At 38.9% G+C, this 144,179-nt stretch overlaps 4 protein-coding genes across 9 annotated transcripts; 2 read left to right on the top strand and 2 right to left on the bottom strand.

Moving 5' to 3' along the window:
• Positions 1-2,556: 2,556 nt before the first annotated feature.
• LOC131241341 (putative E3 ubiquitin-protein ligase RING1a) lies at positions 2,557-33,010 on the bottom strand. 5 transcript variants are annotated; one of them, XM_058240169.1, is made up of 10 exons: positions 32,680-33,007; positions 32,553-32,595; positions 6,996-7,054; positions 5,842-5,923; positions 5,318-5,438; positions 5,178-5,219; positions 4,262-4,801; positions 4,076-4,180; positions 3,349-3,585; positions 2,557-2,926 (listed from the first exon to the last, which is right to left on the bottom strand). In XM_058240169.1, exons 1-10 carry the CDS (start codon positions 32,807-32,809, stop codon positions 2,885-2,887), a joined length of 1,401 nt encoding a protein of 466 aa, XP_058096152.1. In that variant the 5' UTR covers positions 32,810-33,007; the 3' UTR covers positions 2,557-2,884. The 5 variants fall into 5 exon arrangements, with proteins under 5 accessions (XP_058096152.1, XP_058096136.1, XP_058096158.1 ...); XM_058240153.1 differs by having other exon boundaries at positions 32,553-33,007; XM_058240175.1 differs by lacking the exon at positions 6,996-7,054.
• A 29,177-nt stretch (positions 33,011-62,187) lies between these two features.
• On the top strand, positions 62,188-103,084 carry LOC131241310 (switch 2). Of its 2 annotated transcripts, XM_058240105.1 has the most exons (8): positions 62,188-62,624; positions 82,518-82,624; positions 83,674-84,601; positions 84,955-85,202; positions 89,680-89,806; positions 89,879-90,154; positions 90,260-90,575; positions 102,263-103,084. In XM_058240105.1, exons 1-8 carry the CDS (start codon positions 62,256-62,258, stop codon positions 102,727-102,729), a joined length of 2,838 nt encoding a protein of 945 aa, XP_058096088.1. In that variant the 5' UTR covers positions 62,188-62,255; the 3' UTR covers positions 102,730-103,084. The 2 variants fall into 2 exon arrangements, with proteins under 2 accessions (XP_058096088.1, XP_058096097.1); XM_058240114.1 differs by lacking the exon at positions 62,188-62,624 and having other exon boundaries at positions 83,724-84,601.
• Positions 103,085-110,435: 7,351 nt separating this feature from the next.
• LOC131244372 (uncharacterized) lies at positions 110,436-110,963 on the top strand. Its single transcript, XM_058243995.1, has one exon. The coding sequence runs from the start codon at positions 110,436-110,438 to the stop codon at positions 110,961-110,963; it is 528 nt and encodes a 175-aa protein (XP_058099978.1).
• A 3,019-nt stretch (positions 110,964-113,982) lies between these two features.
• On the bottom strand, positions 113,983-115,033 carry LOC131235371 (uncharacterized). The gene is made up of 2 exons (XM_058232880.1): positions 114,914-115,033; positions 113,983-114,506 (listed from the first exon to the last, which is right to left on the bottom strand). Exons 1-2 carry the CDS (start codon positions 115,019-115,021, stop codon positions 114,099-114,101), a joined length of 516 nt encoding a protein of 171 aa, XP_058088863.1. The 5' UTR covers positions 115,022-115,033; the 3' UTR covers positions 113,983-114,098.
• Between the last annotated feature and the right edge of the window lie 29,146 nt (positions 115,034-144,179).

Below are 144,179 nucleotides of genomic sequence, written 5' to 3'. Positions count from 1 at the left end.
AGATGCCGAAAAGTAAAAAAGCAATGATGAATGATGAGATGGACTCCTTATACAAGAACAAGACATGGGAACTGGTGGAGCTTCTTGTCGGCAGATAAGCAATCAGGTGTAAGTAGATCTTCTAGAAGAAATAGGATAGATATAAGGCAAGGTTAGTAGTGAAGAGATATGCTCAGAGAGAAGGTTTAGACTTCACTGAGATATTTGTATCGGTGGTGAAGCAAGTATCTATCATATTCATATTGGCGCAGGTTGCCCAATATAATCTTGAGCTGGAACAGATGGATGTGAAGATTGCTTTCATACATTGGGAATTAGAAGAGCAAAATTACATGAAACAACTAGAATGTTTCGAAATACAATGGGTAAAGAATAAGGTTTGCAAGTTAAAGAAGTCGTTGTACGACTAGAAACAGTCACCTAGGCAATAATACAACAAATTTGATTCTTTTATGGTGAGTCAGAAGTTTGCCAGTAGTGAGAGTATAATCAATGTGTTTATTACAAGACACTGAGTGATGAGAAGTTCATTATCATGGTATTGTATGTTGATGACATGCTTATCACTGGTCATAGCATATCTGAGATCGACATACTGAAGACTCAATTATTAAGGACATTCAAGATAAAAAATTTGAGGGCTACAAAAAGAGTTATCGGCATTGACATATACAAAGACAAGCAGAGGAGCATGTTATGGTTATCTCAGGCGGAATACCTTGAGAAGGTATTGAAGAAGTATGGTATCAACAAGGCAAAGCCAGTCAGCGTTCCCTACGCGGTTCATTTTAAGCCATCTTCTGAACAATGTCCTAAAAAAGATGAAGAAAAGCATGTTATGTCCCACGTGCCTTATTCGAATGCAGTTGACAGCTTGATGTATGTCATGCTCTGTATAATACCAGATATTTCATATGCAGTGGGTGTTATTAGCAAATACATGTCTAATCCTGGCAAGGAACATTGGGAGGAAGTGAAATGGCTACTTTGATACATTCGAGGTACGCAAGACTATATCTTATCATTTAAAAAATTAAGGGATAAGTTAGTAGGTTGTGTGGATTCAAATTACGCAAGCAGTATAGATAATAGAAGGTTGACTTCAGGTTACTTGTTTGTGTTAGCAGGTGGAACGATCGGTTGGATGTCAAAGCTTCAGTCTATGGTGGCTCTTTCCACAGCCGAAGCTGATTATATGGCGGTGATAGAAGCATTTAAGGAATGTGTCTAGTTGAGGGGATGATAAATCAATTGGGGCTTCGGTAGGAGGTCGTGTCAATCAACTGTGACAACGAAAGAGTGATCAATTTGTCTAAAAATTTTGTTTATCACTCATATACTAAACATATTGATGTCCGTCATCATTTTATCTGACATGTGCTTAAAAAATGATAAATTACTCTAGATAAGATTTACACAAGTGTGAATCTTGCTGACATGCTTACAAATATGGTTCCCACAAAGAAGTTCAAGTTCTGTGCAACTTCTCTGTGCTTAGCAAAGATGTAAATGGAAGACGGATTGTGCATGAGAAGCGATGATGGAGCTATGATGTAAGGCAAAATTAGAGATGGTGATTGATAAGAAGCTATAAAGAATAAAAATTGAAAACATGGTGGAAATTGTTGTTGATGTCTTAAATCTGTCAATAATGGAGTCTGTCGATGCCATCAACAGGCCATGTCTTAAATCTGTCAATAACGGAGTCTGTCGATGCCATCAACAGGCCACTCGATTCCATCAACAAGTGCTCGATGCCATCGAAAAAATTTAAAAAATCCATGTTGGTTGCTGGAACGTTTTAGTGTAGCTACTCAATGTTGTTGAAATAAGTTCGATGCGTCTACATATTCTCGATGGGTTGTCGATGCCATCGAAGGACCCGTTAAAGATGTGCATAGAATTGCATAAGTACAAAATTTGTTTCCTATTCCGGTTGTGATAATATATATATTAAGTTTAATTAGAATTAAGTTACAAAGGAGGTGTTCTAGGGCTTTCTAATTCGTTCCTAAGGGTTCAAGGGCATAGATAAGGCTTGTTAAATATATTCAAGGCTTATTCGAATTGGTAATACTCAATCTATTATAATTTATGCTTTCACAGTGCATTACTCATCGCTTTATGTCGTGATTTTTTTCCCGTAAGGGTTTTTCCACGCAAAATTTGGATTGTTCTTGTTTGGACTTGCTTGTGCGATTGCGACTACTTTGCTAGATTCTTCTGTGTGCTTCCGTGGTCGGGGCCCAACACAATATATCACACAAACCTGATGATCCTAACATAACTGAATTTGCCAATCGAACTTGTGGATTGGTCCCTTTGGTCCCTACTCGTTTCAACCATCAGTTTTAAGGCTATGATGAAATTATTAAAACCAACCCACCTCACACAATTCTTGGGTTGGGCCATGCATACTCAGATCAACGGCTCAAGACCCCGTAAGTCACTTGTTCGGTGAATACATGCAGCATTTCGGACATTGCAGCACGGAGACCCCGGTTTCAATATCATTTTTCAGTGCTCTGGTGAAGTCTCACATGCATGGAACATCGATTGTCCAAGGGATGTACTGCCATAGCTCTTCAAGAGAAATACAAATATTCGACAAGGAAAATGAAATTTTCAGTGGTATTGTCTGGTAGAACATCCCCTAAGAACTATGAATCACTGTCTTGAGGTAATTCTTCCCCTCTTGATTGAGGAACGACATTACAAAACTTCTAGAGGGGAGGTTCGGAATATAGCTACATCAGTTGTATGGGCTCAGCAACATCTGCATATATATCGACACACATGCAATGTGTGTGTATATCTTTTGTAAACCAGCAAAAGTGACGAGCAGTACATCATGGGACAGCCAACTAAGTCCCCACACAACCTCTTAAGTTTGCTGCGATTTTGTCCGACTTCGATACACCAAAACCTGTAAAACAGAGCATGTAATAACAATTCAACAACTGTACTCAAATCTTCAGTTTAGGGGAGAGATTTGCTAGCCCCACGTCCACCCGCTCAGCGACACACCTTTAAACAAAGAAACGTGCTAACCTAACCTACATGGGACATCTGAGCCATGCATATAGCGGACCCCACTGGATCTAGCGCAATAGTCAGGGCAGTCCACTCATCAATTCAGACACCCCTTTACAAGTTTAGGAAAACTTGTCAAGTATCCACCTTCAATGTACACAAGCAGACTGGTCTGATTGTTGAAACAGGTCATTGTCAAGGTGGGGCCGACATTATGCATGGCTCAGATGTCCCACGCAAGTGTCAGGTTAGCACCAGTGCAGCATAGAGAGTGGTGCCATCGGCCTAGTGGACTTCTCAGAGATTGGACCTCACCAGATTGCCACGAGTGGTAGTGCAACTCGCATGCAGCCCTGCAAGCGTTTCTTGTGCATCCAATATTTGCAGCTCCTTGTCTTCTTTGCAAGGATCAAACTGTGCCTTTAGAATTGGATTTTCTGTAGAGGATGAAGGGTCGACTGCGGATCCACAGTGCATTGAAGCTGTAGACAAGCACTCTTTCACTAATATTTCAAGTTCTTCCGCTTGCACGGCAAGTTGGAGAGCGATGAACTGTATCCATGTAATACCGACATCGACCTTGAGTAAAACAGCCTAAAGTCACAAGGCTTGGGACTAAAGTATGGTGATAGTTCACCATTTTAAAATTGTGGAGACTCATCCACCATACACATGGCATACATCTACATCAATCCAAACTGTCCAAATGGTAGTGCCTGTAGTCGGTGACAGAGCATAACACAAAAATCAGACTTGATCAGATGGTCCTAACTGTGTTGAAAATAAAACCATCAGCAGTCTACACATGTTAAATCAAGAGGTTAAGATGTCCGATCAGTGTGATTTTTCACGCTATGCTCCATCTAAAATGAGGCCCAATTTGGATGGTCAATACTGCTGTACATATATGACACATCTGCAGTGGATGAGACCCCGCCATTTTTAGAATGGTGGTGAGCAATCACAGTAGTCCAGCCCCAAGATCTTAACATACAGACGTAGCACTAAAATCAAAAGAGTAAGGGTGAAGGAGGAATTGCACTTGGCGCAGATGTCTAACGGACACGGTGGGCCGGCAGCAAAGGTACGGCCGCTCCAAACTCGGTAGTTTTTCATCCCAAGGAAGAAGAGTGAGATGTACATCGAACTGAATAGATCATGAAAAGTCATTACATTGTGATGGCGTAAGTTCAAGAAGCGAATGGGACACTGGCTCTTTGGTACCTACCTCATCATCATTATCCTCTAAGCTTCGGAGGTAATCTACCAACTTTGACAATCGGCTGCTCCGTGCATTTTTACCATTCAAGCCACTTACGCTCCCATGTCGGGTATGGCTCCGTGTGCCACCCTTTCCCCAAACAAGCACTTCCGGTGTTCCAGCTCGTGCAGGAGAAGCACCTCTGCTGTCCCTGCCAGCTTCTATATCGTCATTTTCATCGCACCCTCCATCTAAGTTGCTGCCAGCAGCCCGCTGTCTCTTGCACCTCTTTGGTCTGACTTCTGTACAGGGTTCATCAGCAGAAAAAGAATCTTTCCCTCCCTCATTGCCATTTACATCCTCATCCTCGTCTTCAGATCCTGCTAGCCCAGTGTCACGACCATGTCTACTTCTTGCTCTCAAATGGGCGTTTCTATGCGACCTCCTCATAAAAGCTGCTGGTGTCGGTTTAGGCACTGAACGTCGCCTACCAAGTGCTTCTGATTGTCGTCGGAGAGTCTGAGCTATAGATGCTTGAATCTGTCCAATGGAGCCTACAATAAGAGACTTTGGGAGGAAACGAGTTTCAACAGCATGGGCAGTAGGAAGATCTGTAAAAAGGACGTGCTATATAGACACCTCAATCCAAACAGTCCAAACCCAACGTCTGATTGGTGGATATCTGAATTCGAATTTATACCATTAATATCTTTCATTTAAACTCCCATTGATGCCCAACAATCTAACAGTTAGAATCATCCTTTTAATGTAATTCTGGATTATGACCCATCCAAAATGATGGGGCCCATGATCTGAACGGCTTCGATTAAGGTACATTATCTCACATGTAAAGTGGTGGTGTGCAATCATGCACACGTAAAGATGATCGTACTCTGGCAGAATATCAAATTACTCTATTTGATATACCAGCAACTACCCGTACCTGTTTATTGCGAGTTTTTTCCTCTTCATGAAAAGCCAATTCCTGCCACCAGAAATACAGGAAGAAAGAATGCAATTACGTCAAATCCAAATAATGAAGGAACCTACACAACATGGAAGAAATTCCATTGACTTCATTACCTCCTCCTCATACTTATCAATATCTGGATACAAAGCTGCAATTAGGGAGTCGTAGTTTGGATCATCTCTCAAAGAACGACGACTTGCACAATGTGTGCGGCATGCAGGACACTCATTGTTCCTGCAACATTTCGCATGTCTATTACATAAGAAGCCTATGTGACTGTCTATTACATAAGATGCCTGATCATGGCTCCCAAATCATCATGTGAATTGCCAAGCATTTGTAAACAGAATCTGTGTCTAGACAAAGGAGTTCGAGCCTGGTCTTGATGTTACATGATATATTGTCCATTTAACGTTGTAATAGTAGTTTGGTCATTCTCTGATAAAGATACACACAGGTTTTGCTAGGGATAGCATACTGATTTTTTTATTTTTTTTAAAAAAATTGTATAAAAGCATTAGTGCTCACATCAGTATAAACTGTATTCATTCCAACTATTAATGACAAGGAAACACCCCTAATGCCCTGAACAACCTATTGTGGAATGGATGAATCATAAGAATAAGAGTACACATACCCAAGTCGCATTGATTTGTCAATGCATTCCCTGCAAAAGCGATGCAGGCACTCCATGACAGTCCTCGTCTTCCGGATGATCCCTGGCACACAAGAATAACAAAATGATGATGGAACTTTATCCAGAAAAGTTTTTCATTCTTTTTCTATTTTTCTTTTTTCTTGGCACTACCCTCTGTCAAAATTAGCAGCTGCACATGGGTGCCTTAGGAAGAAAAGCTGTTTAGGAAAATCAACGGCAAATGTCATACGCCTTGCTTTGCCAGCATGTAAACCATCACATATGTAAGAGGTAGTTCAGCAAAAAAGGTGAAAATTGAAAAGAAAAATAAGTGTGGTTGTCTATAAACTTTTATGCCAGTGAATTAGAGATCCTATATATAAAAAATTAAACTGGAATTAGATAAACCACACTCAACTTTATGTATCTTGTCTTGCCAATCATGATTGCTTGGCAAAATTTGTACAGTGGACTGCCCACCTAATATCCACCCATCTTCTTTAGAGGGATTGGGACAGAGTTCCCAATTATGTCAAAAAACTAAAAAAAAAAAAATAAATAAAAATCAAAAAACAAGTATTTTCAAAATACATCAAAACATATTAAGAGTAAAATATAACAAAAACAAAACTTGAGAAATCCAATGTGGTAAAAATCTCATTGGTAAAGGATGCGCTTAGAAACTATTATTTTCTTTGAACAAAATGGCCATTTGGAGCTTGCTTGCCATTTGGAACCAGTTTGAGGGACTTTCCCCATTCCACTGAATGTGTAATGGGTTTGGTCTGGAGTGGGCCGGTCGGGCTTGTGCAATGATAAGATTCAGGAAGGATTTTGTATTTGGAGAAAAGAAATAGTATTCTGAAAGAAGCATAATGAACGAGAATAACCTTGATGCATGCACGCCCATCTCATAATGAGCTTTAAGAAAAGTTTTTTTTTCTTTCCCACATTACATATTATTTGCCTGGCCCATAAGAATACTCTTTTCAACAATGTTCTATTCTTAGGGATACTCACCCTGGCTATTGTACAAATCACATAAGATGAAAAGGATTACTAGTCTACTCTATAAATTTTATAAAGCAATGAATAGAAACAATAGCATGCGTTCATTTCTAAATTGCAACAAGAAAAAATGTCTAAGTATCTACCTAGGCATATGGGGCATTGTACTTCTTTGCGTATGTCTGACAATTTTACTAGGATAAATCTGCAACCAAAGACCAAAGAACCAATAATATTGGTACTAGAGAATAATTGATTTAACAACACCAGTAGAAGAGGTATTGAGAAACAATTACGCTAATACCTTTGACTTAAAATAACAAAAGAATAATGAATATGGCAGTATATCCATATGGTCAACAGATATGATATCACTAAATTTGCTACAACATTTTCGCTGAAATTACATACACACTGGGCATAAGTGCTGCATACGACTGCATGAATGTGTGCATGTGTGAAGAGCCTCATATCAATCAACATGCAGATTTATATAATTTGATATTTTTGGCCATACATGTTGACCAAATTGATCGCCGATGGAGTATGGCCCACCTGGGATTCATATTATGTGCCACAGGCACACCACATACAGTGCAGGTCATATGTTCCATACTAAGTACATTACGGCTTTCTTATGATGTAAGCCCCAAAAGAGCCATTTAGTAATATTCGATTTGTACTCAACATTTAAACAAAAAAATTAAAGAAAGGGAGAGGGGGTGTGAGGTACACCCCACATGTTTCTTCTCCCCTCTCTTCTTCTTCTAACTTATATCTTTTCTCCTCCTCTCACATATTTGATCACTGGAGATTACTAGGTATCAGAGCATATCCGGTCAGGGATTGTCTCTGTTTCTCACTCTTTTCTCATCTCCTTATGTTGTTCATTGTTGAAACCGTAGATCTGCCCAGTACTGGTTTCCATGTTAAGAAATTAGGGTTTTCCTTTCCTTGGGTGTGCAGAAACAATGTTTGTTGTTGTGTTGGATGCATTACTGTGGTAGTGATGCTTTCATCTTTTCAACATCAGACATAAAGAAGGGGTCAAAGTATTTTCAGGGTGATGTGGAATGTTCTACGCTGGATGTATTATTGGTGTGGGTGCAGAGTGAATCATAGAGCAATAGTGTGAAAGAGAAGTGATCGTAGGCAGGTTTAGATAGCCCAGTTTTTATTCGAGGTGCTTCTAGAACGTTGATAGTTCAATTTCCGTTGGAGGTATTTATGGCAGCCCATCAACAGCCTATTTTCAGTTGGGGGTGTTGTTGAAGTGATAAAGTCCCTTGATATACATTGATACACCACACTCTGACAGCTTAAGCTTTTGGAGTAAATGGTTGTTTGACATGGTATTAGAGAGGAAGGTCCTATGTTCGAATCTCGAGAACAGCAAATATGCCTCGCTAATATATTATTCTCCCACGGGGGGTCAGGAAAATTAGGTCCCGCCCAGGGACCGGGAAATTAAACCCGGCCTATTTATGGTGTGAGTGTCCCTCCACCTTCGTCAATATGTTCCTGTGCGGAGTTCCCACCTCGCACGTGCGGGGGGGTGTTGAAGTGATAAAGTCCCTTGATATACATTGATACACCACACTCTGACAACTTAAGCTTTTGGAGTAAATGGTTGTTTGACAGGTGTTTCCAACAGCCCACTTTTGAATGGAGGTGCTTATTGCAGCCCATTGGCAGCCTGTTTTCAACAAAAGTTGTTTGTCTTCCATATCAGATCGATTGATCTTTATTGTTATGGAGGGAAAAGTTAATAGTAAATGTATGGCGTTCAATCCTTCAGATTTTCTTGGGGTCCAGAGAACTTCGATCAAATTAAATGGATCCAACTAACTTTAATGGTTTAAATCTGTGCGAACTTTCCTAACTGTGAAAGAGAATCTAAAGTATTTAACTGCAATGTACCTGAGGAATCAGTGATTATGATGAATGGATTCAGGAGAATGCACAAATTATGATCTGGTTGTGGAATAGTAACCCTCAAATTAGTTTTAATGTGACGTTTTCAGAAACCCCTAAAGAGATTAAAGATTCTGCAGGAGATGTATTCTTCAAATAAGAATATCTCACATAGTTCCTAGTTGTTCCAGGAGATCTTTGCATTACAGCAAGGTGATGAGAGTCTTGAAGAATATTCTCGAAAAGAAAAAGAAGAAAGAATTCAAGAATATTCTCAGAAAGAAAAAGAAAAAAAAAGACTTGAAGAATATTGCTAACTTGAGAGGTATATCAGGAGTTAAATGTGTATCAACTACCGAATTCAAGAATATTCTCAGAAAGAAAAAGAAAGAAAAAAAAGACTTGAAGAATATTGCTAACTTGAGAGGTATATCAGGAGTTAAATGTGTATCAACTACCGATTACTGATTTAGGGAGATAAAGGCAGCAAGTTGAAGAGTTTCTTGTTGCTAATTCTTTATCCGGCTTTAAAATCAAGTATGAAATGGTCAGAGCTCAGATTACAGGGTCATCTTGGAATGAAGTGTACTCCTGACTTCAAAGGGTCTCTTGGGGTTGTTTCTACTAGTGGTGGGGGAGACAAGTCACTGAAATTCTCCTTGTTACCTCCATCAGAAGAGGTGATAACTGATAAGTGGCCATCGTAGTTGTGGTAGTGGCCACGAGTCTGGGGTAGATCATAGTGGTTGTGCTAGTGGTCCTGAGTCAAGGGGAGGTGGTGCTAGAAGTCGTGGTCCCAAAAGTGTTCATATTGTGGTCCCATTTATTGTATTGTCGAGACTTGTTGGGATAAACGTGGTAAATCTGTGTGAGCCAACCAGACATACTCCTCCAAAGATGGCAATGATGTTCAATATGTAGGGGGTATCCCTTCTCAACAACAACAAAGTACTTATAGTGACTTTACTCTCATTCATGATGAATACTCTCAAGTTATCGAAGAGCCAGCAGACTTCCAACAATGCTCCTTCCTCCTCTCACATTGCCATGTTTGTGAATACAGTACAGTTTCTCTCCTTTCTTAATAATCTGCTCCTTGGGTCATTGATGTAGGAGCATCTGATCATATGAGTGGAGAGTCTTGTGTTTTTTGTACTTAACAAACCAATTTCTAATACTTCTTTTACCTAGCTGATGGTACCACATCTAAAATGCATGGACTGGGTATGACTCAACCTAGTTCCTCGTCTCATTGCCATCAATTTTGTATGTTCCCCAATTTCCATTTACTCATATGTTCATCAGCAATCTTACAAAATTACTTGATTTCTCTATAATGTTTTATCCCTCCTGTTTTCATTATTTAGATGCCCGAAGTTGGTGTTAGTAAGGTTGGAGCATCTTAGGCGTGACTTCGTGGGGATCATAAGATAAGAAGAAGTTCCATTTGATGGGGTGGGATGAGGTTAGTAAGACCTATGAAGAGAAAGGGGCAGGTATAAGGGACTTGAAGTCTATGGACCTTGCTCTTTTAGGGAAGTGGCTATGGAGATTTGAATTGGAGGGGGCATTATGGAAAAAAGTCAGAGCTAACAAATACATGGGTGCCAAAATGGGGCTGATGGACTAGGGACTCAACTTCTTATAGAGCTTCTGCAATTTGAAAAGGGATAATTGCCAAGAAGTCAAGATTTATGGAGGGCATCGGGTTTCATTGGGAAACGGGGAGAAGATCCTCTTTTGGGAAGATGTGGGCTAGAGAATCCCCTTTTCGCAATCACAAGAATCAGTCCCAAGATCGTCATATTTTGATAGCTAGATGCGTCTCTCTTAGCGATGAAGTAGTTGTTTGACCGCTCTGGTGCAGGAGGCACCTTTTTTTTTTTTTTTTTTTTTTACACACATCACATGGGCACTCCAGCCATGACCTCAGTGTTGAAATGCACATTGCTACCATTGAGCCATGAGTAGGGATCCAATGTGCAAGAGGCACCCGCTTGATGATGAACTGGATGAGTTCGTATCTTTGCTGGATCAACTTCAGTCATATTGTCCGATGAGCGCGCATCCAAATAGAATGGTTTGGCGAATTGAAAAGTCTGGGCAGTTCTCGATTCGTTCATTCTACCATCTCATCAATGGATCAAGAAGGGTTGATGGAGAGGGTCAGACTAGACACGTGTGGCATTATGGAGACCCCCCGAAGGTCACGACCAAGTTATTCTGTAATGGTAATGGTGGCCATAACAGCCACCACCGTTACCTTTACGATACAGGTCGTAACGGCTGTTATGACCCCCATAGTGGCCGTTATGGTCTATTTTTCATTGGAAAAAAAACTCAAAAAACATGTATTTGCCAGTAATGTTGAAAAAAAAAACTGTAAAACTCGCATCTGCTCCGTAATAGACCATTATGGGGCTGTTACGACCTTTCAAAGGGCATAAGGGGCTGTTAATGGCGGTTACAAGTCTTTTTTTCCATAACGGTTCTTACGGCCGTTACGACCCTGTAACGTGTACCAATTGCCACTGTTACCTTTATGGCCCCGTAATGGCCCTTACGACACGTCATGGTCACGGCCTTTGGGTGGTTAGTAGGCCGGGAGAAAGTCATGACGGTTGATAACCTTCAGAAGTGATCAATGATAATTCCTAATGTTTGTCTCATGTGCATGAAGAGCACTAAGACCGTTGATCATCTTTTCATGCATTGTTCCTTTGCTTGGCTGATGTGGGATGATATACTGAAAATCTTCAAAATGTTGTGGGATTCGTTGGAATCAATTGGGGGTCTCTTAATGGCCTGGCATGAAATGGGTTTGAGTAAGCAAAAGCAAATGGTTTAGAGGTTGTTTTTGTTGGCAATTATGTGGCCAATTTGGGAAGAGAGGAACATGAGGTGCTTTAGAAATAAGAGCAAAGTGGTGGAGGTGGTGTCTAAGAGTGTGAAGTTATTTGTAATCGATTGGGCTTCCTGTCTAGATCAGCTAAAGGGTTGTAATCTTTCTTTTCTTAGGTTGTAATCCATTTTTAGGGTGTTGTCAGTGCACCATCTCGGCACCTAATTCTTTAATAAATTTGTAGTTATCTCTCCAAAATTAAGAGGAAAAAAAAAAAAAAGATGATTGGTGGAGAACATGAAGCTAGTGGGCTTTATTAACTGGGTCAAGGAATAATTGGAATTTCATTGCATACAAGTACATTTCCTCTTTAGTGGCATTGTCGGTTATGCCATATGTTGTTGAATTATTTGAGGTCCCACCATTGTCCCCTATATCTGTGCTAGAATGCGAAATGTGTGAGTTAGGCAAACATCATAGAGTTCAATTTTCACTACATGTGGACGAATGTAGTTCAGTTACGTTTCGTCAGTCCATTTTGATATATGGATTTTGTCCAAGTACTTAGTTTGCCATTTTTTTATGGCCAGGTTTTAAGTTCTTTTTTTCTTTTTTACTGCTAGGTTTTTAAGTATTTCATTAAATTTGTATGTGAGTTTCAAGAATGGCAAGGCTTTATTTAATGAAAGATGGATCATATATTTTTCAGTTATTTCATATGAAAATTACAAATCAGTTTAGTTTGAAGATGTGTTCGACATTCTAATAACGCAAAGGAATATCTATCTCATGATTCACATGGAATTTTACATCGAACTTCGCGTGCTTATTACACTTAACAAAACCTAGTTGCGGTGAGGAAAACTCTATATTTATCTGAAGTTGAATGTGTTTTATTGATAAAAATGTGTTCCGGAGTATTATTAGAGTGAGGCAACCTTAACTAAATGTTATTTAATAAAAAAATGCCATAACAACTATTTTGAATGGTCATTCCCCTCATTAAATCTTATTTCCTGATGCTGGATTGTTTTCTTTGCCATCTAAAGTATTTCAAGGAAGTGATTTTGATCCTCTTGCCAATAAGTGTAATTTTTAAAGGTATTCTCAAACTCGGAGAGCAATCAATATTATGATTCAAGTTTGCATATACATTTAGTTATGCAAATGTCACTTTCTTTGAGCCTACTCCTTTTTAGCACGGGGTCAGCACCTGTGGTACAAATTTTTTGTACCCTAAAATCGAGGTAGCATGTCTAGTGGACAAGGGCGATGAACAAATTGCACTCGATGTCCCTTCATGAATAAGCTCGCGAAGGCATTTCTACTGACCTAACTCAATGGATAAATTCCTTCCAGTAGGACAATAATGCCTCCTCTTGTGCCAACAAAATCTGATGATGCTCAGAGTACCCGGAATCCCAACTTCGAGCACATGTCAGGCAAAAAGAAGAACAATCAAGTACACCTCCCACATGTTGCCGCTCAATCTCCTTCAGCATCTACAGATCCATAGCCAATTATGACTCTTCACAAGTCTCCAATGATCCAAATCTTCAAAGTTCTCTTCTACTTGCGTTGAGCATCCAATTTCTCAACTTGTTTCTTTTCAGTGTTTACCCCCCTCTCAATAAACTTGATCTCTTTCTTCTCCTTCCATTCCTAAGATTTATCTTGAAGCCCCAAATTATTCTAGGTGGAAAGAGCCATGGTAGGAGGAAATAGCTGCTCTTCATGCAAATGACACTATCGAGTTAATTTGCCAGATGGAACGCATACCATGGGTTGTAGATGGTTCAATACTGTCAGGTACCAACCATGGCAGAAAGCCAGGTTGGTTGCAAAAGGGTATATTGAGACTCTTTTTTTGGTTACTCTGAGATCTTTTCTCCTATTGCTAAGCCCAATTATGTCCAGGTTATTATTGCTAGAGCAACAGCATGTGCTGGCCTCTCTACCAACTTGATGCTAGAAAGTATTTTTTCATAGAAACCTGCATCAGCCATAAGGAAGTCTATATGGAGCACAACTAGGCTTGTTGCTCCAGGGAAATCATTTGATAGGATGTGTAGACTAAAGAATTCAATTTACGGCTAGAAGCAATCATGTTGTGCGTAATGGTGATGGCAAATGGGCTTCAATGGTAGGCTAATCACTAAGTTTTACTCGAGAAAGTGAATCATGTCATATGGCGTTGGTAGTATACATTGATGAATTGTTGTTAATGATAGTGATTGCGAAGTATAGAAGACTCGAAAAGGATATTGCACACCATTTCCATACAAAAGATTTGGGACTGCTCAGGTACTTCTTAGGAGGTCGAAAACATGTGTCAGTTTGTCTCAGAGAAAGTATATTGTGAATCTGCTGATAGAGACAGGGTCACTTGGGGCTAAACCAATTGATACTCCTATGAATCCCAATCATAAATTAGTGAGTTATCAAGGTGAATTACTTGAGAATCTCAGTAGGTATCACATTTTGGTGGGTAGTTTCATCAATTTAACAGGTACAAGGCCATACATGATTCTTGCAGTAACTGTTGTTAGCCAGTTTACGTGTGCTCACAAGGTACCACAATTGGATGCAAATGCAATGATACATATTTTGAGGAATCTCAAGGAATGCGAAGACAAGAAATTTTGTATAGGTCAAACGGTTAGGTTGAGGGCTATTATGTAGCAGATTGGGTTGGGACCTATGTCTCTATCTAATAAGAGATCAACCATTGGACACTACGCATTTGCAGGAGGAAATTAATCAAATGGAAAAATAGGAAACAGAGAGCAGTTGCCGAGTCAAGTGCAGTGGCTAAAAATAGAGTTATGGCACACATTATCTGTGGAGCTGGTGAGATTGAAAACTCTTACGCAAGACATGGGATTCAAGGTAGAAGGGCCGATGAAGCTGTACTCTGATAATCATGCAGCATCTAGCATTGATAAATTTTTTTGAAATATTCTAGCATTGATAATAATCCAGACTTCCATGGAAGGACTAAAATCATAACGTAAGTTGACTATCATTTTCATTCGTAAGAGAATAAGAAAGAAGCTGAGGAGATGAAATGGATTTGGAGGGTTGCAAAGACGATCAGGTGGTCCGTATCATAGTAGTGGTGGTGGAGAAGGCATGGAACTCACTGCAACGGTCGATGGGAGCAGAGACCTACAAAGGAGCTACTTTAGCTCAAATAAGGGGGTGGTTGGTAAATGTCTATGGTCTGGCAGATGGCTATGGTTTGACAGAGGAGTTTTTCATCAAAACTAATAGAACCGAAGGAGGTATGGATATTGGTGAAGCTAGGGGCAAGCATAGATCGGGCATTGGTGGCGAGAGCCATTTTTTTGACGGACTCATAACAAGGATCTCAAAATGGACGGAAAGATCCTTTTTTTGGATGTGAGGTAGTTTGGTTTTTGATATGGGGAGTTCCTCTCAAACTTTGGTTTCATGATGTGTTTATAGCAATAGGATCATGTCTGGGTGAGGTGGTGGTGAGAGACACTTCAACAGAAGATGGGGCGAAGATTGGGGTAGCCCAATTATGCATGAAGAAGAAGAGGGTGATGGCAGATTGAGGCTCTGTTTAGGTTGTTATTGGAGAAGAATCTGTAGTCCTAAGGGTGATAAGAGAGAAAAACTAGGGAAATTTGCCTCGATGGGCGGAGAAGCAGTAAGGAAGTGGAAGGCTCAGCAAAGAGAGCTTCTTGCAGGTGGAGGAGAGATGACGAAGCATAGCTTTAGGACTCTGGTGCACCGGAAGCTGAGAGGGACACGTGTACGATTGCCATCGGCAGAGATGGGGTAGTTGAAGAGGGAGTGAATGAGATGGTACCATATGGAGAGAATGGAGGTGCAGGAGCATCAGATCGAAGGTATTCATGCACAAGCCTAAGTTTTGTCAGAGGTTCAGGTGTCGAACCTAATTAGGGGGGTGGCTGTAGGCTTGGGTTGGTTTAACATCAAACTCGGGCTATGTGACACATCAATTGAAGCAGAGAGGCTGACGCGACGACTCATGTTCTTCCCGAGGGAGAGATCCCAAAAGCTGATTTAAATGAGGATGATGGAGCCTTCTCTCGTCATAACACGTGGCAAGGAGAGATTGAGGCGATGCTCGAGAGGCTACAATCTGTGACATGTGGAGACTTCAGACACCTGGCCTCTCACATGCTTTCTGATGGGAACATCAGAGGACCTACTCAAGTATACCAGAGGCAGAGGCGACCACCGACATCAGCGCAACCCTCTCTCTAGATGGGAGATGAGTTTTAGATGGGGCCTGTCGAACCACTTTAAAGGTCCCACATGCATTGGACGTGCATCAGGAAGACACCACATTGGGATGATGCATGTGGGCTGCTTAGGAGACATTTTTAGACATACGTTTTTATTTTCGTGTTGATCCGACCGTTGGATCTTGTCGATCGGGCCATCGGGCCACCAAATCATCCAGATTTGGGCCCCTTGGACCTTGATCTTGCTTTATTTATGTTTTTTTTTTTTTGTTATTTTAGGTTTTATTAGACGATTGAGATTGCGCTTAGGTGTTTTAGTGCACTTATTTTGGATTGTGGGCCACAACACTTAAGTGGATGCCAATTTTGCAATTTTTGGTATTTTTGATATATAAGCAAGAGGGGGGATGCCCAACCCTAATGGCATTTTGACTAAAAGAAAACAAAAGACTTATCTCTCTTGAGAAAAGCCCTTCTTCACTTTCCTTCAGAGTTTGTGAGAAAACCCTCCATTCCAATCGGATTGTGGAAGGGCAAGAAGATTGCTTGGTGGTGGACTCCTCCAAAGTTTTCTTCTTCTCCTCTCTTCTCCAACGATGTACACAACTCTCTTCACTTTTCTTCTCCTTTCTTTTTCTACAACTCCTTTAAAACCAAAACCCTTTAATGCAGGGGCATTTTCACTTTGGGCTTGAGTGAGGTGGCCTGTATGATGTGGGGGCACACTCGGGGTGGGCGGCTCGTGTGACGCAGGTGGCTTGTGTGAGGCGAAACCCATGTGATTTGGGGCCCACGAGGAGGGTTCGGTCAAAGACCTAACCCATGGATGTGGGGCCTGGGCAATGAATAAAGGGATTAATTCAACATGCTCTATCAGTTCGAGCATTTAGAGCAAGTAATTAATTATCCTGCGTCAAATTGGTATCAAAGCGAGAGGTCTCGTGTTCGAGACTCCTCACCAAGGGTGATTAATGCAAGGGGGCATTTTCACATCGGGCTTGTGGGGTGGCATGTGGGATGCAGGGGCACATTCGAGGTGGGTAGCCCGTGTGAGGTGGAACCCATGTGATTTAGGGCCCACGAGGAAGGTTCAGCTAAGGACCTAACCCATAGATGTGGGGCCTGGGCTATGAGATAAAAGGGATTAATTCCCCATGCTCTATCAGTTAAAGCTTTTAAGGCCATTGGTTAATTGTCCTGCATCACCCTTTTATCTCACATCCTTTTTTTAACCTTTCCCCATCAAACCCATCAAAACCCAACCATCCATCGAACCCACACGCACGTCCGTACGGACCGTCATATGTCCATATGGACAGCCCTATCCCCTCCTCCTCCTCCTCTTCTTCTTCTTCTTCTTTTCTTTTCTTTTTCTTTTTTCTTTTTATTTTTTTTTTATTTTTTTATTTTATAACATCATTTTCCCCCTTACATCATCCTCTACACCATTTTGCTAACCCTAACATCAATCTTAAACCTAAAACTGTAATCCCCAATTTCCTAAAACCCTAAATCCCTAAGTCCCTAATTCCCAAAATCCCCAAACGTCAATTCCCAATTCCCAAAACCCCCTTAAAAAAATATGATTTTCAAACAAACCCATTTTCCCCTAATCTGATTTTTATAGTGCCATTGTTTCTTCATGTGAATGTTGCCTTACGTATGCTAGATTGGAAGTCCCAACTTCCAAGTGGGTCACTCTTGTGATATTTTATACTTTCATGCATTGTGTATGTGATAGCCTAGGTCCATTGAGTGGTTAATCTGAATTTTCATAACTTATAATGTGGATGTGCTTGATTTTACTTGTTGAACACTTGAATTGATATGAAGTTTGATCTCGCATCACTCATCCTATGCTAGTTTCACCGATCCTCATCCTACATCACTTTCTTTCTTGACACGAGTGGTTGAGAGACTCCCCCCAAGCACATGGGACGTTTTCCCTTCTATTTCATACTAAAACATATATCTCTCTCAACAGTTGCTTCATGAATCGACTATAGACGACTGCTTCAAGAAGCCTAAACTCGTTTTGAAGAATAGAGCTTGCCATAGTGCATTGCTAGCTTGTGATAGTGTGAGGGAGTTCGGGATTCCGAAGCCTAGGATAGGGGGATTACTTGCTATAGAGACGACCGAGAAGTGTTCCTGGCGACTGACAGTGACTACAATGGAGATCGACAAGAAGATCTAGGTAGCCTAGTGGAAGCTTCGACAGCAACTGGAAACGAAGGTTCTACTGTCGACATGTTGGAGGCTTTGACAACTACCCCTCTGCGGGTAACCAACTTGCAAGACATTTTTCCCCCTCCAACTGGCCTCTCACACACTAAATTTTATTGGTTAGCCGCTAAGACAATAATCATAGCAGAAAGAATACAACTCCATATAACAATCCAAGCAAAGACAAAACTTTACATTCAGTTGCATTATTTGCTCCGGATACCCACTCTAGTGCGTCTCTTTTAGCTTCCCAAACTACCTCCCCTCCCACAATCCTTTACTATTTTGGAAACATCTTCTATTTCATTCCTTCCAAATGTTTCACAAAACTGATAGCATAACCAAGCACCAAATGGCTAGTTCAGTCTTTCCTAGAATCCTTCCATGCCAAGCCGAGAAGAGAACAATAGGAATGAAATAAGGAATTAGTTAAGATTGCTTACCAAGAAGTTTTCGAAAATGATCACTATCGATACCTTGGGTCAATAATTCATGAGAGTGGCAAGGTATCCCATATTGGTATCGATTGGCATAACGGCGCCCTTCGATACGGATACGGATACGGGGGTGTAACGGCGATATGGGGGCGTAACGGCCCGTAACGGTGCAATTTTTTTTAAAAAAAATTTTGCCAAAAAAATATGAAAAAATATGGATTAAATCCGGAATATTCTAAGCATTCCAAATATGCATTCATTTATAAATTGGAACATCTTTATGGTGGTGTAACGGTCCACTCTTTGGTAAGAAGTTATATAGGATTGTCTGATGAATTTATGAACCAAATGACCTGGATTTGACTGCAAAACTTATATATTTAATTTTTTACCTATCTACTATCAATGATAGATATATTAGAATGAATGTAATATGAAAATATCTTACATGTGTAATATATTCGAATTTTTTAAAAAAAGTGCCGAAAATAGTGTGTAAATAGAAAAAAATTATAAAAAAATATAAAATGACAACAACAATCTGTAAATGATTAACACATCATATTCTACCATTAAAACAGCAAAACATTCAATAAAAAATGATTTTTTGATTTTTTTTTTTTAAAAAGGCCGAAAATAGTGCGTAAATAGAAAAAAATTATAAAAAAATAGAAAATGAGAACAACAATCTGTAAAATGCACATTAATATCTTCTACTATGATTAACACATCATATTCTATCATTAAAATAGCAAAACACTCAATAAAAAATGATTTTTTGATTTTTTTTTTTTAAGGGCCGAAAATAGTGCGTAAATAGAAAAAAATTATAAAAAATATAAAATGATAACAACAATCTGTAAAATGGACATTAGCATGTTCTACTATGATTAACACATCATATTCTACCATTAAAACAGCAAAACATTCAATAAAAAAATGATTTTTCGAATTAAAAAAAAATGCCGAAAATAGTGCGTAAATAGAAAAAAATTATAAAAAAAATATAAAATGACAACAACAATCTGTAAAATGGACATTAATATCTTCTATTATGATTAACACATCATATTTTACCATTCAAATAGCAAAACATTGAATAAAAAATATAAATACCTATTTTTGAGAAATTTCTGGAAAATGACCCACGGAGCTTCAAATCAAGAAAATCCTTAATATAAGTTGTTTTTAACTATAATATCAAGCTAAGAGTGGTCGAAAATAGCAATAGAATGATTAAGGAAGAGTTTGGAAGAAAAAAGTTTCAAAAAAAGTGACAAAACAGACCTTAAAAAGCAAAAAAAGAAAAAAAAGAAAAAAAAGAAAAAAAAAGGCCGTTTTTTTACCGTTACACTCTGACCATTACAGAGCAGTAACGGCCGTTATGCCCCATAACGACCATTACAGGGCCATTATGGCTACAGAATCAGGGGGTGCCCCGTTACAGCCCTGTATCACGGAACGGCCACTGCCGTTACTGATACGTATCGGCCGATACAGCCGTATCATAACGGATACAGGACACCTTGAGTGGAAAGATTGAGAAGGATGGTACCATAGAATTCAAGCTAGGTGGAAGAAATGGCAATGTGCCTCTAGAGTTTTATGTGATCGTCATGTACTCCTCAAACTCAAAGGGAAATTTTATAGGATAGTTGTAACACCAGACATGCTTTATGGGACAAATGCAATTAAGGAACAACATGTTCATAGGATGAACGGAACTGAAATGTGAGTGTTGACTGTTAAGATGGATCAGTGGCAAGATGAGGAAGGATATAATTAGAAATGAATCCATCTGAGGGAACTTAGAGAGTAGCACCAATAAGTAATAAGATGAAGAAAGTAGACTTAGATGGTATGTGCAAGGAAGACCAAGAACCACATTGTTTAGGAGCAACTTGGTACAAGTTGAAGGCTCCAAAAGGGCAAGGGAAGGCCCAAAAGGACATGGATGGAGCTAATAAGAAAAGACTTGATGACCTATGGCCAAACTAATGGTCTAGCCCTCGATAGAGTGGAATGGTGGAACAAGATTCATGTAGCCAACCCCAATTAATTGGGAAAAGACTTAGATGACGATTATGATGATTATGCTCATGAGGAATTTGATGGAAGCATCGAAGGACAGCCTAATCTCATTTACAATAAATGAAAAATCTCAAAGATTCACATTGAGTCACCTTTGAAAATGATATGCGGAGAAAGAGTAATAAATCCCAATGATACCTATCATACCTTTATCTGTGTCTAACTTCCATGACTTTAACGGAGCAGATTATATGTTTTTAACTCCAGATTTGGCTATCTCATTTTTGTTTAGTGTGAAAGCATGCACTCTAAACTTAATGAGGTATGCAGTTTCGGTCTTCTCTGTGCTCCTGTGGACAAAGAGGTGGATGTTTGCTTGGAGTTAGGATGCAAGGAGTGTTCTATTGGGTAAAACTACATAAAGTGTAGATTTACTTGGAACATGGAGTGGTGTCATTACGTAATACTGAAGAGCTTAAATAGGGGAAAGTGATTAAGATAGTATTGCCGGTTCTTTAAAGACATGCAAGTGATGAAGATTGTTTACGCTGATGAATTAGAAAGAGATTTTCCAGCAATATTCAGTTGTTTTCTGAGTGGTAGACATTCCATTCAGAAAGGAGTTTTTAGAAATGTTTTTGAGGGTTCTTCTTGCTGTACTTCTTCTTTACCAGTGTTGATGATGGTGCAATCATAGAAGAAAGGGGGAAATGATACATGGTTATAAGAAAATATGTGCTTCTTCTGGCAAATGATTATGCATGAATTTTGATGGTGTTAAAGCATGGGGGAGTGGCAAGACTCCCAAGTTATATGCTATCATCTTGGAGAATTGACAGCAGCAAGAAAGAAACTGCGGATGAAGGGTTGGACCGTGGGTGCACTGGAATGGAACCCAGTTGTTGTCTGCCTGTGTTGTCATGTCTATGGTATTGGTTATGATTTCTAAAAATATGATTTCACGGTTGGTAGGTGTTCTGGAGGGAAAGGTTAGTGATTAAACAGAAATGCAGTCTGCCATGCCAATCAACTTGAATTAAGTCAATGGGATTATAATTAAAAGATGAGTTTCTAGTGGCATCACCAAAATGGTTACGGAAAATTATTGTTCAGCCATGTGCAAAGAAGGTGGCAAAGATTGGGCTAGAGATGTTCCCGAGTAGGGTGGACTCTTCAAGAAAGAGGCCATATAGTGCAACAATGGGACCTGGTTCAAAATGAGTCCTCTAATTCGCATATAAACAGAACAAGAAGTACCAATACACACTAGCAAGATATGGAGAAGGAAATGCAATTGCCAGAAGAAATATATTTACCTCCAGAGTTGGAAAAAATGACACCAACAACACAAGAATTCTCCTCCAAAAAATCCAGAGATTTTTATATTAATAGAAAACGTATTAAGTGAAGAAGAAATCGATGAAGAGGAAAAGACTTACCATTCAAAAAAGATGAAGAGGGAAAGGCTTCGAAACACAGCAAGTCACATGGCTAACACCCACATCACTATCACCATCTTAGCCTTTCTTCCTGAAATTTAGGGTTGGCTTTTAAACAGTAGATCATCCGAAGTTACAATCAGCTGCCCACCAGACAACAACCTTCCTCTTAAACATGGGCTCTTAACCTTCCTCTTCCACACGGGCTCTTGGACTGGCCATGGCAGATGCTCACATTAACACCATTCACATGCATGGGCCCACCCAAATATTAACCCTTGTTGACGACTACGAATCTGCTGGGCCGTCCACTGTAAGTTGTATTGTGAGTCTCAGATCATATAGTGTGGGTTTGTACGGCCCACAGTATAGTCCTTTTTTTAAAGGTACCCACAGTATAGTCCAAGGACCTCTTCCTTATGATGTAAGTCCAAAGGGGCATTTTGGTCATTTTCATTTAATATAATAATAAATAGGCTGGTAACCGTAACTTATTCCCCCTTCTTTTCTTCTTCCATCTCCTCTCTTCTCCTTTCTCCTCTCTCACATAACTCTAGAATTTACTTGGTATTAGAGCGAAACTATTTCGGGATCTCTCCTTTCTCTCTTCTTAATCTTTTCTTTCATCTTGCCCTTTTTCTGTTGTTGAAACCCTAGATCTATTCAGGATTGGTTTCCTGTTAGGCCCTGTTTGGGAATGAGAATGTGAATTTGCTAAATCTGTGAACTTATCAAATTCATGGATGTGCATTGGATTTGGATTTAGAAAAATCCTGCAGCCCAATGTTTGGGGATCAAGCCACAAATCCAAGGATTTGGGAGCCATGTATCGCAAGAGAATAACTTTTCTTGCTTTTAAGAAAGTCTCTCATTATGTGGGTTTGTGAAGTCTTTAGTTTTTTCGGAGACTTTGCATTTACCCCAAATCCATTGATTTTGTAGGGTTTTGGATTTGGGAAGTTCAAGGATTTGGCAAATCCCCAGAAACCAACAAACAAGGGAAATCCGAAATCCATGAATTTCATTAATCCCTGCCCCAAGCCCTTTCCCCATATGACCCCTTAAGAGAACTAGGCTTTTCCTTGGGTGCACAGAAACCATGTCGGTTGCCTGCATTAAATGAAGTACTGTGCAACAAGTACTTTATGGTGGATTCGAAGTGCTTTCCGTTAGATGAATTTACCAGTGTGGACGTAGTGTATCGTATGGCTACAGTGTGTGGTCAAATGATTGAGGCAGTTCTGACAACCCATTTTCAACAGTCAAGTGAATGGAGGTGCTTCCAGCAACTCATTGTCAGGACATTTTCAATTAGAGGTGTTTCTGGACTTGTCGACAGCACATTTTCAATTAGAGGTGTTTCTAGTAGCTCCTTGATGGCTTGTTATTACTATTAGCCCATCTTCTATTAGAAGTATTTCTGACAGCAGTTCTTTATTGGAAATTTGGAAATGCTAATGCCTGTTTTCAATTCGACGTGTTTTCAACATAATTTGCATGTTTTTCATATTAGATTGATTTATCCATGTTATTATGGAGGGAAAAGTTGACAATAAGGGTATGGCATTCAATATGACTTTGGGTCTAGATGATTTCAATCAAATTACATGGATCCAACTATCTACAATGGTCTAAATCCATGCAAGTTCCCCAACTGCGAAAGCTAAAATAAAGCATTCAATTTCAATAAACCCAATGAAGGTGCTCGTAGTTATGATGAGTGACTTCATGTAAATCCACAGATTATGATCCACTTGTGGAATGGTATAGAACCCTCAATGAGTATTACTGTGATGCTTTTGGACATTGCCAAAGAGACTAGGGACTCTTTCCATGAAAAATATTCTTAGATAAGAATCTCTCGTACTTACTAGTTGTTTTAGGAGATGTTTGCATTACAGCAGGGTGATAAGAATCTTAGAGAACATTAAGCTAACCTAAGAGGTAGGTGGGAGGAGTTACACATGGTTCAGCCCCTAACTATCGATTTAGAGAAACTTAGGCAGCAATGAGAATATTTTCAGCTGCTAATTTTTTTTATCTGATCTTATTCTGAGTATGAACCATTTAGCGCTCAGACATTGGGAGGTTGAGATGTTCCATCCTGTAACGAAGTATACAAATGACTTCAGAGGACGTCTCTTGGCCTGTTTCTACTATTGGTGGAGGTGACAGGTTTGCTCTGGGCCTCCAGCTACCACCATTGACAAAGGTGATAAAAATCGTGGATCGTGGTAGACTTGGTGGATGTGGTGGTGACCATGAGTCAGGTGCAGTTGGTGGGGGTGGCTGTGAGTCAGGGGAGGCCATGAACCCAGAAGTGCTCACATCATGGTCATAATAATTACTGTTGAAGCTCGCAGGGATATAATTCGTAAAACATCATGAGCCAACAAGGTATATATCTCTGAAAGGGTAATGATGTTCGATCTGTTGAGCCTATCTCCCGTTAACAGCCCAACATACTAACAGTGAGTTGACTACTCCCAACTCCAGACAAAAACTCTTTAAGTTAATGAAAGGTATGCAGAGTTCCAACAATGCTCCTTCCTCTTCCTCAACTGCAACATTTTTTAGTACTGATACAGTTTGTCTTGCTTCCTAACCATCAGCATCTAGCACCCCTTCTAACTAATAAGCATGATAAAAGTAGTATTAGCTCCTCCAAATAAGACGCCGGTATAGAACTCATTTAAGCCCGACAAAAGATTGTCCTTGTTACCTACCAACGTTTATGATTTTAAAAAAAAAAAAAAAAACAGGACGCAGCGCCTTGTCACTTCATGGTCAAGACTACATCTTTGACTTCTTCCAATCTGAACTCCCTCTCCAACCAAACCGCTTTATCCATGGAAACAATATCAGAAGGTAATGCCGCCAAGCATAGGCCTCTTAAAACATTCTTTCAAACAAAGGATCCGAAAGAAATCAACAATTGAATGGCTAGTTTTGATGTTTTAAATATCGACGATATTGGCCAATATATCCCACTTGAGCGATACGAAACGCACATGTAGTGCCGATAAATCCCACATGTTCGATCCGGTGCACATTTTCAATTTTTGATCCCTTTTTTTTTGTTGAAATTATGTTAAATCATTGTCAAATGCTATAAATCCATTGGTTCTTCATGTTTTGCATGAAAAATCCTAGAGTTTGATTTCGAAATCCATTGGTTCTTGTTTTCCATGTTTTTTTCAAAATTTTCCTTCAACCAGCTATCAATTGAGACTAATTTCGAAGTGTTTAGGAGTATTTGATAAAATGATCATTACATACACTCTAATTCGAAATTTGAGTGTAGGTGGTCTGATTTGGCAAAATTGAGGAAAATTCAAAATTTCCCCAATTTCTCCCAAATTGCTTGCAATCTTGCACTCCAAACATAAAATCAAGCATGTATGAGGGCTGATATACTCATTTGTTAAGTCTTTGTCAATTTTTGGAAAAATAAAAATCATTTTTAATTAAAATTTATATATATATATATATATTTGAAATTTCCCTTCAACCAGCTGTCAATTGAGACTAATTTCAAAGTATTTAAGAGTATTTGATGAAATGATCATCACATATACTCTAAATGTTATGTATTCAATTTGAATATAATTGCATTAGTTTACTTAGACAACGCATAGCTTAGGACCCTATACAAAGCAAAACCTATTATGAGCACTTTTTTTTTGAGATGTTATGATTTAAAAGTGTGTATTAGGGTCTTTTTTAACGATCTCTGAAATTTCATTGAAAAATTCAACCATTTTCCCAATGTTTCCCCATGTTTCCCAAAAAGTGCGATAAATTACCCGATACAAACAATATATCCCGTGCGATAACCGATATGTATCTGTATCCCAAGGATGTGATACGTAACACGATACCGATATTTCGAACACTAGTTAGTTTTGATCTTCTTCAATAAATTTATTCTCCATTGCCCATAACTTGGAGAAATAATTTCTCTTACTCGCATTAACAAATGATTAGAAAAAAAAAAAAAAAGAGGTGTATTATCCCTGCCTCTGAGCCAAGTAGTTCAAGATTTTTGTCTCCAAGACATATCTTCACATTCGATGATATTGCTAAATTCCAACTTAAGCTTTTCCCTAAAGTCCCAACGAGGAAAGATAAAGACCCCAAAACGCCTCCAAATGAATATTTACGATATCATCAACAATCTTCGAATTCCTTCTATCAAGATTTCCAAAAGTTTTTTATTCCAAAACCTTGATCTTGTCCTTCACAAACTAGAACTTCTTCACTCAAAATCAAACTCATTCCACCACTCTACAACAAGAATTTATAAAAAAAAAAAAAAAAACTTGGAACTTCAGCCACATGTTTTCAAACTTGGAAGGAGAAAGCCTCATCAAAATATCACCCAAATACAAAATATTCAATAATAATGCAGGCATAGGGAGGATGACACCTAACAAACTTGGGTAGTGCTGCTACCAATTCTTTTGAGGCAAGAAAGCAGTGAAGCTTACATTTTCTATCCTTGCTTGTGTGTTTGACCACGTGAAGAATCCTCCATAAGCAGGACATCAATAAGCACATATCCATTAACGAAATCAGAAAATTTTCTCATATTTTCCCTCATTCAGCTGCACACAACTTTTCAAAGGAACAATGTATCACATTAAAATCACCTATAAACACCAAGACAATCCCACAATGTTAAAATGTTGTTTAACTCCGTCCATTTAAGGGTCCATTTGCAACCATCTAGTATTAAAGAAAACTTGATAGAAACATAGAAATCCCTTGTTTTTCTTTTGCTTACGGTAAAAGGGAAATCCCAATAATTCCATTATCCATCTCCACAACATTGTTATTCAAAATGGCAAGGCACCCTCCCAATCTTCCTCTCAAAGGAATAACAGATCATGGAATTTGGCCCATCCCTTAACTCTTGAATAGTCGAGGAAATCTGATGCAGGACAATTAACCACTTGCTCTAAAAGCTCGAACTGATACAGCATAGCGAATTAATCCCTTTATATTAATCCCTTTATCCCATAGCCTTTGATGCAGGACAATTAACCACTTGCTCTAAAACCTCGAACTGATAGAGCATGGTGAATTAATCCCTTTATCTCATAGCCCAGGACCCACATTGCATGGGTTTGGACCTCGGCCGAACCCCCCTTATGGGTCCCACTTCACATGGGTTCCACTTCACACGAGCCACCCGCCTTACACAAGCCGCCCACCACGAGTGTGCCCCTGCATCCCACAAGGAACCCCACTCGAGCCCGGTATGAAAATGTCCCAGCATTAATCACCCCCGGTGAGGATTCTTGAACACGAGACCTCCCGCTCTGATACCACTTTGATGTAGGACAATTAACCACTTGCTCTAAAAGCTCAAACTGATAGAGCGTGGCGAATTAAACCCTCTATCTCATAGCCCAGGCTCCACATCTCATGGGTTTGGACCTCAGCCGAACCCCCCTCGTGGGCCCAATTTCACATGGGTTCCGCTTCACACGAGTCACCCACCTCACAGGGGCCACCCACCCCGAGTGTGCCCCTACATCCCATAGGCAACCCCACTTGAGCCCGGTGTGAAAATGCCCCTGCATTAAAATCTGCTCCACTTTCAGTTCTTGGATAAGAGGAATGTCAATTTTTCTCTTATGGGCAAACTACTTAACAAACAGGCTCTTCTTTAAAGCCCTCAACCCTAAGGGCCCCAACAGCCAGATTTGAAAGATGGGCTGCCCCCATAGAGTCACCCGATCATTGGGTGGCTGGTTAGATAAAACTCTTACTTTCGATCTTCTAAGAAGTAGGGAAATGGTTATTATGAACAAATGCTCCAATTGCTTGCAAGAGGGGGAATCAATCAATCATTTCCTTCTATGTTGCAAGTTCACCCAGGAATTTGGTCTACCTCGCGTCTTTTTGAGACTCCGTGATCTATATGCCCAAGTCAGTTGATAAACACCTAGAAGCATGGAACTTGGATTTTGAACATCCTCAAGGTAGCATATGTCAGCATCTGGCTATCCCTGCAGTTTTGTGATCTGTCTAGCGAGAAAGGAACCATAGGGTATTTAATAACAAGTTCTCTAATGGTGGAACAGTTAAAACCGGGTTGAGAGAATATATGATTATATCAGCTCTTGTGACCAAAGAATTCTCCGATGTTCATCGCGACTCGATTAGAGAAGGGGTTGGCTAGAGGTTATTGACAACAGTAGCATAGTGAGCAGCTTTCTTTCTGCACTCTACAGATCGGGATGTGGAAGTCGAATTTCGAAAGGGTTATCCAGGTCCTAACAGCACTGGGAGAATTATTAGAGATGACAATAGTCTATCGCGTTATCTTTGTTTGTTTTTGTGTGTGTGATTGAAAACCCAATGACAGCTTTTATAGAGGTTAAAGGTGAGTCTATGGTTACATCCACAGCACGTCTGGAGATTTTGGTGAAGAAACCAGTGGAGCTATCCTATCCAGTATGATGCAAATTTACTTGGTTAACAGAAGCTTTCGTTCTATCAGACATTCATAGTGCCTAAACAAAGATGGAAAAGACCAAATTATGGTAGAACTGCAGGAAAGATGATGGGATGGCATTTTGCCTGAATACCAATTAGCAAATATTAAGGGGGGCATAAAGTCTTCAGAGGAAGTGCATAGATAGCATGCTTAAAGTAGAGAATACAGAAAGGATAAGATGACCAGAAAAATATGGGTAAAAGAAACAAGATGAATACATGTTTGATCAAACTAGATATGTTAAATTCTAGGAGTACAGAATCCATAGTCGTCAATGATAATGACCTGGAGAAATAACTAGAGAATCTAAAAGATACTTGTATATTGGCTTTGAGAGTTGGTGACCGCTTATATTGTAGGAATTATTTATATAGTTGAGGGAAGAGCACTGGACCATCTTCAAGTTGGATCATTGCAGCAGCTGTTTGTTAGGCTGCCATTCTAGGTTGTCGGCATTAATTAGTAGTTTTCATTTGAAAAGGCAACCAAACAACCATTCCATGAGATTTCAAGCTTCACTAACAATGCTAGAGAAAGGAGGGGGGAAAGGTGTAGGAAAATGGTGGGGAAATTCACCATTCAAAAATGAAAAGAAAAGAAAGGAAAGATAGTGTAGAAATTATAATGACTTATTTTTAAGACTTGGTCTCATCCAACAAGGTCAGCTCCCTCAAATACATTAAAAGTACAAAACTGCATGTAAAGCCAAACATTCTATTCTCCTACCTATAGTTAAGAGTTTTCAACAGGCAACCAGGAAGTAATTTCCAGTCATGGAAAACACCAGCATGATATTCCAACTTTAGCAAGCACAACAATGGGATGGTTAGTGATCCCATTATCACGGAGACTCTGATAACCTTGACATGAGATGACATTTGGTCAGCCACCAGTATCAAAGACCCAGATCGTCATTACAAATGGGATATTGTGATGTAATGGTGTGATGGCATGTAACTTTGATGATATGGTCATTCTAATGTTTGTAAATTTGTTTTATGATTTTACTGAGTAGTTTGTAGTTTTAGCTTGTTTCTAGTACTCGGTAGTTTTCTTTCTTCTTTTTTTCCTTTTTTCCTTTTCTTTACATTTTAGCTGCACCAAGTTTCCAAATAGAAAACAGACTGGAATATTAAAAATCTTAAAAGATGGCATTTTTGTTTATCAATAAACATGGTATCTTTATATGAAAATGTACCTATTGTCCTTTTTAATGTTTTTCCTTCAGTTTGAACTCAGAAGTCCATAAAACTTGCACTTTGATGGTCCAAACTCTATACCCTGAAGATTTAATTCAGTCAGAGTTCAGCTGTGAAAGATTTTTTAACCTTGCCTTCGACGATTAGAGGGTCATCGAATGAATTCCAGGATATTTAAGGCCCTCTAGGCTCCAACAGAAGACTCATGGGGATCCTTAGTTACAACAGGCCCCAGAGTAACTGATTTTGTGGAAATCAAATCATCATTTTGACATCGTTAAAAAGATCTATGAAAAATTGCCCGCAACATCATGAACAAAGAGATTTAGTGGATGAGAATCTACTTGATCAATAAATCAAGCATATAGAAAGTGCCAGGATACATTATGTCACGAAAATGAACAGCCCATGACACAACAAAAGCGTGCTGTGGTGCTCAAAGACTAAACTGAATCAAGTAACTTCTCAAAACCTACAAAGAAATTATTTTTGCCAAATCAAAAGCACTACGTTTCTTGTGAAGTATTGCAACATGAGTGACCTTTGAAGTACAATTCTTTCTTTCTTTATGAAAGCTACCTTTGAAGTACAGTTCTTCCGCAGGAAGATCATAAATACATCAATAATGCTATTCTGTCAAGTGATTCATAGAATAAAAAGCACTGTGTTTCTTGTCAAGTATTGCAGCATCAGTAACCTTTTAAGTACGGTTTTTCTGATGGAAGATCAAACACATATCAATAATGCTATTCTGCTGAGGGCAATTCACCGATCTTCTACGCTGTTCTGTCCTCACTCTGAACATGGAAACACTTACGACAATCAGCATTGTTGATCTGATTGGCCATTGCATGGATGTGGTATAGGCCAAAAAAACCATAGATTGGACCCATGTTATGTAATCACCAATCCTCCTATGTTTTATGGGTCATTTCCAATCTGGAACACTATTTTCACCAACCTGAAATTTTTGTTCTATATCCTTGCATTGATTATGTTTTAATGTAAATTTATATTTAGAATGCAATACTTTAATTTATGCAATAGCATGCATGTCATATAATACTATGCAATATGCATGCAGGATCTTTAATAATAACATTCGTATATAAAACCATAGTGCATACAAAACCAAAAGAATTCTGGGACATTTATGGCCCTCCAACTGAAGACTCATGGGGATCCTTGGTACCAAGAGGCCCCAGAGAAACTAAACTGTATGAAAATCAAACCATCACTTTGACATTTGTAAAAGATGCATAAAAAATTGCTCACAGGGTCATGATTGGAAAGATTTGGAGGATGAGAATCTACCCGATCAAGAAATTGTGCTGATAGAAAATGCAAAGATACATTTACTTATGCCATGTAAATAAACAGACCATGACAGTGGTGGTCAAAGACTAAACAGAATCGAGTAACTTCTCGGACCCTATGAAGAAATTACTATCTGAAATTAAAAGCATTTTGTGTTTCTTGTGAAGTATTGCAACATCAATAACCTCTTAAGCACAATACTTCTGCTGGAAGATAAAAAATACATCAATAATGCTATTCTTCCATGCAATTCATAGAACGTATATGCAGTTTTGTCCTCATCTTAAACGTGGAAAACACATATGATAATCAGCATTGTTGATCTGGTTGGCCATCACATGCATGGGGGCTATAGGTCAAAAACACCAGCAACAGGACCATGTTATCCAAATTGTCAACCCCTCTATTTTCTATTACGTATCATGGAATCTGATTTATGGGTCATTTGCGATCCAGATCACTATTTTTACAGACCCTAATTTTATTTTATTTTCTAACTGTTAGCATTGATTAAGTTGTAATGTAAATTTATATCTAAACTGCAGAGATTTATACAATAGAATGCATATCATATGATACTACGCATGCAAGATCTATAATAATAACATCTGTTATTTCATATAAATATAAAACTATATTGCATATACTAGGTGTATAATACCCCTAGCATACCATAGATGGGAGGAAGTAGTGCACCGCATAACCATTCCCGAACCATGTACCTCAGTGACCTGAGATCCAGGTATCCTAAGATACAACAGCTCTGACCATTGCTATGCTTTAGAGAGAACCATCCCTTCCAGGCCTACAATCTGGTGGTCACAATGGTCCAATCATTTTATTTTTCAGGATACGTCCCATCCACATGGTGGATCACCAAATCACCTGTCCTGATCACAGCGCAGAAGCGCCATGCGTATAATGGAGATGCTTTATTCTTCCAAGGATCAAAATGGTACAGTGTAAATATGCTTCAAGCGGAACTATTATTCCATCAAGGCCGGACATCCCCACTGACGGATATGCCAGAAACACGCGGAGGACCCAGCTGAGCAAAATCCAAACTTTTAATAAACCCAGCACCTGCAGCTCAAAGGGCAGGCCCGACAATCACCACCCGTTCATGTCAAGGACTGCATTCTATCAGTAAGATGGTACGATCAGCTCAAATGCTTAAAAAAGCCACCCCAGATCTCAGATACATGAACAAAGACACCTTGTATTGAATCGAATATAACAGATCGCAACATGAGACTCATCCACTACAACAGAGACCGAGACATGGAAAGGGCCGATGAGATCCACGATGCAGAAAAGATCATAGAGGGAACATGCCGTGGTGGCGACAACAGAAGCAAAAACAATACCATCTGAATACATACATGCATAAACGTACATAATACACGTACGGAGTAGATGGACGGTGGGAGACGAAGACGAGGATTTACAGAGCTGAGAGATATTCATATAAACAACGGTAGTAAAAATAGTTATAGTAAAAGAAGAGGAAAAAAGCACGGAAAGAGGAGAAAGAAAGAAGGGGACGTACTCGTCGTCTTTTCCGCCGCTATGAGAAGGGCTTCCATCGGAATCTGAGGAACAGAGAAGAAACGTTTTGATTTTCTTCGTTTCCCTTTCCTTTTGTCTAACAAGAGCATGAGATTTCACAGACATACCATCTCCTTCTTCTTCGTCGTCTCGTTCTTCATCATCTCCTTGTTGTTGTTGAAGAAGCAGCTGCTGTTGAGAATCATCGTCCTCTTCTTCCATCTTCAGATTGTCCGAAGAACGCTTCTGAGCAGGCATTGCTTCTTTCTCGTGTAGAGAATACCTTCTCTCTCTCAAAAGGGCCTTCTCTCTCTCTCTCTCTCTCTCTCTCTCAAAAGGGCTAGTGTTCTTCTGTAATAATTTACGAGAGCTCTCTGTCTCTTTCTCCTCCTCCTCTTAGCAGGAAAAGGTTGGAAAGTCGAGGAAGGGAGGGGGTGCCTCTCGCCTTGCGGTCTTACCGGATCATCTCACATAAACAAGAGGAGCTCTTTCGTATGCACGCCGCTGAGAGAGCATGGAAATTCGTACACATTCATGCTGCAATTGTACACTTGATCTGTCCCTACCATAATCTAAACCATTCAAATCATCATCTAAGCTATAAATGATAATATTTTTAATATTAAATCTTTTGGATGACTATAGACTCCTAATAATATATTTCTCACTTGGTGAATCCAGACCGTTGAGTAGTTTTATATCGATGGTCCATTTATTGGCTATAAATTCTATAATTATTAGATCCTATTACTCTATTTGTCAACTGTGACACATCTGTGATGGTCTGTACATTTTAACGGTTTCTATACAGCGTTTGTATTGGAGAGTGTGAATGACATGCATACAACGTTTATGTGGCTGCTGGCTGCATATGGATGATGATGTCTTCCAGTGTATACAAGCCTTTCGGTAGAAAAAAAAAGCACATGTATTTATTTCCTGGGAGTTATTTGTCATGACGATCGACGCCCATGCACATATCACTTGTACACGTGGCACTCGTGTACATCAATCCATACCGTCTAAATCCTGGTCCCCGTTGTGGATGTGGGCATAGCCGAAAATTTACATTAAAAAGTTCGACATTAGCAGTCCTATGTGTGGCCATCAAACGGACGGTGGAGATCACAAATAGTAAATGGTCTGATTTTAGCAAGTATGTGTTTATTAATGAAGTATAGGATTATACAATTGATTGCTTATGAGTGTATGCACCTTGTAAATCGGGGTCCACCGTTTAGACGGTTTTGATCCAGATGCATGTGTGCTATTAGCACATTGGCTGTCTGTTAGCTTATGCGCAGCCACTCCGGTGGAGTACTGATGCTTTTCTTGGCTTCTATTTGAGGCCATTCCTTTCGCTTGTAAAATGGGGCTTCTGGCGAAGGGTAGATTTGGCATCTGCATTACTCTTCGGCACTCTCGCCTTGCCCCGTGTTTGATAACCAGCTGCGGTTTTTTTTTTTTTTTTTCTCACCGACTTTTTAGAGTAAAAATGATTCTATGTCTAACATGAAACAAATCTACTTGTGAACAAACCATAAGTTCTTCCAACTCTCGAGATGCAGCCCCACAGCCCCGCAACCAGACTTCTCAGTTCTCACTATCATCCATGCTAGGAAAGTCGTATTAGAGAAGTGTCATGCCCCAATGCCTTATAATTCAATAGGTGGCCTCTAAAATCAAAGGTATTTATTATAGCCAATTAATCAAAGATAAGGACAGCACAGTGAGTTCAGTATATCTCCCATGCCCATCCATTCTACAGCCCACTAAATTGATATCCTAAATCACTACTACATTTATATACATGAATGGGGTGATGGAAAATAAACTCTATGGGGCATTACCATATATGTAAAGCTAGGTGGGCCCACCATATATACAATGAGTCTTATTACCAAGCTTGTTTGTTGCCTGGATCTTGACTCCACAAGCAAGGCTGTCATGGAACGACCGCTTGTTCATCGCTCGACTAGGCTTCATAATTAGGAAACGATAGTTAAACGACGTCCTTGAGCAGAATCTCTAGAGATGTGACAAGATGGCCCCACTGGCAATCCATGTGAGACGGAGATCTTCCTAAGTCTAACAACGTGATCGTGGACATAGAGTGCCTAGATATCATATTCTAATTCAATAGACCCAAGCTAGTCTGCAACATTATGTTGGCTGACAATTGAAGAGTTAGATTGAAGAATAATAATGATAATGATAAGTGTCTATGATAGACGAAGGATTGACAGCGATGTGATGAAAATATTGGTGTTATGTTGGATTGGAGTGGCATGGACCCCAAGCTCTTTATTCTCTACTGGATTTATAAATGCGCTAGGTGGTTTGTTGGAGACTCATATTGGAATTGGCCTCTGGGATCTTCTCTTGATTGATTGGACGATTAGCCTACATAGTCGATTATATTTCTAACTTAAGAAGAGTTTTGCAAGATCTTCCTCTAATCGACCAATCATCTAGTGAGCATATATAGTTAATTGTATTTCTATCCCAAGAGATGTCTTCGTGATCTTTACATAATCAACTTACTTCCATATGCAAGCAGTCAATCGCATTCTGCCATATGTCACTGCTAATTAATGCCTTAGCTAACTATGTGTATAAGTGTTTTCCAATTATAATTTCACATGTGGAGCCATTCGTACTCTGCCATGTGTCGTGAGAATAATCATTTCCAGCTAAAGAAGTAGTAGTAAACTCTGTTTTTAGGCCAATGGAGCCCATGGCCTCTTTTTTTTTTCTTTTTTTTTTTTCTTGTCACGCGTTATATAAAAGCTTCTCCTTAGGTGCAATAATGTATGTCTCGTGGTGACAACTTTCCTTACACTTCACGATCTCTTCTGTATAGTGGTGCCGCAACATGTCAGCTTACTCATCGATTTGGCAGAATCAGATCGAGAGTAAATAGCTTGTTTACGAATTGTTATCATCTACTGACGGTAAATTTTTACCAATAAAACTATATTTGTAATTGTTTTAAAATTAAGGGATATTTTTTATTATCATTAAACTAGAGAAAAAGATTTGCCAAAACAAATGTATGGAGTGAGGTCATGACGAAAACGTTGATTGAAATCAATAAAGATAAATAAACTTTAAAATCCAGCAAGTCGCTCAACAATGGATTAATGCATATTACAAGAGATTCACGAGAGATCTATAACAGTGATCATGGTCTTTTGGGGTAAAATGGCGATCAATCCTTGATAGACCAATTTGAACCTTCGAAGGTAATTATTAAGGGTTGCTCGACCATGGTCATATGAAGAGTCGACTACGTCGTGCATCCCATGTGAAGAATGTTGGAAATTAATGAGCCACACATGGCATTAGTGATGATGGCAGCTGGATGAATGGCTTTGTCACATGAAATTGCATAAGGAGGGGACCACATAGTAGAGATGTTTACGATTGTATACACCCCAGGAGTAACAAAAATGGGTTTTAGACTCATTTTAACGCCCCAAAGCCTGGTACCCAAGTATTAATACTCATATCCTAAATTCAAGGGATGCTTCTTTATAACATAGTATGTTTTCCACTGTTCCCATTCGCATGGTATGCATCGCATAAAAATAAAATTAATTAAACTTTGTAATTAGAGTTCCAACATGACATATATAAACTAACTTGTCTACTCAACTATGGACTTATTACAAAGTTAAATGATCCATGAAGTACTAAAAGTCACACTAAAGCATAAAAACAATTATAATTTTTGGTTAAGTTCTAAAAGTTCCATCGCGCTCATGTACAACATCTCATCCAAGAGGTTCCCACTTGATTCTTCAGGCACATCTCAATTATCTTCTAAACCCATATTATATATTTGGTGCGTACGCACGTTAAAAGAGTGAGTGGTTGTAAGACCCGACCCAAAATCTTATGTGTGCATGTGTATGTGTGAGTATGCATTTCATTTCTCTTGGTCCCGTAGTCTTACCAATCGAATCCCGGCGACCCGCGACCCTCGGATAGTGTTTGCGGTCATCCTTGAGTTTGGTCACATTCACCTGACTCGGATCGGCCCGAGACCTATGCCATCTTATTTGCATCGTCGTCACGGTTCTGACAACGCATCTTGTGCATCCATACGATATGTAGATCAAAAGTTGTATACATTTCATTGAATGACCCTTAATCATGTGGCCCACTTTGGTGGAATGCATGTGGACCACCACCCTTGGCACAAGTTCCAAGGTACACTACCCACACTACACAAAAGCTCCATAACTAACACTACCTATCTCACGCACCACCAAGAAACCTATCCTAGCCTACAACATTGTAAAATCCTCCCATAGGCAATGATTTCATTTCTTACAAAGCAATCATGATATCTCTCTCTCTCTCTCTCTCTCTCTCTCTCTCTCTCTCTCTCTCTCTCTCTCTCTCTCTCTCTCCCTCCTCATTTTTTCCTCTATAGCTAGCAACCTTTCTCCCCAACATCCTTTTCTTCCCAAATTCTCCCGCCCTCTAAACCCAAAAACCCCTCAAATCCCACTACTAAAAATACATCTCAACAATCAAAATCTCCTCCTTGCTCTAAGATCTTCACAGTGTAGAAGTTTGAGAGTTGGATTCCAAGCGAGTGACTATTCTTTTTGTTGATTTTCTTTATTTTCTTTAATCTTATTATTTCTTCATGGATGGATCACATGGGACCCACCAATCCATAGTGGGGATCCCATTTGATATCATGGATGTGGCCATTTGGTCCATCCTACATGCATGTCATGTTCTGTGATGGAGTTATTCTCCATGGACCCCATCATGATGTATTTCATGATCCACTCCATCTCAAGGTCATCTAGACCTTAAAGATCATATTGGGATGACATCTCAACCATCTATTGTAGATATAGATCGTGCATGTGAAAGATTTGTGATTTTAAGTATAAATCAATGAAGATCCATGTGTTTGATTGTTCTTGGGAGGGCCCATTAGTGGTGGGGCCCTACCCCATGGCCGGATTGTGTTTCTTCTCCATCTTTTTTTCTTGTCTTTATAGTTAATCTGATGTATGTGTGGCCCACCTGATGTGCCATGCAACCAGGCCCAAGTGGTTGGATGTCCAGGCCCAAACTTGTTACCCCATGTTATTGTCATATTTTGGATAGCCTTTGGGCTTGATTTTATGGATGATCTTAGAAGGGGCATGGGTCTGAGAGTTGTGTGACCCATCTAGGTAGACCCCACCTTGAGAAAATGGTGATTTATTTTCCTTTTTTTTAAATCTTTTGGGCTAGTTTGGACAGCAACATGCTGCTGTCCATATTGCTGGAAATTTTTGTTGTAGCTGATTGTTTGGTATGGATTTTGGTCTATAATTTTTCCACTAGTGGGCCACATCCCTAGACCCCACCTTGTAGTACAGATATGAGGGGACCTAAAACCTATTTTTTTCAAATTTTTTGAGGCCATTGATCCACCCCATTGGAGGCTTAAATCAGGGTCTATCAAAATTCTGCACTTGGTAGATTTGTTGGACAGTTTGGATTTCGTAAATTAATTAAAATACTTTTGCTAATCCAAAAATAATAAAAATTTGCATAGAAGTGGTCCACCTATGGTAGGACCCACATACCAATTTTTGGGGCCAACGGACCCTTGTGCACACCGTGGCAAGGGCTAGACCGGCCCACCAAGCTGGGAAGTCCAGGTCAAACAGATTTTCTAGACAGTCTATTTTCTTTAAATTAATTAAAATACTTATAATTATCCAAAAATCACAAATTTTTTTGGAGGTGTGGATCACCCATGGAAGGACCACCCTAAAAATTTTCAGGGCCATCGGACCCCTGCACTATCCATGGTGGGGCTTGGAGTTGCCCACCAGGCTGGGGCGTCCAGCCTTGGCTGGCCGTTCAGGCCACCTTGTGGGCCCACCTTAATATATTTTGTGTCCCACCGTTTATCTAAGTAGGGTCCATAGGGGGCGTGATCATTCCCTCCTTCAGTAGTATCCATATGGGACCCATTTGGATGAGTTTTCGGCCAAATACCCATGCCCATAGGACTGCTTACCCTTGGGACGCCCAGCCCATTGGGCTGCTGCTAGACGTCTAGTCCAGCAGCATAGACCACCTGATTTATGTGTTTTATTCACTTCTTCATTTGGTGGACCCTTTGTGACTTGTATGGGCCACTAGAGATTTAAAATAATTGTATAAATAAATTTTTATTGAATTTTCAGTAAGCTCAGATAGTGGGTGGGCTGGAATTTCAGCATTAGGCCTAAGGTTGCTACCCACAAACGTATGTTTTGGGGCAGCATGGCCCACCAAATTTGGGGACATGATTACACATAACTTGCCGTATTTTGATTAGATTTTTGTGCTTAAGTAGTGCACTCTTAAGTCCCACTTTAAATGGGTTTTATTAGAACAACATTCATAGTTAATTGTTGGGCTTCCTAGGCCCAATGTCTTGAAACTTTCTTGATAGGCCCCTAATCCTTGGGCCTATATTTAGTACGCTATTGTGATGGGTTTTATGGGCCAAAATACTCAAGTAATTGGGCTTTTGGCTGCCCACTAAATTAACCCCATACTTGGGCCAAGAAGTGAGGCTCAACTCACTTGGATAAAGTTATAATAGTGCCCATATGGTTGGAATACCGGGCTGCCCATTAAGCCCTTTCACTGTTATCAATGTTTATCCTCATGGGACTATTAAGATTCGGAATCCAGATAATGACAATGAGTTTAAAGTAAATGGACATTGATTAAGGCCATTAGTTGAGAAATTTGATTCAGAGGACATGTCAATGCCTCTGAATGATCCTGTTTACCAGGATTAATCTCCTAGTCTGATAGAAGTATAAATAAGTTTACTGCTTTCATAGGACTATGGTAGTTTGCTTTTTGTCATTCTAGGTTAATCGGTTTTATGTCGTTAGGTTAGTTTGCTTTCCAGTTGTTTTAGGATAGTTTGCTTTTGTTGGATTAACTCTTGTGCCGAGCCGCCTTCACGCTATGATCTCTTTGGAAAAAGTCATTCAATCTCCTCATCAGGTACTATCTTTCCATCACTTCTCATTTACTTTCGTTGTCTTATGTGCATTGTATGCTTATATCTTTTACATTGAAGATAATGTAGATTTTATGTTGGGAATGAGAGATTAAGTTACCCAATCAGTGCTTTCTCAATCTTGAGCAAAATTTGTGAAAAGTTTTCAACTTTTTCTAAAAATTTTTGTGAATTTGAAGTGATTTTGACGACCATCTTTGATTTAGCCGTATAAGATATGTAATGTTGGTAATTTATGAATCTTGGATTCAGTTATCTATTAGATTTCATAGTTAAGTAGAATTGTTAATCTATGATTAGAAGTTTTAAATATTGATTGAGTCATGATTTCACATGTCACACCTAGCTTATATATTAAGGCTTCAGTTCGATATTGAATTGTTAACCTGGTAGTCACTAGACATGGAAGGAGCCAACCTGGGGAATTTGTCCATCATGTTCAAAGAAAAAATAATAATACCTAGCTAAAAAATAGTTGTCTTCATAAAGGGTTGAGCGAATGATCTTCACCATGGGTTTGCTCCCTATAGGTGAGGGTTCGATTCCCCTCCTTGGCCTTACCTTTAAAAGGTCGATATAGCATGAAAGTCATCGATGGAAAAATCAAAAGCTAGAAGAATGAAAAGTTGAACTGTAAAACAAGTTTTGGTTTAGGTTATGGTTATCCTGAATGCTCTTGTGATTATTAATGTTATCATAAAAGTAAAGAATCGATCCTTTAATTGTGATATGTTTAGGTTTCACTATACACCCATGGAACTCAATGTTTAGAATTTTTCTAATCGATGGTTTAATACTTTGAACTCGACTATAAAGTTTACCGTGCGCTTGAGTCTAGGAGAAAGTAATGCCCAACATTCATGAATCCTAGAATTCTATTGACTGAATTACTTTTGAAATATCACTCGGGTTTATAAGAATTGTCTCATACTTCTTAATTGATTTTTCGCATACTTTGTTCGAGACTAGCAAAATGCTGGCCGGGGATTGTGTTGGGGGTCAAATATTGCATATTAGACACTAGTTATTACCTGAATTTACGAACATGATACTGTTTAATGCCCTATTTTTATCGTGCTCGTGTTGCAATGTGAATTTAGGAGCCTGAACTGAAAAAGGGTACTAAAAGCCTGAATTTAATGCTCAGAAATTATCAAAGCAAGGGACGGACCCTAGGGGACCGAGATCGAAGAATTTACATGCCAAAGATTTGAGAAAATCAAGTGATTGGATTTAAACGGGCCTGAAAGTCGTCTAGAATGCAAGATCATAGGGTTCCCACCATCCGTTCGGCTCAAAAATTTATATATAGCCTAAGGATCATATATTAACCATAAAAATAAAATTTTAGCCTTTGGATCCTTGTGAAAGTGGCCCAACGGACAGATAAGCCCATAAATCCTCAATCTGGGGCCCACTTGATATCTGGATATACTTAAAATTTGGTCTCAACCCCTTAAAAAGGGTGAAAGAGTGAATGGACGGAGAGGATTTCTCCTATACATCACGATGGAACCCATCTGGAGGGTGTGCGTGTGCATAGCACACGTGCACACGCCGTGCACCGCATTTCACAAAGTCGGTCAGGGTGCGCTGACCGACTCAAATCTCTTCTTGCGCCAAAATTTCCAACGAGAGACGCTGGTGCGACCGGTTTTGGCTAGTGGGCCCCACAAATCATCCAAAAGAAGGATCTGGACCGTCCATTGCGTCCAGGGTGTGGCCACGACCATGGAAATAATGGCCTTTTGGCCCCATACAAACATACACGTGAATCGCCAGAAAATGTAGGACGGATGGCGAATTAATTTTATACAGTGGACCGCACCAAAACTCGACCAAAACCACTTTTTTTCTACTGAAATTTCTCCAGGAATACAATTAACGGGATGGGTTTCTCTGAAAACACAAATATGGGGCCCACCGAACACGTAGCGCAGGATTTTCGCAGGTAACACACGTCCGAAAAACTCGGACGTTGCGAGGAGTTATATAGCCCAGATTGTGATGTGATGCAAGATCCAAACCGTCCAGAAGTCTGAAAAGGGGGTCTTTACCCCAACCATGGAGAAAAACGCAGGTTTTTGGAGAAGAGAAGAGAGAGAGAAAGCATTCAATCAGATCCAAGACGTGAAGAAAGGAGGAGAGAGAGAGGAGCGTGGGGCATCCATCTGAAAAGAGTTTCTCTTTTCTTCCTTTTTCTTATTTTCTGTTTAATGTTTTCTTTTTTTTAAAAGAGAACTTAATTCTTCATGTCTATGACGAGCTAAACCTCTTAGCTAAGGCTAAGAGGTGAAGCTTGTAACGTGATGGGAGACTTTTTATTTATGCCTTTTAATTCATGTTAAACTAAACTGATTTTGATCCTAGTTTGATTATAAGGAATACCATTAGTTTTTAATGGTTTGTTGTGACTTAAATTACAATGGATCTGTGATAGCTCTGAGCATGTCCTTTTCATTTATGTGATTATAAAGTTAAGAAGCCCTGTTGTTCACCATCGTCTCATGGGGCATGGTTGGATGATGGAACCCTTCCCAACATTAATAACCCTCTCAGACTGGTTGTGGATTGGTTAAATTTTGTTGTTTGCTTTATCTCATGGGCATGGTTTTGTGATGGAATCAATTCTAATCCTCATATCTCTCGTCTCTTGAAAACTAGATCAAATGAAGTTCATAGTTGATTTTTAATGATATATCTTCCATCTGGATGAAGATGGGACTCTGATTCCAGTTGTATTCTTGAATCAAGCATATATCTCCCTGATCTCTACAAGTGGATCCTTGACACCCTAGTTTCTCGCCTTTGAATTTTACAAGTTTTAGCCTAATATGTCACCATTATTCTCTTAAAATTTCCTGATTCAGATTACATCTTCGCCTAGTTCTAGTTCAAGTTACTTTCAGATTACGTACAAGGCTCAGTCTCTGTGGATTCAACCTCAGTTTTACCGAGATCATTACTACATCGTAACCCTATACTTAGGGTGTGAACACAACTGTCAATGCAGGTGCGGTAGATCTCTGGTGCATGTTATCTTCGTCTCCCAAATCTTTAAATTTTAATGAAAAATGGATACTTGATCATTCATGAGATGGGCCCTACTAATGTGGGCTTGAGATTGAAGGGTTACGATAATTCTTTTTACGAAAATTCATAGCATATTGTGATGTGGAGCCCACTAAAAGTAAATCAGTAATTATTGATTAGGTTTGTGGGGTTAACACAACCCCATTTTTTTACCTCATCTTTTAGTCAAACGGTTATGATAATAGTAATATTGGGCCCACTAATGTTAGCTATTTTTGTATCATGGCATATACTGAAGATGATAACAATTTGAGGCTCACTGATGTTAGATATTTTTGCCTTATGACATGTGGTTAAAATGATAGTAAATTGTGACCCACTGATGCTATTATTATTAGTATTTTTTTTATCATCTCTTGTGGTGAATTTTTCAATATTGCAGTTAAAATGATAGTAAGTGGAGCCCACTAATGTTAGTATATTTTGATGCAAAAATTCGGTCAATCCTTCTTCACCTCCTACTAGCCGGAGTACCTGTGATTTAACGGAAAACAAGATAAGACATTGAGGGCGCCGGTTAATGCCGAGGACCCTCCAATGCCTAAGTCAGGGTAAGTCTACAGAAAGTGCAGAAGAATTGGGATATTTATTATGTGTACCTTTACTCATGGTAGCCGGTGCATTTATAGGCTTTTAGGGCAGTGGCCTATATGGCAATGCCTCTTGGATGATGATTGCTTATTATAGAAGAGATCTTCTTCCGGATGCGTTGTGACTATCTCATCGAGTCCACGGTAAAGATCTCGGGAATATCTTATCTCAATATATTCTAAATATATTTCTATTCAGAGCTGGTGGTCGATATCTATGGCCGAGGTTAGTACCTGAGGTTGAGTTTGGTATCCGAGGTCGAGGTCGACCTCTGAGGCCGAGGTGATTTTTCAACCTCGAAGCAATCTATAGTCTTCGAGTCTGTACATCTGATCAATCCATTTTTACCCATAACAGTAGCTCCCTACTTCCGAGCGTTCTTCAGGAGCTCAGGAAATAAGTTAATGTGGACTGACACTGTGTGAGGCTTGTGCCGAGGAGGTCGAGAGGTCGGACGGAGTAGAGCTAGTGGGCCGAGCAGTCGTAAGATAGATAAGTTGATTGTTCTGTGGTAGATCGCGCACGGTAGAATTAATAGGAAGAACTTTTTTATCCCTTCAACTGAGAGAAATCCCAGTCATCGGCCAATCGAAGTAGAGCAAGTGGGTTAGGCGATGTAAAGCTAATAGGAGGGACTTTTCTTCCCTTCAACTAAGGGAAGTCTTAGTCGTCGGTCAATCGAAGTAGAATGAGTAGGTTAGGCAATGTAGAGCTAATAGGAGGGACTTTTCTTCCCTTCAACTGAGGGTAGTCCTAGTCATCAATCGCGTAGCTTGGATTGTCGGACTTTGAAAGAAATTCTACTTCCTTGACTTGGGGAGGTTCTTTCATAGTAGAATTCATAGTGAAAGACTTTATTCTCTTGCACCAAAGGAAGCCTTTATAGTCAGTTATGTAGTTCGAGTGGTCGAGAAATCATTTAAAGGAATTTTCTTCCCTTAACTTGGGGAAGTTTTTTTTATTATTATAGAACCTATAAAGCAGTAGAAAACACAATAGTAGAATCATGAGCACCTTTTTCTCTTTTAAAAAGGGATGTTGCTCTTAGTCAAGTAGGTCGGGTTGGCTGATAAGTCTTATTACCTAGCTCGGTTGATTGGTTCAGCTTGGTCGTTAAGTTTCCTTAACCAACCCATCTTCCTCAAGTACCTACTCTAACTTAGTTTTCAAGGGAGTGTACTGATGGAAGCGACTTTTCGGATGTCGGTTGGTACGATGGTCTCGATCTTGGTCGTCCTCTTTCTTTCTTTTGGAGTTAATGGCGTAAGGCTCTCCTTTTCCCTTCCTATCATTAGCTGTGTTGTTTCCTTCTCGAGCAGCTCTTCGTGAACTAAAGAACTTCGCGTCATTAGAATATTTTTTAGCTCGGTTAAGTAGGTCGAGAAGGGTAGTCGGGGGGGATTTTACCAATTGAGAAGAGGAACTTTTCTTGTTTAAGGTCGGCTACCATGGCGGCCAGAGTTATTTGGTCAGAATAATTGTCAACCTGAATACCTTCAGCATTAAAATGGATGACGCAGTCTTTTAGTAGCTCATCCTCCCTCCGAATGATTGTGAGAAGATGAGTTGATGGCTTTCTTTTATCTTTTCCACAGATGAACTGTGTGACAAAGGCATTGCTAAGTTGAGTGAAGGAGTCGATGGACTTCGGCTTTAATTGCCTGTACCATTTCCGTGTAGTCTCTAATAAGGTCAGGGAGTATGCTCGACACATAACCAAGCTTGACGCGTCGTGGAGCTCCATCCATGCCCTGAATAATTCCAAATGCTTAGTTGGGTCACCAGACTTGAAGTAGTGGGTGATTTGGGAGATTCGGAATTTGGGCGGGAGTTGGGCTCCTATAATGTCGTCGGTAAACGATTGCTTGGTCTCCTCGAGCATAGCCTCGATGGAAGTCGGTATTTAGGCGCGATAGGCTTGACGGATATCACCGATTTGACCTTGCACTTCCTTGAGTTCTGCCTTCTAGGGGCCATTGTTCTTGGCTACTGCCTCGGGAGCCTTTCCACGCCTTTTCTTCTCTAACATGTGACGCGAGTCGGAGTCAGCGGGCGTGGCAATTCTTGAGTTGTGGGAGGGCACATAGCTCCGCTACTCAGGATGTTGTTTGGTTCTCTCCAAGTTGACTGGTAGGGGTACACACAGGTCGGTTTGGTCCGGTTCTGGGGTAAAACTGGAACTGAACTGTTCCTAACGGTTCTAGGATATTCGGAACCGGACCGTTGGCACCCTAGAACCGAACCGGAACTGATCGGTTCCACGGTTCTGGGTTTTTTATAATCAAGCCCAATTGCATGTTTAATTTTATTATCTAGCCCATGTCCATCCATGTTGTGGTCCATTTGATGAATGGTTTAGATATTGTAGAAGGTGTGTAAATGTAACGTCCTGAAAATTGGGAGTTGTGTATGCACTCGACTCCCAAGTTTTCGGGTATCACTTATAATAAATTTTACATATTTTGCATGTAATCTGGTTTGAAGAGCAGTATGAAATTATTTGAAACATGAATCACAATTACAACTAGTCTACTAGAATGAAAGATATATACATATATGCATACACATATACATGTTCAAAAGAAATAAAGGGTCGCACATGGCGTCACCCAACAAAATCATAAAAGAATAGTATGTCCAAAAAGAATAGAGCTGAGCCCACTACTCAGCGATCCAACGAGCCATCTACTGGTCCGATGAGGGCCCGCTCATCAGCTAGAAGTAGGAGAACTCATCCTCCTCCTCGAGGCTCGCATCGCCAAGCTCCACGTAATCCTCATTACCTGTGACTATGGAAGAGTCTGGGTGGCGTTTTAAAGCATCGTCCCAGAGTAAGAGTGAGTGATCAACTCAGTGGGTGCTATTAGTCTTAAGTTGTGACAAACATTAGTTATAATATGAATTTAATGAAAAACAATCAATCATGAACACCTAACTAATCTTATAAATGCACATGCATGACGGATGATATGATGCATACCCTCGCCACAACTCTCCCTCGAGCGACTCCATCTAACGATCGCGTATGACCAACACTCTCTCAGAGCGACCTCGACTGCCGAGACGCCACCCTAACTAGTGCAATGCAATGTAGTCGTGTTAGCCAAATTCTTAGTTAAGTCCATTTATTCAGCAAGTTGGGGAATCTGATACACCCCACGTATCAATGCCCTGAGCTAGTGGTGGGCTAAGGCCCCCCAACGTGTGAGGCCGAGACCCCGTGGTCCTTGATCCCGTCGGGTTCCCCATCCCTGACTTCAAGCACACGAGGAGTGCCGTGAGAAAGGGATCACTCGCGGTCACTACAGGGAGGCGCGACACCCCAACGTAGGCCGACAGCTCAGACACAGTGTCCCATTCCACCATGTCCGGCTCACGAGCCGATGGACCAGTTTCAATTTGATTATCGATGGGCTACAACGGTTGTAGAGTGTTCAAGGTTCCATACATAGGTGAGCAAATAGGGTTAACAATCAAGGTTGGTCAGTAAATAGGTTAGACTACACGATTGAGGCAAGTACGTAACAAACGACATCGAGTACAAGCGACCCATGTAGTCTAATCACTGTCGCCCGCACACTCTCGTCCAAATCCATGGGTTTAACCTAAGGATAGTCCTACCAGCAGGACCACCTTCACTTCCTCATATTCCTGACCAACCCAAAGGTTTGGATGGTGATCCATAACATGCCAACTATCAATATATCAACTAGCATAAACAACATCATGTTCTCATTTTTCTCAACCTACAATTTCAATTTCTCCTAGCAAGCAAAAAGCTAACAATATCACGAATAAGGTGTGTGTGTGGTGTAGGTTGGTGAGGAAGTTAAGCACTTCTTACATCCCTTAGAACCAAAATGCACAAGAATCAATGAATCATACATGTTATATGGTACATCATACAAGGAATCAAGCAAGACATGGACATATATTCAACCATTGTAGCAAATCATGTGAGAGGCAAGAATAACATCATGTGAGAACTAAACAAACATACCATTCCATGCAATATCAAACAAAACGTACAATTTTTAGGTTTTTTCTAGAATTTCTAAATACTTCATTAAAGAAATCAAAATCATTAGGCTCATAGTATAGTTTGTGCTAGACCACCTCAGGATAATAGTCCGCACTTATGGATTGTAGGGATTCTCGGAAAACGACCTAAGATTGCCAACTTGCGGGTGGATTCGTAAAGACCCTGAGTCAAAGGAACTTTGTATGTTAGGATTACATGCAACATCTAGCTTAACACAAAAGATCTCAAGAAGATGGATGCTTACCTCCCCAATCGGTTGGAATTCGAATTTAGAGCGGTGGATGTGGGATCTCTAGAGGAAGAAGGAAAGAGTTACAAGGATCGACTTCTCTTGGGCCCCACCTTACCTATGGTCCACCTTCTCTCCCTTCTTCACTCACCCTTCCTCTCTTTACTCTCTTCTTTCTCTTCTCCCCTTTATCTCTTCTCCCTCTTCTAGGGTAAAATCGTATGGGGAGGGGGTGCCCAAATGAGCTCCTTTTACAATGCCAGATTTGGTAGAAATGGCCCCAAGTGTTAGGTTTTTACTATACTAACCCTATGAGAGGGTTTTTCTAGCCTTTAGGGCCCACTATGGGGTGTACAAGTCGATATACCCCGTAAGATATTAGCCCTAATGATAATCTACGTATGGATATGATCGGCCCGCCATTTGGATGTGTCAATCAACGGATATGATTTGAAGTCTGTTTAACGGTCACCGATAGTCGATCGGGGCCGCGGCTATACGGATATGAGCAGAAAAATATCCTTAGTCTATATGAGAAGTTTGGTCGTAAATCGACGGTCCGAAATCCTCAATTTTACATAAGAGTGGATGACCCAAATCACTTAAGTTTCAGCTTCTTTCTTTGGGGATATGCACTTCTCATGCACTCGTCCTTTGGTTCAGGTTGAGCGGTTCTTGATAGTACCCAGGTCCGACTCCGGTAATGGACATCAAGCCCAGTAAGACGGACATTACTCTATAATTTTGTAACTAGTGGCCAACTAACAAGCGGTCTAGAGCTTGTTCGGGAAATCAGGGCATTTTTGGAATGAATTAGGTATTGAGATTTCTTGTGGGCGATGATTAGGGTTTGGATTAACTATGTTCATAGTGTGGCCTATTTATAACTAGTGAAAGTGGAGATTTAGTCATGATTACCCCAAACCGTCGGTTTTAGGCTAAAAGAGTAACAGCGTTGATTTAGTCTATTAGTTAAGATCCGGGCATTATCTGACTCGGCTTCGGTTAGATCTTTAATTTAGTTATGCTTGTCTTGATTAGTTAGCGATGGGTCGGTTAGATTTGGGTCCTATGTGAGTAAATCATGGGGCTACACCTGATGTTCAAGTGATCGGGCGGATTCATTGGCTTCCTACGACTGATTAATCGGACTTATGCGATTCTTTACTGGTATTACCCCTGTATAAACTAACATTGAGTGCTAATAGTCATTAAGTGATATTATAAGTTAATTAATAAAAAAAATTCAAGGATTTTTGGAAATCCAAAACAGTGAAAATCCAGGATGTTACAGTAAAAATACATTTATGAAAATAATTAAATGGTGCATTATAAATCATAAATCATGAGTCAAATATGGAAACAATCAAAGGGTTCTTGTTTCGGTTCTAAGTTCAGTTCCACGGTTCGGTTCTACGGATCGAATCCACGGTTGGTTCTACGGATCGGTTCATAGTTCGGTTCGGTTCTACATACCCCCAAACTGAGAACCGAACCGATGTAACCAATTCTTTGATTTTTGGAACCGAAACCAGTGCAATCTAGAATCGGACCAAACCGGACCATTTGGTCAATTTCAATCCGGTTCCACGGTTCTACCGGTTCAATGTGCATCCCTATTGACCGGTGCTTTAGGCAGTGCAGAGACCTCGGTGGCTGCCCGTGCATCTATCCCCTAGTCGAGAGGTGGGTTTTGTCTCTCCAAGATTTGCATTATCCAGTTAATGTTACTAGTTAATGCTTCGACTTGATGTTCTAGATAGAGTTGACCTCCTCAATTTTGGGACCTCTGCGTAGGGTTTGGGGGGAAGAATCATCTTGGAGTTGGGAAGGCAGATCTCCTTAGTTTGCAGACTGTTCCGCTGGCGCAGGAGCAGTTGCAACAGTGGTGGCCAAAACTCTCTTTCTTCCTTTCGCCATTGTAGAACCTCGATAAAATGAGAATGACTTTAATGTCGTTTCCACATACGGTGCCAAACTATTGATGCAAAAATCCGGTTAATCCTTCCTCTCCTCTTGCTAGCCGGAGTACCTATGATTTAATGAAAAACAAGGGAAGACATTGGGGGAGTTGATTAAGGCAGGGGACCGTCCGATGCCTAAGTTAGGGTAGGTCTATAGAAAGTGTAAAAGAATAAGGATATTTGTTGTATATACCTTCACTTCACTCATGATATCAGATATATTTATAGGCTTTTGGGGGCGGTGGCGTATATGGCAATGCCTCTTGAATGGTGATTGCGATTACGGAAGTGATCTTCTTCCGGATGTGTCGTGGTTATTTCCCTGAGATCCACGACAAAGATCTTGGGAAGATCTTATCTCAATATATTTCAAGTATATTTGTATTCAGAGCTGATGATCGATATCTGAGGCTGATCTCCGAGGCCGAAGTTAGTACCCAAGGCCAAGCTCGGTATCTGAAGCCGACCTCCGAGGCCGAGGTTGGTACCTGAGGCTGAGTTCGGTATCCGAAGTTGACCTCCAAGGTCGAGGTCTTTGGTCGAGGCTGAGGTTGGTACCCGAGGCCAAGTTCGGTATCCGAAGCCGACCTCCGAGGTCGAGGTATTTGGTTGAGGCCAGCCTCCAAGGCTGAGGTTGATACCCGAGGCTGAGGTATTTTTTTGGCCCTCAAACAATCCATAGTCTTTGAGTTTGTACATCTAGTTAGTCCATTTTTACCAATAATAGTTTCTTTTGATAAAGGCATGTGGTTGAGATGATAGTAATTTGACCGATCTTAGTTATTTTTATATCATGGCTTGTGGTTTACCATTTAATGTTATGATTAAGATGATAGTAATGTGGGGTCCATTGATGATGATCGTTAGCTATCTTTAAATCATAACATGGGGTTAAGTCATCTACATTTTTCCCCATCTTAATCATGCGGTCACAGTTATGCTAATGTGGGGCTTGCTGAATATTAATAAAGAATGTTTTTTTTTTTCCATCAATCTTTGGGGTTCAGATTATCCCATTTTGGCCCTCACTTCTAGTTATGCGGTTTCAGTTGATTGTTAGGTACTTTTTTTAGCAAGTGTGCTCCAAAACTTAGAAGAAGTAAGGTTGATTACCTATAAGCCACTCATTCCCAGTCATTCAATATCCAAGACCCTTGATCTAAGACAAAGGCCTGTTTGGCGTTGGCGAAGTCTGAAAGATGAAAGCCTTCTCAAGGAATATATGCGGGATCGGAGGAAAGGTCCACTGACGGGGCATGGAGACCTTGATTCTATTGTTCTACACACGGGTGTGAAAAAGAGAAAGATCTTGGCATTGGTTTTCTAGTCTATTACTTCTTCATCTATGGTGTCTCAGTTAGGTAAGTCATCCAAACTCTAGATCTCTATGTCCCATGCACAGGCAGATCTCTGGCATTTCCGCATGAGATCCCGATTGATTGCGGTGATGCATAACTGCAACTGAGAAAAACTAAGGTAAACTCTCTCTCATGTTCCCCTTAAAAAATTATGTTCAAAGCCTCATTTTTCAAACGAGCCACGGGCGGTACCAACTTGCCTTAAGAAGCTTCCAATGTAAATTAAGAAAAAGAAAGAAAAAAAATGATCAAGGCATGCAGGACCCACATCTTTGAAAATGATAGACAAGTCATCATGTATGTGCATCGTGGTTGGACCTGCCCCATGGCTCAAGTAAAGAAATGATGGTCTTAAGGAAGATGGGTGGCCCAAATGCTCATGGCCAAATGCCTCGGGCCCAATGAGTAAAGATGTGGCCCATTTAGGACATACTCAGGGCAATCAAATTTCATGTGGGCCTCTCACCACCACAAGGATTTAGCTGGGCCCACAGCTGAAAGGGAATGTTGCCAGGTGAAGGAATTGGTGCAATTTGACCAATGGGATCGAGTTTGGCCCATCTCACATCCAAAAAAAACTTATTTTATAAAGAGGATGTAAAGGATGGGATATTGGTGAGCTTGACCCAAGGCCCACCATAAAGGGTATGAAACACCCATTCTTGTAAAGGAAATGTGAAAACGGACTAAGCGTCAAGCATGCCCATGGGCCAAGCTGAGGCCTTTAAAAGAGCCACCAAGTCAAAAGAGACCAAACAAGTGTCTCTTGCCCAAGCCCAAGATCAAAATGACTTGTGCTTCTCACTTAGTTCACAAAGCCTGTAAGGGCCCAAATGAAAAGATCGAGCCCACTTAGTTCTACAAAGGATTTAAAAAATGCCTCATGGGCCAAAAGCAAAAGGTCCACCGCAAGAAGGAAAGTCCAAGGAAAAGGTGCATACACCAAGTGAGAAAAAAAGAGAAGTGATCAAGAAAGGAATAAAGAAAAAAGAAAGAAAGAAAGGGAAAACAAAACAAGGTGGGGCCCACTCAACTATACATGGGGCCCTAGCTTGTTTTAAAACCATTTAATACATGCCGAGAAACCCCTCTAGAGATAGGTAGATTTCCATGGATTTCTCATTTCCCATGAAAATTCGTGAAAAACCTCAATCCTTCACAAAAATGATAAAAGATGAAAAACCTTTTCCACCTTGAACTTGAAGCTTCTCAACTTAATCACTCCACCAAGGGTTGCTTGAAATGCACCTTAAAAATAAGAGAAGAAATGTGCGAAAAGTGGTTTGGATGGTTGGGATGACACGAGATCAATATGATGTGCATAAGGGATTCGTCACTTTCAGATAACCTGCATACAAGGTAATAACATATGCATGAAGTTAATCGACACATGCCATGGAATAAGGAAAATCCAAAGTTGTGATGATTTTAAGTTTAGAATGATATGCACACAATAATTACAAGATAAGGTGATATTCAAAAGATGACTTTGATATATACAGTAAACATAGGTGGTAATCACAAGATCAAGTAGTAAACACAGGTGAAAACTGTTAGAAGACATCATAGGTGCTTACGGAATGAATAAGCCATAAGAATGTATCATACAAAGAAGATTGAGTGTAGGTAGCAATTACTTTTGCAATCACCAATGTAGTAGTGTGCATATCACGCATACGGATATATAGGTTTTACAATGAAAGTCATTAGAGTTGTGCACGAGTTGAACCAAGTCGAACTTGGCACAACTCGACTTGGTCAGTAGCTAACCCCAGCTCGATAGGCTTGGTCCTCAAGCTTGTCTAGCCAGCTCGGCTCTGTTTGGTTAGTAGCTCGGGCTAATTTGAGCCGAGGTTGACCTTGTGCGACATTTTCTCAAAAATATAGAATACATCTTTAATTTCTCAAACACTAGGTGAGCAACATCGAAATCAAGATATGAGGGCAATCTTATAATGTAAAGTTTTTTTTAGTAATTTGTTTTATATCCATTCCTTCCTTGCTAGCAGTTGATCCTGCGGAGAATGCATGCACCTTAAACAATACTTTATTGAGTCATTTCATCAAACATTGGGCAAGCAACATCAATATCAAAATAACCAAGTCACCAAGCTGATTCGGTCCGAATCAATTTGATTTGAGTCGAGCTCGGGCAAGCTTGAACTCAGCTCAAAATTTTTTCGAGCTCCAAAAACAAGCTCGACTCGGTCTGAATCTAATTTCGAGATTAGTTTATTCGAGCGAGTTGACCGAGCTAACTCGACTCGTGTACAGCTCTAAAAGTCATTAACGTCGGTAGGACATACTCCATCATTAATGGCAATGAACATCTGATTTCCGGCAGTGCAGGTATACCATACATAAAATGATTGACAAAACTATTTTGAATAGAGCATGGTCCGTGTTACATGATTATATCGGTTTTCATGTGATCAAGAATCTAATGCAAGGTCATACATGATATGTCTTTTCTGGTATATTTAAATTTGAGAGTGGATCATCTGTTTTTCGGGGACAGGAGTTTCCTGTCTCCTTAAATTTCATTGGGCCACGTCATTTATATTGACTTTAGCATAATACTTTGAAAAATAAAATTATTACAAAAATACACTCAAGTGATATGAATGTACATTCCACTTCAATTTTTTTATTTTTTATTTTACCTTCGAGTGTCTTCCCTCATGCCCAATGCAGCAAAGGATGTGGATTGTGTACTACCCCACTACGACCTATAAGAGATGGATAGTCCTAACAGGGGCCATGTGAGGCTCACCATGATGTATGTGTTTGATCCAAGTCATCCATCCATTTTGACAAATCATTTTACGGCATGAGCCTGAGATGGAGGCAGATTAAAGGCTTGAGTGGACCATACCATAGGAAGCATTGGTGGTAATGATGCCCGCCCTTGAAACTTTCCTAGGGCCCGCTATGATATGATGTTTATTTGCCATCCAACCCTTTCATAAGGTCACGTAGACCAGGCTGAAGGGAAAAACATAAATATCAGCTTGATCCAAAACTTATGTGGCCCTCAGAGGTTTTCGACAACAGGCATTCCATCCCTACTAATTTTTGTGGTGTGGTCTACTTGAGCTTTGAATTTACCTCCTTTTGAGGCTCATGCCCTAGAATGATCTTTCAAAATGGATGGACAATATAGATAAAACACATACATCAAGGTGGTCATCCGTCTCTAGCTAGGTCCTAATGGGGGTAGTACCCAATCTACCTCCACCAACAAATGGGTTGGTGGCTTTGATGGACCCCAACGTGATGTTTATATAACATCAACCTCGACCACTAGGTGAGTCACCCCATGTTAGGCCAAGGACCAAAAAATCAACAACATCGGTAATCCAGGTGGACCATAGAAACTGTGTAAAGGGCAACACTCGCCCTTCAAACTGTTTCCACTATTGTGCCCCAATTAAATAATGTACGAGTATAATTTTTGGGTCATGTCCTAAATTATTGTGTTTAAGCTAATGGTTGGAGTGGATTTCATATAAGTGTCACAGTGGGTCCTGTAAAAAATCAAGGGTGGATGTCTCTCTCCCAACTATTTCCTTTGGTGTGGCCCACCAGATTCATAAGTCAGCTGATTTTTTTTTTGTCTTTGTGCATAATATAAAACTCGAGATCTAATGGTGGGAGTGGATCTTGTAAAAATATCAAGGTTAGCCCCATCGAAATCAAAAGTTGGCATCCCATTGTATATAGTATCCCACCTGAATCCAAGGCTCTATGCTTAAGTAACTGACCAACCTCTTGATGAAACCACACTCTGAACCCAATACCACCATCCAAACCTCTGACAAACTTAAGGGTGGACTCTCCGATCACCCATAAACTTGACCATCGAGCCAAATTCAAGTATCACCAACCCTTAGTCATACAATAAGGTCCTCTAAGCCACTCTCCTTGGGAACCCGCTACCATGGTACTTGTGATGAAACTGCACTGACCTAGTAAAATACCATTAAAAGTCCCTTAAACAAAATCTCTTATGCCGAGAGTTTACGCTGGAAGAAAGTCAACGCACATGAATCCCATGATCCTCAATCATCTAAGCCAGGTAAGGACCATAGAAGTTGAAAGAGAAGAAGGAAAAACACAAGCGCTACCCAAACAAGGAGAAAGCGAACTGTCGGCTGATCGCTCGCCAACGGCCACCTGACGCCGCAACTTTTCAAAACCCAGAGATCTTGATATGATCCTATGTGAGAAAAATCGTCAAGTGTTTGTCAGCCATCCATTAGCCGACGATTTCGTAGCCTATAAATCTAGCGCCCCAACCTTCAGTCAAGAGGATAGACTACAGAGAGAAAGAGGTAGAGCGACCGCTATAGGCGAAGAATCGAGAGAATGTTCCAAAAAGCTGTAAAATTCCCTCATCCAACCTAGCCTCTATCCCAAATAGAAGAAAACTTTAGAGCACCCTAGGAAGTAACCTTACCGATTCAAAACTAGCCAATGAAAAGTTAGCTCATGAAAAAAAGCTAGTTAAGTCAAGAGTAGAGTCAAATCTAGGGACGCCAAGCTATCCCTTTCCGAGCTAGAAAAGGGTGTCTTATTTCCCTCTTTCTCGCTTACATCTTAGTTAAGCTCAGCACGCGGTACATTCTACACACCCCTTAGCGACAACTATCTTATTTTATTTCTCCGCATTAATTCACGTATCATCATTTTGCTCGCCCGCCCTAAGTCATTTGACCCTGTGTAGTAAGGCTGAGATCTTTTTATCTTTCTTCCTTACCTTCCTGACCCTCTCGCATGGTTATGTGAAGCATGACTATTTGACTAACCCTTGTTGTAGATATGAAACTTCCCTGAAAATTGGGCACCCTTAAAGTAGAGATCGTACGACGTGCGGGGTGAGAGAGGGTGCCTAACCCCTTCCTCCCTCGTAACTGAGACCCTTACCTAGGTTGCAAGCCATACATAGGAATCATGTAGGTTGGAGAATCTTGAGATTCCCCGGCCCTAGGCAAGTTTGCGAACCCTAGCCGATTGTGGACACATAGCAGGTTGATTGGCAAGTGGCGGCTTTAATCTTTCAATCATACCTTCGGAGCCATCCTGAGAAGGTATTGCACAACTAAGGAAGCCAAAATGACCCCAAACAAATCATATAGATTAGGTTGACATCACCCTTAAATAACGATATACGAAGCATAAAAGGCAATAATGCCAAGTAGTGAAAGCATTCTTTTCACCGTGCCGCATTCGCTGTGCTTGCGCATCAGGGAGGGTGTCCACACACATAACAGTTCCATTTTTATTCCTAATACTTGTTGTACAGTTTTGGAGGATGCGACTTTGGTGAATCCCTGAAGGTGGAGCCAACCATGAAATATGTATATTACATCCATGTTGTACATCCATTTATCTCGATTATTTTAGGGTATGATCTCAAAAAATGTAGCAGATCCAAATATCAGGTGGACCATACCAGAAGAAATAGTGGTGATTGAACATTAAAAGCTTACAGGGACCCCCCCAATAATTTCAGATCAAGCTTATATTTGTATGGTCCTTTAATCCATGTCTTTGTGATCTTAACAACAATTTTAATGGCAAATAAATAATATAGGGTTAATGGACTTGTAATGATGTTTAATTAAAGGATGTGATGGGTTGGTGAGGAGAGTATCGGGGGTCATATTTTAGAGAATGTGATTGAGTTAGTGGAGAGTGTAATGAGGTTATATTAGGGAGTGTGATTGGGTTAGTGGACAAATGTTGATTCAGTTATATTAAGAAACATAATGTGGTTATAAATTAAAATGTCATGTTGTTGGTCGACTATGGGATGTGGTTACACATAGGAATGTGATAGGGTTGATGGACTTGTGATGGGGATTAATTAGAGGATATGATGTTTTTCTACATATACTCGCACGCATACTTACACCCTAAATGGGCATTCGAACCCATGATCTTAGTGTTAAAACGTACTCTGTCTACCATAAAATCATGGATTGGAACCTGGGATGTGATTGAATTTGTAGGGAGTGTGATGGAGCAATTCATTAGGAAATTTGATGTAGTTAAAAGAGTGTGTAATGGGGTTATACTTGAGTATGTGATGGAGCAATGGACCGTGTGATGAGGTTGCACTTAAGAATATGGAGTTAGTGGACAATATGATATGGTTACATTAGTAGATGTGATGGGGTAATAAACGGAAAATGTGATGGGGTTGGTGGACTATATGGTGGAGTTACACAAGGAAATGTGATGGGGTTGGTGGACTTGTTATGGGATTTAATTAGAGAATGTGATGAGTTTATTAAGGTGTGTGATTGATTAAATCATTAGGGAATATGATATAGTTGAAATAGTGTATGATTTAATTTATACTTGGGTATGATATAGTTGAAATAGGGAATATGATATAGTGTGTGATGGGGTATGATTAGGGAATGGGTTGGATGACAATGTGATTGGGTTATACTTGAGCATGCGATGGGATTTCAAGATAGTATGATGGGGTAACACTTGATAATATGATGGGTTTGAAAGTGTGTATAATGGGTTACACTTGAGTATGTGAAGGGGTTGATAAACATTTTGCAGTGGATTTTATATGCATGCAAGTTGTTTGTGACATTGTGTTACAAGAAGTTTCTCCGCTCATAAGCTTGGTGGGACCCACCTTGATATTTATGAGATATATACCCGATCTATCCACAATCTGATAAGATAGATGGATGAGATAGATTTCATAAATGCTTGAGCTTTATTTTACATAAGCATCACACTGAGGGCTACTTGAACTATCAACCCATTTACTTGTATAGGCGGAGGCGACGGACGGGACTTAGATTGCATAGTGTACCACACACCACATTTTATAGTACTGATTGCATAGGGTAGTACACACCACATCACATTTCCTAATAAATTAATCAATCACACATCCTAACATCCCTATCACATCCTCTAATTAAACTCCATAACAAGTATACTAATCCCATCACATTTCCTTGTGTAACTCAATCACACAGTACACCAACCTCATCACATTCTCATGTATAACCCAATTGCATCCAATAATGTAAGCATATTGTTAGGCAAACCCAAGTTCATGGCTGCATTGTAGTAATAAACTCGGTAAGACCGAGGTCGATCCACAGGAAATGTGAAAACACAACTAGAACCAGTCTAAAGATCTAAACAAGTTGTCTGGGTTTTTAATCCACCGAGTAGGTTAAGGGTAAAAATAATAAAAATAAAAGCACTATGAATCCAATAATACACTTTTAACAATCACAATGTCTAAATCATTGATTCATCTTTTATAACCCATTTAGAACTGAATTTTAATTCCTTATAATCGGAAGATCAAACTGTTAAACCATTTAAAAACATCTAACAAAGCATGATTTCAATTGAACGATTCTCTCATGAAGTACTTGAATATCAATCAGAGGAAACCCAAAGCATCTATTGTGCCTGGAGTTTATAATAGATTAAGAAAATTTATAGATTAATTAATTCTCTAGGTAAGTATTGTAATTGCACTTCCAAGCATCCAAAGTAACCGAAGTCGACAATGAATCAAAGATGAAACAACACAAAAACTTTAAAGTAAATTCAAATCTATTTCAATTAACTATCATCATTCAATCCAAAAGTATGAACCCATAAACTAAAACATTGAAATAAACTAAAAGTTTTAGCTATTAGCCTTAGCTAAGAAATTAAATAGACATAACTAACTTGAGAAGGATATCACGAATCTCTTTGGTATTGAATCTATGTTGAGGGATGTGAGTGTGGAATCACCTAGGCTCTACTTGCACTAAAAACCAATCAAAATGCCAAAATACTGAATGCCCTATATAAAATAATCAAGTTCCAACGGTAAAAAAACGGGTAGAAATCAGCTCTATCAATCGATCGAGTAATGCCTTCGATTGATTAAACTCCCCTTCGATACTATTGAGAAACTCTAGAATATAGCTAAGTTGTTGCTAGACATTTTGGGTACCTTCAATCGATCGAGCCCTGAGCTTCTATCGAGACACATTGACAGTCTATTGATGGAATCGAACTACACTCAAAAATTGCTGTTTGGGCAATGTGATTTACAACAACTTTGCGCCTCTTAAAAGCCTAACGTATCATGTTCATTAAGAGCCTAAGGCTTGTTTTAGATGAGCCAAATGTTTACCTATGGGATGAATAATCTATAGGTGGGTTGTTTGATCAATCTAAATGGTTTAAGGCTATGTTTACGAAGACACCTCGTGATTTATCTGTTGTCTTTGGCCTTAATGCTTCAGGTCTTCAAGTCTTCAATGTCTTCTTATGGAGGCTCAACCGACTCAAGACACCCTACCTCATGTCATTGACAAAATCGAGGCACTAACAATGAATGATTCACTTGAATTGATTTGTTTTTCTTAGTTGTGTAAGACATTTCCCAAGGTTAACATGATGGTTCGTCTAAACATTTGCAGAGTCGCCACTTGCTAGAAAAAAGGCTCAAGAATCTACGGTTGGCTAGGGTTTGTAGAATTGCTTGGAGAACGAGGAATCCAAAGAATCCTTACATCGAATGACTCCTAGATCGATATGCACCATAAATTATGGGCAAGGGCCTCGATTATGAAAAATGAAGGGGTTAAACACCCTTTTTCCGCCCGTGCAAAACACAATCTTTACTTTGCCAGGCAGTATATTTATGAAAGGGGATTTAAGGAATTTCTAACCAACTAAAGAAATTAAATGTATCATATTAGCCTATAAGGCCTATGTAAACAAAAAAAGAAATTAGAATATATTAAAGGCGTGGACCAACTAAAAATAAACTAAAAAATGAGCAACGCTAAACTTTTGGTTGTCCCTTTAAACCACATTTTCTGATTTAGAAAATCTCCAAAAGTCCTGACTGTAGAGCATACTCAAAGCGACGTCAGGACATAGCTTACTAAGTAGGAGTGCACCTACATGAAAATGAAAGCAAAATAAGATGTCCATGTGTGCAAGAAATTTAAATTTGTTAAGAATATGTGGATGTGAATAGGGGTTAGCCCTTGGCTAGGTATTGTCTATCGACTTCTTTGTTGAAGAAAGGAAAGAGGCAAAGAGTAGCTTAGAATGGCTTGGAGATAGATAAAGAAAGGAAGCCATCGAAAGATTCTGCAGAGCTTTCCTTTGTTAGGATTGGATCTCAGATCTCTCTTTCATATTTTCTCTCTGATTCTTTATCTTAAAAATACTCTTTGGCCTTTTGCCCCCTCCTTTCTCATCTTGTGAGTGTGGTGATGCCTTTAAATAGATAAAACCGAACACTTTGGTGGTGACATGAAGTTTGGTTCAAATTTTCCCAGCCTCCAATCGAGTACTACCGTCTTTACATGAAGTGAGGTTCGTAAAAACCGAACCAAAATTGTTAGGCGATGAGGCTATGATTGGTCAAGTACAACAATAGACTGAATTGGCCATTGGGTGGCGGGTTTTGATCAAAATCGACTAAGGGGTGGCTGGTTTTGACAAAATAGGCTACCTAGTAGTTGTGAGATCAAAATATGCAATTCAATGATAGGTTTTGAGCTGTTCGACATGCTTTTGCATGACCCCAGCCTAATATGGGCCAACACCGACAACTGTATGCCTAACTTGTTTTTACTTGTGTAAGCGATCTAATGAGGGTCCATGTGAAGTCAATATTCAACATTTAGTTGTCATCTGATGGTGAAGTGTCGATAATTATAGATGTTGTTGAATTTTGAGTCCATGGCCTAACATGGGGTGACTTACCTGATGGTTGGGTTGATTTTACATGAATATCATGGTGGAGCCCACTGGAGCCACCGGTCCATTTATTGTCATGCACAGATTGGGTACTACCCTACTAGGGCCTGGACAGAGATCTATGAGGCTTACCTTGATGTATGTTTTCCTATCCATTCATTTTGAAAAGATCATTTTAGGTCATGAGCTCAAAATGGAGGCAGATTGTAAGCTCAACGAGACCACACTACAAAAATCAGTGGAGATTAAACAACTATATTTGAAAACCTCTTAAAGAGTATAAAAGTTTTGGATCAAGCTTATTTTTATGTTTTCCTTTTATCCATGTCTGAATGACCTTATGAACATGTTGGATGACAAATAAACATCATGGTGGGCCTTGGAAAGGTTTTAATGGTGGACATCATTGTCACCATTGCTTCCTACGATATGGTCTGCTCACGTCTTTAGTTTGCCTCCATATTGCTCTAAAATGAACATTCAAAATGAATGGACAAGGAGACATGAATAAAACACATACATCACATTGGGCCCACAGAGCCCCTGCCACAACAATCCGTCTCGCTGGGTCCCAATGGGAATAGTACTCAATGTGTGTATTTTTGGTACATGGGCACAGAGAAATAGAAGGTAAAATAAGAAAAGTATGATAATGTAAATTTCATATCACATGAGCATACTTTTGTAAGATTTTTTTTTTCTTTCCTTTTCAAAGAGTTGTGTTAACGTGAATACGGATGCGTGGCCCAGTTAAATTTCAGCCATTTTACATACTACACGTGTCAAAATGGCACATCTGCATGCAATATAATTCATTCATCGAGTGAACCTTACTAAATAATTACTCTCGCTTGTCATCGAGGGAACCTTTCTAAATAATTACTCTCGTTTGAACTGCAACTCCAAACGTTAGTCCTACTCGGACCCACCAAGACCCGATCCTAGTATAAATGTGGCTCAGGTACTCTGGGACCGGTCTGTATCCGATGCGTCGAAAGACCTGCAATGTGTTTTGTCCACTTCCTCTATCCATTTTACCACCTCATAAGTGCATGAACCCAAAAATGAATCGTATTAAAATTTCAGGCGGACCACATAACACGGAAAAATGGTGATTGCACGCCCACCGTTAAAAACTTCCAACAGCCTAACCAACCTGTTGACTAGGTCACACAGAAAATTGGTGATTGCACGCCAACCGTTAAAAACTTCCAACAGCCCATCCAACCTGTTGATTAGGTCACACAGACCTAGATTAACGGAAAACACGAATATCAGATTGATCCAAATTTTTTATGCCCCTAAGAAGTTTTTAATGGTGAGCATTCAATCACCACTGTTTCCGTTGCATGGCTCCCTTGAGATTTGGTTCTGCCTCGATTTTAGGCTCATGTCCTAAAATTATCTGGGAAAATAGATGGACGGCATAGATAAAACACATATATCATGGTGGGGCCCACATCTTTTCGAGTACCAAACAGTACGGAGGCGGCACGGAAGTGTTCACTACCGAATCCGACTCCGTCCGACTCCCTTCTAGAGCAGTCCCATTCCATGGGGCGTCGCAATTTGATTTGAACTTCAGAAGTCTCTCTCTCTCTCTCTCTCTCAATGTCGCTGACCAGTTTCAAAGAGACTCTAAAACCATGCACCAATCCCTCTTCCTTCACCTCCTCCGATACCAATTCATCAATCTCCCACGAATTCAACCAGCCCCTTCAAAGAAAACCCCCCAAATCCTCGCTCTCCCAGCAACTCCTACGCATCCAAGACCCACCTCCTTTCCAGCTTCCTACCCGTCTCCCAGAAAAACAAGAAGATAAGCATGACGCTGTCGATGTTGGCGTTGATGACGATGAAGAAGAAGATGGGCCCCACATTCCCTCCGAACGAATCGTTCCTTCCCTTTACCATTCCGATCACAGGGGTCCCTTCGAGCCGTTGATCCTCTCTTCCCCTACAGAGACTCCGGTCGTCCAGGTACGCTATTTCCCCTCTCTCCCCTTTCCATATTCTTTTGGTGATGGCTGTTGAATTTTCACCGTTGATTTTTCAATGTGCTCATCAATCCAATCATCGGCCATATCATCAGCGAGTGTTAAATATGGACCGTTGGATCAGGGATGTATAACTGTTACTGCAGTTCATTTTTTTTTTCTTGGACCTGATTCCTTGTTGGCCCTGTTGTCCCAAATGAAACGATGTGTTGATGAATGTTTTGATACTTGGCCAAACAAAAGATATTTTTAAAATTTTTTTAGTTGATGGAGAAAATCTACAGGTATGGTCCTCCTTTTTTGTGATCTAGACTGTCCATTTGGTTTCCTGCATTGATAGACCATGCCCCGGGTATCTCCCGCATTGGAAGATCCTAGTCTGCATTGTCTTAAGCATCTGTTTGCAGGCCAAAGATTGAAGAGTTAGGATAAACTGATCAGGGAGATTTATTGGGCATTGGATTACAGTATAGATCACTGTATGATGGGTCCACTTTTACAGACTCTGGGCCCAAGGATACTACACATATCACTGAGCTGAATTCATACAATTCGTTATCTTTGTATTGCTGTTTCTTTCACATTTTCGTGTGGAATTGCGATTGGATAAAATTTTACGAGCCCTTGATGTGTACCAATGCTCGCAAGCTTGTGACAGACTATTTTGCTCCGTGGTCTCTGTTATTAGTACATTGAACATGAGAATAGGGTTTGCAAGTTGTACGTGCATCCTCCCTACATGCACCTTTACACATGACACATGTTCCAAACTGCCATATGTATGGGGACCTCCTTTGTCACGCCCCAAAATTTGAAACCTTGGTATAGTGAGCCTGGTCCTGAGTTCCAAGGTGTGAATTTAAATTTGAGCATTTATTCTTGTAAATTTCATTCCATACATCACATATCTGTACTAAATCCAAATAAATTTCATTAAACTATAATCCAACTCAAACTTAAATTTTAAAATTCAAAATTCAAAACTAACTAATCTACTCCCACTAAATTCTTTGCTAAAGGAAAATTTCATTAATGGCTTAATACATTGAATTGTAATGGAATAAAATAATAAAACCTAAACTACAGTTGGTGCCTCAGTAGAAATATTCGTCTAAAGAACTCAGCTTTGCCTGCGAACTCTTCTTCCTAAAAATCTGCATGTTGTTGGATTGGGTAAAGCTGGAAGCCCAATTAGATCATATTCATCTCAATTGAATTCTATGGGAGGTAGCATTTGGGTTTCTGGAGATTGGAATATCATATTCAAGTGCCCAATTGGCATCTCAGTCTCTCCGTGTAGAATTATGGGCAATCAAAGGGGGGAAACATGTGATGGTTAGGATCATTTAACTAAAGTGATTTTTTAGAGGGATGTCAATCAAAGGTGGAACCACATGGTAGAGGGTTGAAAGCAATGATGGAATCATTTCTAGTATGGACAATATGGATCGTTCATTTTCTTCACCTTTGATTGGACGACTAGAATCACCCAACCAAAGTGATATTTTGATGGGGATGAGAAATCATAGATGGGACCTATACGACGGATGGTCTAGATAAATGATTAGATCATTTGTAGTATGATCAATGTGGAATTATGGCCGGTCCGTTTTCTTAGTTTTTGATTGGATGGTTATGATCATCCAACTAGTGATTTTTTGAGAAGGGTGGGCAATCATGGGTGAGACCCACATGATTGATCGTCTAGATCAATGATGGGACCATTTGTAGTTTGATCATTGTAAACCGTCCATTTTTGTAGTCCTTGATTAAAAGACTAGGATCACTTGCCAAAAAGTGATTTTTGGGAGGGATGAGCAATCAAGGGTGAGACTCGCATGATGGATGGTCTATGTGGTGTATATCAACGATCGGTGGTACAATCAATATGGATCATCCATTTTCCTAGTCATTGAATGAATGATTAGGACGTAATGCCCGTGGTTTTTAATCAAATAAAATAATAATAATAATAATAATAATAATTTAAAATTTGAAAATAAGAGAGAGAGAGAGAGAGAGAGAGAGAGAGAGAGAGAGAGAGAGAGAGAGAGAGAGAGAGAGCAATTTTAGGTTAGTACCTTTGTAATTTTAATATTCTTAATGCAATATTTGGCCAGAGTAGTACAATGGATGATTTGGATTATCTTTACGGCCATCGTACATGCTTCAATAAGAAGTTTTTTTCCTACGCAATTTAACCTACATGCAGAAATTTTCTTTTTTCGTATAATAATGAATGATTCAATTTATGGTTCTAAGATATATTGAGTTTTTATGAATCTTGATAATTAAGGTAAAATCTATCTGAACAACATAATGTATGCGCCAGATTGACCATACAAATATTGTATTGTTAGATCTGGAGGATATTATAAAGAGAACTTAAATTTATGCGCTAGTGTTGGCATTACTTGGCGTAGAAGGTCGAGATGGGCCATTGGCGTATGTATGGTTAGATCCACACCGTTAATCCAATTTGTAGAGGCAAAATATGCCAAGACCTCAAGAATCTGGGTGATCCAATCATCCGGTGGGCCACCCCGATCAGAGTAGTATGAGAGATCTAATACTAATTTCGAATCGTGTTGAAACTCTTGAATTTATGAGATTGGTCGGGTTAGATTGGTCCAAATAATCATTTGGATCAAACTATATCAAGACTTCCAATTATCTAATCTAATTAATCAAAATCGATGGATCACAATTATCTGATCAATCCTCTATTATTCAATTTTTGAATCTAAATATAAAATCATCATAACCCTTGATCATCTCGAGACATGTAGATGGTTAGATCACCTAGGGTATTTCATCCAAGGTGGGCTTCATTGTGAAATAATCAGATTAATAATGATATTATGAATATAAATTGTTAGAATTTTTGGATACAAATCATTCAAACCCTCTTGTGAAATCTTCACTATTGGACACAAGTGAGTAATCCCATCGTGTCTCATGTTCATTGGAATTAAAATAGATTGTTTGTGATGGTTTGATTGATTGATGTATTATTTGGAGTGTTTTGTTATGATGTTGTTGATTTAACTAATGTGAATGTATGTTTCAGTAAATCACATGCTAACCTATGCCAAATTGCATGAATTATGGAATCGTATATTGAATTCACATGTAAATATTCTGACTAAGACAAGTATCTATGGGCAGTTATGAATATGATGCATCCATACATAATCCATCATACAAACACATTGCATTATCGATCATGGGGGACCTCCCTGGAAGAATGTCGATCCTGGTAGATTGTTACCAGATGCCGGATATGCCCAAACCTACTAGAAGGTGGAAGGTTACCCAACAGGTGGATGCAGGTTGACGATTTTCAACCCAATCAGATTGACAATCATCCCATCTAAACTCCGAATTTGAACAGAATTAGGCTCTGCAGCTTCCAACACGGTCATAATATCTCTAGCACGAGCAGCTCCAGGCCCCGTTGCGAACAAGAGGCATGACCTTTCAAAAGAATCAAATTCGAAGTCCCTATCCTATAAAGGAGGAGGTCGCAGCCATAGAGAAAAATTGGTACGACAGGGGTCAGACAAAGGTAGCAGGTTTGATCAGAAGAAGAGAAAGAAGGTAAGAGAGGCAGATCAGATAAAAGAGCAGAGTGCAGAGTTCTCACTCCATTTCTCCATTAGAGTCCCGAAGTGAGGGGGATGGCGAACAACGAAATTCATACATCATTTGCATGCATATCATTGTGCATACTTTGTTTCTATTACATCTTAATTTCAATAAGCATGAACCATGCTGGGTTTTCTCAGTAAGCCTGGCCAGCTTACATTTTTATTGATGAAAAAGACGTGTACATAGATGATTGAGGGTGAGCCAGTGGCTCAAGAACAGGAGTACGCGGTTGAGCTAGAAAAGGACCCAAAGGACATGTGACCCTACTTGATAGAGGAAGAAGTTGTTGCCCTAGACCAGCCACGATTATCATTTTAATTCCATTTAATGTTCTTGGATTATTATTTATTTCTTTCAAGTTTGTTGGACAAGATTTATTTTATCCCATATGACCTCGAATGGGAGGGTCCTAAGCTATGTTAATAACTGATGATTAATTTCTTATTCATGAGATGTGACTAAGTATAATTGGAACTTAGATCGATGGTAATACTACTAGCTAGGCAAATTTTGTGTAAGCATTTTAAATAATTTATGTACACTTAATGTACAAGTCATGACGTGGATCTCGGATCCGACATACATGCCAAGTACCCAAAAGCTGGGTCGTGATAGTTTGGTATCAGAGCAAAGTTCATAATTAAATGACATGTGGGTTATGGTTGGAAAATAATTGGTAGGTTCTAAAAAATTAAAGACCCAAATTTAGGCCTCCATTGCTTGGTTAAACGGGGGGGGGGGGGGGGCGATTAAATCTCAAACTCACTAGGACTTTTTTCAGGTCTAGAACAACGTCTTCCCCAAATTTCAGTTAGTAACGAGGTTCAGGGAAGGTGTTTCCAATTTTCCGACAAATTTCCACATTGTTGAAAATTTGGACCAATTTAGTATCCTTGATCAAGCCTGATCAAATTGGTGTTATTTTTATTTTTATTTTATTTTTTGTGATTTTTCTGGGAGTCACGTACATACCCCTAGACAACCCCATAAAATTTTAGGACAATCCGAGTTGTAGAGAAATTATGAAAATTCAAACAGTAGGCTATAAACGTTAGAGTATATATAATTTTGAAACGTGAACATGAACTTCGTTGAATTTTTAAAGAAATTTAAATCACATCTTGCTGGACAACAGAAATCACCCAATTTAAAAAATTCATAACTATTAAAATACAGCTCCGATTCAGGCGATTCAAAATCCAGAACATAGTTAGGCAAGTATAGTTTTAAGAAAAAATAAGTAAAAATTTAAAACATGCAGTTTATGTACTGATTCAGTGAATTAGTACAGACAGGTCTAGTTACACCCTTTTCTGGATAGGTTGGACTCCAAGAAGTTTAGGAATTTCTGTAATTACTTCTGAGCATGAGTTGAAATTTTATAGTGACCCAACAGACTTATAGATAGACCCGTAGAAAAAATATTGAGAGGAATTTGAGTCTATTAAAGTTTCGAATTCAACATATAATTTCCATAATTCATGCAATTTAGCATAGGTTAGCATGTGATTTACCATAACATACATTCACATTAGTTAAATCAGCAATATCGTAATAAAACACTCTAAATAGTACATCAATCAATCAAAGCATCATAAACAATCTATTTTAATTCCAATGAACATGAGACATGATGGGATTACTCACCCATGTCCAATAGTGAAGATTTCATAAGAGGGTCTGAATGATTTGTATCTAGAAATCCTAGTAATTATATCATTATTGATTCGATTTTTTCATAGTGGAGCCCACCTTGGATAAAATATCCTAGGTGATCTGACCATCTACATCTCTCAAGATGATCAAGGGTTATGATGATTTTATATTTAGATCTAGAAATTGAGTAAAAAAGGATTGATCGGATTAGTGTGGTCCATCAATTTTGGTTAATTAGATTAGATAATTAGAAATCTTGATATAGTTTGATCCCAATGATTGTTTGGACCAAGCTGACCCGACCAGTCTCACAAATTCATGAATTTCAAAATGATTTGAAATTAGTATTAGATCTATCATAGTACTCTGATCGTGGTGGCCCACCAGATGATTGGATCATCCAGATTCTTGAGGTTTGGGCATATTTTGCTTTTACAAATTGGATTAACGGTGTGGATTTATCCACATATATGCTGATGGCCCATTTCGACCTTCTACGCCAACTGATGCCAACACTAGCGCATAAATTTAAGTTCTCTTTATAATATCTTTCAGATCTAACAACACAATATCCGTATGGCTGATCTGGCCCGTACATTATGTTGTTCAGATAGGCTTTACCTCAATTATCAAGATTCATAAAAAGTCAATCTTAGAACTATAAATTGAATAATTCATTATTTTACGAAGAAATAAAATTTCTGCATGTAGGTTAAATTGCGCAAAAAAAGATACTTATTATTCAGGCATGTACGATGGGCATAAGGATAATCCAAACTGTCCATTGTATTGCTTTGGCCAAATATTGCATTAAGAATACTAAAATTATAAAGGTACTAACCTGAAATTGCTTTCCCACGAACTCTCTCTCTCTCTCTCTCTCTCTCTCAGTTGTATGTAAGGTATCTTTTGGTTTCAATTATAGTTGCATAGAAACACCTCCCGTGACTCTCTTCCTTAAAAGGAAGAGTCTGCTAGGAAGTTGAGAGATACGGGGAGGGAGTTAGAGAGATAAAAGGGAGAGATATTAGAGATAAATAAGATAATAAGTTACGATTAGATATGAGACTAAAGATAGGTTTTTGGATAAGAGGGAGAGATGAGATACGAAATCTCTCTCTCTTTCTCTCGTAATTTTAAAATTAAAATAATAATAATTATTTTTATTGTAGTATCTCATCTCTCCCTCTTATCTAAAACTATCTTTAGTCTCCTATCCAATCCTAACTTCTTATCTTATTTATCCCTAATATCTCTCTCTTCTATCTCTTTAACTCTCTCCCCGTATCTCTCAATTTCCTAGCAGACTCTTCCTTTTAAGGAAAAGAGTCGCAAAAGGTGTTTTAATGCAATTACAATTGAAGCCAAAAGATACCTTACGTACAACAAAGAGAGAGAGAGAGAGAGAGAGAGAGAGAGAGAGAGAGAGAGAGTTGGAAAGCAATTTCAGGTTAGTAACTTTGTAATTTTAATATTCTTAATGCAATATTTGGCCAGAGCAGTACAATGGATGGTTTGGATTATCTTTACAGCCATCATACATGCTTCAATAAGAAGTATTTTTTTTTCTGCACAATTTAACCTACATGCAGAAATTTTCTTTCTTGGTAAAATAATGATGATTCAATTTATGGTTATAAGATAGACTGAGTTTTTATGAATCTTGATAATTAAGGTAAAGCCTATTTGAACAACATAATGTACAGGCCGGATCGACCATACGGATATTGTGTTGTTAGATCTGGAGGATATTATAAAGAGAACTTAAATTTATGCGCTAATGTTGTCATCACTTGGCATAGAAGGTCGAGATTGGCCAACGGCATATGTGTGGTTAGATCCACACCGTTAATTCAATTTGTAGAGGTAAAATATGCCCAAACCTCAAGAATCTGGATGATCCAATCATCCGGTGGGCCACCCCGATCAGAGTAGTATGATAGATCTAATACTAATTTCGAATCGTGTTGAAACTCTTGAACTTATGAGATCGGTCAGGTTAGATTGGTCCAAGCAATCATTGGGATCAAACTATATCAAGATTTCCAATTATCTAAATCTAATTAATCAAAATTGATGGACCACACTAATTCGATCAATCCTTTGTCATTTAATTTCTGAATCTAAATATAAAATAATTATAACCTTTGATCATCTTGAGACATGTAGATGGTCAAATTACCTAGGGTATTTCATCCAAGGTGGGCTCCATTGTGAAATAATCGGATCAATAATGATATTATGGATATAAATTGTTAGAATTTTTGGATACAAATCATTTGGATGACTATTGGACACAGGTGAGTAATCCCATCGTGTATCATGTTCATTGGTATTAAAATAGATTGTTTATGATGGTTTGATTGATTAATGTATTATTTGGAGTATTTTGTTACAATGTTGTTGATTTAACAAAGTTGAATATATGTTACGGTGAATCACATGCTAACCTGTGCCAAATTGCATGAATTATGAAAATTGTATGTTGAATTCATACGTGAATGTTCTGATCAATACAAGTATTTATGGACAATTATGAAAATGATGCATGCGTACATCATCCATCATACAAACAGATTGCATTGTCGATCATGGGGGACCTCTCTAGAAGAATGTCGATCTTGGTAAATTGTTACCAGATGCGGGCTATGCCCAAGCCTACCAGAAGGTGGAAGCCTACACAAAAGGTGCACGCTGGTTGACGATTTCCAACCTAAGCAGATGGACGATCATCCCATTTGATGCATTCATACATCATTTGCGTGCATATCATTTTGTACACTCTGTTTTTATTATATATTAATTTCAAGAAGCATGAACCATGCTGGGTTTTCTCACTAAGCTTGGGTAGCTTACATTTTTATTGATGAAAAAACCGTATAGATGAGCAATTAGTTGATGAGTTGGCGCATGAACATGAAGTTGTGGCTGAACTGGTGCACGACCCACGTGAGACGTGGCCATACCTATCAGAAGAGGGATTGGCCGCATTTGGATCGTTCCTGATTATTTAGTTAGAATTTTACTTGTTAGGATGGTCTGATTTATATATAATGAATGATGGTATTAGTTGCAGGATTTTAAGCATTTGATAGGTTTTACTTCATTGAATTGTTCTAGGTATGTAGTAAGTATTCATTTGTAAGCTGTATTGACTGATGAGTGATACCTAATTTATGCTGATTGAATGTTTATGGATGTTGAGAATGAGTGTATGTTGGTGCTTAAATCATTTTGTGTGAATCGTTGTGAATGGACCTAGTTGGAATGTAAAATGAATATTAATTTTGCCTTTGAATAATCGTATAATGGAATGAGTTAAGTACACAGTGTATGAGTTGCGACTCGAAACTCGAGTATGAAGGTGTATACTTTGTACTCGAAATTTGGGGCGCGATATAGGATATCTGGAGAAATGATTCTTTGGATGGGCAATCAAGTGTGGGACCTACATGATGGCTGGTCTTAATCGATGATTAGATCATTTGCAATATGGTCCATTCATTCCCCTAACCACTCAATGGACGGTTAAGATCATATGATAAAAGTTATTTTTGGATACTGACAAGCAATCAAAAGTGGGGCCACATGATGGATAGTGTAGATTAATGATCATACTGTTTGTAATATGATCAATATGGACTGTCCATTTCCTTAACCATTGAATGGATGGTTACGGTCATGCGACGAAGGATCATCCAATAACAGTGTTTATTTATATATATATATATATATATATATATATATATATAAAATGATGGGCAATCAATGGTGAAATCCACTTGATGGATGGTCTAGGTCATTGTTTGGACCTTTTGTTGTATGATCAATATGGGCTGTCCATTTCCTTAACCATTGAATGGACGGTTAGGATCATCCAATAGAAGTGATGTTTCACAATGATGGATGATTAAGGGTCGGATCTGGATCCATATTATAGATGGTCTAGATCTCACCATAGTATTATTAATATGGATCATCCATTTCCTTTGGCATTGTGGATCATCTAACAAAAGTGTGTTTTTAAGAGAGATGGGCAATGGAGAGTGGGACTAGGAGTCTAGGACTCTCATGGTGGGTGGTCAATATCAACAATTGAACCTTTAGTAGCATGATCAATACCACTCGTAATTTCCAACTTAGCCTTGAACCAAACACAAGAGTACAAGTTTTGGGAATCATGATCGCCTATCCTAGGATATTATCCTAACACAATTATTAGGTGTGTCGATGGGTTGAGCTTCTGGGCTTGGGCTGGAGTATCATGCTCGAGGGCCAGGCTCATGCTTCAAAATCAAGCCCATTGCAGAATTAGGCTAGGCTTGGATGTAGATATCTGAAAGCTTGGCCCAACCTCTCTCTCTCTCTCTGGCACCAGCGTCACGCCCCTCCCTACGCATCTCTCTCACAGCAGCAACAGTGGTGCGCCTGCCACTTCCTCTGTCTCTCTCTCTCTCTCCTCTGGTAGCAACGGAGCTGTCTCTCCCTCCCTCTGGCAGTGGCGCCTAATAATTACCCTAAAACCCTGGATGGGATTGCCTGCGGAAGGCTTTCGTAGGAATTTCCTTCGCTAGGAAGCTAGGTGGGCCCATCGTGATGTTTGTGATAAATCCACCCCGTCCATATGTTTTGGTAGCTCTTTTTAGGACGTGAGATAAAAAATGAGGTGGATCCAAAACTCAAGGAGGCTACATGATAGGGAAAAGTGGGGAAAGAAATGCCTACTATTGGGACCTTCCTAGGGTCCACCTTGATGTTTATATGCCATCCAAACTGTTTATAAGGTCATCCCCATTGGGATGAACTGAAAAAACAAAAAACTTAGCCTGATACAAAACTTTTGTGGCCATATGAATGCTTCAACGATGTTCGTTCAATCTCCATTGTTTCCTCTCGCGAGGCCCACTTGAGTTTTGGATTCGCTCCTTTTTATCTCATGTCCTAAAATGATATGGAAAATTGGATGGATGGGGTGGATTTCTCACAAGCATCACGGAGGGCCCCACTTAACTTCCCGGGGTAGTCACTTCTTGCTAAAGCAATGTCCCAAAACCCTAGCCATATGAGTGGATTCCATACCGTTTACAACGGACGTGATTGTGTACTGAGTAAAAGTATGTGGGGCCCAATGTGTTGTATCTTATCTTCACTGTCTATCTGTTTTACCAAATCATTGTAGGGGGCACGATCCCAAAATTGATGTGTATCCAAATCTCAAGTGGGCCACAATAGACAAAACAATGGGGATAATGACAACCATTGTTGAAACCTTCCTGGGGCCCATAGTGATGTTTATTTTTAATCCAACCTATTCATAAGGTCACATAGACATGGATGAAGGGAAAATACAAAGATCAGCTTCATCCAAAAATTTTGTCGCCCCCAAGAACTGTTCAACAGTAAATGTTCAATTCACAATGTTTACTGTGTTGTGGTCTGCTGGATCTTTGGATATGATTCAATTTTGGCCTCTTGCCCTAACATTAGATGTTAAAATATATGGATGGTGTGGATAAGACACATACATCATGGTGGGCCCCACTAAGTTTACTCAATACGTTGTAGCGTAATGAGTTACTCAGTACGCAATCCTCTTCCCTTTACAACACCAGTTGTTGGGAGGCTGATTGCTAGCGTACTGAGTAAATTGTGTGGGCCCATGGTGATGTATCTTATTCACGCCATCCATCCATTGTTATAGCTCATTTTAGTTCATGAGCCCAAAACTGAAGCATATCTATGGCTTAAATGGGCCACACCACAAGAAACAATGGGGATAATTACGTCCACCGTTGAAACCTTCCTAGCACCCACAACAATGTTTAGTTGTCATCCAACCTCTTCATAAGGCTACAAAGACATGGATGAAGGGGAAGAACAATTATCAGTTTGATCCAAAACTTTTGTGGCCCCCAAAAAGTTTTCAATGATATGAATTCAATTCCCATTGTTTCCTTTGGTGTGGTCCATTTGAGCTTTGGATATACTTTGGTTTTTGTCACGTGCCCTAAAATGTTATGGAAAAACGGATGGATGATGTGGATGAGATACATACCTCACCATGGGCCCCACAGAGTGTACTCAAGTAAACAATGGTAGGCCACATGTGTCAGCCGAAATCTCCGTTCCTGCACTCGGGCTTGGGCTGGACTATGACCGGGCCCTGTTATATAGTCTGGGCTGGGCTCGGGCTGGACTATTTCGGCCCATCACGGGCTTAGTTCAGATTTGGACCTACAGTCAAATTTGCGGGCCAGGTTTGACGGAGGTTGGCTTGGCCCTAACCTGGCCCATTGACAATCCTAACAATTATGATAATTCCCAACAATTAAAATACTTAGGTATTGCAATAACCCAATCATTGAAATATCTAGGTCATCCGTATTCCCAAAATCCAAACCACTTCTATGCCCTGTTTGTTTAAGATGAAAAAGTAGGAATTCTATGGAAAAAAAATGTTTTTTTTACTGATTTGACATTTTCCTTTGTTTGGGAAACAAAGAAAGGGAGGGAAACTGATTTCATTTTCCTAAAAAACCGAGTAATATAATTTAACCTATTAAATGTATATTTCCTTAGTTGGTGGGTACTTATTTAATTGGTGAACGATACTTTATTCCCCACCTAGTACCTACACCTTGGGTACCCTCATTTCATCCTCATTAGCCCCCCCCCCCCCCCCCCCCCCCCCCCCCCCCCAAATCGCAGCAAACGAGAGACTTTCACTTTTCATTTCTTTCTACCATTTCAATGTTGTTAGTAAGCTTTCTACCCTAGCTACTTCCATGGAAGATCACCTTTGACTCTTCTCACTTGCTGGTTTTAAAGCCATTTCAATGTTGTTAGTAAGCTTTCTACCCTAGCAACTTTGGATGGATTAATAGTGAAAAACTCTATCCTTCTGGCTACCATTTAAAAATTTCTGCAAGTTGATTCTTCCTCCTTTGCATCTTCATCGGGGATGTAAAATAACCAAACAACCTATAAACTAGGCTTAGAAAAAAAAATCCCTTTTGCAGAGTATGTTACCTATATGGGTTTGTAGAGCATGAAAACCCCTTCGACAAAGAGATCTTTTAGACAGGATCCTTCTGAAGGTGGAAGTTTCTCCTCCACATTTTCGGATGTAATCAACAACCATTGTTACCATTAACCACCTAAATCATACCCATTTTCAAATGCAAACATAACTTGAGATCAATATGTGAAAAACTAAAATTTAACCTTTAAATTAACAAATGAACACTTGTTATTTGGGGTGGATTGATGAAGGTAGAAGCTCTAATGGCTTTATCACATGATTGGAAAGAAAAGCCCCTTTTTTCATGGGTACTGTTTTCCATCTCTTAGAAAAGAGGTTTGGGGGGGGGGGGGGGGGGGGGGTTTATTTCCTCCTTGTATACCATATGGTCTATTTCTTACAAGTCTCCCTTCCATGGGTATTTGTTTGGTTTGGGTGAAGAACCCCCTTTTTTTAGGAGACAAGATTGACAAGTAAGAGTGGGGGTTCTTTCCTCCTTGTATACCATATGGTCTATTTCTTACAAGTCTCCCTTCCATGGGTATTTGTTTGGTTTGGGTGAAGAACCCCCTTTTTTTAAGGAGACAAGATTGACAAGTAAGATATGATGAAACGAAGGAGGGTTAACATAGCTTGTTTTTAGGAGACAAAGGGGCCAACACTAGAGAAATTGATGGATATAAACTTTGGTATATACAAAAGGACAACAATAGAAATGGGTGGGGATAGGGGTAGATAACGATTTAAAGGATAAAGTTGTAGATGTTAAGAGAGTAAGTGATAGGATTTTATTAATAGAACTTGTGTTAGGAGATGAGATAATCAATGTTATTAGTACATATGCACAACAAGTAGGGTTAGAGGATAGAATTAAGAGACAATTCTTGGAGGATATGGATGGACTAATGCAATAAATTCGTAACGGAGAGAGGATATTTGTAGGAGGAGAACTAAATGGTCATGTAGGAAAAGAAGGTAGAGGATATGGGAGGGTACATGGAGGATATGGTTTTGGGAGAAGAATGAGATGGGGGAAGCCGTCCTTGATTTTGCTATGGCATACAATCTAGATCCAGCAAATACATAATTTAAAAAGAGATGAACATTTAATTACTTTCAAAAGTGTATCACATACAACCCTTTCTTTTTAGTTAGGAAGACAAAACGATCAATCTGTAAGGACTCTAAGGTTATACCAAGAGAGAGTTTGACTGCACAATGTAGGTTAATGGTTATGAATGTTTACACTAAAAGATGGAAGACAAGGAATGAAATTAATTGGTGTTAAAAAACTAGGTGGTGGAATTTAAAAGGATAGAAAATAATGTTATTCAAAAACAAATTGATGGAACAAGTGGAATGTTGAGGAAGAAGTAAATGTCATGTGGAATGAGATAGTTATGCATTTGGAAAGTGACAAAAGATGTTTTAGGAGTATCTAGGGGGAGAAGCCAATCATATAAAGAAACTTGTTGGTGGAATGACGATGTACAAAAAGCTATTAACGAGAAACGTTCATGTTCCAAAGTCTGGCAAGGGATAGAAACAATGAAAATCTTAAATAATATAGAAATGCGAAAAAAGATTGCTAAGAAAGAGGTAAATGAGGCTAAACTTGAGGCTTATGATAATCTTTACAATAGATACTGCATTCATATTAGGACCTTTATTATGTTAGATGCATTAAGATCTATGAGCAGAGGATATTAGTTACGGGCAATGTTCAAAGTATCGGTATTGCTGGCCAAGGATATAGAAATAATATTGATATTGCTGATAATATCGCTGATAACCAGAAATGCGAGGAAACATGGGAAAAACGGTGGAATTTTCAACGAAACTTCAAGAGATGTTAAAATGTACATATTTGTATATTTTGAAAAAAAAAATTGCAAAAAGAATGCATACATAACAAGTTTCCATTTAATGGGGCCTTAAAAGCATGTGTTGTTGTAAGAAATCAGTCCAACCATCCCATCCAACCTACGTAACCATCCAACATTTCATCCAAACATCCCTTGATATTGCAAAATATCAACAACACATGATATTTCACCAAGAAATCATCAACAATTGGAAAGGAAATGAAAGATTGTGGTTTCAATATTGCGCATGTTGCGATATCGATAATATCGAGATATTATTAATATTATCAATGACAAATTGAACACTACATACAACTATGTGCCCATGAAAAAAAATTGAAATAAATTTTTTTCTAATAAACAAAATTCTGATGATATCAATATGTTGGCGATATTATTGAAATATTGTTGGTACACTTATGATACAAGCATTACCTAGAATTTACATAGTCGAAAATATTAACAATACATTAGCGATATTGATGCATTGGCAATACAAGCGACACCTAGAATTTACGTAGTTGAAAATATTGACGATTACATTAGCAATATTAATACGTTGGTGATACTTAGCAATACATTGCTAATACCTTGAATTTCTGATACTACCAACGTTATTGGTATCGCTACCAGTGTTATCGGTATCGTTGAGCTGGAGATAAAGATAATATCAAAGATATTTCGATAATATCGAAGATAATTCGAACGCTGGTTACGGGCAATGCGGTTTTTATAGGTGGAGAAGCTATTTTTAGAACTTGTTAAATCGCAATCACTTTGATATGGTAGGGATAGAAGGAAAACAATAAACTCATGATGTTGGAGTCCATAGATACTGCGGATTTGAAGAACTGTGCTAGTTAGGAGTGGGTTGGTAGAACTTGAAGGCTCTAGAAGGGCAAGGGGAAGGCTTGGAAGGATGAAGGTGGAGGTAGTAAGAATAGACTTGATGGCGTGTTTCAGTATCTTGTGATATCACCGATATAACCCACGATATATCTGTTATCCTAGCTGGGCGATACAAAACCTAGCTTTAATATAAACTTTTCAAGGTATTATGTAATAAATTGCACGATATCCCGATATTGTTCGATATATCCACACACCCCATTTATAAAATTTCAATGCATCGTACGATATTTCGATATCGAGCGCGATATCAAAAGGGATAAAAGGAAACTGATGCTGTTTTGTCTAAAAAATCCTTAAAAACTTCACAAAAATCGATTTTTTTTTTCGCAACAAAATAAATAAAAAAATCTTCCTTGTGCATTATAAGGTGACTTCAACTAGTCAACTCTAGTTTGTTTGAAGAAAATCTTCAAATTTTTTTTTCTGAAATCGCAATTGAAAGCTTCCCGGAGCTAGATAATAAAAGGTGGGTATTTTTTTAGTTTGATTCGTTTCTTTTCATTTTTATATGTTGTAACTTGTAAATAGTGTCAAATGGTAAGAAATCCATGATTCTTCATGTTCTGCATGAAAAATTATGGATTTGGAACTTTGATTTCGAGATTTGGAGGAAATGGTTTGAGTTGTGGAAAATTGGGGGATAATTGAAAATTTCCAAAATTTCCTCAAATCGGTTGTAATCTTAGTGTCCAAACACGAAATCAAACATATATATAACAAAAGAATAAATTTTTAATTAAAAAATTGTTGTTATTATTATTATTATTTCAAAATCCACAAGTATATTTCTAGTTTTCTACTTATTGTTTTTTTGCTTTTAAATGTAATACTCGTGTTTCCATACATGTCTTTTTTTTTTTTTTTTGTTTCCTCTAGTTGGCTTGTCATTTTTCCTTTCTTTTAATTAAAAAATTGTTATTATTATTATTATTAGTTTTCAAAATCCATAAGTATATTTCTAGTTTTCTACTTATTTTTTTTTGCTTTTAAATGTAATACTCGTGTTTCCATACATGTCTTTTTTTTTTTTTGTTTCCTCTAGTTGGCTTGTCATTTTTCCTTTCTTAATAAAATTCTCCACTTATCAAGAAAAAAATCAATTTCCCAAAGAATTCAACATGCATAATATAAGTCAACAATTGAAATAAAAAAGAGTGATATGAAGAGAAGACTCTTCCACTCAATGATTTCTTTCTCTTGTCCGAGAAACAGAATCAATATGCTCTTGCTTTGTTCGATCTATAGAAGGGGAGGAAAATGAGTTTTCTTTAGTATGAAGGGTTGATAGACCATGGAAAAGAACACATAATTTCATTTAGGGTTGTCTGGATTACCAATTACCACAACAATGTAAAGGAAAAGTGCAATGATTACAAATTCCTTTACTTGTCTCCTGACAAATCTGCATTTGAATGCCAATTCATGTGTTAGGTTTATTGGTGCTAAAATCGTAATGGTGGCATTTTGATGGGGACATCACGCGCACATGCGCACTCACGCCCCCCTACGCACGTACGTACGTAGAAGGAGGACCCCACCATTGATCTGGCTCGATGACGACGTCCAGGGAGGACCTCCTAGCTAGAAGTTAAGTTTTGGTTCAGAAAAGTGGCCCGATAGTCAAGAAAAGCCCACCATGGGATCTCATGATCGTGACCCACTCGTTAGATTGATTTTATATTTTAGGTTTTGCATATTGTTATTATTTAGAACATTGTGAACGCTTTAGATTTCTCTGTTTGGTTTTTATTTTAGTTTACTTCATCGCCAAGTAATAGGTTGCGCACATTGTGCGAGTTTTGGGATATAGGATTTTCCCTATATATAGGCACCCCTTGTAGTTCTTTTGATTCATTGAAGTTAATAAAAAATTCCTGCTTTATTTTTCTGCTCTCTTCGTGAGTTGTGGAAGAATTCAAAAGTGGGTGCGAAGCCCTCCCTTTTCGAAGGGCTAACTACCGTGGTGCGAAGCCACATCGATTCCAATTCACCCCCATCTTCCATCATCTTTTTTTTTTCATCTTCCCCCACCATCCATACTTCAAATTTGTTCTTTTGTTGCATCAGATTTCTTCATTATAGCTGGTTTCCAGATTTCAGCCCGCAGGCGAGCTGAAACTTCGGCGGAGCACCACGCACAAATCGTACATCGGATCGAGCTGAGATTTGGGGGTTTTGGAGTCCATCCCTGGCCGACCAGGGCCAAGGTGACCTTTTTCTGAATAGTGGGCCTCACACACGTGCAGCCGAGATCACACGCACGTCCGTCTAGGCCATTGTTGCTGTCCACACACGGGATCATCTTTTGGCTCAGGTTTTTATCCTCTTTTATCCTCTCATAGCTGTTTTTCATGAATCCTAACCCTAGATTACATGATCCCTAATTGATTTGCCCATTTTTATCACCTTAGGGTTCCTTGAATTGAAATTAGGGAATCCCTTGGATTAGGGACTGATTTTTATGCATGAGTAGTTGATTTTATTTCCCTTTGAAATCGTTTGGTTTATAATTTTTATTGGTCCAGTCCTAGCCTATGTCGGCTTGGACCCGCATAGATTCCCCTTTTTAATTGAATGTTTGAATTTTCATGTGGGACGTGGAATTTGTGTGATTGTTTCTGAATTGGTAGGATCTAAGCCTGAAATCTTGCATATCATATTTAATTTTCCATGTCATGCATCACATTTTTTCCCAGTACTTTAATGTCAAATCATCACATCCACACACTGATGTTACTGTTTTGATTTGAGATTTCCACGGTAATGCCATCAAAGTGCAATGATTACAAATTCCTCTACCTGTCTCTTGAAAACACTTGCATTTGACCGACAATTCCCCGTGTTTGGTTTGACAATGGTAAAATCGTAATGATGACATTTTTCCTTTACATTACTATGGTAATTGGTAATTCAAACAGGCCTAGTCAAGGCTTCATTGGAAGCTTGGCTTGGCACCTTCGTTCTCTCACTCAAAGAAGATATTGTTTTGAATTTGTCTTTTGTACCTTGTTCTATTTGCAATAAGCAAGGTAACAAACTTTTAGGGACAAAACATAGAATTTGGAAGGCAATAATGAAATAGAAAGTGCCACATGTGCTCATGGTTGTTTTTTAAGAAGCTGTTTCAAGTTGTTAGTGGTGAGGATCTTTGTTGCTCAAAGGAGGTCACCTGAAGCCTTCACCACAATTAGAAGGCAATCGAAGGTGAGTGCCTGGTGAATTTCCTTAACAAGCTAAAATTCGACAATAGCTCTAAGAGTACGCTATATTTGGCAAGCGTTGGAGGCGTTATTTGAAATCAATTAGTTGAGGAAGCCAACATGTTCCGGTTGCCCTCTTGGGATTTCGCGTTTAGCTGAGGTTTCATTTCTTCAGGATTTAAAGCTCTTTCATGATTGATTTCTGGGCCTACTTATTGTTGAATGAGATTGTAGCTATTGACTCCAAGTACTTACATGGTTTGCTTTTGGTTCCACAATTGCACTTATTGGTGCCACTCTGGGACATGAATCTTGTTCTTGCTCTCTCAACTGAGACTGCTTTTGTAGGACCAATTACCTGAACTCAGTCTTTTACAAATACTATGTATTTATTTATTATGTTTCTTTCTCTTTAATTTGTTCAAAGTTGATTATAAACACAACTACATAAATTAGTTTTATATTGATAAAGTATCGAGTCATATGGTTTTTGTAATGTCCACCACTTCAGTAAACTATTTCCAACATATCATCAGGCTCAAACACATAGAGGCCTATGTGCTTGACCATCTAGATTTTTCCAGCAGATATGATGTCTCTTGGATTGGATATAACCCAAAAGTCTCACCAGTCAATGACAAGCCCAATCAGTTGTCTACATTTCAGTTTTTACTAATTAACGGCATGGAAATTTCCTACTGATTTGTCAGTTACAATCTTTGCATTGATGCAGTTATTTTATTGCAACGCATCTACGAGACAAAACAACAGTTGGATGGTCCAGATTGATGGGCACATATGTGAATATTGGGGTACAGATGGGCATGTAATATGCTTTGGTGTTGCAAACCACCACCGTGCTATTATTTCTCAAAGGCTGAATTCAACCATCCAACTGATACGCTCTCTGTTGACTGAACTGCCACTCAGAATTTCCACTGGTTGGGTTGTCCCATGTGTTTGATCAATGGCACGTAACTTTTTGTTTTGTTAGGGGCATCTCTTTGTTATGAACTTTGGACTTATCTTATGGAAGAGGGGAACTGTATATTTGACTCTTAGGAAGAGGGGCATCTTTTTTTGAAATCCGAACATTATTTTATGTATATGCTACCTGGCCCCATGCTCACACATTGATTTCTTTTGGAATAGCCACTTTCCTTATCTCCTGTGATGGATTCCTCTCAGTTCCCATGGGTGCTTGTTGGGACATTGTTTGCAATATGGTTAGATAGTTTCGAGCTTGTTACCAATAGTGAAAAAGATAGTTTCAAGCTTGTTGGCCGGTATAGGGAGAACAATGTTTCCACTATGAAGTTCAGTTCTTCATGATGTGAAGTTGAACTATTTCTTTTCAAGCTTGTCATTTTCTATACTGCAAACAACATCATCGAAGTCCAAGATTTTGTTAAAGTCAAGGTTTGTGAACATCTCCATGGGATCTAAATGTGGCATTCTAATCTTGATAGCATTATTGTAACTTGTCGTCTGTGAGACTGTTGTTGTGAGGGAACTCAAAGAATTAAGTTGTGACTTGTGAGAATGTTTTGGTACATGTACTCTTATTGCAGGTCCCTGCATCAATTAATTGTAGGCTCCTTGAACATCAAAGAATAGGAGTCAAGTTCTTGTATAATTTGTACAAAAAGAACCATGGGGGAGTTCTTGGAGACGACATGTGAGTACTATATCACTTTTCTTTTAGTTTTGTATCTTTTTAACGATCTTATCCAGCTTCATGTTTTTTTTTTTTTTTTTGTCCTGTTTTATATTTCTTTTAAGCAATGCCAACATGATAATCAATGGACAATTTTCCAAGTTTTCTTTGGGATATCATATTCTATTAGAACACGAGGTGATTGTAACAGGATTTGCAATTCGTTCTCTTCTTGACCAAACATGGTACGTTTTTCCACTTTGTTTCTAAATATCACAAAGTATTGTTGTAGTGCATGGCAAGGGACGAATGATCCAATCAAGGTATTCCATAACAGTAATGGTGGTCATAACTGCCACCACTGTTACCGTCACGATACGTGTTGTAACAGCTGTTATGGCTTTTTTTTTTTCTTTCAAAAATTTAAAACCTGTTTTGATCATGTAACAGAATGGTATGGGCCTTTTTACTATAATGGCCGTTACGGCCCAATAACCCGCAAAGGTTACCACTGTTACTGTTAACTGTTTTTTAATAACTTGGATCCAATCTCCAATGGATGGATTCAGTCTTCAGTTTGAAATGGTTACTGTTGCCAATTACTGTTGTCATGTACTCTGGAAGGTGTGAATATCTGAGACGAGATTGCTATGTTGGTGATGTTGGGGGAGTCATGCAGGTTGCATTAGTGATGTTGCTAACGTCCTTGAAGGTGGGGATGCTAGCATTCCCCTCAAAAAATATATTCCACGTTTAAAAAAAAAAAAATTTATTTCTATATATATATATATATATATATATATATATATATATATATATATATATATTTGAGTTGTGTTAATGTGAAGCTGGCACCTCTTGCAGGTTTAGCTTAAGTAAATCAGTACTCTGCAGACCTATGCGGAGATATTTCTGCTGATAGACTTTTATTTTGTAATCTTTACTTTTCTAGGATTTTTAATTGCTAATCTTTCATTTTTAAGTCAAAAGACCAATATAATCAGCCTTCATGGTGGCATGCATATTGAGTCTATGCCTTTTTTTTTTGAAAAAAAAAATATCTTGAGCAGGGGTCTAGGGAAGACCATTCAAACAATTGCTTTCCTGGCTGCTGTGTTAGGAAAAGAAGCGGAACATGGCGAGTCTAAGATGGTCAAGAGGGACCTTGTAGGCAAGAAGGGTCCCGTACTGATCGTTTGCCCTACTTCCGTTATTCACAATTGGGAGAATGAGTTTTCTGAATGGGGAACCCTCAATGTTGCTGTCTACCATGGACCAAACCGTGATCTGATTCTCGAGAAACTAGAAGCATGCAGTGTCATGATACTTATAACCAGTTTTGACACGTTCAGGATCCATGATGAAATCCTATCAGAGATTCAGTGGGATATTGTGATAGTTGATGAAGCACATAGATTAAAGAATGAAAAATCCAAACTATATAGAGCGTGCCTAAGAATCAAAACTCCCAAACGCTTTGGTCTTACAGGGACCATAATGCAGAATAAAATGATGGAGTTGTTTAATTTGTTTGATTGGGTTGCACCTGGATGCTTGGGGACGCGGGAGCATTTTCGGGACTTCTATGATGAACCACTGAAGCATGGACAAAGATCAAGTGCGCCTGAAAGATTTGTTCAGATTGCTGACAAGCGCAAGCGGCATCTGGTGGAGGTGCTCCGCATGTATCTGTTGAGAAGGACCAAAGAAGAAACTATTGGGCATCTCATGATGGGAAAAGAGGATAATGTTGTTTTCTGTGCGATGAGTGAGTTGCAAAAGCGTGTATACAGAAGGACATTAGGACTACCGGATATCCAATGTCTTATAAATAAGGACCTGCCTTGTAGCTGCGGAAGCCCTCTAACTCAGGCCGAGTGTTGCAACAGGACTGTCCCAAATGGGATCATATGGCCTTACCTTCACAGGGACAACCCTGAAGGGTGTGACTCATGCCCCTTCTGCGTTGTTCTTCCTTGCCTTGTGAAGCTTCAGCAGGTAATGTAACTTTGATTCTGTTCGGGGTGCATCTGGATGCTGAAGTTAATTGAATTGCACTAAGTAAGTTGAAACAAGAGGAAAGGAATAGATTGTGATGACTTTCCAGTATTCTCTGGGAGGAAGAGCCCTCAATTTGCAGATATATTCCTTTCATGTCCAACTTGCAAGTAACCAAACTGTAATTTGGATCCCAACTCCCTCAACATGAGCGCTGAGGAAGGTAACTACAAATTTGTAATTTCTCTTTCAGACTAATAATTGCAAGTCAATGTGATGGTGCATCCAAATGCATCCCCTTCATGTTTTACTTTTGTCTTTTACTTTGGCATTGAGTTTGATCTCTCTCTCAGATAAGTAATCACCTGGAGTTGATTAAGCCAAACCCTAAAGATGACATAGAGAAACAAAGGAAAGATGCAGAGTTTGCCTCTGCTGTCTTTGATACTGATATTGATTTGGTTGGTGGAAATACTCAAAGCGAGAGTTTCATGGACCTTAGCAAGGTGGAACATTGTGGGAAAATGCGAGCTTTGGAAAAGCTAATGTTATCATGGGTTTCAAAAGGCGACAAGATTCTTCTATTCAGCTTTTCTGTTAGGTGACTCCATTTCTAGAATTAGTCATATCCTCCACATCCATGTGTTATTTTCCAATTCAGACTAGTTTTTTCCTCAATAGTTTGATTAATTTTGGTAATTGGATTCAGATAGTCAGTTACATTGCACAATTTCACAGCACATCCATGGGGCCAATTTGTCTGAATGTTGCCTTTTGTTTTCATTGGCTAAGGATCTTAGACTTACTAACATTCATTAGTTTCTTTCTTGATGTTTACTTTATTTCTGGCAAGGGCATCCAAACCATGATGATGAGTGGCTTGGACCTTGTACATGGATACCATTTTTGTGCAGCAAGTACTCAGAATGTAAATCTGTGCAAGTTCACACTGCATTTTTTTTTTTTTAATTTTTAAAATTATTATTATCAATGAATGCTAAGCCGACACCAAGCTTGTACATCCATCACAGGGGTCAATGGTTCAATACCATTGATATCGAAGGCCCGCTGGATGCCCTTCCAATTTGGGAAAGTTCCAACCCTTCAATTGGTGGCCAACAAATAAAAAATTAACAGCTAAAAGTTTATAAGGCAAAAATAATCCACATTCAAGTGAAGAAAGCCAGAGTTTTGATGGATATGGTCTTCCAAACTGCGCACGGGCGCATCAGTGGCAGGTATGAAGGTTTTGGATCATGGAAGCATGGGTCCCTTTGTAGAAACTATAAACCTAAGTGTATGATGGAATCTCTTGGGCCGAGCATTGCATAATACCTACTTTTTGCCATGTATTCTATCCATGGTGAGGCATACAAGATGAATGGTCCAAATGGAGAGATTATGTCCAATCTTGATTTCTGAATGGTCATCCACGTATGCATTCTAAAGAGTAGTTTTAGAAATTCTGATTTTGGTTAGGACATCATAACAGTCCAGAACTAAACTTTACCTAACCAAGATTATTAAGGACAGGATTTCTAGGAAACTAACTTCTCCAGAAATCTGGTTTTCAAATCATGCATCGAAACTAGCTTTTGTAGTTCAACTTTGACAGAAGGTCCTTTGGTAACCAGGGTTTTGTGTATTGTATATAGGTGGTACTTTCAGCACCAGTTCATGAGGTGCAGATGGTCTTTTTTTTTTTTTTCCCGATTGTTCGTACTCTCTTGTTCTTTTGGGGGTTGTTGCTGTATGGGTGACTTTTGGTGCCATTATATGCATGCAGTGTTCGAAGTATCGGTATCGCTACAAGTTTCATTAGCCAGGGATACGAAAACAATATCGATATCGCCGATAATATCGCTGATAACCAGAAATGTGGGGAAACATGGGAAAAACGGTGGAATTTTCAGCAAAACTTCAGGATATGTTAAAATCATATTTAGAAATAACAAAATTGCAAAAAGAATGCATACATAACAAGTTTCCATTTAATGGGGCCTTAAAAGCATGTGATGTTGTGAGAAATCGGTCCAACCATCTTATCCAGCCTATTTAACCATCCAACCTTCTATCCAAACATCCATTGATATTGCAAAATATCAACAACACATGATATTTCACCAAGAAATCATCAACAATTGGAAATGAAACAAAAATTTGTGGTCTCAATATCACGAATGTTGCGATATTGATAATATCAAGATATTATCAATGACAAATTGAAAGCTACATACAACCACGTGCCCATTAAAAAAGTTTTGAAATAAAAATTTACTATTGAAATATTGTCAATACACTTATGATACAAGCATTACCTAGAATTTACATAGTAAAAAAATATTGGCGATACATTGGCGATATTGATGCATTGGCAATACAAGTGACACTTAGAATTTACATAGTTGAAAATATTGGCGATTACATTAGCGATATTGATACTTTAGCGATACTTAGCGATACATTGCTAATACTTAGAATTTCTAATACTATCAGCGTTATCGGTATCGCTACTAGTGTTATCGGTATCGCTGAGCTAGAGATAAAGATAATATTGGAGATATTTCGATAATATCGGAGATAATTTGAACACTGGATGCATGGTGTGCCGTAACGGCCGTTATGGGGTTGTAAAGGCCGCTGTGTAAAGGTAATGGTGGCAACCGTTACATGTTGGGTTGTAAAGGCCACAACGGCTGTTACGGAAAAGATGACACGTAAATGCCGTTTCAACCCCCGTAATGGCCCATTATGCCCCTCATAAAGGCCATAATGGTCCATGATGAGGCTGATACAGGTTTTTTGTTCAAAAAGGAAGAAGAAGACAGTAACGACCGTTACAACCCGTATCGCAAAGGTAACGGTGGTGGTCGTTACAGCCACTGTTACTGTTATGGAATACCTTGATTAGATGGGAGGAATAAGGGTTATTCTTTTGGGGGCTGTTGCTATATGGGTAACTCTTGATGCTGTTAGATGGGTGGAATAATGGTTAGCTGTACCCATACCTATTAAAAAAAAAGAGGTTAGCTGCATCCATTGGGAGCAGCGAATCTGATATAGTAACTTTTTAAAATCATTGGTGTTTTGAGGTTCTTTTCATCATGTTTACTTGGAAACCGTTGTAAGCGCTTTTGCCAAGGTGGAGTTTCCAGACCATTTTTGTGAATAGGGGTGTCAGTCCCTTTGTTCAGTTTCTCTGTTCATCATTTTTGGCTTTGCTGTATTTTCCATCTCTTCTTCATAGAACTTTCTACAAATATAAAAAGTGATTGACAAAGGGAGTCTTATATCTACTCTTGATCATACCATGTCATTTTTTAGTTTCAAAATTTGTCTAATTTTTCTTGTACAACTCGTTTATTGTGATGAGCGTTTGATTTGGGATCAACAGGGCTCATGCTGATTTTCTAATTGCTTAATATGTTAATTGTATAGTACTTCTAAACTATTAGCAATATATTTATGATGAATCGATATTGACAATCCAAATTTGAGAGAGGGTAGTAGTGTGTTGTTGTTTTTATGGTCCAGTAGGGCTCTTCACAAAGTGGTGGTGTTTAAATGGCTGGTGGGAAGGAATCGGTACCTTACTATTCATAATTTGCAAAAAAGATCCATAGTAATCCCAAACTGTTGTGCTGTGTATGAGAGTGGCGGAATCAGTGAACCACTTGTTCATCCATTGCTCTTTTGCAAGCAAGGTGTGGGAAAGGATTGTCATCAATGTTCTCCGTATTAGTATCGACGGATGTATCACACCCTTGGGATATGGAAACATATCAGGTATTGTACGGAAATATCAGATGTATTGCTTAATGTTTTGCTATTTTTGGGAAACATTGGGAATTGTTCGAATTTTTCAATGAAACTTTAGGGGATTTAAAAAAAGACATCAATACATGCTTAGAAATTAAAAGATCACAAAAAAGAAGTTCACATAATAGGTTTCCCTTTTATAGGGTCCGAAACTATGTGTTATCCGATAGAAGTGATGCAACTATATTCAAAATCAATTCATATAATTTATAAATCAAAGAAGACATGTATGAAAATACAAGCAATTTCCCTAATTTTCCCCAAATCCTCAAATCGAAGGTTGAAATCCATGATTGAGCATGCAAAACATGCAAAATCATGGATTTCTGTCTTATTTCTATTGATTCCAAGTGATTTACACCCAAACAAATGTATTAAAATAAAAAACTTGCTGTTTCAAAATTGGGCCAGCCCACTATCTGATATTGATTCTGCAAAAAAATCCGGTTTCGCCTCCAACTAACTGAAGGGACTAGGTCAGATTCTCCTAAGGGATTAGAAGTGGAAAAATTGAGAAAAAAAAAGTGAATTTATTAAGTTTTAAAAAGGGGAAGAAGGGTCGATATTATTGTTGTTATGGATAATATTGAAGATACGTTTGAATTTATCGTCGATACAACCTGATATATGTCAATGGTGTTTTGAAAATACTGCATTGTATCGATAATATCATTGATACAATGCAATATATCACAATACAATTGCCGTTACGCTGAAATGGACATATTTCAGAGGTGTTTCGTACGCTGTGGTGTGATATCGATAATATCAGCCGATATTATATTTACAGCAAACATCAATTGTCTTCTCCTTTGGATCTCCTTGGGTGATGCCGGGTTCTATGGTAGGACTCCTTGCTTGGCTGCAGGTGGTCTGAAGAAAAAAGGAGAGAGCAGTGTAAAAGATAGTAATGATGGTGATCTTTTTTTTTTTTTGGGGGGGGGGGGGGGGGGGGGGGGGGGGGGGGTGTGTTCTGAGCTGGATGTATATAAGAGGGCAGGGTGTGTGTTCTGAGCTGGATGTATATAAGAGGGCAAAATTGTACGAGGGTGGATTTCATGCATATCAAAGATCTCCGGCCTAAATGAGTGGTCGTTCCTAGCTGGATTGTAATTTCATTTTGGAGTTTGAGCTTTTTGGCTTGTTTAAATAAATAAATTATCAACTCTCTCAAAAAAGAAAAAAAAGAGGTCTTCTACCACAATGAGGTTTTTCTAAGCCTGTATTTTCTGTCCCTGAAGTTGAACTTCTGTTAACAGGATGCTGGACATACTGGAAAAGTTTCTTATCCGGAAAGGATACTGCTTTTCGAGACTCGATGGTGCGACCCCAATGAGTTCTCGCCAAACCCTTGTTGATGAATTTAACTCAAGTCCAAGCAAGCAGGTAAGCTTTTAGGTTAAACATCCAAGTAGAATTCATGGATTCAATCATTAGATGCATTTGTTTTTGGTTCAGGTGTTCCTCATCTCAACTCGAGCAGGTGGGCTTGGTCTTAATCTTGTCAGTGCAAACCGTGTTGTGATTTTTGATCCAAACTGGAATCCTGCACAAGACTTGCAAGCTCAGGACCGATCATTTCGCTATGGGCAGAAACGACATGTTATAGTCTTTCGCCTTCTTGCGGCCGGTTCCATTGAGGAGCTTGTATATTCCCGTCAGATATATAAACAACAGCTATCAAACATTGCTGTTTCAGGAAAAATGGAAAAACGTTACTTTGAAGGCGTCCAGGTATGGCAACTGACACTTCTTTTTATCTGATAGCCTTTGCCTATTTGCTTGTTTTCTTACTGCATTCTCTTTTTACAGTTGTAATTTCAACTAGCTCTTTTGTAGGACTGCAAGCAATTTCAAGGGGAACTTTTTGGAATTTGCAATTTATTCCGTGACCTCTCTGATAAGCTTTTTACTGGTGAGATCATTGAGTTGCATGAAAAACGTGGACTTGAGTGTAGGGATTCTCATGGCACAAAGGAGGATTCAACTGAACATGGGACGAATCCTATAAATAAAAACTTCCTCATCAGTCATAAATTTGTTGACTATCCTTTTCCAGAGAAAGCAAATGGAGCATTTTTGTCAGGGTCTGAAGATAGAAAATCTGGTGATGCGTTCATGGATAAGAAAGATCAACCAGTTCTCGAAGAAATGGGTAAGCTTATTCTATTTTGTGCCTTATTTTTATGGAAGAGCGAGTATCAATACTGAGTTGACTAGATTTCAGCTGAGTTTGATTCCATTATCAACATCAGTAAATTATTTCATAGTGGTTTTCTTTGACAAATGATATTAACATGTCATTACATGGATCACATTTATTCCATACACATTTAGGGGGTGTTTGGCGCATGGTATTAGATGGGCTTAGGTGGTTTGGAATTGCATCTGGTCCTGTGCCAATTCCACTCCATGTTTGGGAAGAATGGAAAAGCTTGGAAGTAGATTAGATGGAATTGCATTGGGTCCCGTGCCAATTTCACTCAATGTTAGCAAGTTGTGTAGGTCCCACCATGATGTGTGGGCTATATCCACACCGTCCACCCATTTTTCGAGATCATTTTAAAGCATGGGCCAAAAAATCAGATAGATCTAAAGCTCAAGTGGACCCCACCATAGAAAGCAACGGGGATTGAATACTTACCGTTGAAAACTTCTTTGGGGCCACAAAAGTTTTGGATTTGCCTCATTTTTAGGCCCATGCCATAAAATGAGGTTACAAAACAAATGAACGGTTTATATATAACACGTGTGCTATTATCAATAGTTTCAAATGATGGTGGGTATATCCATTCAATGTACCACTGTATTACAAACAAAGCATGGAATTAAGCTTATCCCATGGTAACAGGGAACAATCCCTGCCATGGGTAATAATTATGTTTTTTGAATACCATCCCACCTAATCCTTCCCAATGCCATGCCCCAAACACCCCCTTATGGCTTTGATATTGCATCATTTTCTTGGCTCCTCTTAAGGGTTGTTTGATATTTCATTTCTCCGGTAAATACAAATAAATAGTAAATAATTAATTTTTACTTCTGTTTGAAAGAAAAGGAGTATTTCCTCCTCGAAAAGTTTACCAACTTAAATTTCTGGGCCCCACCATATGTATGTGACATATCCAAGCCATTAATCTGTTTTGTTGGAACAATTTAGGGCATGAGCCCAAAAATGAGGCAGATCCAAAGCTCAAGTGGCCCGCACCACAGGAAACCGTGGTTGTAAAATGTCCACCGTTGAGAAGCTTTTTCTTCCTAGGGTCCACAAGATTATTTATTTATCATCTAATCCATTCATAAGATCACACATCCATTGACGAGGGGAAAACACAAATATAAGCTCAATCCAAAACTTCTAGGGTCCCCAAAACGTTTTTAATGGTAAGTGTTCAATTTTCAATGGCATGGTCCACTTGAGCTTTGGATCTGCCTCAATTTTGGGCTCATGCCCTAAAATCAGCCTGCAAAACAGATGGACGCCGTGGATAAGCCACATACATCACAATGGGGCCCACATGAAATTCATACCTTTCTCGATTTTAGTGTTCAAAAAGCAACCATTCAGCATCGGCATTGAAAAGGGTGCACGAATTATACTAGTAATTAATTATTACCTATTTACAGGTATTTACACCAGTGAATTAGAAAACAAACAGCCCCTTAGATGGCAATGGGCCGATGCTTCTTGTTTTGTCTGGTTCCAAATCAAATGCTGTCATGTCAGTCCTTGATGAGGCTGTCAGGACCATTTACAATCAGTTCCAGCAGCAGATCTCTGTCGAATGTGCATTCTGATGCCTGTCTGCCGGGCCAAAGGAAAGGGCTGCATTCTGTGGTCCCTTGAATTGTTGTTTAAGGAGATTGTAGTGCTTGCTGGTGTATTTATGTTTGCTCCTCTAGGCGGTGGCTCTAATTCTGCAGTGTTTGGTCATGCTGTTGCAGTAGCTGCATGCCTTCTACTTTAGTTTGGGGATAGCCTTGCCCTTTTCTAATTTAATGAATCTATTTGTCTTCTCAAAAGAAAAAGAAAAAAAGAGAAAGTATATTACGTCATTTTTTCTTTATCTGTTCTAGACTTCCAGTATCTTTCCTTGAGATTTTTCTCTTTATTTCTTGTTTTTTCCCCCCTTGCTTGATGGTTTGAAAAGCAAATGCCTCAAATCTATGCTGAAACAGGGGCCATCGACCGGTCGACAGTTTGGTCAACAGGTTGAAGGATATCGAAAGTATTCAGATTTTTGGCAAAGCTCTTTGGACAGATTTTGGAGTTTTCGACAGGTCTAAAACTCTGATTGACAGGTCGACCCGATCGATCGAAGCGTTTCGACCGATTGACTCGACAAATCGATGGGTTGCACAAATTTGTGCGATTTGTTCATATTTCCATTTTTAAAGTATATGGGTGTAAATGGGATTAGGGTGAATGCTAGACGTGCTTAAGGGTTTGAGAGGGTTTTGAAGAGGAAAATATAGAGCATTTCTCTTGGGGCTTTGAATCGGTAAGGTTTCATCTCTTGTAACGTTGTTATTCATAGTTCATTGTCGCTTTGTGCCATAGTTTTTTCCTGCAAGGGTTTCCGCACAAAAATTCGAAGCGTTCTTTGTTGGATTTGCTTGTGCGATTATGATTACCTTGTTTGATTCCTCTCTATGTGCTTCTGTGAGTCCCAACAAGTGGTATCAGAGCTATCGTTGGGAAGCAGATCGAACATGAAGACAAGGTATCTATGGCATTTAACATGAATTTCAATGTAGAGAAGTATTCCGGGAAAAACAACTTTGAACTATGGAAGGTGAATATGAAGGGCCTTCTAGTTCAGCAAGGATTGGAAGATGCACTCTTTAGAAAGCGACTGGAAAATATGAAAGACGAAGAGTGGAACAAGTTCGATCAAAAGGCCAATTATCTCAATCCAGTTGTGTCTAACAGATAAGGTCCTCTACAATGTGATGAGAGAGAAGATTGCGGGTGATACATGGGCGAAGTTAGAGAACATCTATGCGAAGAAGTCTATTGAGAATCCTTTGTATTTGAAGCTACAGTTGTTCAATCCGAAGATGACTTAGGGGGTTGACGTTGAGACCCTCATTAGTAACTTCAATAGGCTTATTTGTAAATTGTTGGATGTGGATGAGGTGATGAAGGATGAAGATCAAACATGTATTCTATTGAATTCTTTTCCAGAATCGTATGAGTCATTTAAAGATTCTTTGTGCATCGGTAAGACGACCATTAGCATTGAGATCGTTATCTCAGCTCTTCGGTCGAAGGTGATGAGAAAGAAAAGCAGTAACGTGGGTGCTTCTACAGATGCACTGGTTACAAGGGGGAGAAATTCTGAGCGGAATAGTGGATCTTCGTGATCAAGATCCAAATCCAAGGGCAAGGACAAAGGCAAGTTGAAGTGCTAGAATTGTGGCATGACAGGGCACATGAAGAAGGATTGTCAGAATCCTAAGTCTAAGAAGGAGAAATCAGAGGGTTCGTCCAGAGAGGCCAATATTGCAGAATCCATTGAGGTGAGTGGTAGTGATGTGTTGATTGCATTAAAATCCGGGTATTTCGACGATGAATGGATTTTGGATATGGGAGCTTCATATCACATGACCCCTAATAGGAGTTGGTTTACCAGTTACAGTGAGTGCGATGGTGGCCAAGTGTTTATGGGTAATTACAATGTCTGTATCGTGGTTGGTGTTGGATCGGTGTGCATCAAAATGTTTGATGGCATGGAGCGTATCTTGATTTATGTGAGGCACATTCCTAAGTTAAGGAAGAGTTGGATATCTTTGGGTGCACTCGAGGCACTTGTGTGTAAATTTACAAGGTTCTATTGTGTCCTTAAGCTTTCAAAGGGGCACTCATAGTCATGAAAGCACAGAGGAATGATTACCTTTATAGGTTGATCGGGAGCACTTCATCGGGTGGGGCTGCAGTGTTTGTAGCGGATTCCACGTTTGCACGTATGTGGCATGCGCACCTAGGCCATATGAGCAAGCGATGCATGAAGGTACTTTTTAACCGTTGTTTGATCACAATTTTTAAAACATTGATTTTAGTATATGCGAACATTATATATATGGTAAACAATCAAGGTTATCTTTTAAGTTTGGGAAACATGTTTGTAATGGAGTTCTAAATTACGCGCATTCTGATGTATGGGGACCGTCGCTCGTAGTTTTTGGTGGAGGATAGTCATGGTTTGTTACATAAATTGACGACTATTCCAAAAAGGTGTGGGTTTTGTTTTTCTGAAAAATAAAATTGAGGTTTTCACCAACTTTAAACAGTGGAAGGTGATGGTAGAAAAACAGTCGTGGCAAAATGTGAAAGTCTTGAGGACGGATAACATTGGAGAATTCACTAATGGGGAATTCAATCGTTTTTGTAAAGATGAAGAGATCGTGAGGCACAATACAGTGCGCCACATACCAGAGTAGAATGGTGTGGCTGAGCGGATGAATCATACTCTCTTGGAGAGGGTCCAATGCATGGTGAGTAATGCTGGGTTGGGCAATGAAATGTGGATTGAGGCTGTTAACATGACTTGTTACTTAGTGAATCGGTCTCTTTCTACGGCTATTGATTATAAAATTCTAGAGGAAGTGTGGATTGGTCAACATGTAGACTGCTCGGGGCTGCGAGTATTTGGTTGCAATGCTTACTCGTATGTACCGTTAGTTGAGAGAGATAAGTTAGACCAAATGGCTAAAAAGTACATCTTTGTCGGATATGATGGTGGTGTGAAGGGATACAAGCAATGTTTTAAATATCGATGATATTGGCCGATATATCCCACGATATATCTTGTATCCCACCTGTGCGATATGAAACGCACTGGTAGTGCCGATATAATGTTCGATCTGGTGAGCATTTTCAAATTTTGATCCTTTTTTTTTTTGTCAAAATTATCTTAAATCAGTATCCAATGGTTACAAATCCATTGGTTCTTCATGTTTTGCACAAAAAATCATGAAGTTGGGGCTTTGATTTCGATATCCATTGGTTCTTCAAGTTTTTTTTTTTTCTCAAAATTTTCTTTGAACTAGCTGTCAATTGAGACTAATTTCGAAGTATTTAGGAGTATGTGATGAAATGATTATCACATACACTCTAATTTCGAAATTTGAGTGTAGGTGGTCCCATTTGGGAAAATTTTAAAAATTTCCCAATTTCTCCCAAATTGCTTGCAATGTTGCACACCAAACATGAGATCAAGCATGTATGAGGGCTGATCTATTGATTTGTTAAGTCTTTGTCATTTTTTGAAAAATAAAAATCATTTTTTAATTAAAAATTAATAGCAAAATATTAAAATATTAATTTTTTTCTAAATTTCCCTTCAACCAGTTGTCAATTAAAACTAATTTCGAATTATTTAGGAGTGTTTGATGAAATGATCATCACGTATACTCTAAATGTTATACATTCAATTTGAATGTAGATGCATTAGTTCAGTCAGACAACACATAGCTTAGAACCATACAAAGGAAACCTATTATGTGCACTTCTTTTATGAGACGTTATGGTTGAAAAGTGTGTATTAAGGTCTTTTTTAACAATCCCTGAAGTTTCATTGAAAAATTCAACCATTTTTCTAATGTTTCCCAAAAAGTGCGATAAATTACCTAATACAAACGATATATCTCGTGCGATAACCGATATATATATATATATATATATATATCTATATCCCATGGATGTGATACGTAACGCGATACCGATATTTCGAACACTGGATACGGGCGTAATGCAATACCAATATTTCGAACACTGGATACAGGCTATAAGACCAGGTCACACGGAAAATCATCTTTAGTTGTGACATCAAATTTGACGAGGGATCCTTGTTCCATAAGGATGTGTATAAGGAAGCGAAAAAGTTGGTTGTGGACGTTTAGATAGACAGAGATGAGACATGGGCTGATACTTAGACGCAGATAAAGTTACAGGAGCAGGTGGAGTAGCCACCTATGAGAAGGAATCCACCAAGGGATCATAGGTTATCGGTGAGATACATAGATGACTCAAATGTTGCATTTTTCCTCATTACAGATGAGGGGGATCCGTCTACTTTTCAGGAGGCTTTTGACGACATAGACGTCGCAAAATGGAAAGCGGCAATGCGTAACGAGATGAACTCCTTGTACAAGAATAAGACATGGGAGCTTCCCGTGGGCCGTAAAGCGATCGGGTGCAAGTGGATCTTCAGGATGAAACATGATAGATACAATGCAAGGTTGGTTGCAAAGGGATATGCTTAGAGAGAAGGTGTTGACTTCGTTGAGATCTTTGCGGGTGTGGTGAAGCAAGTATCTATCAGATTCATATTGGCGCTCGTTGCCTAATACAATCTCGAGCTGGAATAGATGGATGTGAAGACTGCTTTCCTGCATGTGGAATTAGAAGAACATATTTACATGAAGCAATCAGAAGTTTTCGAAATACAAGGGGCAAAGAACAATTGATGCAGGACAATTAACCACTTGCTCTAAAACCTCAAACTGACAGAGCATGATGAATTAATCCCTTTATCTCATAGCCCAGGCTTCACATCCCATGGGTTAGGACTTCGGCCGAACCCCCCTCGTGGGCCCCACATCACATTGGTACCACCTCAAATGAGTCACCCGTCTCACACGGGTGGGTCCGCGTCACACGAGCCACTTGCCTCACACGGGTTGCCTACCCCGAGTGTGCCCCTGCATACCATGGACAACCTCACTCGAGCCCGGTGTGAAAATGCCCCTGCATTAATCACCCCCGGTAATGAGTCTCGAACACAAGACCTCCCGCTCTGATACCACTTTGATGCACGACAATTAACCACTTGCTCTAAAAGCTCGAACTGATAGAGCATGGCGAATTAATCCTTTTATCTCATAGCCTAGGCCCCACATCCCATGGGTTAGGACCTCGGCGGAACCCCCCTTGTGGGCCCCACATCACATGAATACTGCTTCACACAAGCCACCTGTCTCACATGGATGGGGCCCGCCTCATATGAGCCACCCGCCTCACACAGGCCGCCCACCTCGATTGTGCCCCTGCATCCCACAGGCAACCCCACTCGAGCCTGGTGTGAAAATGCCCATGCGTTAACAATGTTTGTAGGTTGAAGAGATTGTTGGATGGCCTGAAACAATTACCTAGGTAGTGTTATAAGAAATTTGATTATTTTATGATGAGTTGGAGGTTTACCAGGAGTGAGTATGATCATTGTGTTTATTTCAAGACACTGAGTGATAGGAAGTTCATTATCTTGGTATTGTATGTTGATGACATGCTTATCGCCGGTTATAGCATGTCTGAGATCGACATGCTGGGGGCTGCAAAGAGGATTCTCAGCATTGACATATACAAAGATAGGAAGAAGAGCAACATATGGTTATCTCAGGCTGAATACCTTGTGAAGTTATTGGTGAAGTATGGGATGGACAAGGCAAAGCCGGCCAGCGTTCCCAGCGTGGCTCATTTTCGGCTTTCTTCTGAGCAGTGTCCTGAAACGGATGAAGAAAAGTAGGTTATGTTTCCTGTTCCTTATTCAAGCGCAGTTGACAACTTGATGTATGCCATAGTCTTTACAAGACCGGATATTTTACATGTGGTGGGTGTTATTAGCAGATACATGTCTAACCCCCAACTTAAAATTTTGGTTGGGCTTGGTTTGGCTCGGGCTAGAAATCCTCAACCCTACTAGAGGACAGTTAGGCTTGGGTTGATGTCCCGGGCAAACCGACCTAATCCGAACCTGACCATGTATGATGTACAATATAAATGATTATATTTAATGCAAATGACCCGTAATTATCTAAAAGAGCCATTGATTTGATTTTTGAATCATGTACAGTTACACATGTTATTATCCTCTAATTAAGAGATTGTAACTTACAAATTTACAAATACCGTACTTCTCGTCTCTGTCAAGGGAGAGATTTTCTGAATATGGTATAAAAAATCCAAGACCAACATTACTCTTCCCATTCACAATAGCTTGGGAGAAATCGTCTCTTGGTGATGCGTTCTGACTCTTGTCCTCTCCTTCAAAGCAACTGTGTGGACCCCACACAATGTTTCTCTAATCCAGAGAACATTCCACTACTCCAACACAAGAGGCGAGCTTCTCTTTTGGCATTTCTCTCTTCTTCCCTATTCCATTCACCAAAAAGGGCAGGACATGCACCACATCACATACTCGATTACTGGTATGAAAACCTGCAGAAATCCATGGATTTTTATTTTTTTTTTTGAAAGATGAAATTTTATTAGCAGGAAAGGAAAAACTACACCGAAAAACAAAAGAAACACACCAAAACAAAGGAAAACTGAAAAAGAAAAGAATAAAAAAAAGAAAAAACAAAAAAGAACAGCACAACGAAGAGAACAAAAGAAAATACACTGCAGTCCCACCGGCCCACAACTGCAACCCAGCCCAACATAACCCAAAACTTTACAGTGCCCAATCCCTAAACAGGTAAACTCTAGAGAAGACCCTGGCCGAAGAAACTCTGCTATTACGGAAGCAACGATTGTTTCTTTCTGCCCAGATCGCCCAAATAACAGCCAGCAAGATGACTCTCCACTTGTTTTTTCCAAGGCCTCCACCTGGTTCACCATGCCAGTTGAAGAAAAGAGTTTCCAGGGACAAAGGCATACACCAGGAAACACCAGCTAGCCGAAGAACACTCCACCAGATGTCGTAGGAAAAAGGACAGTGGATGAACAAGTGGTCCACCGATTCCTCCGCATTCATACAAAGGAGGCACATATTCGGAATGATGGACCCTCCTCTCCTAAGATTATCTATCGTAAGGATGCTATTCCTTCCAGCCAGCCAACCAAAGGCTGCCACTTTAGGGGGAACACCATAGGACCACAGCGGAGCTGTATGAGGCAAGGAGGAAGAAATATCCTGCGTGGAGATGGATTTGTAGAAGGATTTGACGGAGAAAATGCCCGAGCCGGCAAGAGACCATCTGATTCCATCCTCCGCTCCTTGAGAAGGGGCAAGCAACTGCAATTGGAAGATGAGTCAATTCTTGGATTTGAGATTCAGACAATCTACGTCTGGGCGGGGGGATCCAAGTCCCGATACCATCAACAACCTGATAGAAATCTCTAATCAAGGCATTTGGCTTAGTGGACACTGCAAATAGCCCAGGGAAAGAATCAGCTAACGTGGAATTGCCATCCCAACAGTCCAACCAGAATCTGACATTCGCCCCATCTCCCATAGAGAAATTGCACCTTTGAAAAACCAGCGGGGCTATTCTAGCGATTCCTTTCCAAAGGAAGGATGTATGGTACAAAGAGGAATGCTTAGTCCACCACCCCTGGGGAGACAGACCGTGTTTGGTGGTGACAATCTGCCTCTAAAGACTCTTTTCATTGAAAAATCTCCAAACCCATTTGCCAAAGAGGGCTATATTCATGCTTTCCATGTTTCTAATGTTAGCCCCCCCTTCAGAATAAGGATTACAGACTTCACTCCACCTAAGCAAAGGATACTTACCACCCATATCTCCAGATTGCCACAAAAACTATTTGCGGAGTTTGTCGATTTTTCTGATGATCAATTTGGGGCAATGGAAAAGGGATATGAGGTAAGTAGCAAATTGGAAGGGATGCCTTAATCATGTTCAATCAACCCCCCAAGGATAGAAGATTCAGCTTCCATTTCAACAGTTTACTCTCCATTCTTTCTATCAGTCTATCCCATAAAGATAGCAGGGGTTTGCCGATACAAAAAGGTAATCCAAGATAAAGAGTGGGGAGAGAACTTACCTTGCATCCAATGTAAGAGGCAAAGGAAATCCACAATTTTGTTTCTTGAAAAAAAAAAAAAAAAAACACAACTCTTCATCAGAATATGTGAGTGCTCATTGCAATTGTCCATCTTCTCCGACCCATATGAGATCTTTTTCCATCTGCACCTTGCCTGAACAACTGCCAGATTTTCCATTCCCTTGTCAGATTCTGCTCGATGGATCTGGCATGGCAACAGAAAAATTGTCTAATCCCTGTTGATCAGCCTTTTGCCGCATCAACTCATTTCTCTTTAAGGAATCTAGCCATTGCATATCTTTCATGGCTTCTCCTTCATCTTCCTTCACCATCTCTCTTAACCCAACCTGACCAACCCAACCAAAGTGGGTTAAGGATAACGGTACAGTACATCTGGTTGGGGAGCTCTGGATAGGTTGGGTCACAGGCTGACCAAGCTTGGTGTCAGGTTGGGCTTGGGTTGACCCTCAACCTGACCCACTCTTCTAAGTTGCAGCCCTAGCAGTTGGGTTGGGTAGTGTTCAACCAAGCCTCGTCTATTTACCTAAATGGGCTACATTTTCAAGCCCGAACCTAACCTGTTACCATTTGAATACTGTCTATCAGTTCTCTTTTTTGAAAAAAGAAAATTGAACTTATAGATTAAAAAAAACTTCCTAGGGTGAGATTTCTTCTTCTTCTTCTTCTTCTTCTTTTTTTTGTGGGGGCGGGGGGGGGGGGGGGAATGGGGGGGAAAGGGAAATGAAATTTCTCAAAAAAATAAAATAAAATAAAGAAGGTGAAAGTGTAAGTTTAAAACAGAACTTTCAAAACACCTATTGGTAGAGATAGGATTACAAAACGTCAAACCTATTTTTACTGATAGTTTTGTAGAAAAGCTAGACCTATTGGTGCGGATAGGTACTCTATATAGCCATACCTATTGGCATTCAGCAACCATGCTTTTTTAAAAACTATGACAAAAAGGGTACATTTGTATTTTCCATCCATGTTTGTATGGTCAACAGACTACATTGGTACATGAAAAAGGTCAAGGCCTATTTTTGGAAAATTCCCACTTCTGAGGATCTTTCTGGTAAAAATCATTTGATTAAAAACACGATTTTTTTAATGTATTTGAAGACGTAGCTTGACATGGGCCTGCACTGGATAGAGTGAACAGCCCATGCTGTGATTGTGGCCCAATCTGGGGCAGCATCAATTCCTCCTCATTGGGAAGTAGTGGTCCTTGAGTTTAGATCTCTGTATATGTTCATTGCCATGGCCCGGTTTTGTATCACATAACTATTGGCCTTGGTGGAAGCTGATCAAGGTCCACCTTTTGGATCGACTCATGTGGTGTCTTTCCCATTAGATTGTGGAGCCAACGTGTGGTTGTCACTTCCATCTCACTCATAGAACTTGAACCATTGGTTCGAATCGGGGCATGTTAACTGTGCTCATACCTTTTGATCTGACTTTTGATCCTTCTGTCTGTTCTTTTGTCAACCTAGACATCATTCCGTCCAGTGGTTCATCTCCTAATTTGTTCACAGATCCATTTGTTTGTCTTGCTTTGGTACCAATCATCAATCTGTTAAATAGATCCAACCAACAATTCTTCGGTCCATTGGGCTGTATGTCCATCAATAGATCCATCTTCCATTCATCATTTGACATTTCAGTTTGTTCAACAATTTCTTCAGGGGGCTTCATGGGACTAGTGATCTTTTTTGTGAGTGGCTTCATAACGAACTTCTTTTAGCCATATTGGATGAATGGATATTCTTCTCCCCATTATGGATGGCATTTTGATCAATTTCCGCGTTCTTCTAAGAAGAATATGGCATGGATCATCAGCTTGACAAAACACCACATATCTTGGAGTTCTTTTTATCTTATTTCCACGGTCGAGTGTTTACTGAACTGAAAATGTATTGGTTCGTCTTACCTTGTTCAAATTTCATTGCAATATTGCAGATATATCTGAATTTTCCTTTTGTACTTTTTGTTCGTGCATGTAATTAATATGATTTTATGCCTTACAATATCAGAAATATAATGTCTATATGCAGGAATCATATACGCTCATCGCAATGAAGATATTGTCAATACGAGACCTGGGTTTCCGGCAAAGAAGGATGCAAGTTCTCGTGAGATTAACGATAGCATTATGACAAAAGAATTATCCAGCAACAATATTCCAATGAAAAGGCCGGTGAACAAAGATGCAAGTGTGTGCAAGAGTGACAATGGCATGGTCACAGTGCAATCATCCAGGAACAAAAACCTAACGAAAATGCAGGCAAGCAAAGATGCAAGGTTGGTTGGAAATAACGATAACATTCTCACGAAGCAATCTGGCAGCAAAAATGTTTCAGGAGAGGAAGCTTCTTCTGTGAAGAGGAAAAAGAGCAGCGAATTCGGTCTCCTTGCACAGTTTATGGGCATGGAGAAGATGGAGTTCAGCAAGTGGCTACTCTCTGCATCATACTCTCAACGGGAAAAGGTTCTCCACGACTATAAGAGTAAGAAAAGCTAATAGAGGAGATGGACAGGTACTGAGTTACCCCCCTTTTTTCCTCTCCGTGAATAGACACACCAGGCAGGTTGTGGTGTACAGAAATGTATATATGGTGGAAGAATGGTAAGCTCTCTTAGTACAGGGATGCTTGAGCCAATAATGGTAGGCTTTTGTACGTGTATTTGGTGTGTAGGTGTTGGCGCCCATGGTTTGAGATCCAGATCATTGATCAGATAGGCCCATCTTGCATAGATGATGCCTAAAACTGGACAATCCTCACCCTCCGACGCCAAATACTGCAAATAAGTTGTTGAAATATGAAGCAATGTTCTGCTTTCAATGGAGAAAAGACCGTATCAGATGTTCCTAGGAATTTCCAATCTGGGAATTATAGCACATAATTCATCCAAGGTGGGACCCATTAGATTAAGTCTGGATCACTGAACCATGGGCACCATGTGTACAGACTCTTAAGTTCAAAATGTCGACGGAGTGGTGCAGGTGATTGGGATTTTATCTGCGTCAACTGGAGGGCACTGGGCACTTTTGTCATCTTAACCCATCCATGGAAAGTAGCTTGCTCTCACTTTACTATTTTGCATGTAGCCCACATAGACGACATCGTATTAGGGAGCATGCACAATAAAGACTCTGTGGAGCACACCACGATGACTTTGTTGAATTCATTCCAAACACCTGCTGCCCTGGATCATTTTAGGGCATCGGCCCCCAAAAAAGAGGTAGATCTCAAAATCCAGTAGGTCGCAGCATTGTTAAAAAAGTGGAGAGGTCACCTATCGATGATTGCTTTTTAGGTACCTCTCTCTACGTGTAGCACACACTTGCATGTAATCACCCTTCTCTCTCTCAAGCTCTCTTTCACCTGCCTGGAATCACCCTTTTTCTCTACTTTTTTTGGTTCTCCCTTCCACACATGGCCTGTACATGCCACACCTCCTAGTCTTGATAAACAACATAATATATAAATTGCGAACTCTGACATTTAATTACCATGAACTAAAATGAAATACACTCATTTTGGGGGCTGTTTGGATACAACTAGATTTTTGGTTATAGTTTTTTTTTTTTTTTAATGACTGGAACAACCTAATATAGTTTAGCTCTTGTTCATCTCCATTGTTGCCCATTCCTCATAAAGGCAATCAAAGGGAGTTATGTGTGATCTGGATGGATTTGTGGAGTGTATTTTGAGATCTGTAGGGGTATATATACGAAGAGGATTCTATGATAGTACAGCTGTAGCATATCAAAGGACACTACAATATTGCTTAAGTGGCTGATGGAAGAGTAATTATGTAGAAGCGGTTACAAGACATATGGCAAGAGCATGAGCAAAGAAGGTCAAGTGGTATGGAACAGTTATAGTAACCGTTAGAACATGGGAAGGAAGAATTGCTGAAAGAAGAATTGCCGAAAACAACGATCAACTGACAAATTTTTAACCCAGTTTGGTAAACACAATCTGACATGTAATGTGTTATTCTGAAATTAAAATTAAATAAACAAAGTGCTGCCCATCAAGCATCCACCAATCTAACATGTAAAGTATCATTTCAGTGTATTTTATGCTGGTTTATGATCCATCTAAGTTGGGGCCCACTATTTGGATGATTTAATTTGAGCTACTTATTTCTTCTGTGTTTGGTTTACTATCCATCTAAAGTGGGGCCTACTTGTTGGAATGTTTAATCCTGAGTTACGTATTTCTCATGAAGGGCTGTGGGTAAGGGTGGCAATGGGCTGGAGCCCATGAGCCTGACTCATCTTTGGATTAGGCTTGGACCTTTAAGTTCCGCTCGTGTAAGGGGCTTGAGCCTAACATGCATGGCCAAGTTTTGATCCAAAGTGGCAGCCCAACAGGCCCTTAAGTAGAGCTGTACATGAATCGAGTTAGCTTGGTTAACTCGCTCGACTCAGCTTGAATTTGGGTTTGAGTCAAGTGAAAAAATTTCGAGCCGAGTCTGAGCTATACCGAGCGCAACTTGACTCCACTCAATTCGAATCAATTTGACTTGAATCGGGTTCACTTAATATAAATATTTTGTAAATATTTATATATTTAAATATATTATATATTATATATTAAAAATCCAAAAACCTATACTCAAACTTGAACACGGCTCCAAAGATTAATCTCAAGCTCGGCTTGAACTAGGCTTGAGCTTGCCTGAGTTGCTGACTGAGCTAAGTTTGAGCTGGGGTAGCCTGTCGGCATAGTCGAGCCAAGCTTCCTCTCGTTTACAGCTCTGCGCTAGGATCCAGAGATTTCACCTCCACGTAAATAAATAAATAAAAATTTAAAAATAAATAAATTGTGCACTGGTGATTTGTGGTGCTGTACCATCTTCCTGCCACTTGTGTAGGAAATCTGTACCATGAAAACCGTAGGCCCCACCATGAAGGTCACCTGAAATAAAATCTAGGTTGGTCCCCTCATCGGATACGCCACACTGTTGAAATCAATGGACAACCGTTAGTCTAATTTAACATAAAGGTGCTGGCTGTGCAGCCCCACCTGTTGAGTAGGCCAGCTCGATATCCACGGATGACGGTTGATCTGCCTACTTGTATCCTTTTGTTGATACTGTCTATTTGGTAAGCCACTATATCTACGGTCCAGATTACCCTAGAAAATGCAAGCTTTTAAGTTGGCGAACTGCAATGCGGGAGGTTGCTAGATTTGTTGGATCAGAGGACATTTGAGATATGGGCATTCCATGGTGAGGCCCACTAGATTGATGGTCGAGATCAATAAATCAATGGTACTTGTAAAAAGATGATTTGCAGAGTGATGCAAGTGGGCCATAAATGGTATGATTAGCTTAGTCCAGTCAGATTATATTTATATCTGAGCTATGTGCACTCCAAGGTGTGGCCCACCAGATCAATGGTCACTAATTCATCTCTCCTATTGTAATGACTTGTAAAATTGACATTCTCACTATTGTCTAGAAAGCCATATGAAATTCGAGGGCCCCACATAGCGGGAAGTGGATTGGGTACTGAGTAACTCAGTATGCTAAAAAACTCTTTGGGGTCCACCATGATTTGTGTCTTATCCATGCCGTCCATCTGTTTTGCCAGCTCATTTTAGAAAATGACTCAAAAATAGAAGCGTATCTAAAGCTCAAGTGGACCACACCATAGGAATCAGTGTGAATTGAACGCCTATCGTTGAGAACTTCATGGGGGCCATAGAGGTTTTGGATCAAGCTGATGTTTGCATTTTCTCTTCATCCATGTTTGTGTGACCTTATGAATAGGTTGGATAACAAATAAACATCACCGTGGGCCCTAGGAAGGTTTCAATGGTGGATGTCATTATCCCCACTCTTTCCTGTGGTGTGGTCCACTTGAGCTTTGGATATGTTTCAATTTTGGGCTCTTCTCATAAAATGAGCCGGAAAAATGGATGAACGGCGTGGATAAGAAACATACATACATAGTGGCCTCCACAGAGATTACTCAGTACGCAATCCGCTTCTCACATACGGATGGTTCAGATGGGTGATTGGACCTCTACTTGTAAAGATGATCTGTACCGTCCATGTTCATTGGCAATTAGAGAGGGAGAGGAAGAGAGTTTCGAATACTGTTGATGGACAACGATGAAAAGAAAAATCTCTGAATTCTGTCAATGGATAACGCTGAAAAGATCTCTTTGATAGTAGGCAATCATAACCCTTGAATTTGTGGCCAACAAATAGACAGGTTAAGAAGAGAAATACAGCAACGGTGTGCATCCAACCGAAGAGATAACCAAAGATTACTGGCTACTTTCTTCAACTCTGGGAGATTTTTGGTGCATGGTCCATCCATAGCGCGATGCAACAGAACAACGGTCTGGATTAAGCAAAGCATCATGGCCCCACCCCGTCATAATTCAACACAATCATAAACTATATAAAAACGAATCGTCATCGACGACAAAAAATTGACCCCTTGGTTGGCGTGTCCTCATGTAAATCGCATCGTACATTTGTTTAATATTACAAAAGATACGGACAAGTCATCGACCATCCATTTTCTCTCCTACCCGTGAATACAAGTAATCTCTAAATAAAATAATGTATCAGCATCTATCGACCGAATAAAAAGAAAATCAATAAATTTTTTTTTTTTTTTTATGGGGAGGTATTTGATACTCGGACTGCATGTGATGCTTGATACACGGGCACTTAGAAATGGTACACGTGGAATATATTCACTTAAATTAAACCGATAAATGGTTGAATCCACTATTACTAAGTTACCATCCAAAACTTAGATTGGTTGAACAATCGTAATTTCTGATTCGTGGACAATTGATTGTTGGAAGAATTAGAGTTGAATATTTTTCATTTTTAGCCGTCCAATAAATGTCCATTCATCTGATAGTAAAATAATCAAATAAATGCAATTTATGTGGTTTTATTTGAATTACTTGTACACCATGTATGCAATTTCTAACGTGCCTGTGCATCATCAATCACGCTCCGCCGGAGTATTAAAGTTCTCGTAGTTTTTATTCCCTTTTATTTATAATTTTTAGCAGATAAGTCCTGTGAAATGCACCAGCACGTGAATTGTGTCCTGATGCAACGTTTACGTCCGTACAACCGAGGTTCGAAGTGTATGAGCATATCCTATCCGTCCAAACTTTTGGCGTTTCAATGTACGGATGCAAGAGAGGTGGGAACGGGCCCACCAAAAGGAACGGGGAATATCCGTGCCGTACATTGATGCAGCTAAAAATTCATAAACATGCATGTTTTTAAAATTTTAGAATTATAAAATTAATTGCATGAGCATTAATGTTCTAACTCTGGTTTATATATGGAAGAGATTTTTGGGACCAATGAATGGAAGGTTAGGCTCTTCTTATTTGGTAGATGTTAGGGAAATTTCCATCCACTTTGGGGCCATCAGACTGATGGTCTGATCGCAAAACCATGGGGGCACACTTGTAAGGAATGCACTTTTCATGTCCTGGCAAGCATTGTCTTTTGTGCTAACATGCCACTTGTGTTGGACATCTGTAACATGAAAACTGCAGGCTCCACTATGAGGATTTCCTGGTACAAATATCAAGCCCTTCCACTTATCAGGTGGGCCACATCATTGGAATCAATATCATCAGATGGTCTGACTTAATGTATGGATGCGGCCATCTAAATGAGTGGATGAACTTGGCTGCAGAGAATGGCACGTGTTTTGTGGCAGTAATGTTTCTTGGGCTCGAGGATTTGTCATGATCTTTTGTACAGTGGTACCACCATGTGTTGGCTTAGTAGCTGTGGGATATGATGCAATTAGATTAGGTGTAAATGGTTTACAATTAACAAAAACCAGCTTTAAACTCTTCTTATGAGAAAAAACTTAGGTAAACTGCTTTAACTTTTAAAACTCTATATATTTTTTAAGACTAGTAAAATGGTTTTTCTATTAAAAAAAAAGCTGTCTTTTTAATGATAGATGATTCAATTCAATGTTAGATTTGAGCCAAAGGTAAGATCGTTTGTTGACGAGGGAATGAATTTACATATGGGCGGTTTAGATTGATGAAAATAAAAAATAATTAAGTAAAGAAAAATGATACATTTAAGGAAACCGTAGAAAAATAAAGGGGAAGAATTTGAGAGTCATATGATTATGAGAACTCAGGAATAAAAAATAAAAAATACTCACATGCAATTAGTTGTGTGTCCAACTCAGTCTATGCAAGTATATTATGAAGGTATTTTTCAAAAATATGGTAGCTAGTATCGCTCTCATCCTCCCCGTTCTGATATCCAGGGAGCAAGGAGCATTTGTTAAGGACAGATCTATTATGGACAACATATCGATTGCAAGGGAAATGGTCCACAAGATTGACCGGAAAGTGTTTGGAGGTAACATGATTATAAAACTTGATATGGAAAAGGCGTATGATCGTCTGAAATGACACTTCCTAGCGCAGGTCCTAAAAAAATTTAGGTTTAACTTCCTTTGGATAACCCAGCTTCAAAGGTGTTGGAGAGATATATGGTTCTCAGTTCTCATCAATGGCAGGAGTTACGGTTTTTTCCAAGCTGGTAGAGGCCTTCAATAGGGAGATCTGCTCTCCCCATCCATGTTCATTCTAGTAACTGATGTTTTTAGTAGGGCCGTCTCCAATCTTTTCTCCTTAGGCCGATGCCAGCCTTTCAAGCTTCCTAAAAACTGCCTCAGTATTTCCCATCTTTTTTATGCTGATGATTAGAGCTGGGCAATCCTGACCCAATCCGACCAGATCCGACCCAATCCGAACCGATCCAGGCCCCGATCCAACGGCCTGGATCGGTGCAGATCGAGTAGGGCAGTCCAGATCTGAAAGATTTTCAGGTCGAGTTCATTTCCATACCTACTCGGACCGATCTGATTCGGAATCCGATCCGATTCGACCTGGCCCCATTATGATGTATGTGTTTCATTCCTTCCGTTCATCCATTTTATAGATCATTTCAGGGCTTCATACAAAAAAATGATAGTGATATAAATCTCAGGTGGACCACACCACAGGAAAACAATAATGATTAGATATCCATCATTATAATCCTCCCAAGGCCCACTGTACTGTTTATTTGACATCTAATCTGTTGATTAGGTCATAAGGACCCAGATGAAGGGGAACAATAAATATTAGCTTGATAAAAAACTTTTATGGCCTCTAAAATGTTTTTAATGGTTAACGTTCATTCAACACTATTTCCTATAATGTGGTCCACTTGAGATTTCTACATACCTCATTTTTTTTTCTCATAACATAAAATGATTTATAAAAATAGATGGAGGGCATGGATGAAACACATACATCATGGTGGGGTCCACAGAGCACCGACAACCGACCATTGGCTGGTGGCGGGGGGAGTAGCCAATCCGTTTCCAGTACGGGTGTCCGGGCGCTCCTCGAGCTCCGAGTTGTACGAACGGTTCAAAGGAGATCAAAGTTATATGGGCCCCACAGTGATGTATTTATTATATCTACACCATTCATATATTTTTAGAGATCATTATAGAACATTATCCAAAATTTGAATAATATCCAAAGATCATCTCGACCACACCACAAATAGCAGCAGAGAATGATTTTCATCGTTAAACAATTCGTGTGGTCCACTTCATAGTTAGATCTATCTTATTTTTCGTCTCAAGCATTAATACGAGATCGCCAAATGGATGGACGATTTGGATATAACACATACCCCATGATCAGACCCACAGAACTCGCTAATGTCAATACAAAATCACACTGTGCAAGGCTACAAGCTGTGCGTGCGTGAAAAGCAAGTCATTGATTTTGTGCAGTGCACGTCAACAGTCCGATAATATCGTGAATACGGTAGATGGAAAGCTCTTTCAAAGCCATGTGGGACCCACCTAGATGTATATGTTTTATCTAAGCCGCTCATCTATTTTGACATATCATTTTAGGCGTTGAGCACAAAAGGCGGTATATTAAAGGCTGAAATGGACCACACTGCATGAAATAGTTGGATTAAATTCATACGATCCGAATCGTGTCCAACTCGATTCGACTCAGTTTCTCTGCCCGAGTCGGACTCTGTTCGGGTCAGGCCAACCATGTATCGGATCGGTTTGGGTCAGGTGACCCGGATCCGGTGCCGGATCGGATCGAGTTTGGGTCAAGCCATTAGCATTTTGGATCGGATCGAGTTGAACCTAATCCGATCCAATCCGGACCGATGCCCAGCTCTACTGATGATGCAATTCTTTTTCTAAATGGCATGCTTTCTAATGTCTGTATCTTCCTTGCTTTAATTCGAGAATACGAAAGTGCCTCAGGTCAACGGGTTAATGCTTCCAAAACTTCTTTCCTCTCGCCTAAGAAAACGTCCAGGAGTAAAGCTCAGAGACTTAGCAACCTCACAAGCTTCTGCCAAGCTTTCCTTCCCATGGTGTATCTGGGCATTCCTCTCACCAAAGGCAAAATCACCAGTCCGCTTTTGCAGCCGATCATGCACAAGATTACAAGTAAGATTGATGGTTGGAAAGCGAAGCTTCTCAATCCGACCGCAAAACAGGTCCTCATCAAGCATGTTCTTTCTAGCATGCCCATCCACTTACTAATTCCCATCAACATTCCCAAGCTTGTCTGCAAATCTTTAGAAAAAGCTTTTGCCAATTTTTCTGGGGCAGTTCTGAGAAGGGAAACAATGGACATTAGGTCAAATGGTCCAAAATCTGCACGCCTCTCCATGAGGGAGGTTTAGGAATTAGAAGTATTGATGATGTTATGCAGGCTTTCAGAATTAAGATGGCGTGGAATCTGCTGAAGGGAAAGTCTCTTTGGGCCCGTTTCATGTTAGCCAAATATTTCTGGAATCTTATTTCTAACCAGGGGAGGTTTGGCTTGGTCGCGTCCCCTAGCTGGAAGGAACTCCTTAGAGCTTTGCCTTTTGCTCTTCATCATTCCAGATGGCTGATTGGGGAGGGAAATGTCAGCTTCTGGAATCAGAATTGGTTGGGTAAAGAAATTTTGGCAGGTGCAGCAGTGCAACCAATTCCTCTCCATTTGCAAGGGGCCAAGGTTAGTGACTTTAATCCCTCAGTCGGTAGATAGAATCTTGTTGATATTCAAGATATTATTTCTCCTGTAGCCATGCAATCCATTTCAACCACTGATGTTGGCCTTTATAATAGAGAAGACAGGTTCATCTGAGACCTAACCTCGAAGGGTTCTTTCTCCTTGAAATTCTCTTGGAACGGTATTAGACAGCACCTACCAAAGTCTGCGTGGTCCAGATGGCTTTAGAACCATTTCCTCCCTGCTAAGATGGTGATTTTCTACTGGAAAACTGTCCACGCAGCAGTCCCTGTTGATGCAGCAATCCAGAAATGTGGGATCCCATTGGTATCTCGCTGTGAATGCTGTTCATCGTTGCCCGAGGGTGCCTCGCCCTCTGATGGCATGCTGGGGGCTGTCCTTCTCCATCAGAATAGGGGCCAGCACAACAGCCCTCTGACGCTGCATCAACAGAGTGCAGTGGAGTTGCTAGACCACCTGCTGAGCCTTGACAGAACCGCAACTCTGGTGTGGGCCCACTTCAGCGCCCTTTTTGACATCCCGGTCCTCCATAACACGTCAATTCTTCATCGGATCGAGCAGTGGTCTTCTTCGGCTAGCGAAAGATCCAGGGTCAAGATGTTAACTAGTTTTCTCCCCTGTTTCATTACATGGGAGCTGTGGATTGAGCGAAATGCGGCACGCTTCGAGGGCCGAATCATGTTTACAGTTGGCATCCTCTTCAAAGTTTACTGTTGGTTGCGAGAGATCGGCTCCCTGATTTAAGCTCCGGAAAACAGGTTCATGACAGAGAATATTACCATTCATCTTTTAAGGCTTTCTCCCCCCTTCCAACACCCCTCCCTCCAAGCCTTTTGTAGTAAAATGGGCAAAATTGCCTGATCTTTGGCTGAAGCTTAACACCAATGGTTCTTTGAGAGGTAACCTAGGCGAGAGTGGTGGAGGTAGTGTTTGTCGGGACCATCTTGGCCGGCTCGTTTTCGCTTTTCACAAATATTATGGTTATTCTTCAAACACTAGTGCGGAAGCTAGGGCCATGCTGGATGGGCTCAATATATGTTCTAGCCTGGGCCTCTAGAATATCATTTTTGAAATCGACTCTAAGGTTATTGCAGATGAGCTGAGGGAGTCAGGCTCCTCCAACCTATGGAACATTTGGTACACTTTGGGGAAGATTAGAGATAAGACCCGTTGCCTAAATCTGGTGATCCAGCACACCTTCAGAGAGGAGAATGCAGTGACAGATGCGCTAACAAGGATGGCTAGTGAAGGGTGCCTTGACAGAACTTTCTTTCTCTGCTCTCATGTTCCGAAGTTAGTCAGAGGGGCTCTAGTTTTAGATAATGTCGGGATTGGAGCTCTCAGACACCATTGATGAAGGCTGTGGTTTTTATGTTTTTTTCTCTTGTGCGGTTTCGTTTTCTCCTCGTAGGTGCGACTGCCTTTCTTTTTGTTGGGGCCACCTGAATGTCTGTAAATTTTGCTGATCAATGAAATCCTTGTCTAATGCCTTTAAAAAAAATATATATCATATAGATATTTATAATATTTATACCTTATAAATGTGTGTGTGTGTTAAAAAAAGTGTTATTATAAAATAAATCCCAAAAAGTTAATCATTATTATATACAGATGTATATATAAATAATGATATAATCATTATTATATCATTTATTACCTTTCATTTTGAAATATGTCAACGATATTGTATATCTCATATACATGGAATAGGATACTATGATTATACGTGCAGAAGCATATAGAAGCTACTGAATGATGGCTATGTCTTAGAGGGGGGATGATTAGAACCAAATAAAATTATGCTTTTTAAAACATAATTGCCTAACTTAAAATAATATGCATCCAAGCTAAGTAAGACAATTAACTTTAAGGCTTCCAAGATAATAAATGGTCCAATCACATAAACTACAAAAGATGTGACAATCAAACAACTAATCTATAAATAAGATATGTGGTTGTCTCCCATTACCACATATTGAATATTATATATATCACAACCTCTACATGATTACATTGTATGATATCATTACAAATAAGTGATATACAAATATGCGTATTATTATCATAATGATATATTCGTTGAACTTATTATTTTGTTACCTATTCATATGATACACATGGTTGAATGTCAATGGTCATATACTAAATGCATACGATAATAAGTTTTGTATAATATTGTTGATATATATACCAAATTATATTTGGTATATATAGGTGATTTATATTATTATAATATATTGTATGGATTTATATTATTACTTATATAAATCTATAACATATCATAAAACATCATCCTAACATATATCTTAAGACATATTTATACATAATGTATAAATATTCTATACCATGAGATGTGTCATAGTACAAAACAGATGGATGGCTAAAGGAATGTTACCAATTTCTTTAGTTGGTCAATTTGTTTTGTATAATGTGGCCCACATGGAAAAAAGAAGTGGGACCCACCTGATGAGTGGATTGGACCTTGTAGAGAGACTGATTACAAGCACTTATAGTAGTCTGGTGTACTGTTGTCTGTTCATAAAAGATTATTCAATTATCTCCTAATATACAAATCTTTCAATCCATACAAGCGAAAAAAAGAGAAGATCGACCTTTGGTTATCGAATAAAACAATACAATTCATATCTTAAATATAAGTTAAAATGTCAAATATGTAGGTCACTTTTATAAAGATTAGAGCTCGAAAATGCATAGTTTGTAGTACAGATTCTTGGTGGCGAATGTTTTACAAGTTCAGCATTTCAAGCTTTCATTTGAAGAGCATAATCGCCATTTGCAGTCAAGTGGAAACGAGAGGCATTTCTACACCCTTCGTATCTAATCCCACAGACTTTGGTGATGGCCCGTCGCCCTTGACATCTGGTTTCTGCTTACCGACTTCAGTCACCACTATCTCAGAATCTTTGGTCGAAGTAACAACTTCCTTTATGTGATTGGTGTTCACATTCTCAACCTCGGCCTTCTCCACTTCGACGTGTTTGACTTCTGGAACCTTCTCTGAATTACCCGGTTGAGGCTTCGACTCATCTATCTTGGAAGTGAGATCTATGATGGGAACCGTTGATTTGGCCTTCCAATCTGCATTTATGTTGGGGGAGTTGTTTGGTATTGGTCCAGAGAGATCTAGCAGATGCTCTTCCTTATTATCAACTTCGACATCTTTGTTCTCACTAGCATCTATCTTTTCCTGTAGGTTTTAGAATTGAGTGCTCTGATAAGTACACATCAACCTCGACTAACTGCCCCACTTTGCAAACCTGCTTTGTGATTTGAAAATCTAACATGTACATTAGGTGGACCCTACCTCTTAGATGAACTGGCCTAAAAATCAAGCTGGTCCACTCATCAAGCTTGTGATGCAATAACATTGATTGATTGTGAACCATTACAACCAATATAGTCTTCTCTACACGCCTGGTGGACCAGATCATTTCTTGGGCTAAACAATCTGGTGGGGCCCACCTATGATGGGGCTAGGATGTCTCATTTGCTCACATGGTGAGGTGCACGTGGGTTAAGAAATAAAAAAAAATCCCCACAATCTAAATGAATTTAAATTGGAATTGACTCAACGATCGATGCTTTTATTCCTACCGTATGATCATCGCATTGGACAGTTTCTGACAGCTTGGGGGTGGCCGGTCCCTCTTCGGGGAGATCCTCAGGATTAGAATCTTTGGGTTTGGTCGCACAGGCTCCCATCGATTCTGAGGAAGATTGGACGAATGGCGATGAGGGGCTTGCTAAGAATCCTATATAAGGCTTCCAGAAATTTGAAGGCTTAAAATTAAGAGGACGGCGAGAGCTAGAATGAAATCTAATTTTAGGAAGAAAATGGTTGGTTTGAATTTGCATGTGGACCTTTTCAAAGCTGTCTTGTCCGTTTGGAGTTAGTTATTTCCTTCAAAGAAAAAGACAACAAATTTTTTTAAAAATCGGTGTCTGGGTGTTTTGGTTGGTTTGTTGCCTGCCAACCATTACTAAAAGCCCATTCTTTGTACATGTGGCATTTGATCTCGACCATTTATCCTGTGAAAATCGTTGTGGATGGGCTACAACTGGAAAACCACACGTGATGAATTATCATTGTTGTGGTTCGATTTCAAATTTGGTCACGTGATTAGTATAGGTGTACCGTAATTAAATGTGCGGCTCAATTCAAACCGAACAACTATGACCCAAGTGCCAAGATATGCAGATAAGTCGAAAATCCACCGTATATTACCAAGTTCTAATAAGATCGGTTGTCTATTCAACTGCTTACATATAATTGTTTAAGATAATTAAGTAATAGTTTGAGGGTGGGGTTTGTCCTCTGAAAATGGGTTACACCTTTGCCTTCCTTCTGTACGAAAAGACTTTTTCTCTTCAGTACAGATAAAGCAAAAAATGAAATTCTTCACTCGATCATAGTTATGCAATCAACCCACAACATTAAGGGTGCATTTTTGTAGATTCTACATAGTTGCATTTGGGGATCAGATTTATTAAGTTCTTTATATCCGATCACAAGTTTAACGAAGGGATTTCATTTAAATGTATATCATTAGTTCTACCTAATTCTGAATGTAGATTTTTCCAAGGGATTGATAGATATATCTCAATCCCTATTTTGGTGAGAGGGTTGGAGATATAAAATACTCTTGTATTCAAAAGATGTAAGATATGTCAAAGAGAAAGTAAATTTACAGGATTATAGTTACGGTATATACTAATTAGGTGAATACTATATGTGATTGAATGGATAATATCACATTGATAACCAAATCCAAAACCGTAATATGAAATTAGATAATGGTGTGCATATATACTAATAATGTTATAACAGATTGTTGATAATATAGCAAATGGTATATCTATTTATGTATATAGATATATGATGTATCTATAAATTACAGTGTAATGGTGTTATACATTATATGATATATATACCATCAGATAAAACAATGATATTACTCCAAACCGTTGGATATGAAACTTTAAATAATAAAAAAAAAAACTTGTCCACCAGGGACTCGGATTCGATGGTGTCCTTTAATACAAGTCGGCACTAGAGTCTAGAGGTGCTTTGTGGGCACATCATAATGCATGTGTTTTGTCCATGCGGTCCATCCATATATAGTGAAACATGATCCTAAAAATGAATTAGATGCAAACTCCAAGTGGACCACACCATAAGAAATAACATTGATTGAATGCTCACCATTGAGAACTTTATAAGGCCCACTACAATGTTTATTTTCTATCCAACCTGCTGATTAGGTCCCACAAACCTAGATGAAAGGAAACACAAACATCGGCTTGATTTTAGAGGATTAAAAGAGAGAGAGAGAGAGAGGATAAGGCCCATACATCATGGTGATCCACTTGTGCTTTAGATTTGACTCGTTTGGGTTCATGCCATAAAATAATATAACAAAATGGATGGTCAACTTGGATAAAATCCAAAGATCATGGTGGGCCTCATATAGCCCTCTGTAAGGCTAAGAAGAACTTGATTAAGAGTAATGTTTACAAAGAAAATGAGATGCATAAAGAACCTGTACACATGTGATATATTTAGATGATGCGCCACATATCTTAAAAATATGGTCCATTAATTAAGTAGGGTTCCTTATAAGCATGTGAAGGACAATTTTTTTATTTTTTATTTATCAATAATATGATATCATTTACAAGAAAAGTGAGCTGTTGGAAATCTATTCCAATAGTCCAAATTCAACTTACACGTGTGGCTCTAGAGGTGATGACTATTTATTAGTTTTTAGTACATAAAATTTCATTACTGGGCCATATTTGATAAACAGGTTGGATCTATGACACATAACTTTCATCATATTTATGTAAGACTTAATGTCACATATCCTGACATGTGATGAATTACATATGGATGGAAAGAGAAATTTTTGATATTTAATGTATAACTAGTTGGACCAATTTAAATGGTCCAACTAGTTGTGTGTGAGCAATTCACACACACACACACACACACACACACATATGATTGTCATTAAGCTATTTAGGTCAAGCTTATAAGATTAAATTAACAAGAATTAATTGAAACTATTGTATATCAAGTATTTGGGAATTGAAAGAAGAATAATCTATCACATAATGCATGTACATACTTCTAATTTGACACATATAGTATAAGCAAGATGCTTAAGATATCCGATGGCATATGAGTGAAGACCATGTAAAGTGACATTTGTGACATTGTAACACATGTAAAACTTGGTGTACATGGGACATATGGCAAATGGAAGGCACTAGAAGGTTAAATGTAACAAACTTTTGGCACATGCTACACATGTGGCATGTATAGTGAAAAAGGTGGGTCTCTTTAATTGTAAAAAATTAAAGAGAAATGAAATAAGCATTTCTATTAACAAGAAGGTAGCTTCATTAAATCTTGAGTTCTGCAGGGCTAACAAACACATTAATAAGGACATGGTAAGCCTATTAATTAAGGATGAAATTTTGTTATTACAAAATGATTCTTTAGAGTAATTCAAACAAAATTGTCTTAGAATGTACTTGAACAAAAAATCTCTCTTATATTATTATCTAGCTACTACATTAATAGACATTTATTGGATGTTAAAAATGAATTTTTTTTATTAGTCTTATTTCGAAAAACAAGTGTCTATGTATACTAGGTTAGGTTGATTATTAGATTGTAACTTAGCCACAATGAGTTCCACAATTAAGTTGGTTTAGTTTGATTTAATATTTTACCATTTTTAAATGCTTGTACATGAAATGGCATATGCAACTTGAATACCAAATAATTTTCCTAATTTGAAGTGAATGAAAATGGCATTTTAAGAAAAAAACTAATTGGGATATATTGAGGTTGTTTAAATTTGGGTAGTGTCCCAACTGGTGGTTTTAGACAACCGTATTTGTCTAGGGTTCGTTAATCTCTCCATTTGTGGAACTGATATGCTTTTCGATAAGTCACGGATACGTAAACGTTCAGGAGATATCAAAATACTCATTAGTGATAATTTATAATTTTGGTGTATATGATGATCATATTTACTAATACATGTGCATTACATGTTTCATGCGCCACATTTTCTACTGCCGAAATCTAAGCATCTCACATGTGCATTTGTGCCACCATCAAATTTTGAGAACTAAAAAATGTGACACATATCAAATGCGCACATGCACCCATGTGTATTTATGCCATCAGCCAATTTTAATTTTCTCACATATACCACAATCTATCATGTCCGACATTTGATAAGCATAGAACAGAACAACTAACCAATAATAATATGTCTATAAGTAGCTAGCCTTAGATAGCATGCCATGAGTTATTATCCATGACAGTACTGATTAAAAAAATAAATAAATAATTTCTGACCTTAAACTTCAAGGCCCAAGGTTACAAGTTCAATGAGGTCCATCACCATCATCTGATTGGTCGGAGCAAAGATATCTTATATTTAAAAACTTAAGCATGTTTGGCCATCTATTCCATGACTTTTTTTTTTTTTGGGTCAATTTACCTTAGTAAATTTTTTATCATTAACTTTTCTACCATAGATTTGAATTCCATTTCTCATGTTGATAGAAATATCTAATGGGAATGCTTTTTTAATCATAAACCATCCATGAGCCAATATATGGAGAGGGTAGATCTAATATAAATGTCTAGTTAAAGCCAAATCAACTTGTGAGCCAACCATGACGTTTTAATGACATCCGATCCGTTCATCATTTGTGCCCCTAAATTCTCACTGGCACAGAAAAATAGGCACTCTGTGGGGCTGTACCACAGGAAACAGCTGGATGGGGATGCCCATCGTTTTTGAAAAAATGTTTTAGATTGAATATTGAAGCCACCACTGTGATGCATCTAATTCATTCAGAAGATGAAAATCACCCAAAAAATCAGGACATTCCAAAACTTAAGTGAGCCATAATACTTAAATTTTAGAAATTTTAGACATTATATTGCATTGTGTGGTCTGCCTGAATTTTGGATCAGCTTAATTTTTTGAGACTCCAGGAGAAAAGTAGGGGGCAAAAATGATGCACGGATTGGAACATTGCCCACCTAATTACTAGGTTGTTTTAAGTTTTTCTCTAGCAGATATTCATGGGACGGCCCACCATTTTCCATTTTTATCCCTCAGATTTTTCACAAAAGAGACAAATTAGCAAAAAAAGAAAAAAAACAAAAAAACAATAAAAGAAGAAAAGAAAAAGAAAAAGTAAAAAAATAAAGAAAACGAAGAAGAAGCAAACATTGTGTATCATTTCCAAATGCTTGTATATAATACTTTAATATCTGGGAGAGTTTGATGGATGATATAAATGCGGTTTGAAGTTACCAGAAAATTGCATATGTGGCGGTACACAAGTACTTCAAACAAAACTGTCTAAATAATGGGTAACTTCTTAGAATGTGCATGAACATTAAAAAAAAAAAAAAAAAAAAATTTTAAAAAATAAAAAATCCCTTATATTATTGTCTAACTATTAGATTAATGGACATTTATTGAATGGTTAAAAAAAGATTTTTATTGATCTAATTTTTTTTTTTAAAGTGTCCATCTATCAAAGGTTAGGATGATCATAACTCAACGACAATGACTACCACAAATATATATATATATATATATATATAGCCATGCTCCCCTGCGCACCTACGCACGTGCGCACCTTTGCACACGTGTCATGGGTGTCTGATCTGAACGGTCCATGTGATGCAGAATCCTATGAAACCTTGTGTAAAAAATTTTCACCCTAATCTAAAATTCTGGTGGGCCATAGCAAAGAGAAATGCAAATCAAGGGAGAAAACTGTTTTCATTTTTCATGGCCCATCAAAGTTTTAAATCAAAGTAAAACTTGGTCCTGGGAGGTTTCACGAGGTGCTGCTTCACATGAACGGTTCAGATTTTGGATCCACATCACGTATGATGGGTTCTCAAAAAAGTTCATATGTAGTATGTACGAACTAGTTCGCAGGTGAGCATTTCCGTATATGTGTGTGTGTATATGTATATATATATATATATATATATACACACACACATACTACGGTAGTTTTTCACCACAATGGGTATTCAAACCCATGACACTCTAATCCATAGCTCAAGTGGTAGACTGAGTGAAAGATACCTTGTTTCGACACGGAGGTCTTGGTATGGATCCCTAGTGGGGTGGCTAACAGGAAGTGTCAGCTGACAGTGGGCGTACTAACAAGCTAACCAAAAAAAAAAAACCATGACATCGTGTTGAAGCTCCTGTGAGCCTACCACTAAGGCATTTGTAAGGACCCATGGCTTCCACAATTAAATTGATTTTAGTTTTGATTTAATTTTTGTTATGTATATCATCTCTAAATGCTTATATATAAAGTGTCATATATATAACTTGAGTGGCAAATAATTCCCCTAAACGAATGGAAGTGGTATTTTAGGAAAAATTAATTGGGATAGATCGGGGTTGTTTCGTTATGGGAAAATTGCGAACAATGGTACTTATCGGTAGTGGATTCCATGTGACCTCCGGCGCAAGGATATCTCCATTCCTCACGCTGTGGAGCCCATAAAGATGTCTGTGACAAATCCACTCCGTCCATCTGTTTTGAAAGACCATAATAGGATAGGATTTTATAAATCAAGCAATCCAAAACTTGTGTGGGGCATACCACATGAAACCGTGGGGATAGAATGCCTTGCGGTGATAGAAGTTTTGTAGAATGATATTTGTTCTTACAATTTATCTGAGTGGTAATAATTCTATGAAAGGTTTGGATGGTATATAAAACATCATGGTCAGTTCCAAGAAGGTTTCAATAGTAGATGTTCCCACTGTTTTGTTGGTGTGACCCACTTTAGTTTTGGATCCACGTAATTTCTAGAATCCCGTTCGACTTTGGACTTTCAAAGAAATGGGCAGAGTGGATTCGTCACAAAACATCTCCATGGATCCCACATAGCCATATGCAAAGAGATATTGATGTGCCTAGGTCGCAGGCAATCCACTCCCACTTCCCTCTGGTTAGCCGATTTTTCAGTTGGGAGTAAATATACTTTTGGACAATAGTTACAAATATGTGATTTTTTTATTTTTATTTATCACACACACACTGTCGTGGTGGGATTTCACCACTTATGGGTTCTAGAACCATTGACCTGGTATTGAAACTCTCTTGAGTCTACCCCCGGGTAAGAGTAAGGACCCTACAAATTAATATATAATTGTGTAACTATGATTTGGTTCTCTCATGATATGTATTCATAGTACTTTGTAGTTTTGGTATACATGAGGATCATATCTATCCACGCATGTGCATTACATGTTTCATGTACCTGATATTTGTTAATCCAAATTAAAACATCCCCTGTATAAATTTGTGCCACCATCAATTTATGAAGACTAAAAAATTGACATATGCGTCAAATGTGCACATGCACCCGTGTCTATCAATGCCATCAATCAATTTTAATTTTCCCCACACGTGCCATAATCTATTATGTCCATGTCCATGATAAAGGATGTTTGATAAATAAAAGATGAAACAGCTACTTAGCAATAACATATCCACTACTAACTAACCATAAATAGTATGTCATGAATTATTGGTCCGACATAATTTTTCCTAAATCTAAAATAAATTAAAATAATTTATAACCATAAACTTCAATGCCTAAGGCTTACTAACTAACCAAAAATAGTATGTCATGAATTATTGGTCCCGACATAATTTTTCCTAAATCTAAAATAAAATAAAATAATTTATCACCATAAACTTCAATGCCTAAGGCCGAGTGCACACAATTAACAAATTCAATCACCATCATCCGGTGGTGGACTGCATAAGAGTTTCAACACCAGGTTAAGGGTTCGAGTATTCATGGGTGACGAAATCTTACTAGGGCATAAGTGTGTTGGGATGTGCGTCGTGTGTAAGAACAAAACTTCCACCATCATCCAAGGCCTTATTAAGAATATTTTATATTTAAAAAAAAATCCCACATGTTTGACAATCTTTAATTCTATAACTTTTTGGTGACTTTACCTTACTTAACATTTGACCATTAACTTTTCCACCATGGATTGGATGTCCATTTCTCATGTTGATAGGAATGTCTGATGGGGGGTCCTTAATCTTGCTCAGGTGGTAGACTCTCGGGAGTTTCAACTCCCGGTCACGTTCCCATAGGTGGTGAAATTCCACTAGCGTGAGTGTGCGGGGTGTGTAATAATAATTTAAAAAAGAAAAAAGAAAAAAAAAGAGAAATGTCTGATGGGAATGTTTTTTTAATTATAAACCATCCATGCTAGGGCAATATATGAAGAGGGTGCATCCAATATGACTATTCTAGGTAAAGCCAAATAAGCTTGTGAGCCAATCCTGACGTTTTGCTGACATCCGATACGTTCATCATTTCTGGCCCTAACTTCTCCTTGGCATTTTTTTATTTTTTATCTTTATTTTTATTTTTTTATTTTTTTAAAGTGCATCCAAAACTCAGGTGGGGTATACGACAGGAAATAGCTTGATGGGGATGCCCATGGCAAGAAATTTTCCAGATTGAATGTGGCGACTGTGTTATGTATATTCCATCTAATCCATTCAAAGATGAAAATAACTCAAAAAAATTTGGACATTTTAAAACTCAGGTGGGTCACATTACTTAATTTTAGAGATTTAGCATGATATTGAATTCTGTGGTGGGCCTGAATTTTTATCGGTTTGATTTTTGGGACCCAAGTAGAAAAATAGGGGATAAAAAATATGCACGGATTGGATGCATTAAAAAATCTCAGTACGCTCCACACATCAATTGGTATTTTAGACTTATACGGTAGAAACGTTTGTACTGGATCCAGCCTCTTGGAAAATTACATGTTCCCATGCAACTGTGTATGGAATCTTCAGCGTACAGCCCTTTCTTTGCTGCCAAAATTTTGTTTCTTATAACATCTGAACCGTGAAAACGATGGGCCGTATCAAAAAGATCATTCGAGATGAAATCCAGGATGGTCCATTCAATAGACAGCCAATAGTCCAATTCAGTGAACATGTGTGGCCCACCTAATGACTCAGTTCTTTCCAGTTTTTCTCTAGCTGATATTCATGGTACAGCCCACCATTTTCCATTTTTACCCCTCAGATTTTTCACCAAGTGACAAACTAGCCAAAAAAAAAAAAAAAGAAAAGAAAAGAAGAAAAAGAAGCAAACGTTGTATATTACAGCTTCCATACAACGTTTGAATCGGAAGGTTTTTTCAATTTTAAATTATGCGTAGAACTTTCAATTGGGTTTCACGTAATTTCACCTGTTTTTCCGTGGCAGCATTTTCCTTCCCGAGCTCTGCCAACTTCCCAGGCAGCTCTCCAACTCCGCATGCAGCTATACGTGTCAACATCGCATGTACATGGGATATCTGAACCATACATCCTGTGGGGTCTACCATATAGTTCAGTTGGTCCAAATAATACGCTAATCAACTTACCAAGTGGGCCACGCGAGTATACAAAAATTGTACGGTTTGAAGAAACTTGCCGATGGTCCAACATGCAAGTGTGACCTGCTTTGCTAGTTTGAACGGTTCGGATGACCCAACCATGTTTCGGAAATCAGATGCATGCATGTATAGGTGCGTCTGATCGCCGTGGTTCTTGAACTGTGGCCCCTTCAGGTTGGTCCTCTAGATGGATGGTCTTGATCCTGCTTTCCCTCTGCCACGTGTAACTGAGGTAATGGTGGTGGCATTTACCTTAATCCGAACCGTACAAAGGTTGGGAATAAGGGTAGATCGATCATATGCCAAGAATCAGATTCATTGGACAACATGACCTCAGATTAATAAACATTTATTCGTTGAATCCAAACACTTTACAACCTTTTCATCTCTACCGTCCGTTGGATGCCACCCATCGGTCAGTAATACTTAGGCGATGATCCATCTACATCGGGTCCCACTAGTTGGGCGGCACCGATTTCAGGTACATGCAACGTGTACGGTTGAGGGTCTCCCTAGCACCCTTGACCGTAGTTGTTGTATAAAAGCAAGTGGCCAAGATGGTGGGGCCCACCGTAGGAAGACAAATAGAAGAGTTTTATAAACGGATGAGATCATCAATCATTGCCGTAAAGCAAAGAAACCGAATGGATAAACTCATTTTGAGGCAAAAGAGAGAAATATAAAGAAAGAGGGGTGGTTTACCAAATAGACTAATGCCATTAGTTTCAAACCGTCCATTAGAAAACTGGAAAAATGTAGTATACAGTGCTCTCAGCTCCGAAGTCTAGCTTGATTGATCCAGACCATTGATATTCTGGATCTCACTTTGGATAACTCTGTGAACAAAATTCAACGAGATGGGAAAATCCTAACCCTTCAATTGAGGGTTTCTATAGCGTGGCACATGATATTAACGGTTGTGATTTCTGAACCATGAGCCCCACTTAACTAGAAGACCCACATTCACCCTACAAGTAGAGTGCAGGTACACCAATCCAACAATCCAGACCATTGGTTTGGATCGTCTGGGCCACGCCCTATCCACAGTCTGAGCGACATGCCACGTGTACGGTGGATGTTATCCGCTTCCATTTCTTCTTAATAGAGTGGTTTTAGGCACACACGACGACACAAAAAATTAAAAATAAAATCTTAATCGTACGATAAAAAAGGTGGCGGATTCGGTCAGGCATGAAAGTAGGGCCCACCTTCACTTATTTTTTGTAAATCCACGCCGTCCATCCACTTTTTCTAAGATGAGCTTATATCATGCGGACCATTAGATGGGCTTATATTATCTTCTCATTTCAATTTTTGGGTTATGCTCCATCAAAAGTTGGGTTGGCTATTTGGATGGTCTGGACTGCCACGTGTACGGTTGAAGGGTCACAACCATTTTTTTCAAATGGTGAAAAATAAAACTAGACAAGATCTACCCCTATCATATAAAGGCTATGCTCGTTGGCGTTATTAGGTCATAAGAATGTTTATTTTAAACCTTGGTCAGGATATAAGTCAAGTAAATTCCTCTTATATTGGCAGTTCCTCTCCTACGTGTGTCGGATAAGCTTATGCTACAACGCAGTATGTGGGGTCCAATTTGACGTATACATGACATCCGATCCATTCATCATGTCCGTATGATTATTTTCTACTTGAATACCCAAAAATCAGAATGATTGAACTCAAGCAGGCCGTACCATGTAAAATCATGCCTATAATTGATAAAATCAAATGGTGTGGCCCATTTGAGTTTTTTAAGTTTATCATTTGGTTGATCATTCATCCTAGTAGGGACGCATATTTTGAATGGATAGGATGGCATTAAAACATGATCGGTCCACAAATAATCTGAAAGATTTTAATAGTAGGCATCCATCTCAACTGTTCCCTGTGTTGTGACCGACCTGACTTTTAATCAGCTGAGTTTTGGGATACAGCGTGATCTTGAAGAGGCCCACATTATGGACGGAATGGATGCAGGACCTACATCACAGTGGGTCACACACACCGGGTTGTAGAATAAGCTTATTCTACAAAGGTTGTACGTGAACGGCCTCTTGTTTTTCTATCAGCCGAGAAACTAATCCCAAGAAGAATCTGTTCTTGAAAAGATGGAAATCCTGTTTTGGGCCGCGTCTTGTCTTATACGGATAATAAATGGTAGACGTGTTGCGATCACGTGAACCTACGGATGTAGTGTGTAGCTTATACACCAACTATTCTGTATATATGCCACTCACCACTTAATAATCTAGCATTTGATGCACGTGGCATTCACGAGTTTCCGGTCACCACCAGATGATATTGAATCATTGATGAGTGGGACCACCCATAGACGTCCATGGCCCCAGTTCAGGTAGTGGGTGGGCCATGATATGATCATGTGGTAGACCTTGAAGAACCAGAACTTGGTAGAGCCATAATTCCATGGCAGGGTGACTTAACCATGCCCTCGTTACCATCTCCATCTTTTGCCTTTGGTATAGATTGTAGATGATTCTAATAATTGGTGTACTTTTGAAATATAATTCATCTATTGTGTATCCTATCATATGGACGGTCTTGATGATACATTATCTTGGTACAAGTTATGGAGATGTGACTTATATATGTGTGTGTGGTTGTCATTAAGCGACCTGGGTCAAGTTGATAAGATTAAATTAACATGAATTAATTGAAACTATTGTATATCAAGTATTTGGAAATTGAAAGAAGAGTAAGTTATCACATGGTGCATGTACGTACTTCTAATTTGACACATATAGTATAAGTAAGATAGTTGGGATATCCAATGGCATATGAGTGAGGACCATGTAAAGTGACATTTGTGACATTGTGACACATGTATAACTTAGTGTATAAGAGACATATGGCAAATGGAAGGTGGGTTAATGTAACAAACTTTTGGCATATGCCACACATGTGGCACATGTAGTAAAATAAGTAGGTCTCTCCAATTGTAAAAAAAAAATAAAAAATAGAGAGAGAGATGAGAGAAGTATTTCTAATAACAAGGGAGGCAGCTTCTTCTCTTTAATTAATTGTCTTAGAAAGTACTTAACAAAAAATGTCTCTCATATTATCATCTAGCTACTACATTAATGGACATTTATTGGATGTTAAAACTATTTATTTTATTTTATTTTATTTATTGGGTCTTATTTCAAAAAACAAGTGTCTATGTACCAGAGGTTAGGTTGATTATTAGAATATTGTAACTCAGTGACAATGAGTTCCACAATTAAATTGGTTTAGTTTGATTTAATATTTTATCATTTTTAAATGCTAGTAAATGAAGTGTCATATGCAACTTGAGTGCCAAATAATTTTCTTAATTTGAAGTGAATGGAAATAGCATTTTAAGAAAAAACTAATTGAGATACATTGAGGTTGTTACGATTTGAGTAAAGTTGTCCCAACTAGTGGGTTTAGACAATGGTATTTGTCTATGGTTTGCTAATCCCTCTATTTGTGGGAACCAATATGCTTTTGGATAAGTCAGGAATATGCAATCATTTGACCATATATTGGGCATCTTCAAGAGATATCAAAATACTCATTGGTAATACTTTATAGTTTCGGTGTATATGATCATCATATTTGCTATGCACATGCATTACATGTTTCATGTGCCACATTTTTTACTGTCCAAATTCAAGCATTCTACATGTGTATTTGTGCCACCATTGAACTTTGAGAACTAAAAAATGAGGTACATAGGTTAAATGTGAACATGCACCCATCTGTATTTGTGCCATCAACCAATTTTAATTTTCTCCCCATATACCACAATCTATCATATGCAATGTCGGAGAAGAATAGAATAGAACAACTAGCCAGCAATAATGTGCCTATAATTAACTAGACTTAGATATCATGCCATGAGTTATTATCCATGACCTTACTAATAAATAAATAAATAAAATTTTTTATTATATAACTTTAAACTTCAAGGCCAACTTCAAGGCCCAAGGCAACGCATGGTTAACAAATTCAATGAGGTCCATCACTATCATCCGATTACAAGGATATCTTATATTTAAAAAGTTAAGTATGTTTGGCAATCTTTTCCATGACTTTTTTTTTGTCAACTTACCTTAATAAATTTTTGGGCATTGACTTTTCCACCATAATTCTGATGTCCATTTCTCATGTTGATAATACTGTCTAATGGGAATGTTTTTTTAATCATAAACTATCCATGCTAGAGCCAATATAGGGAAATGGTAGATCCAATATAAATCTAGTTAAAGCCAAATCAACTTGTGAGCCAACCATGACGTTTTAATAACATCCGATCTGTTCATCATTTGTGCCCCTAAATTCTTATTGGCACTAAAAAATAGGCACTCAAGTGGGGTATATAGGGCTGTACACGAGTAGAGTTAGCTCGGTTAGCTCGCTCGACTTGACTCGAAAATGCTCGATTCAACTAGGTTCAAAGCTAAGTTCGAGCCGAGTCAAGCTGATTTTTCGACTCATATTGAACCCAGCTCGAATCGAACTCAAATCGAACTAGTTCGGTGACTCGGTTACTTTGATATTGAAGTTGCTCACCAAGTGTTTGATGAAATGACTCGATGAAGTGTGGTTGGTGGCAAGGAAGGTATGTATATGAAATTATGGAGAAGGTGAGCCTATGAAATGATGGACAGATTGGCAAAGTGAATTTATCATGGCCATTTCTTTTAGGTTCCACAAAGCTTCTAGCCATATGAACTTGTTGTATGCAAAGTAACTGGCAATTCATGTTCTTATTTCAGCTATTAAAGCGTTTCTTCTCATGGATCTAGATGGGTACAAATACTTTTTTTCCTTCTTGTTTTTTATGTTGCTTACAAGGTGTTGGATGAAATACCTATAAAACCACTGTCATTGTTTCACATACAGAGATTTTGAAGGTGCAGTTCATGTGTTTGTGAAAATTCTCCACATGCGAACTCGGCTAAATCTTGGCTTGAACTCGGCTTGGACTGGCCCAAGCTGTTGATCGAACTAAACCAAGTTAGCCAGTCAAGCATAAGGATCGAGCCGAGTTGAGTTTGAGCTGGGGTCAGCAAGTGGTTGAGCCAAGTCAAGCTGTGCCAAGTTCGACTCGGTTCAAGTCATGTACACCTCTAGGGCTATACCACAGGAAACAGCTGGATGGTGGATGCCCATTGTTAAAAAAAAAAAAAAAAAAAATAATAATAATAATAATAATAATAAATCTTTATATTGAATATTGAAGCCACTGTGTTCCATCTAATCCATTCAGAAGATGAAAATCACCCAAAATATCAGGACATTCCAAAACTTAGGTGGACCACGATACTTACTTTGAGAAAATTTATACATTATATTGCATTGTGTGGTCTGCCTGAGTTTTGGATGAGCTTGATTTTTTAAGACTCAAAGAGAAAAATAGGGGACAAAAATGATGAATCGATTGGATGCTTTAAAACATTGCAGTGGGCTCCACACATCTATTGGTATGTTAAAGGTTATGTGCACTAGAAACGTTCCTACTAGATCCGGCTTCTTAGAAAATTACTTGCTCGCATGCAACTATGTATGGGAACTTTAGCGTACAACGCTTTCTTTGCCGCCGACGTGTTGCTTGCTTATAACATTCTAAACGTGAAAATGATGGGCTCCATCGTTAGATCAATCTTCCCAAGCAAAAATCAGGATGGTCCATTCAATAGACAGGCAATACTCCAATTCAGGGAACATGTGTGGTACATCTAATTACTAAGTTGTTTAAAGGTTTTTCCCTAGCAGAGACAAATTAGCTATAAAAAAAGACAAATCGTTGTGTATCATTTCCAAATGCTTGTATATTATACTTTAATTATATATATAAATAGGGAAAAGGTACTATGCGCCCGACCTCACTAGTCCCTCCCATGAGGTTGAGCTGTGTGGGCACCACCGTGATGCGTTTCGAACATCTACCCCATCAGTCAGATGCACCATTCCATCATGGGCCCAGGTCTCAAAAATCAAGTCAATCCGTGACTTTCGGGCCACACCACATACAGAAGTGGGGAGGGGCCATGCACCATTAAAACATTCATAATCATTTTTTGAGCCCACCGAGATGTGGCTTACAAATCCAGCCCATCCATTATGTGTGTCCCACTTGGATGAGGGTTCAGACCACGTTTCAGCAGCATTCAAAACTTAGGTGGGCCCCACCAAGTGCTTTTATATGTTTTAACGGTGTCTTCACATGATTTTAGATGGTATGGCCCACCTGAGTTCCGTATACGACTGATTTTTGGGATATCCCATAATTTAGAGGGGACCCATCAAATGCATGGTGTTGATGGTCGACACGCATCACGGTGGGGCCCACACAACTCGACCTCACGGGAGCTTATCGCGAGGTCAAGCACATAGTACCTTTTTCCATATATATATATATATATATATATATATATATATATATATATATATATATATATATATATGTGGTGGGCCTTACGTGGGACCCACTAGTCGTGGAAGCTGATTAGCTGACATGCTTAGAATGTGTAAAAAAAAAATTTAAAAACAAAAACTTTTTTTAAAATTTTTTTAATTTTAAATTTTTAAGTGTCCTTCTATCAAGGTTAGCATGATTAGTATATCGTAACTCAAGGACAATGACTACCACAATTTTTTAAAAATCCAAGTACTCACATATGCTACAGTAGTTTTTCACCACAATGGGTATTTGAACCTTATGACATCATGTTGAAACTCTCGTGAGTCTACCATGGAGGCATCTGTAAGGATCCATGACTTCCACAATTAAATTGGTTTTAGTTTCAATCTAATATTTGCTATGTATATCATCTCTAAATGCTTGTATATAAGTGTCATATATACAGCTTAAGTAGCAAATAATTCCCCTAAGTGAATGGAAGTGGTATTTTAGGAAAAGTTAATTGAGATAGACTAGGGTTGTTTCGTTAGGGGAAAAGTTGTGTTCACATTCTATGTAGAAATGGTCTCACTAATGCACATATATAATATATTCTAAATATGTTACGTGTGCAACCGTCCAAATTCAAGCATCCCACATGTGACATCATAAACCGTTAAACACTAAAGAATGCAACGCATGTCAATTTGCTAGCAAGGCGTCAAATGTGCACATGCACCCGTGTCTATCAATGCCATCAATCAATTTTAATTTTCCCCACACGTGCCATAATCTATTATGTCCATGTCCATGATAAAGGATGTTTGATAAATAAAAGATGAAACAACTAATTAGCAATAACATATCCATTACTAACCATAAATTGTATGTCATGAATCATTAGTGGTGACATAATTTTGCCTAAATACAACGGTCAACTAATTCAATCAAGTCCACCATCATCCTAGTGGTGGACTGCATAAGAGTTTCAATACTAGGTCAAGGGTTCAAGTATCCATAGGTGATGATATCTTACCAAGGCATGAGTGTGTTGCGGTCCAATGTTTGACAATCTTTTCCATAACTTTTTGGTCACTTTACCTTACGTAACATGTGACCATTAACTTTTCCACCATGCATTTGATGTCCATTTCTCATGTTGATTAATAATAATTTAAAAAAGAAAAAAGAAAAAAAAAGAGAAATGTCTGATGGGAATGTTTTTTTAATTATAAACCATCCATGCTAGGGCAATATATGAAGAGGGTGCATCCAATATGACTATTCTAGGTAAAGCCAAATAAGCTTGTGAGCCAATCCTGACGTTTTGCTGACATCCGATACGTTCATCATTTCTGGCCCTAACTTCTCCTTGGCATTTTTTTATTTTTTATCTTTATTTTTATTTTTTTATTTTTTTAAAGTGCATCCAAAACTCAGGTGGGGTATACGACAGGAAATAGCTTGATGGGGATGCCCATGGCAAGAAATTTTCGACTGTGTTTTGTATATTCCATCTAATCCATTCGAAGATGAAAATAACCCAAAAAAAATTAGGACTACATTTCAAAACTCAGGTGGGTCACATTACTTAATTTTAGAGATTTTGGGCATGATTTGAATTCTGTGGTGGGCCCGAGTTTTGTATCGGTTTGATTTTTGGGACTCAAGTAGAAAATTAGGGGACAAAAATATGCACGGATTGGATGCATTAAAAAATCGCAGTGGGCTTCACACATCAATTGGTATTTTAGGCTTATACGGTAGAAACGTTTGTACTGGATCCCGGCCTCTTGGAAAATTACATGTTCCCATGCAACTGTGTATGGAATCTTCAGCGTACAGCCCTTTCTTTGCTGCCAAAATTTTGTTTCTTATAACATCTGAACCGTGAAAACGATGGGCCGTATCAAAAAGATCATTCGAGATGAAATCCAGGATGGTCCATTCAATGTACAGCCAATAGTCCAATTCAGTGAGCATATGTGGCCCACCTTATGACTCAGTTCTTTCAAGTTTTTCACCAGCTGATATTCATGGTACAGCCCACCATTTTCCATTTTTAGCCATCGGATTTTGCACCAAGTGACAAACTAGCAAAAAAAAAAAGAAGAGAAAAGAAGCAAACGTTGTATATTAGAGTTTCCATACAACGTTTGTATGGAAAAGTTTTTAAAAGTTTAAATGATGTGTACATCTTTCAGTTGACTTCTTCACGTAATTCCCCCTGTTTCCTCCAGGCAGCGGACGCGGATTGCGTGCTAACAAGAGTAACAACGTCAGCAGCCAGGTGGCCACTGACAATGCTCCGTGGGTCTTAATATATATGTGTTTTATCTAAGCCGTCCATCTAATTTTTCAGATCATTATAGAGAATTAATTAAAAATTTAGTGAGATCCAAGTATCAATTGGACCACACCACAAGAAAACAGTGGATATTGAATACCCACCGTTAAAAACATTTCAGGGTTCACTGTAATGTTTATTTTTCATCCAACCCGTTGATCATATCACTCATACATGGATCAAAAAAAAAAAAAAAGAAAAGAAAAGAAGAAAAAGAAGCAAACGTTGTATATTACAGCTTCCATACAACGTTTGAATCGGAAGGTTTTTTCAATTTTAAATTATGCGTAGAACTTTCAATTGGGTTTCACGTAATTTCACCTGTTTTTCCGTGGCAGCATTTTCCTTCCCGAGCTCTGCCAACTTCCCAGGCAGCTCTCCAACTCCGCATGCAGCTATACGTGTCAACATCGCATGTACATGGGATATCTGAACCATACATCCTGTGGGGTCTACCATATAGTTCAGTTGGTCCAAATAATACGCTAATCAACTTACCAAGTGGGCCACGCGAGTATACAAAAATTGTACGGTTTGAAGAAACTTGCCGATGGTCCAACATGCAAGTGTGACCTGCTTTGCTAGTTTGAACGGTTCGGATGACCCAACCATGTTTCGGAAATCAGATGCATGCATGTATAGGTCCGTTGGATGCCACCCATCGGTCAGTAATACTTAGGCGATGATCCATCTACATCGGGTCCCACTAGATGGGCGGCACCGATTTCAGGTACATGCAACGTGTACGGTTGAGGGTCTCCCTAGCACCCTAGACTGTAGTTGTTGTATAAAAGCAAGTGGACCAAGATGGTGGAGCCCACCGTAGGAAGACAAATAGAAGAGTTTTATAAACGGATGAGATCATCAATCATTGCCGTAAAGCAAAGAAACCAAATGGATTAACTCATTGTGGGGGCAAAAGAGAGAAATATAAAGGAAGAGGGGTGGTTTACCAAATAGACTAATGCCATTAATTTCAAACCGTCCATTAGAAAACTGGAAAAACGTAGTATACAGTGCTCGCAGCTCCGAAGTCTAGCTTGATTGATCCAGACCATTGATATTCTGGATCTCACTTTGGATAACTCTGTGAACAAAATTCACCGAGATGGGAAAACCCTAACCCTTCAATTGAGGGTTTCTATAGTGTGGCACATGATATCAACGGTTGGGATTTCTGAACCATGAGCCCCACTTAACTAGAAGACCCACATCCACCCTACACGTAGAGTGCAGGTACACCAATCCAACAATCCAGACCATTGGTTTGGATCGTCTGGCCACGCCCTATCCACAGTCTGAGCGACATGCCACGTGTACGGTGGATGTTATCCGCTTCCATTTCTTCTTAATAGAGTGGTTTTAGGCACACACGACGACACAAAAAATTAAAAATAAAATCTTAATCGTACGTTAAAAAAGGTGGCGGATTCGGTCAGGCATGAAAGTAGGGCCCACCTTCACTTATTTTTTGTAAATCCACGCCGTCCATCCACTTTTTCTAAGATGAGCTTATATCATGCGGACCATTAGATGGGCTTATATTATCTTCTCATTTCAATTTTTGGGTTATGCTCCATCAAAAGTTGGGTTGGCTATTTGGATGGTCTGGACTGCCACGTGTACGGTTGAAGGGTCACAACCATTTTTTTCAAATGGTGAAAAATAAAACTAGACAAGATCTACCCCTATCATATAAAGGCTATGCTCGTTGGCGTTATTAGGTCATAAGAATGTTTATTTTAAACCTTGGTCAGGATATAAGTCAAGTAAATTCCTCTTATATTGGCAGTTCCTCTCCTACGTGTGTCGGATAAGCTTATGCTACAACGCAGTATGTGGGGTCCAATTTGACGTATACATGACATCCGATCCATTCATCATGTCCGTATGATTATTTTCTACTTGAATACCCAAAAATCAGAATGATTGAACTCAAGCAGGCCGTACCATGTAAAATCATGCCTATAATTGATAAAATCAAATGGTGTGGCCCATTTGAGTTTTTTAAGTTTATCATTTGGTTGATCATTCATCCTAGTAGGGACGCATATTTTGAATGGATAGGATGGCATTAAAACATGATCGGTCCACAAATAATCTGAAAGATTTTAATAGTAGGCATCCATCTCAACTGTTCCCTGTGTTGTGACCGACCTGACTTTTAATCAGCTGAGTTTTGGGATACAGCGTGATCTTGAAGAGGCCCACATTATGGACGGAATGGATGCAGGACCTACATCACAGTGGGTCACACACACCGGGTTGTAGAATAAGCTTATTCTACAAAGGTTGTACGTGAACGGCCTCTTGTTTTTCTATCAGCCGAGAAACTAATCCCAAGAAGAATCTGTTCTTGAAAAGATGGAAATCCTGTTTTGGGCCGCGTCTTGTCTTATACGGATAATAAATGGTAGACGTGTTGCGATCACGTGAACCTACGGATGTAGTGTGTAGCTTATACACCAACTATTCTGTATATATGCCACTCACCACTTAATAATCTAGCATTTGATGCACGTGGCATTCACGAGTTTCCGGTCACCACCAGATGATATTGAATCATTGATGAGTGGGACCACCCATAGACGTCCATGGCCCCAGTTCAGGTAGTGGGTGGGCCATGATATGATCATGTGGTAGACCTTGAAGAACCAGAACTTGGTAGAGCCATAATTCCATGGCAGGGTGACTTAACCATGCCCTCGTTACCATCTCCATCTTTTGCCTTTGGTATAGATTGTAGATGATTCTAATAATTGGTGTACTTTTGAAATATAATTCATCTATTGTGTATCCTATCATATGGACGGTCTTGATGATACATTATCTTGGTACAAGTTATGGAGATGTGACTTATATATGTGTGTGTGGTTGTCATTAAGCGACCTGGGTCAAGTTGATAAGATTAAATTAACATGAATTAATTGAAACTATTGTATATCAAGTATTTGGAAATTGAAAGAAGAGTAAGTTATCACATGGTGCATGTACGTACTTCTAATTTGACACATATAGTATAAGTAAGATAGTTGGGATATCCAATGGCATATGAGTGAGGACCATGTAAAGTGACATTTGTGACATTGTAACACATGTAAAACTTGGTGTACATGGGACATATGGCAAATGGAAGGTGGGTTAATGTAACAAACTTTTGGCATATGCCACACATGTGGCACATAAAAAATCAAGGGTATGCTAATTGGAGAGAGAGAGAGAGAGAGAGAGAGAGAGAGAGAGAGAGAGAGAGAGATGAAAGAAGCATTTCTATTAACAAGAAGGTAGCTTCATTAAATCTTGAGTTCTGCAGGGCTAACAAACACATTAATAAGGACATGGTAAGCCTATTAATTAAGGATGAAATTTTGTTATTACAAAATGATTCTTTAGAGTAATTCAAACAAAATTGTCTTAGAATGTACTTGAACAAAAATGTCTCTCATATTATCATCTAGCTACTACATTAATGGACATTTATTGGATGTTAAAACTATTTATTTTATTTTATTTTATTTATTGGGTCTTATTTCAAAAAACAAGTGTCTATGTACCAGAGGTTAGGTTGATTATTAGAATATTGTAACTCAGTGACAATGAGTTCCACAATTAAATTGGTTTAGTTTGATTTAATATTTTATCATTTTTAAATGCTAGTAAATGAAGTGTCATATGCAACTTGAGTGCCAAATAATTTTCTTAATTTGAAGTGAATGGAAATAGCATTTTAAGAAAAAACTAATTGAGATACATTGAGGTTGTTACGATTTGAGTAAAGTTGTCCCAACTAGTGGGTTTAGACAATGGTATTTGTCTATGGTTTGCTAATCCCTCTATTTGTGGGAACCAATATGCTTTTGGATAAGTCAGGAATATGCAATCATTTGACCATATATTGGGCATCTTCAAGAGATATCAAAATACTCATTAGTGATAATTTATAATTTTGGTGTATATGATGATCATATTTGCTATGCACATGCATTACATGTTTCATGTGCCACATTTTTTACTGTCCAAATTCAAGCATTCTACATGTGTATTTGTGCCACCATTGAACTTTGAGAACTAAAAAATGAGGTACATAGGTTAAATGTGAACATGCACCCATCTGTATTTGTGCCATCAACCAATTTTAATTTTCTCCCCATATACCACAATCTATCATATGCAATGTCGGAGAAGAATAGAATAGAACAACTAGCCAGCAATAATGTGCCTATAATTAACTAGACTTAGATATCATGCCATGAGTTATTATCCATGACCTTACTAATAAATAAATAAATAAAATTTTTTATTATATAACTTTAAACTTCAAGGCCAACTTCAAGGCCCAAGGCAACGCATGGTTAACAAATTCAATGAGGTCCATCACTATCATCCGATTACAAGGATATCTTATATTTAAAAAGTTAAGTATGTTTGGCAATCTTTTCCATGACTTTTTTTTTGTCAACTTACCTTAATAAATTTTTGGGCATTGACTTTTCCACCATAATTCTGATGTCCATTTCTCATGTTGATAATACTGTCTAATGGGAATGTTTTTTTAATCATAAACTATCCATGCTAGAGCCAATATAGGGAAATGGTAGATCCAATATAAATCTAGTTAAAGCCAAATCAACTTGTGAGCCAACCATGACGTTTTAATAACATCCGATCTGTTCATCATTTGTGCCCCTAAATTCTTATTGGCACTAAAAAATAGGCACTCAAGTGGGGTATATAGGGCTGTACACGAGTAGAGTTAGCTCAGTAGCTCGCTCGACTTGACTCGAAAAAGCTTGATTCGACTCGGTTCGAAACTGAGTTCAAGTCGAGTTAATATGATTTTTTGAGCTTGAAAAAATTTCAAACTAAGTTCGAGCTTGCCTGAACTTGACTCGACTCGAATTGAACTTGGATCGAACCAGTTCGGCAGTTTGGTTACTTTGATATTGTTGTTGCTTATCAAGTGTTTGATGAAATGACTCAATGAAGTGTGGTTGGTGGCAAGGAAGGTATGTATATGAAATTATGGAGAAGGTGAGCCTATGAAATGATGGACAGATTGGCAAAGTGAATTTATCATGGCCATTTCTTTTAGGTTCCACAAAGCTTCTAGCCATATGAACTTGTTGTATGCAAAGTAACTGGCAATTCATGTTCTTATTTCAGCTATTAAAGCGTTTCTTCTCATGGATCTAGATGGGTACAAATACTTTTTTTCCTTCTTGTTTTTTATGTTGCTTACAAGGTGTTGGATGAAATACCTATAAAACCACTGTCATTGTTTCACATACAGAGATTTTGAAGGTGCAGTTCATGTGTTTGTGAAAATTCTCCACATGCGAACTCGGCTAAATCTTGGCTTGAACTCGGCTTGGACTGGCCCAAGCTGTTGATCGAACTAAACCAAGTTAGCCAGTCAAGCATAAGGATCGAGCCGAGTTGAGTTTGAGCTGGGGTCAGCAAGTGGTTGAGCCAAGTCAAGCTGTGCCAAGTTCGACTCGGTTCAAGTCATGTACACCTCTAGGGCTATACCACAGGAAACAGCTGGATGGTGGATGCCCATTGTTAAAAAAAAAAAAATAATAAATAAAAAATAATAATAATAATAATAATAATAAATCTTTATATTGAATATTGAAGCCACTGTGTTCCATCTAATCCATTCAGAAGATGAAAATCACCCAAAATATCAGGACATTCCAAAACTTAGGTGGACCACGATACTTACTTTGAGAAAATTTATACATTATATTGCATTGTGTGGTCTGCCTGAGTTTTGGATGAGCTTGATTTTTTAAGACTCAAAGAGAAAAATAGGGGACAAAAATGATGAATCGATTGGATGCTTTAAAACATTGCAGTGGGCTCCACACATCTATTGGTATGTTAAAGGTTATGTGCACTAGAAACGTTCCTACTAGATCCGGCTTCTTAGAAAATTACTTGCTCGCATGCAACTATGTATGGGAACTTTAGCGTACAACGCTTTCTTTGCCGCCGACGTGTTGCTTGCTTATAACATTCTAAACGTGAAAATGATGGGCTCCATCGTTAGATCAATCTTCCCAAGCAAAAATCAGGATGGTCCATTCAATAGACAGGCAATACTCCAATTCAGGGAACATGTGTGGTACATCTAATTACTAAGTTGTTTAAAGGTTTTTCCCTAGCAGAGACAAATTAGCTATAAAAAAAGACAAATCGTTGTGTATCATTTCCAAATGCTTGTATATTATACTTTAATTATATATATATATATATATATATATATATATATATATATATATATATATATATATATATTGTTGGACAGGATCCCTGGAGTTAAATAGACTATTAAAAATCGAGAACCAAAAAAGGAAAATAAATTTTGAGAAAGAAGAACTTATTGAATGAGTCGAGGCGTGACTCTGAGTCACTCGGCTTGAAATCGAATTTGCTCCCCTTGGACGGCGTCCCAAGTGCAACAGGTTCCAAAGCAATCGACCTCCGGATACAACGACTATGACCCGGTCCCGGTGCACTCACCGTACACGGGCTCGAACCACTTGCGGTTTAATCAAAGTGCTGAGTTGACTCGCGATGAACTCATAGAAAATGCTTAAAACCGAATATCCGAGAGCGTTTTATAAGAGAAGAATTTTTCGTATATTAAAACCGGAATCGGTAGTCTTTATATAGACTCAAGTGGTGCATAAGCACCCTTTACAAAAGGTTAGGTCCAGTTGGATTTAAACCAAAGGTGCGACCAACCATAAGGGACGCATCTCTCTGGTTTAAAACGAAAAGGCGCAAGTGCGAGTACACTCCCGCACATACAGCCGTGAGTACCCATACACACACTCACGCGAGTATACACACACCGCACCGCACCGCACCGCCCAGCCGCCCGCCGTCCCGTCCGTCCGTCGCGCGCGCGACGCGCACACGCACACGGACTCGGACTCGGACTCGGCTCGGCTCGACGGCACGGCACGGCTCGGCTCGGCTTGCAGGGCGCGTGTGGTCAATGGCATAAATTAGAGCTATTGGCATAGCCCCACACAGGACCAAATTCACATGCAAAGGGGCTCAAGCCCTAAGCAAAAATACTATCTTATATACAAGATAGTTAACTTTGTGAAATCCGATGTGGGACAAAACCCCAAACTCAAAAGTACTACAATTTCAAAAATGGAGGGAAATTACCGAAAATTTGAAAATTCAAATTTTACTACTATTTTTAAAACAAAATATAACAATCTCCCACATGTTTTAAAATAAAACCCTTTTGGATTAAAGCGTAATAGTTGTGCAATGGTACCGGTGTCACCATAGAATTGAATCAACATTAGAGTAAGCAAGACAGGTCTAAAGGAATCAGGTGACACCATAGTCTTGAACCTGAATCCTTTTAATGTAGATCGCAAGTACATGCCACTCACACAACTCTTCTTCTGCAAGTAAATTTTCGGTTCGGTGCGTTTCGGTCATACTCCATTACCTGGATTTCATGAGTGCTCTAGAGAATTCGCCTATATTCTCATAGGAAGCGGCCTCCACCTCCACACCCATATAGGTGAATTCCATCAAGTGTATGTAGTAGCTGTATACACCACCAAATATATGGCTATGGATTCATTAAGAGTTCTAACAACTCATCATTCTACGTTGCTGTTTACACTGTACATCATAGAAGGGGCTCATACAACTTAGTGCAATCGTCTACCTCGTGTCTTGTTGTTTACCCATTGAACCTATCTCATGGGATCTTCACTTGTATAGGTTAGGTTGCCGACACTGACAACTCATATATTAGGCTCAGCCCCATTCCCTTCGATGTATCATTGACTAACATTTTAGATAGTCCTTTGGTTAGAGGATCTGCTAGATTCTTTTCTGACCTCACAAAGTCAATAAATATGACTCCATCACGCAACATGTGTTTCACTATGTTGTGTCTGAGTCTAATATGTCTGCTCTTTCCATTATATATTTTACTCTTTGCTTTCACTATAGCTACTTGACAATCACAATGAATAGACACGGCCGATACAGGCTTTGGCCACAATGGTATATCAGCTAAGAGATTTCTAAGCCACTCGGCTTCTGATCCAGCCTTTTCTAAGGCAATAAACTGGGATTCCATAGTAGAGCGAGTGATATATGTCTGCTTGGTAGACTTCTAAGAGACTGCTCCTCCACCTAAAGTAAAGACATATCCACTCGTGGATTTTGTCTCATCTGAATCACTAATCCAGTTAGCATCACTGTATCCTTCTAATACAGCAGGAAAACCATTATAATGTAAAGCATAGGCTATACTGCCTTTTAGGTATCTCAAAATCCTAGACAAAGCATTCCAATGCTCTTTTCCAGGGTTATGTGTATATCTACTTAACCTTCCTACTGCAAAAACTATGTCTGGTCTAGTGTAGTTTGTTAGATATATAAGGCTACCAATTATTCTGGAATACTCCAATTGAGACACATTATTTTCTATACTCCTCATGAGAGTCACACTATAATCATAAGGAGTACTGACAGGTAAACAATCAAAATGGTTAAACTTTCTCAATATCTTCTCAATGTAATGAGATTGAGATAATATAATAACACCATTTTTTCTGGTTACTTCAATACCCAAGATTACACTAGCCTCTCCTAAGTCTTTCATGTCAAACTTAGATGACAAGAATTTCTTAGTTGTATTAACTAATTTAATATTAGTTCCAAAAATAAGCATGTCATCAACATAAAGGCATATAATAACATAATCATTTCCAGAAATTTTACTATATACACATCTATCTACATCATTTATATGATAACCATTTGATTTTAAAACACCATCAAATTTTTCATGCCATTGTTTAGGAGCCTGTTTTAAACCATATAATGATTTAATTAGTCTACATACTTTATTTTCTTTTCCTAATATCTTATAACCCTCAGGTTGTTCCATATATATTTCTTCTTCTAAGTCTCCATTTAGGAAAGCTGTCTTTACGTCCATCTGGTGTACCACCAGTTTATATATGGAGGCTATCGCTATTAAGACCCTGATAGTTGTAATTCTAGTTACAGGAGAGTATGTATCAAAGTAATCTATTCCTTCTTTTTGTTTAAAGCCTTTCGCTACTAACCTAGCCTTAAACTTATCAATAGTCCCATCTGATTTTAGTTTCTTTCTAAACACCCATTTATAACCTATTGGTTTATTTCCAAGTGGTAGGTCTACAATTTCCCAAGTGTTATTAGATATAATAGATTCTAACTCATCATTTATTGCTTCCTTCCAAAAGGTTGCATCTGGAGAGTTAATTGCTTCTATATAGGTTGTAGGATCATCTTCTACTAAGAAAGTGAAAAAACCATCTCCTAGGTTAGTTTCTCTTCTAACCCTAGTACTTTTTCTTGGTTGTATCTCTTCTACTACTTTCTCGTATGCATTTTTACTAGTAGATGCAATATCGATTCTTTGACTTCCTCTATTCTTATAGATTTAGATTTCATAGGGAATACGTTCTCAAAGAACTCTGCATCCCTAGCTTCTATAATTGTATTAGGATCAAGAATATTATCCTTAGTTTTTAAAACTAGAAACCTATAGGCCGCACTGCTTTGTGCGTAACCTATAAATGCACAATCAGTCGTTTTAGGACCTAACTTTCTTTTCTTAGTTTCGGTAATCCTACTTTAGCAAGACACCCCCACACTTTAATATATTTGTAACTAGGAACATGATTCTTCCAAAGGTCAGATGGTGTGTGTTCAAAAGATTTAGAAGGAATTCTATATAGAATATAACAGGCAGATAGAATTGCTTCTCCCCACATATTTGAGGGTAAGCTTGAACTATTTAACATAGCATTCATCATTTCTTTTAAAGTTCTATTCTTACGTTCTGCTATTCCATTCTTGGTGTATAAGGAGGTGTAGTTTCGTGAACTATTCCATTCTTTTCACATAATTCTCTAAATTGAGAAGATTCATATTCACCTCCTCTATCTGTTCTAAGTCTTTTAATTTTTATATTTAACTGATTTTCAACTTCAATTTTGTATTTAGAAAAAGCATCTAAAGCTTCGTCTTTGTTCCTTAACAGATAGACTCTAGTGAACCTAGAGTAATCATCTACAAAAGTTATGTAATATCTTTTTCCACCTCTAGACATGTGATTTCTAAAATCACCTAAGTCACTGTGTATTAACTCTAATAGAATAGATGATCTTTCTATTTGTTTAAAGGGTTTTCTAATGAATTTTGATTCGACACATGTTTCACATTTGTCAAATTCTTCATTAGATATATTAGGTAATAAACCTAATCTTTTCATTTTCTTCAAAGATGTTATATTCACATGACCTAATCTACTATGCCATAGATAACAAGGTTCAACGGTATAAACAGAACTGAATGTCTTCTTATTATTATCATTGGATACATTTATAATGAATAAGCCATCGCTACAGTACCCCTTACCAACAAAGGTTCCATTCTTAGTCATTACAAGCTTATCTGAATCAAATACTAACTTAATACCAGCCTTATTGAGGAGTGAACCAGAGACCAAATTTCTTCTAATGTCGGGCACATGTAGGACATCATTCAACATCAGAGTCTTTCCAGAAGTGAGTTTCAGAAGTACTTTTCCTTTCCCTACAACTGGAGACGTTCTAGCATTACCCATGAACACCTGTTCATCATCTCCTGATACTTGATAGGAGGTAAACATGCTACGATCCTTGCACACGTGCCTAGTTGCACCAGTGTCTAGTACCCACTCCAAGTTGTTTACAAGGAAGACTTCTGACACCACAGCTACTATCATGTCAGACTCATTGCCTGTTTCTGTAAGATTAGCCTGCGGCTTATCTTTGTTTTTCTTAAGCCTGCAGGTTTTGACATGATGCCCAGGCTTTCCACAGTTGTAGCAGTTTCCTTTTTTCTTGAATTGATTGTTTGCATTCTTCTTTTTGAGCCTGCATTCATTTGCATAATGTCCAGGTTTGCCACAGTTATGACAGTTGCCCTTTTTCTTATTATTTGCCCGACTTGATTCCACAAGATTCGCCTTTGAATCTATCTCATTTTTATTTTCTTTTTGGTCCCTGATTCTATTGGCCTCCTCTATTCGTATGTGTACGATAGTGGTTTCCAAAGAAATACCGTTCTTTTTATGTTTCATTCTATTCTTATATTCTTTCCAGGAGGGCGGTAACTTTTCTATTAGTGCTCCTGACAGAAACACTTCATCCAACTTAATTCCTTCTATCGATAGTTCATGAACTAGACTTTGAAAATCATGAATCTGATTTGTGACAGGTATATCGTCTGTCATTTCATAATGAAGGAAATTAGCAATTGCATGTTTCTTAGCGCCTGCATCTTCTAATATGTATTTCTTTTCCAAAGCAGTCCATATGTCTTTAGCAGACACGTAAGAAGCATACACGTCATAAAGCTCGTTGGATAAAGAGTTTAGAATATAATTTTTACAATTATTTTCATCTGTTACTTCAGTTTGATTTGCTGGATCTATAGTAAATGATTCAGATAAAATGTATGAAACTTTCAGGGTGGTCAGAGCGAACATCAGTTTCTGTTTCCACCGTTTAAATGATTGTCCAGCGAACGGTT

Source organism: Magnolia sinica, chromosome 1, assembly GCF_029962835.1.
Source record: "Magnolia sinica isolate HGM2019 chromosome 1, MsV1, whole genome shotgun sequence".
Classification (NCBI taxonomy): domain Eukaryota; kingdom Viridiplantae; phylum Streptophyta; class Magnoliopsida; order Magnoliales; family Magnoliaceae; genus Magnolia; species Magnolia sinica.
Note: the sequence above shows the minus strand (reverse complement) of the source record. Positions and strands in the feature narration are given on the sequence as shown.

What these genes read in the sequence shown, in the direction of transcription:
- LOC131241341 (XM_058240153.1), bottom strand. Translation starts at nt 32,809, where the DNA reads ATGCCTGCTCAGAAGCGTTCTTCGGACAATCTGAAGATGGAAGAAGAG. An exon ending in GACAAATCAATGCGACTTGG is followed by an intron (nt 5,439 to 5,841) that starts GTATGTGTACTC and finishes GAAATGTTGCAG; the next exon opens with GAACAATGAGTGTCCTGCAT. An exon ending in TTGATAAGTATGAGGAGGAG is followed by an intron (nt 5,220 to 5,317) that starts GTAATGAAGTCA and finishes TTCTGGTGGCAG; the next exon opens with GAATTGGCTTTTCATGAAGA.
- LOC131241310 (XM_058240105.1), top strand. Translation starts at nt 62,256, where the DNA reads ATGTCGCTGACCAGTTTCAAAGAGACTCTAAAACCATGCACCAATCCC. An exon ending in CAGAGACTCCGGTCGTCCAG is followed by an intron (nt 62,625 to 82,517) that starts GTACGCTATTTC and finishes CTCTTATTGCAG; the next exon opens with GTCCCTGCATCAATTAATTG. An exon ending in ACCAGTTCTCGAAGAAATGG is followed by an intron (nt 90,576 to 102,262) that starts GTAAGCTTATTC and finishes GTCTATATGCAG; the next exon opens with GAATCATATACGCTCATCGC.
- LOC131244372 (XM_058243995.1), top strand. Translation starts at nt 110,436, where the DNA reads ATGCCCAGCTCTACTGATGATGCAATTCTTTTTCTAAATGGCATGCTT.
- LOC131235371 (XM_058232880.1), bottom strand. Translation starts at nt 115,021, where the DNA reads ATGGGAGCCTGTGCGACCAAACCCAAAGATTCTAATCCTGAGGATCTC. An exon ending in TCCAATGCGATGATCATACG is followed by an intron (nt 114,507 to 114,913) that starts GTAGGAATAAAA and finishes TAAAACCTACAG; the next exon opens with GAAAAGATAGATGCTAGTGA.